The sequence below is a fragment of the Anastrepha obliqua genome, chromosome 1 (assembly GCF_027943255.1).
Source record: "Anastrepha obliqua isolate idAnaObli1 chromosome 1, idAnaObli1_1.0, whole genome shotgun sequence".
In the NCBI taxonomy this organism is placed as follows: domain Eukaryota; kingdom Metazoa; phylum Arthropoda; class Insecta; order Diptera; family Tephritidae; genus Anastrepha; species Anastrepha obliqua.
This window is the reverse complement of record NC_072892.1, coordinates 127,094,126-127,229,832: the sequence shown is the minus strand read 5'-3', so window position 1 is coordinate 127,229,832 and position 135,707 is coordinate 127,094,126. Positions and strand designations below refer to the sequence as shown.

At 38.2% G+C, this 135,707-nt stretch overlaps 1 pseudogene; it reads right to left on the bottom strand.

Moving 5' to 3' along the window:
• Positions 1 to 27,528: 27,528 nt before the first annotated feature.
• On the bottom strand, positions 27,529 to 119,100 carry LOC129237177 (40S ribosomal protein S3-like; annotated as a pseudogene).
• Between the last annotated feature and the right edge of the window lie 16,607 nt (positions 119,101 to 135,707).

Genomic DNA, 135,707 nt, shown 5'->3' with positions numbered 1-135,707 from the left:
CGGGTTTAATAACGTGAGGCCGAGCGTTGTCATGCTGTAGAATCACTTTTTCATGCCTCTCTGCGTATTGCGGCCGCTTCTCGCGCAGTGCTCGTCTCAATCGCATCACTTGAAGTCGATACCGATCCCCAGTGATGATTTCGCTTGATTTTAACAGTTCATAATAAATAACACCAACTTGGTCTCATCAAATACATAGCATAACCTTCGCAGCGTGAATATTCGGCAGAGGCGACGACGAAGCATGACCGAGCAATACCCATAACTTTATTTCCTTTGTATTGCTGTAATGAATCCATTTTTTATCACCCGTCACGATGCGATGAAGAACCCCCTTCATTTTTTGCCGCTGGAGCAGTTGATCACACGCGAAAAATCGACGTTCAACTTCCCTTGGTTTTAACTCAAAAGGAATCCAAGTCCCCTGTTTCTGAATCATTCCCAAAGCACGCAATCGCTTGGAAATGGATTGATAGATTGGCGGGTAACTCCTAACACTGAAGCAAGCTCTTCTTGCGTTTGATACCGATCCTCATTGAGCAATGCCTCCAATTCAGCGTCTTCGGAGGTTTTTCGCCTTCCTTCACACGGACGTTCGTCAACATTAAAATCACCGTCTTTGAAGCGACGGAACCAATCTCGGCACATTGTTTCACTTAAAGCAGCATCTCCATAAACTCTTTTTCCGAATGAAATAGAAAAATCAACACTTCCCGCAAATGACAAATATTCGGCACAAAATCAGACATTTGCACAAAACCAGAAGTATTTGATACCAAAACAAAATCACTAATGTGCCGAAGCAGTTTGTTTACCATATGTTCACATATGTTATTGACAAACAGCGGGAACTTAGTTACCATCTAATATAACTCTTAGTCTAAGCAACAGAACGCGTAAATGTCAAAAAATGATCAGCTCAATTTTTTTTTTCATTAGGAACAAATTATTTAAGAAAAGGTTAGATGACTGATTCTGCGTTACATTCTTTGTTGTCTGCGTGACCGCACTCCTTCACATATTTGGGGTATGCGTCTTGCTGTTGTCCTAAAAATTAAATGTAGGGCCCACTTTTATGCCGCCTACAAGTGGCACATGATTTTCCTAATTTTTGTAAACAGCTTGAATATCGGACTTGTATGGTTTTTTTTAGGCAGTGAGCTGTACTCTCATACCAAAATAATGAATATTAAAGGGTTACATACGTTCAGCAGCGCCAAACATACGCTAAAGGAAAAATTGATATTAGAAGGGATAACAATAGAAATAAAAAAATAATGTTTGCCCATTGTTAAACTTTATGAAAAAATGTCTTTCAATTTTTCTTTACAAAAATTAGTACAATATAATATATAAAAAATCACGTGATCCAAAGTACAATTAAAAGAAGTTGCTCCACGGTCTGTATGATTTCTCTTTTGAATGTTGATGGATCTGTAAAAAGTAAACAAATTCTTATAAAATAAATTTGTTGTTATAGTCTGTCGAGCCGGATTTTTGAATTTCGAAAAATTTTACAATTTACGGCATTTTAATAAAAAAGTATGTGTACATAGCAGAGAACTGCACCGGCTGAGTGTAAAACATTCATTCGCTTCGCTTGAACAAAAAAACAGGTATTTGCGTTCAAACGATCGAACTTGTTCAAATAAGTTATTGTCATTGTTTATTTCAGCTCAATCAAACCATGTGCTGCGTTTTAGCTCTCCGATGTTATCACCAATCGTCTTCATAGCAGCCGTTTCGGGTATTTGCTCGTTCGGCTGTACATTCATTTTTTTGAGCAAGAATAAAAGGGCTATAGAGCCAAATGAGCCGGTTTGAACACATATGATCCCGTATGAGTTTTTGCATGTAACGATAGCAAAGTAAAAGCAAAATTTTAAAGCAAAAACACTACATTTTCATATTTGTTTTTTTTTTTCTTAAAACTTATAATAAAACATATAAAATCGTTTGACATTATTTTACAACGGCTGAAACCAACTCATCCTTTCAAATACGAAACGCAATTTACAGCGTACATTGTACGCCAACGCTCGTTTGCTCGAACATGTGCTATTTACAATAATGACAATTACTTCTTTGAAAAAGTTCGATCGTTTGAACGCAAAGGCCGATGCTAATTTCATTCAATGCTGCTTTTTGTTCAATGATTAGATTTGAGGTGAAGATATTAGATCATACGTGTTGACTGAGCTGAACTACGCGTTCGCCTGCATGAGCTGACTGCACTTGACCAAATATTTTGGTTCAATTGACTGAATGTGAGCAAGAAATTTAGCGTATAAACAACTCAAGAAAACAATGAGCCATGCAGGTCTCTGGTGCATGGCATGCAAAGAATTCCTGACCGTTTTATTCTTTACGCTCTGTTCGCGAACACAACCGAAAAAGAGCAGGAGACATCGCTTCTTTTTGTTTTCTCTTGAGCGCATTGAGTTTAGCCATTCGTGTGGCGCTCTTTTAAGAACATCGTGTATGGAGAGGTACGGGTAACCTTCGCAAAATGAGACTCAGTAAGTGCGCAAATGAGTGAAAAAGTCAATGCAAACGGTCTTCACATTAATTTGCCTTTTAGATGATTATTTTGCTGTTTTTTTATGTAATACATATACAAGGTGGCGCAAAAGTAACCTTGCGATGTTTTTTGGCCGTAATTTAAAAAAAAAATAAAAAATTTTATTCTTCTTGTTTTTATTGGTCTCTTTTTATTTAGTCTTTTAATTTTTTTTACATCAAGTCGAGAATATGATGTCATGTAAATGGCCGCCGCCACAGTTGATTGCCATTTGAGCCCTTTTTATGGCATTTTCCATCACTTTGGCCAAAACTTCCGGCGATAGGTCCTCACATTCTTGACGGATATTGTCTTTAAGAGCTGCAAGAGTCTGAGGCTTGTTGACATAAACCCGCGACTTCAAAAAGCCCCACAAAAAGAAGTCTGGAGCGGTCAAATCAGGCGATCTTGCTGGCCAGTGCAAATCGCCAAAACGGGAGATTAGACGCCCGAGAAATGCATCCTTCAGCATATCGGTTGTGGCAGGTGCAGTGTGTGCCATTGCACCGTCCTGTTGGAACCACATGTTTTCCAATCCGAATTCGTCAAGTTGCGGCAAAAAGAACTCGTTGATCATTGCTCTATAGCGCTCACCATTCACAGTAACCGTTTGGCCCGCGACGTCTTCGAAGAAAAAACTGATGGTCTTGCAAGTCTATTATTGCGACAAACTCAGTACAACTCGGAGAGAATTGACTGCATCGTCCCGGCGGTAATATTCAAAAGGAATTGTGCCACTCTCTTTCCATTTCAAGAGGAATGGAATAAGGGATTCTCACTAAAACCTTCGAGTCTATACAAATGGCTCTCAAAGAAATTGTGGTGCTGGAGCGGGTATATATTCTGATAGACCTAAAATTGAAAAATCTGTACGGCCTGTAGTGTCATCAAGGCGCAAATACTGGCGATTGGGGAAGCTTTTAGGTTACTAATCGCTGTCTTTTCTTTTAAGGGCAATATCACTATACTATACTATTCAAGCGCTGGATTTGGCTACAATAGCCTCTAAGCTAGTGGAATAAAGCAGAAATAGCCTTAGTAACTTGAAAACCATAACGCTTCCTTAATCTGGGTCTCCGGATATCGGAACATTGAAGGTATCAAAAAAGCGGATGAGCTGGTAAAAGGGAGATCTGTCATGAATTAAGTTCTTGCAGAATCAGTATTCACCCAACTGTGTGCAATTAAGAATACAACTATCTAAAAATACATCCAAATCGCGGATTGTAGCTGGAGAGACCAGACGACAAACAAAATTAGTATACCACCACAAACAAACGTCAACATTGATAAATGTGAAACGACAGCGATAACTGACTTCTGGTCTATCAGAAAATAAGCAGCAAAAATGGGCATCCCTCAAAACACACATTGCGACAGTTGTAAACAACCGAACAACAAATAAACGATTTTCCAATTTCCATTCCCATTTCATTCGTGAATGAAAGGAGGGAATATCAACCCTGGAATGTCAACACTGCTTGTGAGTCTCGAACAACTACCTGGCTTAGATGTCAACAACCAAATAAGGTTCTTAAAACACACGGACCGGATATGGTCTTGGTGTAAATAACCATTAAACAAGTTCTTAACGGGGATATCGCAACAAAATGATGCAAAAGGCTTGGAATGTAATTTTTTCACATATCATAAATTGAATGTAAATCTGTCGCCTTAACTTTCCCAACACTACAAAGATGGTTCGGCAAACTATCACAAGTCGTATGCAGCTGATCGTGAGACGTTTTGCTATAACTTTTTGGTGTAACGAGAGCACAACCCCATGCGGAGTTAACAATCTCGATGATCGGACACGACCTCAGGTGGCGGATATAGGATAGCCCTATGGATATATACTTGTCAAGTTGATGAGATTTACTGTATTTTATAGTACCAACCACGTTTCAAAATCAGACTTCAGCATCAGATCCAATTAGAACTAAGATGGTCCCTAGGACTAGGTTAGGTTAGGTTAGGTTAAATGGCTGCTCTAGCTTAGGACACACTTGGACAAATATTGAAAATTCGTCCTTGTGATGGCATACAGGGGAGAGCAGGAAGGAGAAGGGAAGGAAGAAGGAGCCTTGGGATTAGAGTCGATGATGACCATGCATTTTACGATGACACCGACGGTGGCTGATTTGCGTTCGTAATTAGCCGCAACAAGCTACTGATGAACTTCATAAAATTTGTGATATTTAGACCCGCTATATCCGCAGGCGTAGCGAAAAAATGAGAGCCCAGATGCCTAAATCTTTGCCAGACGTGAGCTGGGCAGCTGAGAAGAAGGTGTTGAGATGATTCCTCCTCGTCCTCAAGACAGCTTCTGCAGAACGGACTTGAGGCAATCGCAAGTCTCACCGCATGAACACCTAGCGGACAATGTCCGGTGGGATATCCACTAAATTCAAGAGCTACAGCTTTGTTAGCCTTAAGAGTTCCCTCGAGCGTTCCCGATCTACCCGTGGCCAGAAGGATCTCGCGACCTGGCACGTTTGCGCACTAGCCCAGCACTCGCTGAGTTTACTCGAGGTTCATCTTTCCAGGAGCAGGCCACAGGTTCTTAAGGGAATCCCAATCCTCTCATTTCGCGACGAAACCGTCTTCAACGTTCCCTGTCTCGCCAGCTCATCAGCCCGGCAGTTTCCCTCTATGCCGCTGTGACTGGGAACTCAAATGAGCCTGATGTCGAAGTATTCGGATGCAATCGAGACAGAAGCCAGACATTCCCCGACCAGTCTTGAAAGCACAAACAACGAGTCCAAGACCCTAATTGCCGCTTGGCTATCGGAGAAAATATTTACTTCCTTAACGGTAACTGAATTTAAGTTTAATGGGAAGCTCCTTACAGAATACCCTTCCACCAACTCTTCCGTTCGCTAGGGCTAACAACCGATTCCTTTTGAAAACTAAAATGTTACCGAATACGAGCTCGGTAAGCTGCACCTCCAGTCGGCGCGACAGCAAATATAATAATAATAATAATACATAAATACACATAGCGGTATTTTTTCCAATTCTCTTTAGAAATTTTTAAATTGTAATGAAACTTTTTGAATTCCGGCAAATCATATAAAAAATGCATGTAAAAAAATAATTGGTGCGCACTTTTTATGCCAGTAAATTTCACAAACATTTTTACCGACTCAAAAATCACAAACAGTTATTCCAATTAAATACATACATATGTAAGTGTGAATGTGAATAAGTATATGCGATATACTTTTATGTGTATGAAATATTTCTTTAACTGTGGCAGACTGAGTGCACAAAGTTGAGTGAACAAATTCACAAAGAAAAAATTTATATTCAATTACCTGAAAAATGTTGCACAAGCGAGTAAATAAGCAGAAATGTCATGGCCATTGGCAAACGGCTCATAAGCAGGCAAACTCGAGGGAGTACAAAAAAATATCTGCTTATATTTGTACGCAAAAAAAATCCGCCCAGTATAATGCAAAATTTGTGCTGGTATTTATTTTCGAATAAAAATGGAAAACATTTGCAAAATAACAAAGGAAATAAATGCAATATAAAGGACGAAACGAAACGTAGGCAAAGCACTGAAAGGCATGCAAATGCGAATTTTTCTGCATAGACAAACTCACAAGTAAACATATCTACATGAGGCATACATGCACACACACTAACTAAAATGCATGATTTTATAGAAAAGGGCTGCAACTCGCAACGTTTTGGGATTTGAATACGAAAAGTACCAGAGGCCAAGGATGTAAATACGGCGGCGATGCCGGCTGCACCGAGGGCGAATTCAGCGCAGTGAGCACATAAATGTCAGTAACTGATTTGCATGTGTGTGTATGGCACACACATACATGGATATATACACAAATAAGCATATTGCATAAGCACTTGGAAAATATGCATGTATGCAGGGACCAAACGCCCACACACACAGATGCAAAAGTGCAACCGATGAATGGCGCAAGCAAACAAAATAGTGAACACACTTATATCGGCATATACACACACATCCATCTACATACATATCTAATGCTTGAACTTCTCAGAATATCCTTCACCAGCACGCGTGTACAAGGGATCCATTCAACCTCCGTATTTATGCAGATATTATAGTTTATGTGTTCGATCGTGCTTACATGACAGTTGGATGCGCAATTACAGCAACAAAAACAAATATTTAGTTTCGCCGTATTATCCACTCACACTTCCATGGACGACGTGTGGTGCCCTATAGGGAAAATCTGAATTAGTGGAACATATTTCTGGTGCAACACAAGGAGCAGCTCGTCCATTGGGAATCGCTTTGTTATTCAGGGCGGGCTTGACTACCTCGAGAAGTAAAGCGCGCTCTTCTGGAATACGAAACCTCATGTAATAAGTTGCCGCTACCAGTCGTGAAGGAGAGGTGAGGTGGGTTTTGAATTTCTTGCTGAATAGTGGAAAAAGTTATTTTCAATTTTAATAAAATATACACAACGCTGCATATTTATGCACTGGGGAGGGGAATAAGTTCGTAGCGCGTTTACCCAAGACTTTTATTTAAATAAAAACAATAATTATATCAATAAGTTAATCTACATATTATATATTTGCTGTTGCTGTTTTCCACCTCTTCCCACCTCTCGAACAATTTGTTGATGCCGTTCTATCAAAAATCGACTGATCTGGTGTCAAAGAAATTGTTGAACCAGTTTTTAAAGACCTCTTTATTATCGAGGGCTACGCCCTTCATATGGCGTATGGCGCAGAAGCTTGGACGATGAGAACATCCGATGAAGCGACGATTGGAGTGTTTGAAAGAAAGATTCTGCGCAATATATTTGGACCTTTGCACGTTGGCAACGGCGAATATCGCAGGCGATGGAACGATCAGCTGTATGAGCTTTACGACGACATAGATATAGCGCAGCGAATAAAGATCCAGCGGCTAAGTTGGCTGAGTCATGTCGTCCGAATGGATACAAACGCTCCGGCTCTGAGAGTATTCGATGCGGTACCAGCTGGTGATAGCAGAGGGAGGGGAAGGCCTCCTTTGCGTTGGAAAGATCAGGTGGAGAAGAACTTGGCTGTACTTGGTGTGTCCAATTGGCGCCGGTTAGCACGGGAAAGAAACGACTGGCTAAGAAGAAGAAGAACGCTCTTCATATGGTTTGACAAGGAGTGGAAAAGATGATAAGCGGTCGGTGTAAGGTTCGGAGATGCGGATGCTGAAGGATCTCCCATTTAAACTATCGGAGTGCGGCTTTGACGACTTGTGCAACATGGGTCCTAGCGTTGTCGTGGAGGATTATGGTGTGACCATGTCAATCAGTCGAATAGCCTCATTCACACGGTGCAGTAGGGCAATGTAAGACTCCTTATTGATTGTGGCATTCTTTTCGAGCATTACCTAGTGAACTATCACCTCCCAGTCACACCAAACAAATATCATGATCTTCTTTGGATGAAGACATGGCTTGACTCTTTGCTTCATATTGATGTACAGGTACCATTTCTCATCTCCCGTAACGATTCGGTGCAAAAAATGCTGTTTATGACCGCGTTTTGCTCGATGGCAGGTGAGATGCTGAGAATCAATTTGAACGCGACTTTCTTTGTTTTTTTCCTTGAACTCGTGAAGCACCCAGGGTCCCAATTCTTCGGTAAATGCCATTGAATGAAGGTGATTGAGAATCGTTTTATAATCGCCGTTTTTTTTCCTTTTTTCACCTATTCACGACTGGTTTGGCGACCGTTCGTTTTCAAAAGTGATTTGAGACGTTCTTCTACGAATTCAGAAGGACTTCCGCTGCGAGACGTGTCATCGATGTCAAAGTCGCCATTCGCCATTTTTGAAATTTTGCTAACCATTCCGGTGCTGTAGACTCGTCTATGACACCTTCTTCATACACGACACCTTCTCTCATAAAATTTTCCCGGGCTTCCGCAGCTTTTTGACCTCGCTTAAAAGCATAGAAGAGCAGGTGTTGAAAATGTTGATTTTTGGCTCCTGGGTATTACATTACTAAGCCTCGAAACCAATAAAAAATTGCTTAACTCAAAAACTCAATTAACATGGTTTTGTAGAGCAGAAAGAATTCTATCGAATGAATACTCACTCTTTGCTAAACAGCGAACAAGTCGTTGTAAAATAAAAGAAAATATATGAACGCTATGAATTTATTCCCCAAATCAATATAATGAATAAGTTTAATTTTTTTCTTCTTATGAAATTTTACGCTCCACTAGTTGAGCCCTCAATCCGCCTACGGAATACCTAAACAAACATACTAATTTTTTGAATTTCCAAACAATTTTTTTTTTATTTTTTATTTTACTGTTATTGATGTGAAGTAGAGAACACTTAGTGAAAAACCATAAATTCACAATCCATGAAGTGTCCATTCGTAGCTGTCATAACTTGTTTCAAATTTTATAATTTATTCCTTTTAATAGACATAGCCCTTAACTAATAATACAAAAAAGGCGGGCACTTGAACTAACATCCAAAAAAAGTGCATTTGAAAACAATCTTTTTTAAGCTTTTTCATGGCAGATATACTTTCGGAGCTTTGCCATTGTCTGCCGAAGAGCGACCGCTATTAGAAAAAGGTTTTGCTGTCAATTGGTATTTCGTTCCCGAGCCTCGCAGTTCCGAATGGTAGTCACGCACCACGCCATTCAGGTACGGCATTTACAGTTCATTATTTAGAAAAGATAAAATATGTAAATTGTTCAACTTCTGCTGAATTTCCCTGATGGGTATCAAGTGATGTATGTATGTACGTGCGTGTCTGCACAATAAGTACAGCGATTACAATATTAAACGTGCGTACTAACATTTGCGTTAACAAATGCAAAAAAATGCAGATTACACGCATACATACATAGAAAGAAGTGTCATGTAATATTAGTACAATTTCGACAGCTAAAAATATGGAGTGAAATTTTATACATCAAAATAATCGCTTTCGTAATTGTTGTTGAAAGCTTATGAATCGTATGCAGAGGAAAGTGTCAGAACCTATTGATTGATGGGAGCATTTCTATACAACTTCGGATTATCGAAGTTGCACACCTGCCACGCTTTTACGTTGTAGCTAAGGTGCTTTTTAGCATTACATGCAACGTTTTTGGTATTTGACAGTTGGAGCTGAATTTGGTTTTTAAATTTAGTTGGATACTTGAAAATTCGAACTAATTTAAGGGGTTAAAGGGGGTCAGAATTTTCAAAAAAATGTTTTTTTTTTACATTTTCTTAAAGTATAATATCTTAAAAATATTGCGTGGAAATTTTAAGTGAATCTGACCAATACTTTTCGAGTTATTCAACAATTAACAAAGCGCGCTCGGGTGCTCCGGAGTAGTAATTAGTAAAAACTTTAAATGCGTTGGTCTCAAAACTACCCATATTGCCCATATTCAACAGATCCGACGGATTTCGATGACTCTTTGAGCCCATTCCAATCGACGAGGCTTGTCCGCAGGCAACAATCTTTGCGTCAATTAAATCTTATTCGGGAATAAATGCAAATCAATGTGGATAATTCGTTATAAAGTAGTCCGAGCAATGCCCAACTGCTGAGAACGGCGGTTTTGGGATGTCCTTGGCGACGCCTTGGTCGGTTTTGATTTGGCCTCTTTGGATTAGAGAGAGCATCACTAGTCGAAAACCTTTCGTACAAACGTTTAATGGTGGCCTTAGAAGGCGCACTTTTCACATTATTTAATTTTTTATACGCACGTTGAGTCTTCACAATTGACTTCTTTTGTTGAATGTAAATTTCAACAATTTGGGGGCGCTCGCGTGGCGTGTACTGTTTCATGGTAAAAATCTGCTTGGACTGACGCTTCCAACGCGGTATGTCATTAAGCGATCTGGCGTCTCCGTCAAAAGATACAGGGTTGCCAGTTGGGTCCGTCGAATATTGCCAACCCTGTATGCTTTTTGAACTGGAGATCACTGTAACTTAAAAACCGCTAGGTAGATTTCAATAAAACGTATACTGCTTTTGAAAAACATAAAAAACTCGTGCCTGATCGAAGGATTTTTTTTTCAAGAATTTCGATTTTTTTAAATAATTAATTTTCGGTTTTTTTCTCGAAAATCTGAAAAATATTTCCTTCGGCCGCCATATTGTTAGTTTTGAAAAAAAAAAAGCTTCGACCAGGCACAAGATTATCTAATAATAAAACTTATTTCTCTCATCCGATTGATTTTGAATGAATCTCCAAGGACTTGTGGTGACCATCGCAAGAGACTTCTGGAGAAACGGGCTCCACATAAATAGCAAAACCTTTTATAATTATTGTTACTATTTTTTTTTCGAAATTTTGCTAAAGTCAAGTCGAAATGTAATGCGATGTTTTTATCTTTTTAAATAAAGAAACTGACAAGCAAAAAAATTATTGAAAATTATAATTTTTTCGGGCCGCTGACTACCCCTAACCCCTTACCATTTCAGCCTTAAATGCCCGGGTGGGGTCACTTAGGCCCAAATTTAAATGTATGTAAATGTATTAGAAAGCTTTCAAAACTTTACTTAATTTTAGGGTGCTAATTTATAGCACAATCTTTCTAATTTATATAACAAAAAAATATCAGTTTCAGCCGAGCAACGCCGACGCTTAGTACGCAAGGTGGAGCTTCAAAGTTAGACTCACTTTACAAGTCCAGATGAGACCAGTCGTAGCATCTAGCAAAAAAAATGTACTGCAATCAAGAGCAAAGCAAATGTGTCATTTTTACAGACGCGGTGGAAGTAGAGAGAATGCTAAACAGAGAAAGTAATACAGTTTTTTTTTTATAAAAAAAACAAAAAGCAAAAAAAAGAAACAAAACACGAAAATAAAAAAATCGAAGTCTAAAAGTGGGGTCAAAGATCATACCACTTGGGTATATTCACCTCAGATTTCACGTGGCTTTCTAACAATCGGACAAGAGAAATTAGTTTTATTAATAGATAATCTTGAGCCTAATCAAAACTCTTTTTTCGGAATTAACAATATGGCGGCCTCAGTAAATATTTTTCAGATTTTCGAGAAAAAATTGAAATTAAAAAAAAAAAAAAAATCCTTCGATCAGACACAAGTTTTTTATGTTTTTCAAAAGCAGTATAAATTTTATTGAAATCTACCAAGCGCTTTTTAAATTACAGCGATCCCCAGTTCAAAAAACAACATAGTTTTGAGAAAAACGTATTTAAAGTTTTGCTATCGAGCTCCGGACCGCCCGAGCGAGTTTCTTAATTGTTGAATAACTCGAAAAGTATTTGTCGGATTCTCTTCAAATTTTCACACAATATTTCTAAGATATCATACTTTAAGAAAATGCAAAAACATTAATTTTTTTGAAAATTCTGACTACCCCTAACCATTTAATATTATAACCTGCCCAACACTTTGAACTTTTGAATGAATCTCAATGAACTCTCCTCACAATAAGATGTTATGTTTGCTACCACACCCGTTTTCCTAGACTGTTTCATAATTTTTAGTTTTATTGTTTTTTTTTAATTCGATAAAAAAATAAAAATATTATTCCTCGAATTTTTGGAATCTACTGATATGTGAGTACCTATAAATTTCTTACCGCTTTATAAAAATGTTTCAAATTCATCAGATCACATTCGTTAGCTGAAAAACGAATTTCACAGCCCCCATAGCCTCTTATACAGAAAAGAGATTATTTATACCTTTGCACTCACACTCCTCAACGAGTGTTTAAATTTGGAGAGATTAAGGCTAAAACACAACTACTCTAAAATGTGTAACATCGCGAAACATTTCAAGTATATATATTTTCATCAAAGAAAGCAATTTAAGTATATCAACTTTTGTAAATATGTACACAATGTATAATTTTAGGTCACTAAATGCTCCTTTCTTCGACAGCCTGGGGCAGTGTGCCAACCTAAATCCCATCAATCTTCTTCATTATATCAATAGATCTGCCCGCCTGTAGATATCAGCCTGTTGGAGGTCTCATAATGGTATCAAAATGGCGTACCAGGAGTACCAGAATAGCACTTCAACCATTTCACCTACCTACCTACCTATAATTTTAAGCTTAATATCTTCATAGTTCACGTATTTCATGCTACTTATACTCTATTATAGAAGCTACCATAAGTGGACGCTATTATGGAGGACGCTAGAAGGAAGCTGAACCAAGCTATGATAACGTCGAAAATATGGCTTGCGAATCACGGCCTGGAACTCGCTAAACATAAAACCGAAGCCATCCTTATAACACGAAGTCACATGCCACTCGAGGTAAGCATGCAAATAGGCGACACGTTCTTAATGGTCCCAAAAGTAGTGAAATACTTATTCAATTTGATTGCAGGCTTACTTTCTGGGCCCAGATACGGCATGCGGCTACCAAAGCAGCAAAGGACACGGGTATGCTAAGTAGATTAATGGCAAACATCGGTGGGCCAACACTGAGTAAAACAAAGCTCATTATGACGGCCACAAACTCAATTCTCCTGTACGGCAGCGAAGTATGGGGAATTGCGCTAAACTGCAAAGCCTAGCGCAAAGCACTAGAGGCTGTGCAACGAACACTGTCTCAGGTGCAGCAATTTTTGTGATCAGCGGGCAGATACCCATCGACCTCACGGTCCGGGAACGTATGGATGCGTGGGACTCCATAAAGAAACACGCCATCACTAGCTTCTCAGAACGGAGATATCAAACAATGCTGCGGTGGCGAAGCCGATGGGACACTGAACCGAGTGGCAGATGGACGGCGAAACTTATTCCATCAATTGACAATTGGGTCCAAAGGAACTTCGGAGAAGTGAACTACTTCTTAACTCAGTTCCTCTCGGGCCACGGATACTTCCAGAGATACTTATACCGCATGGGCAAGGTAAACGATTCCAAGTGCATATACTGCGAACCGCTGAGCGATGACACTGAGTATATGTTTTTTTAGCTGTGACAGATGGCTCACGGAAAGAAATGCTCTGAGGGAGCAGATTGGCGACATCGCGCCGAGCAACATAATAAGCAAAATGCTCGAACGCGAGGACAGCTGGAACGCGGTAAACAAATACATTGAGAACATACTATGTAGAAAAAAGACTGAACTCGACACAGAGCAAGAAAGCGAAGCCGCACAAACAGAGACACAAGAAGACGAGCCTATAGCATGAAAGCTGGCTACAAATACGGTGTACCCAGATGAGGGTGAATAGAATTGGTCTTTTATGAATACCATGCCCTCCCGAAGTAATATAGAAAACAGAGCCGGTAAGAGTGTTTCCCTTGAAGGAGAGGAGGGATCGTTTTATTGGCCACACCATACGACACAGTAAACGATGGTTGCTGTAAGTGCGAAGACATTTGGAACCTTACCTCACCACCAAAAAAAAGGCATTTGGAACCCTACCTCGCTACCAAAAAAACATTAAGCGTCGTATTTTATACTTTGTTTAATAATAATAATGGTGTTTTAGCCTAACATAAAATGTAATTATTTTAGGAACGCTCCAGATTCATACAAACTATTTCTAAGCTTCTATTGGAATTACAAAAAAATGGTCCTCAAAAATGGTCCTAAAAAAAATGAAGGCAAGAATTCTTCACAAACTTTTATTCCTCCCGAAAGAACGCTGACTTGTAAATATGCTAAAGTCTTGTGCTAATACAGAGGCCAGCTGCGATCGAGAGTGCTTTTGCAGCTAATAAACCCACACCTTTTGTTAGTGATACCGTAGCTGTTGTCCCTTGAAAATGCAGTCAGAAGGGCTATAAGCGATTTACATTATTTTCTATAAATGGTGTATGCAGATAATGTGGCGAAATCATCTCGGCATCTTCTTTCTATTCACCTGCCGCTTTTTTCCGGACAGCCTTTTAATTTCTACACACACCTGGGGAGCTGTTACATTCGCAAAATTGGCACCGGCGAAACTTAATTTTTTTAGAGTTTACTTTTAGTGATTCGATTTTAGTCCCTCTGCATGTTGCAGTTTTGCTTAATTGCTTAAATTATGAGTTTATTCCGGAGGCAACCATTTAACTTAAATGAGTCCTATGTAACTCGATCTACCATACAGTGTCACAAATCTTGAAGCATTTAGTATGGTAACTACTCAAATTAAGCTAAGTATCTAGACAAGAATGCAGTTAGCGCCTCAATTTACTTTTTGATACGCTTTCGCTATATCATCTGGTAATGCCTGTTGATTCACTCTTATATTCAGACCACTTGGACTGCTCGACCAATCAATTCACTTATGTTAATCGAGAAGCACTTAGAGAACGCCATTAAATTTTGTTTAAGTAGCTTCCTAGCGCCTGGTGTCCCATGTGGAGAGCCAACTAAATCACTAATAACATCGAAAATAAACCTTATGAACTGAATTTCTCGCTTACTTGTACGTGATTTCTGATTTATCAGCAAGCAGCGAGTAGTGGAAGATGGATAGGAATCATCAAGATGAAGCTGTTGAATGGCAAAACGAGCGAAACTGCGTTGTACTCGCTCAATTCTATCATAGTTTGAGATAATAAAATGGATTCCAAATAAAAGAAGGTTATTCCAAGCTGGATCGGACTAGAGAATTAAGCAAAAATTTTCTAATATAACAATCCTTAGAATCTGTCGCATAAGGCTTGAAAAAACTAGATCGAAGTAGGCGTTGAAATAACCCAGTTTATATGGTAAACGAAAGTAAAACATGAGTCAAAAAAGACAGCACATCTACTTCTAAGAGTTCTTCAGGTGTTCCTCCAAAGTTGAAAGTTTAGGATCGAATAGTTTGTGGCGCTACTTTCTCTGAAAGTTTTATGTTTTTGACTTGTCATAGTTGGGTCAAGTCTGCTCCCAAATCTTGCAAATGCTTAGCTCCTTCCATTTTGGTTTAGCCATTCGTATGGACTTCAAGTTTGGGTCTATCATAATAAGCTAAGGCAGTGTAAGTAACTCCACGCTGTTTGACTGTTTCATGGCCCATTAAAAAAGGGTTCGGTATTTGTAAATCTATTTTATGTCTCATTGTTATGTCACTGACACCCATATGAGTAAAAGGTCTATGCATTCGGCTGCCAAGCTCAACATTGGGTTGCACACCCTGAATATACTGGCATTGGTTGTTAGAGATGCGGGTTGCAAGAATACTAATGGGCATCTAAAAATATTCGTATTTTCTTTATTCTGTATTCTTCCTTCTCTACTTCATCAACAGCTCTGTAGATATCTACCTGTTAGGGGTCTCATAATGTTATCAAAATTGCGCTTTAGTGATGGCTGGGGTGTGCCAAAGCGGTACTTCCACCATTTCACCTATCTATCAGTCTTTCTGTTCTTCAGTTTCTCAACAACTGACAGGATTTATCAATATTTAGTACTTTCGCTTGAAAATTCCTTTCTCGACGCCACTGATCGGTTTGTTATCATCGGTATAAATGACCTCATGATCGCCCTTGCTTAAACTGTCTCTGCGCCAGCACCTCCAAAAAAGGAACTTCACTTGCAGGTGTTTTCTGCAGCATACACTCTGATTCTTACTCTGACTCTAAAAACTTATCAAAATTACGACCATGAGCAAACTGCCTCCAACTCCTAAGTCAGACGCTCTGAGTTCAATTGCAAAATTGATTATAATTCGCAGATGTAGAGATCGATAAGCAGCTGATTTGTGAATGAACGAAGAACTAAAAATTGTTTTATAGTTTAAAATTGTCGTTAAGCGTTAATTTGATTTAGAAAAAAACACTAAAATATCTAAGATTAGGCATTCGATGATTTTTTTTTAAAGCATCTCCAAAATTTTCATGCCGCAGGAATGCAACATTAAGTGAATTAAAACGCTACAAATGTACCTATTTATACTAATTTAATTATGCTCCAAATCCCGTTCACACAAGCAATTATGTCGCTCATATACGTTTTCCCTTGCCACAATCGCTTTGAGGGCCATGGTTATTTAGAACGCAACACGGCGTATACGCAACATATCTGCGATGTTAATGCATAATAAAACATGCGATAAAAACACAAATAATTGACTAACACACGAGAGCACAGTTAAGGTAAATACGTTTATATGTGTGTATGTGTGTAACTGTGGCACATTTGAATGTGCTACATGTGGTTGCAATGTTTACAGCTTGTCGGAAGGGCGGCACAACGAGTGACTAGAAAGCAGAATGGCTGGCATTCGAGTACCTACAAGCAAATCAACAGCTGAGCAAACTGACACATGAAACAGGAAAGTAAAACGCTTGCTTTTTAAACGGATGCTAGTTGAATGTGGAAATTATTTAAATTAAAGTGAAATAAAAACCATCAAAAAAACGAGTGAGGGCTCTGGCACACACATACATACATATATTTATATATGTATTTATATTCGTTTTTACACAGAAAGTACTATTATTTCAAGAAAATACCATTCGTTTCCGACACTTTTTGCTGCCCTTACCATTTGCGGTGCAGGGCTTATGCATTTTTATTTTTTGTTTAATTTATTTTTATTTTTTTTTATTTTTTTTTTAGTTAATTTATTGAATACTCCTGGCCTCGGCGTTAAGGCAGAATGTGGCAAATACACCCATGTGGACACCAATGTGGGCACTGAATTGTGAAGGTCTCAAAGAGTACGCGCCCAGCAACATGCACATATACAAATATATCAAAAATTACATTCACTCATTTATTCATTTATTTATTTTTGTTTACAAGTACACGCCTGTGTGCGCATATTTTGTATCCACCTGGTATATTTTTCATATTTTCGCTTTTTTGCAGCCTCCACATTTCATTCACTTCGATTATACAAAATACTCCCTTGGCATTTGTAGCAATGCCATGTATATCCTGCCAACAACCCTCACGCTCATATGCATATTTCAAAAAGCAATTTCACTTACCTACAGCCACATAAACAAACACATGCGAATGTATACTGCCTATTTGCAACTGTATCGTACATACATATGGAAACACTTAATAACCTGAATTGCTGCCTGACCACCTGCTTGCGCCAGGTATTTGCATGAGGAAGTACCTGCAGTGAAAGTCTAACTACTCAGAAAGCAATTTAGTTCGTGAATTGGTATTTGATGGAAAAAGTCATAGTAGGGCGAGAGTAACTAGATTGGAACTAGTTAGAAAAGAACCAATTTGGGGTGTATGCAAAATAAATATTCCTCTATTAGTTGCCATTACATCTAATAAGAACTATAAGATCGTAGAATATTCAAATATTCGGGTATTCGGACATATTCGGGCTGAGGAGCATCCCGAATCCATTCCAGAACCAGCTAACAACCTTTACATCCATTGACAACAACAGCCTATGGGCTGGAAGAATCATGGGCCCATATTTCTGCAAAGACCAGGCTGACGCCAATGTAACAGTGAATGGCGAATGCTATCGCGGATTAATGAACGACATTTGGATCCACCAAGACGGCGATTGCAGCTACTTGTCATAGAGCATGCGAAACAATGAATTTACTGCGTTATCGTTTTTGTGAGCAATTTAAATATCGTCTCGGACCAGTGGATTGGCCACCAAGATCGTGCGAATATCACACCTTTGTACTTTTGTTTGTGCGGATATGTAAACTCTAAATGTTTTGCGGATAACCCAGCTAAGGCATTGGAAGCCAACATTACTAAAGTTATACACGATACACCGACCGAAGTCGTTCAGCGAATCATTCAAAATTGGTGTTTATGGATGGCCGAATTACTTGCGGCCAACATTTGGAAAGGATTATCTTTAAAAAATAAATATCATGAATGATTCTACACAAAAATAATAAAGATTCCTGCCTCTCTATCCCGAGCTTCAAGTCCTGTATTCAATGGTGAGCTCAACGGTCATTTGGTGAACTGCTCAATTTCTATTGCCGTCCTCAATTACTGCTTTGCATTGCTATTGCTCTTTGACCTGCACCTATTGGACGCATTTTGCTTGATAATTCAGCTAAATCTTTAGCCAAGATCTGTATAAGGATTGGACCTGAAATGACCACTACAGCTTCCTCCAATCCAGTCTTAAACGCGATGCAGACTCAGAGGCGTCCGCCCTAGGCGAATAAGTTGGTGCGTGGCGGCTATTCGTGAGTGCGTAGGTTCGAATCTCCGTCCATGAAACACCAAAATTGTTGTTTTTTTTTTCCAATCTATCTTAGAATACAGATATTCAGCAAAAGAGATCTTATTACCTAATGACAGCATAGTATTTACACTGGCCACTAGATGCGATGAAGGCTGTATCATCAGCAAAATTTGCCACTTCTACCTTTTCTGTTGTCGGCATGTCGTAAGTAAATATCGTATACAAGACTGGCCCTAGAACGCTACCCTGAGGCACACCTGCGTTGATACTATATATTTCAGATGACGCATCTTGGTGCTTTACATAAAAGTACCTGTCGCTTAGATAAGATTTAAGCACCAAGTAAAAATGTGCTGGTAAAAGTTTTTTAATTTTAAAGAGTAGTCCCATATGCCAAACTCTGTCGAATGCTTGTTGTACGTCAAGAAAGGTTGCAGAACAGTATTCTTTTCTTTCAATCGCATCTGTAATAACATTCACAATTCTGTGGCATTGTTCTGGTGTGCCATGCCAAACTCTAAACCCAAACTGATGTTCAGGAATGATATTTTGATCTTCAATTACAGGTAACATTCTTTTCAAAAATATTCTTTTGAATATCTTCGAGAATGTTACGAGCAAACTAATGGGGCGGTAGGACTTGGCGTTATTTTCAGGTTTGTTTGGTTTTGGGACCATTACAACGACAGCACACTTCCACTGTGTGGGGTAATGATTTACATTCAAGATCCCATTATATATTTGTGTGAGTAACTTTATAGCATTTTGTGGTAAAGCCTTCACAACTCTACTATCAATACAGTCATATCCAGGACTTTTACACCAAAATGATAGAAAAAGTTTTTTCTAATAGCGAACCTCCGAGTGTATTTCTGACCTGAAATAACTCCTCTTAAAAAACTATTTGCCGTTCGGAATCGGCTTAAAACTGTAGGTTCCTCAATTTGTGGAACAACATCAAGACCTACACAATAAATAGGAGGAGAAGCTCAGCCAAACACCTAACATGTAGTAAAAAGTAAAATCCAAAGAAAAAAATGTATTTGTTGAAGTCAAAATCTTTTCATAGTTACTCTACGCGTAAAGACGCCTTGTGGTCGCTTTTTCTTCATAACATCTGCATAAAAAAAAAAAAACTAAAGCCAGACCTTCGTAGGTCAATTATATGTCGTCAAGTAATGTATTCTTCAGAGAAGAATTAAGAAGTGTACCTTTGTTTTATTTAAGACGGGGTATCCATTCAACCTACGTACATTCGTACATTGTGATTGACCACCGTCTAAATCAAACACAGATTTTTCGGGATAAGTTAGTTCAAAGAGGTTCTTTTTGGTGCACCCGATAAAATCGAATATGTTGTAAGGCCAAATAACAAAGCATATGAACCAAAATTTAATATGAGGCCTGTTAAGCAACAACCTAATTACTTCAAGGTTCAGTTGCCAAAAAAGTTTTACGTCAAGATTTTTTAATTCTTACGCTATGTGAAAAACTTCTAAGAAGTGGCATTCGATTTACTCCCAAGGTACTTGTACTGCTGGCTCTGTTTACTTTGGTAGATTGGCTCACTATTTCAGTTTTCGGTCTAGTCTTTACTCTGCAAATGAGTTACCTTACTAGATACACCAAACTGACGTTCGAAACGCTTTTTGATTTCAGTTGATTTGTGAAAAGCAACAGCACAAGACTTAAGCTGAATTTATTTACTAATCTGAATGAAGTCGTGAAGGATTTCGGTAAACATTTTGGTTCCATGTTAAAAGCATCTTCTGTTACTTGTACCTCTACGAGCATCTGGTATAGTAATCATTCTAAGAGTGGCCGATTTGCCATTAATGTTTTATGTTATTATTATTATTTCATTTTATAGGAGAAAAAAATTGTGGTATTTTATTCAAATTAAATCTTTTCAATCCAAAGCTGGCTGGTGAAAAAATCTTGTTAACAAATTATTGCATTAAGTCAAGTTTGACGTGCATAGATGCCAGAACGAAAATTTATACGCACACACATACACATATCTATAAATACATATATACATACATTTTTAATGTGAGGCCTCAAGCTGATCCACTCATATTCAAAAAATGGCTATTTGCAATGAAATGAGTTTTCCGACACATTTTGGTATTTCAGCGGCGTATTCAGTGTCATTTTGGGCGATGAAAGAATCTTACAAATTACCATAATCTTCACTATATAATCACCTGTGCCAGCAAATGTGTGTATGTATATATGACAGCATAGATGGCTATATGTGTGTTTATTAAAAGGTACATTCCTGTGCATGTGTTTATTTTCTTATCGTTGTGTGTGTATGCGAATTATGCCAAAACCTTGAAACTAACAAGAAGAGGAATAGAAATCGCCCACTCGTTCGCCACGATTGATATGCATAGCACCAATTGACCTAGAACGCCTAGTAATGAAATAAAAACATGAGAAAGTGTTTAAGTTGGGGCCTTTATATGCCCGCCCATGTTTTTAACCTTTTTTTATTATTCTTAATTATTTAGCTCTAGTTCCCATTTTGAAGGACTGTCACGTCAACAATGAATGAAACAGATTTTGATACATTCTCCTCGCTATTTGTTTTATAATTAGTAAAATTTTGTGTATGACCTGTAGGTGTTACCAAAGTAGTAGCTGACTGTCTAGTTGTTCGAGTGGCTATGTTTCCCCAACTGGGTGACACTTAACTAATGCGCCGTTTCAATACCACAACCATTTACTTTTTGGTCGTCGAGTTTTCAATAATGCCGACGACGTGGATCTAGAAAGACAACAACAGATCAAAATTCCATTCCTGAAAAACTCCTTCATTGTTGAGGAATGGTTTGTCGAATGTTGCGCAATGTTGCTCTTGATAAACTCGGACAATTGCGAAGATGGTTAGGTTAGATTTCCTTGTAGCGGCTGCCCATTATGAAACCTACTCAGACTCATAGCTCACTGCCATATCGTTTAGGAAGCTTATTCTGGTCTCCCTAAAACAAATGTAAATTTTTCAAAAACTTTAGTGGATTCCTGATTTCTATTGCGCTGATATCCTTCACCTCATTTAAAAATTGTTCAAGTATATACAATAATATGGTGAATTTCTGGATATGCGAGTGCGCCACCGCCTCTTCTTTTTTGTTAAGTTAACTTCTGCAGAAGTCAGGCATCTCCACGCCTAGCCTCTAAGTGCGTCTATCTTCGTTACCGCAGAAATCAGTGCGATATGGATATGCTTGTTTTGGCTTAGCAGGGATGATGTACGTTCAGCATTCAGAGTCGGCCACAATTGTTCTTAAATTTGCACTATCTTCGAGAGTTTTTTTCCACAGTAGCGGCATATGTTGTTCTTTAGTATGTTCGACCTAATCGTGTACTTTTAGTGTCTTATAAGCGCAGCGATTAATCTTGAGGGTTAAGGGTCGCTCATACACAAACATTTGTTTGATTTTTTATTACATACAGTCCTTCTGGGCATTGCACAGGATGCTGGTTCCTTCCATCATCTATTTGTAATATTATAACATTGAGACTTGAGTTCGGCCTTAATCCGCCTGAAGGGAACTTTTATTAGTTCTGCTTTGGAGGGGTCCTAGCGTAGCAAGCTTATATGCTTTCTGCTTGCCCTCAATATTCCTCTGACTTTGAATCTATACTAGAATGATATCGAGCGAGCGAGTTCAGTTCCTCTATACACTACATTACAAGCTTGGAAGTTATGCCAGTAAAATTTACAACCTTTATAGCAGCCTGACTATCTGCGAAGTTAGCTATCTTGGTTCTGTTCTAGCTTGCATTTGCTCAGAGCTGGCCTAGCAGGCTTCCCTGATTGCTGGCAATTCTGGCTGGAATACGCATTGAGTTGTAGAGTTTTGGGGATCCAGAGTAGAATCCCGGCCGGATATCGGACTCTACCTTGGTCTCTTCATTCGAAATTTTTGAATCAAAAAATTTATCTCCAATCTGCTTAGATGAAAATATCGCAGAGAAATTTTTATTGAAGTGCAGGCTCTCCGACACATCCGAAGTCGGTGGTGGTGCTAGCAAATGATGGGCCTTGTAGGAGAATTGTCTATTTACATATGTAGCAACTGCCAAAAACATCTACCTTGGCAGCCAAGCGGCAATTAAGGCCCTGCGCCATAGACCAAGTTGACATTTTAACGAATTTATCAGACAATTACCTGAAAGCTTTTTCTAAAAGCGGTCGCCCTTTGGCAATGGCAAACCTACCGGTGTATTTCTGCCTTTTTCATGGCATCATCTTCACAAAAAAAGTTTTGTCATTCGGAGTCGGATTTAGATTGTCTTGCATTTATGGAACAACGTCAAGATGCATGCCACAAATAGAAAGAGGGGCCGATAAGTAACTTTGGTAATTCCCCGTTCGTCAGGTACCCCAAGGCAGTCCTCGTGAGTACTCGTCTAAACCTCGAAGACTCACGGCAACGCTAATTGCTTTCACAATGATTGTATTCTTAAATATATAGGATAATTTTGCCTGTAACCGTGTACAAGTATTCAAACCAACTAAAAGGTGATCAATTTAGAGATAATACATTTGTACGATTTGTAAATGTTGTTGAGGCGTAAGTCTTTCCATGAGGAAACGTCAATGAACACTGAAACAAATTATGTATTTACATATTTTGACAGTAGTCATGCTTATGCGAAGGATTTAGTCATCCTGATGACAGTAAAGTTTCTCTCGACTATCAGCTGGCTCATGCAAACATCGTTAAGGCAACTCTCCAAGTGAGCGAGCTCAAATGGTCCAAAGTTTAATCCAGCCCAAGACCGAACTAGCTCTGTTAACCAGAAGATATAGGATAACGAGTTCTCAGTTACCATGTATAGATAGAGTAACACTAACCCTATCGAACGAAGCCAAGTACATTGGCATAATGCCAGACTCAAAGCAACACCCAGGAAAGGTTGAAGGAAGCTTGTAAGAGGGTATTCCCTCTTTATCTGCAAGAAAACATTTGGCAAAAATGAGGCCTGAAACCGTATATCAACCAATGGGCATACACTTCGATCATCAGAATCATTCTGACTTATGGAGCTTTCGTGTAGTGGGAGGTGGTGCAGACACAATCCTACCTAAGAATCCCAAAAAAGTCCAACGATAAACTTGTGTGGGAATAACAGATGCGCTCTGATCGACACCTCAGGCGGCGCTGGAAGTGATCCTACATATTCCACCCATTGATAGCATTGCGGATAGCGGCCAAATCTGCTTCCAGGATTAAGGCAGCAGGCATGATAAAAGAAAACACGTACGGTCATACATCAGTTCTACTATCTGTGGAACACTTGCACGACGCATCGAAAACAGACTATCTAGTTCCCAAGATAGATCTGAAAAGAGAGTATAAAATACGAATATCCGGCAGAAAGGATTGACAAACCAAAGTCATATCAGCTGAAAGTGGTCACCATATTTATACTGACGGCTCAACGATGTACAATGGCACTGGATCAGGAGTTTACTCAGAACAATTATCTATAAATTGCTCACTTAGACTCCCAGACTGATGCAGCGTCTTCCAAGCTTAGATCTACGCTATAGACAAAACAACAAAAACGATAAGACTAATTGGCTTACCTCCGGCAAACATTACCATTTTCGTTGATCGCAGCGATCAAAGCACTGCCTCAACGCGCATCAATTCAAGATGTGCTAAAGAATGCAGGAGGTCGCCACATTTTGTTGGGTCCCTGACCACTCTGCAGTGGAGGGAAATGAAAAAGCGGTTGAGTGTGCAAGCAAAGGCTTTAAACTGGACCTTCAGCGAGTGGTAGAGGACTGAACACCGCGATTGACTTGAGCGTAATCGCAGAAACCAGTAGGAGGTGGTATCTGACTACTAATTGTGGGGTATCCAAAGCGCTCTGTCCAAAACTAAATCTTCAAAGGACTAAATATTTACTAGCACTATTGACACCCTAACCAGTAGAATGGGTGTACCTCACAATGACTTGTGCAGGAGCTGTGGAGATGAAGACGAAATTGAGTCGCTATAACACTTCCTCTGTGAATGTGCTGCACTTCAAAAAACCTGGGAAATTTGCAAAAAGTCTCACTGGAGGGACTACTTACCTTTTTGAAAAGATCTTAGTGGTTTAAGCAACTTAGTTAGGGGAAGGAAATCAAATGCAGGTATCACAATGGGCCTTAGGGCCACCGATTGTCTTGTGTTAAACAAGCAATCGAACTAACCTAACCTTGACAGTAGTCACGCGTGATCTATCAAAAGTATCTGGAAAAAGTACCCCCAATCTGATTACCCTTTACTTCAGAGCGAACACTCGAAAAATAAGTCTTATTTGTGAAGAAAAGATATAATTGGATATATGATTGTATTTTCCAAGCGATTAGTTAAAAAACCAAATTTGATTCTTAAAAATACTTTTTACAGATATAGCTACTTTGGGTACTTGGTACATATAAGTACATGCATAAAAAGCATTCAGCAATAACGACCCTTAATAATGGCAAACACTACGAAGAAGTTTTCTTGGCTCTAATATGAACTAGTGGCAGTCTATACGCATGGCGGTTATTGAAATCTCGATTGCATTTAGTTGTTCTGGAAGAAACGCTTTTTCTCTTATAAATAATTGTGCTTTCCGAAATGAAATGAGTTATACATATATTGATTTATGGTAATAATATAAAGAAAATAAAGTATAATTAGCACTTACATCCTTTTACAAGGATGCTTCTTCTTCAATTAGCGGTGTAAGAGTTGATTTTGCCTCAAAACTTGGGGCGCTTACAATGCTGACTCTGAGGGGCAGATGGTTTTTATGAGAAGCTTTTCTATGACAGAGATACATTCCGTGGTGGGCTGTAGCCTATCGAAAATATGTTTGCATAAATTAATTACTCGCATTCACAGTGGCCATCGAACGGTACACTCTCAACCACGCAGATCGCCATTTAGATTACGCATCAAAACCAAAAGTAATGCATACTCATGTGGCAATGCTACTACTATTTTCCAAACAGCAAATGTATGCTACACATTCGTACTCGTACATAAAAAATATTGCTTGCTTCAAGTAATAAAATTTAGGCATAAAGTTGGACCAACGCTATTCAATTCCGAAAACCTGACCTTGCACTAAGATTATCTCTTCTGCTGAGCAATTTTGCGTGCCTTTCTCCAGAGTTCAAGGAGCTGACTTGGCCATAAAACCGCTTGTCCGGCAATCACTTACGCTACATTTTACAAACCTCCATTTGCACCTAATTCGAAACCATCCGAAACCAAACCACCAAACCATAAACGCGCGACCTATGTCGGTTTTTAATGCAGAGTTAGTTTTTAATTCGTCCCAAATCTGTCATTAATTTGCCTCTTTAACCACTTCAAACACGATTTACGTAATGGTCGTACATTTTAAATAATAAAGAAATGGATTCTCCAAATTTTAAGACCAACTTCCGGCTGTAAGGCAAGAATAACAAAAAATAACAACAAAAAACAAAAACAAATAAGTAATGTGCGCAGTGTTGCATGAATTTGTCGAAAGTCGAGCTATAAAAGGAATGAGATGATTTTCGTTTCAACGACCATTGCCGCCACTAATAGCCGTAATAAATATGTGTAGAGCCACAGCAGCCACGTCAGCAGCAAAAATATGCTGTCTGCAGCAACTTCTTCACCTTCGGCTACGGTAAAGCTGAGTTACGTAGCGGTCATTGGTAAAGGTTTTTTTCCTGTTTTTTAATATATATTTTTTTTCTTTTTTGTATTTGAATATTTCTTCTTTGGTTTTTTTTTTTTTCTTATTATCATTTTCATTTTTACCTTCCCATTGTACCAACACACAACACATACTTAAACATGTATTGTGAGCGTGTTGTGGCAATTTCCAGCAGTAAGTGCACCACCACCAACAACACATTTTCTTTGTCGCCATGCAACGCTTAAAAGTAATGGCGGTTAATTTGTGTCACAACGATGAGCAACCTTTGGCCGGCCTATAGAAGGCAGATACGTAGCTGCTTCCTCAGCACAATTCTGGTAGTCTGTGTGCTGTGGAAAAATACTATAGCCAAACAAAGCAGCCAACGCAACGCAACGTAGCACAACACAACCAACCAAATGAAAAGAAAAAGGAAAAACAGGCTCATAAGAAATAACCGATCTGGGTAATACATTTAACCAAAATAGGCGCATAAAGCAATGAATTTCGGTATAAAATGAATGGGTGTATCGGGTGTAGGTGGGGACGGTATGCGGACTTATAGGAAATGGGCGCGACACTGACGGCTTTTGCTTTTGATGGTAAACCTGTAGCATCTTGAATTTTTCATCCGCAATCTCATGAGGCAAATAAAATTAAATTGTTTTTCTTTTGTTATGTTCCTACGCCTTCGTTTCCCTGCTTGCCAGTGAGCCAGAGCGCCGGAATGACGGAGAGGGTAGGTGTTTATTTATTTACGGACGAGAAGGCGACTGCTATGCTTTCTTCGATGACGCACTTTGTCTGCGTAACGACGCGCGTACAATACAAGGGCGACAAAGGTCGGAACGGATCGGGGAAACTATCTCTAGAGGAAAAGCAACGGTTCTCCTGCTGCTAAACTTCAAAGGCGCATCTGCGCTCGTGCACACAGACACAAGCACATGCAGAGTTAAATAAATAAAGTGAAGGTTAAATAAATTTACATACTATACTTGGCTACATTGAAAACGAGAGTGAGAGCATTAAGTCAGTTCAGCGCCGGAGGCTTGAGCTATTCATACAAAATTGATCTTTAATTTTTACATAGTTCGTGTAATTTAAAACGGATGCGGGCGCTTAGGTATGCTTGTGCTACCGGTAAAAGTGCTAAATTTTGGTCTCACTTGAGATATGAAATATATATATTAATTTTTTTTTAGTTGCCCCTTAAAGACGTCATGTTTAATTTTTTTGCTGATTTTCTACTTCACTTTTCCATAAAAGCTGTTTTTAGATTAAAAATTTACAAATAATTACAAATTTTAGAACCTCCTCCAATTCATGCGGTGGTTTGGGTGCTGGATTTTTGTATTCTGCGTGTGAGGTCTCATAGATTTTTTCATTATTGGGCTCCACAACTGACACATTATCGGGCAATGCCCTCGTGGAACCGATCTTATACTTGGGATCGGAAGGCATCATCGTTTGCGCATTAATACTCAACCACCTTAACACATTAACGCAACGACACATGACGGATATCGGTTTCAATGAACTCATTGCATGGATCGCCAGAGTGAATCATCAGACCATTGATGAATTTCGTCAATCATCACGACTATCATACTTCCCAATCCATAATTAGATCGATTAGATTAGATTTGTGGGGGGTTGGACAAGTCCAAGCACTCAGTCAGGAGACTATTGTACTACACCTGGATAGATTTCAGTAGAAAGAATAAAGATGGATGAATTAGTCTGAGGTCACTCTTCCACAAATCTCTTGGATTCATTCACGAATACATAATGAAACGCAATACACCAAAGCAAGCACGATGCACTGCCAATCCTGCAGTCAACTTATAACGCAGAGTTTCGTACTTTCTCGGCATACAATTCGAAGCGACCAGGCTCGAAATTGAATCGCCTTGGCATCATAGTGGTCAGCTTGCGAATACGATGGCTCTTCTCATCCAACACTCCCTGTAGGTATACAGCAAAACCTGATTTTTGCTATCGCTTCGTTCGTCAAGCTGATGTCTACTGCACTCAAACGACTTCTGAAAGATGAATTGAAGACGTTCGCAATGTGAACTCGGCTCATTGCATCAGTTTCCTCTTAACAAGAGTAAGACTCTTTCATAAGGCCGATATTAACACAAAGTGCCTTAGTTGGTCCATATAATATAAACTGAGCAGCGTAAAAACAGCAGCGTATATAGTAACGGCTAACGGTTGCAATAACGTCTAGCATAATAAAGTGAACCAATATTGAAGTCACGCACGCTTGGCCCTGCACCTATACACGAGAGAGGGGAACACAAATATAATACAAAAGACAGTGTCAGCGTTTATATAGCAGCCAACACTGATTTTAACAAGGAATTTCAGGTACCTTCTCCAATAAGAAGCGGCCAGTTCGACTAAAAAGGAGCTTTTACGGAACTGGTGTTGGTATCTATTGCGATAAATTTGGTATCGCTCAGTCACTACAGTTATTTGGGATGTATGCAGATTCAAACAAAGCTAGCGCCAAGCTAGTGAAGAAATTCAAAGTAGCAATTCCGCATAGCATTCCAAGTTGATGATAGCATCTTGAATCTGCGTGTCCAGATATAGGAAATGACAAAGCGAAGAAATGGCTAATTCAGAAGCCTGCTCGAATTAATACGCGACGCTGGCATTGAAAACCCATTTCTGTCTAAATGAAAGTGAAATTTAATTTTATACTCTTGGTGCGAGAAGGTGGTGGTCAGCCACGAAAATATACAGGATATCGGATTGAAAAATCGTCGAGTGACTAAACGTGACTTAGAAGAATCCCGAGGCATCTCATTGGGCAGTGTAAGCAATATTTTCAGTGTTTCAGGTTTCAGAAAGCTGTGCGCGCAATAGGTGCCGCATTCGCTAACAATGGAACAAAAACACATGCGAATGCGACTTTCTCAGCAGCATTTAGAGCGTTTTCGAAAAAATAAAGTGGATTCTATGCATCGATTCATCACTATGGATGAGACTTGGGTCTATCATTCTGATCTTAAATGAAAACAAGAGGCTAAAGAGTGGTGTGAACCTGGTTATTCGGCTCGGATACGGATTCGGGTCCAGAAATCGGCTAAGGTGGTGTTAACATCAATTTTTGGGATGCGAAAGAAATTTTGTTTGTAAACTACTTACAAACAGGTAAAACAGAAAATTCTGAGTATTATTGTAACTTCTTAGACCAGCTGAATTAAAAAAATGCGTGAAAAACCTCCCAGTTTGCAAAAGAAACAAATTATTTTTCATGAGGACAATGCACCGTGTCACAAGAGCATTTTGACATTGGCTAAGTTTCATGAATTAAAGTTCGAACTGTTTCAGTCTCTACGCAATTCATCAGACAAATTCAGTGACTTCCATGTGTTTCCAGACCTAAAAATATGCATGCGTGGAAAGTAGTTTTCATCAAATGATGAGGTCATAACAGCAGTGGAAGTGCATTTTGCAGCCCTTCCAGATTATCGCTTCAAAGATGGAATTCATAAATTCGTAGCTCATTGGAATAAGTGTATTGACGTTCGAAGAGACTACACGGAGTAATAAAGTGTATTTCAAATCATAAAATTGTGTCTTATCGAATCGTGCAAATTATTGAACAACCTAGTATTAGGCGTTGTAGAAACCTGGTATTATGGAGCACTCATTCGCTACGTGCGAGGCATGCTAAAAGAATATGGTACAGATGGAAGGGCCCGGACCTTGGATGTTTAGATTGAGGAAGGTTTGTGAGGCACAGAAATTACGGCAGTTGACAGAATTTTGAAGTTTCTCGTTAGATAACCTGAGCAAATTTATTAGAGAGTCAAATTATATGGTTTTACTTGAATTGGTGTATCGTTCATAAGAAGTGCAACGAAATATCATCTCCATGCGCTAATAGGCCTCAAGAATAATAGAATACAAGATTGCGACAACCGCGAGAGTGATTCTGGCTGTGACGTAACAATAAATAAACATGAAAGAAAATGTTGTAGGGGGAGTTCACTCGTGAATAGCAATAAAAATGAGAAAAAATACAACAATAAAATGAATACGAATATTACATTACATATTACGTCAACTAATCAGCTGATTTGCTCAAATTCACTGAGAGCAGCGATTCGCTTTCAGTATCACCATCTCTGTCTTATCTTCTTCCTCTTTATTTGAAAATTCTTAATACACAATGTAAGCGATCACAGTAATAAATTGTTCAATAATTTTAATACAGGGTGGGCCAAATGAGACCTACTACTGTTAAGCACAAATAACTTTCTTTATTTTTTGACATATTTATTTTTCTCTTTTTGTAGGTTATAATTGAATTGTTGGAAATTTATTATGGAACCCTGAAGTATAACACAACGCGTTAAAATTATCGAGTTTTTCTATTCTTACACAATTAGCCACACAAATTGATTTTTTAAATAATGTTTTGATGTCGGATGCGCCATTCCATTTAAATGGTTATGTCAACAAACAAAACTGTAGATTATGGGGCTCCAAGGGCAACACACCAACATCAGTTGCACCCATCTAAATGTACTGTTTGGTGCGGTGTTATGGCCACTAGAGTTATCGGTCCATATTTCTTCGAAAATGCGGATGAAACGCCGGAATCGATTTCAGGGGCTTCTTACAGAACATTGATTGAAAACTTCTTGCGGCCAATGGCGGAGCCGTATCCTAATTTGTGGACCTGCTGCGTGAAATTTTTGGCGAACGTCTGATTTCCAAAAATTCAGATTTCCCTTCGCCACCTCGTTCGCCAGATTTGACTGTGCCCGACTTCTTTTTATGGGGATATTTAAAAGTGAAAGAGTAGCTTAATAAGCCAGAGACTACATATTAGACAGCTGAAGCCAAATATTCGAGGCGAAATACTGAGCCTTCAACCAGAAACATTATGTGGTGTAATGGAAAACGCGTTAAAAAGAGCCAATCTTTGTATAGAGAAAAATGGTGAACATTTGTCTGATGCAATATTTCATACATAATTTCCATAAAATATATTCAATGTATAAAAAAAATTAACCAAAATAAATGATTATTGCAAAAGTTATTTGTGCTTAACATTAGTAGGTCTTATTTGGCCCACCCTGTATAAATATGATAAATAATTATTTTTTATTTCAGCATTCAATGAAGCTATAAAATATTAGGTAGGGTAATATGATAAATGTCTCTGCCTCGTGCTGCTTCAACCAACTGCCCGATAGTCCTAAATCCTGTCCACTCTCTTAGGCTACGCAGTCAAGACTCTTACTTCCTTCAAATACCTCGTTTGCCTTCGTTTTTACCTTTCACAATCAGCTGCAACAACTCACATTTTCGTCCAGGTATAATATGACCAAAATATGAGATTTTGCGGCACTTTATATTTACTTATAATAAAAGATCTCTAACCTATCGAAGTTTTGTTAAGACTTCTTTGGTACTAACTGTCACTGATATTTTCATCATCCGATAACATCACATCTCAAATGTGTCGTAACCTTTAGTGGCAATGCCTCCACACCGCACAACAAAATATACCAAAGGAAACATTTAAGGGACCGAAGACGTAATTTCATGTGGAAAGAACTTTCCCTCGCTGCTTCAATCCGTTAGCAAATTTCTCTGTCCATGTTTCGCTAAGCCGTCATCCTATCGCGATATTCTATGGATCAGATTCGCTTTTAGTGTCACCAGCTTTGATACTTTCATCATACTAATTAGCTCTTTAAGCATCGCTTATGCAACACTGCAATCATTTAGTATTTTAGAGAGTCCCGGCGTCTAAAAGCTGAGCCAATTTAGGGATGCTATGCTTGGTCCAACAAACACTAAGGTTAAATTAGTTAGCTCTATATCGTACCACCAACACTAGAATCATGGAAAATAGGCCTATGGAATGCATAACAGACTTTATTTGTGGCTCTCGAACAAGTTTTTATTATTATAAATTCAATCACAAAGCTGACTCGCCTTTTTCTCGTTATCCTTCTCCCTTCGCAATATCGGACCCCCATTCTGCCTCAGCTAATCACATAGATGTCAATAGATTCTCAGTGCATGCTGTGATATATAGATACTCATATAGCCGCCCTATACTCTAATAGGAGTTAAATGACAAATATATATATTTAGGAAACGAAAATTCAATGGAAATTCGGCACACATGTCACTGTTGACAGTTATGATTTCGAGGTTTCAAGAGAATTTGTTTATTTCGGAACCAGCATTAACCAGCATTAAGACCGATAACAATGTCTGCCTGGAAATCCAACGTAAAATCTCTCTTGCCAAGAAGTGCTACTTTGGACCAAGTAGGCAATTGAGTAGTAAAGTCCTTTCCTCGACGAACAGAACTAACACTCTACAAGACTGTCATTATGCCCATCCTAACGTATGACACAAAAGCGTGTACGATGACAATATCCGATGAAGTATCGCTTGAAGTGTTTGAGAGAAAAATTCGGCGCAAGGTTTTTGGACCTTTGCACGTTGGCAACGGCAAATATCGCAGGCGATGGAACAATGAGCTGTATGAACTTTACGACGACATAAACAAAGTCCAGCGAATAAGTATGCAGCGCCTTTGTTGGTTGTCGTCCGAATGGGTACAAACGCCCCGGTTCTAAAAGTATTCGATGCGGTACCAGCTGGTGGTAGTAGAGGAGGGGGAAGGCCTCATTCGCGTTAGTAAGATTAGGTGAAGAAAGACTGGTAGAAAAAAAACGACTGGAGCGCTTTGTTAAACTCCGCCAAAATCACGTAAGCAGTTATCGCGCCAATCAAGAAGAAGCAATGGAAATGCAATTGATCCAAAAATGTTACTTATAAACTCACAACTTTGACAACACTACTCACCCTTTGGAAATTAATTTTCTAAATTTCTTAAAGTTGTAAAGTTTTAAGGCCACTATGGCCTGTCAGTGTCAAAATAAAATATGTAATATCAGAAAGACACCCACATACAATTGGAACCCGTCGCTTTGGGCTTAGTTGCTTTACCTAGAATCCCATGTTGCTCACTACAGCTACTCCTACTAAGCTTTCACGTAAATTTACTCCTATTGTTCTTTCAGCTTTTGTTATCGCTGTTGTTCTACACATCGTTCATGTCGTTCATAGCAACTGTTTTATTGCCACTGGTGCGCTCCATTGGCGGCAGAGCAGGCATTTTCAGTTAAATTACATAATTTACAGAAAAAACAAAAAAAAATTGGAATTAATTTTTTCATCGCTCTACGTACATATGTACATACATGCAAACATATTTCTCTCGCACTCTCCCTTTTTTCTAGTGCGCTCATTTTCTGCATATTAATTTGACTAATGACCATGTTCACCGGCGCAGGCAGTTGAAACATGAAATACCAACCGGGCGTGGAGCTGAAGTAGTGCCATAATTTACAAAAGCACTCATCACGCGTAAGAACGCGCTACTGCCGCCATGCTCGAGCATACTTAGGTGTGTGGGTACAATAAAGAAGTGTAGCATACTTTCCAGCTGCGCTGTTTTTCGCTAATGCTGGCAATGTTATCCGGAGGGCGTGCACCGTCTGCGCCACATAATTGTATAATTTTGCAATATATTCTATGCCCCTAGCTAGCTAGGTGCCTGGCTGGCTGACTGGCTGACTGTCTCATCTCCAGCGCGCTGTTATGCTCTGCGCATTCCACCCTCGACTTTATTGAGTGAATACATAACTTTTCGCATTTTTTATTGTATCTCATTTTAGCTTTCGCTAATGCATTAGCACCATGTTGCATGCCACGCCGTGTATTCGTTAATTTACCAACCCATGTTTGCCAACCCTAAGAAGAAAAAATTAATTTCAAAGCGCGTGTCTTATATTTCTGCTTGTGTGCATTTATTTGCGTACTTTTATATGCATACCCTTGTCTCCATGTGTGTGTGTGTGTGTGTGCAGGTGATTATTTTTTATTCGGGTGTGGCTTGGTGGCAAATTCCAACATAATGTTCGGTGCTCCGATATTTATGGGCTGTATACACGCACCAGTGGACAGTGTTGCTCAGGTGGCATCAACATAGCAGCGCTAATTGGGGCACGTTTGTTGAACGAGCATTGATGAGCTGAGTAGCTTTGCTCCAAATAGATAAGCAGTTGAATTGGAAAGAAGTGGGTCAACTAGCAAATGGGAAAATTGGAAATGATAATTTTTTTTTGCTTGTTTTCTAAATTCAACTAATTAAGGAAATAAGTGAAAAATAAGGCCTGATTAAAGTTTGTATTTTTCATCTTTATCTGAATAGTGCAGGTCAAAAAAGTATGAAACGTTTGCGATTTATGTTTGTGAAATCAAAAGTGGCACGAATACCGATTAATGATGATATAAACTAGTATCAGAGGTACAGGTGTTAATATCACATCAGACCATAAGTTCGTGCGTATTTTACCAATAATTTCACTTTTGTACGATTTTTGCATACAAAAAATTATTCGCGGAATATAACGGAACTATTTATATTTTCTTTGACATATTGTGCATTCAACATGTGATTTTAATCGCGGATAGAATCACATGTGGTTAAAAACTAAAATGGAGTCTTCGAACGCGTATAAGAGGCATATTTTGCATTTTTTTTATAAAAGTGATAAAAAGGCAGCTGCTGCAGAAATAAACACTGTTCACGGAGAGGATACCGAGAGTGTAAGGATTGCGCCAAAGTGATTTTCAAAATTCCGAAGTAGTAACTGCGACGTGGAGGATGCCCCGAGTCCTTAACTCCGACGCCTTGCTCGAACTCGTGGAATCTGAGCCAAATTTGACAGTCGATATGATCAGAGGTTAAATTCATCGCATGGAAAAGTTCACAGAAACCTGGTTCAGTAGGGAAAGGTATCAAAGCTGGGAAAATGGAGTTCCGCATAGACTTTCCGTCGCCAACCTTCAGCAAAGAGTGAAGGTGTGTTCTCAGCTGGTGCAACGGCTTGAAAAAGAAAGTTTTTTCAACCGTATCGTTACTGGTGATGGAAAATGGGTCCTTTACAATAATCCTGTTCGCAAACGCCAATGGTTGGATAAAGATGAAACACCAGAACCGACCCCTACAAATGGCCTTCACCCCAAGAAGGTTCTCATGTCTGCTTGATGGGATATGGCCGGTATTGTTTATTATGAACTTCTAGATCCAAACCAGACGATAACTGCTGATTATTATTCCCACCAGCTATCAAACCTGCAAGAGGCGCTTAAAAAAAATCGACCGTCTTTAGTGACGCAAAGTTTTGTTTCACCACGAAAACGCAAACATTAGGCAAGCTGAACGAGTTCGGATGGGAACTACTGGCACATCCACCATACTCTCCGGATATTGAACCTTGTGATTATCACCTTTCCGTGGACTTCAACTTCACATGAGTAACAAGAACTACTCCTCAAAAGAAACTATAAAAAGGGATATCGAAGCGTATTTTGGCTCCAAGGACAAACAATTTTTTGAGCAGGGAATTAAAAATTTGCCTTAGTGTTGGGAAGACATTGCAAATAATGAAGGAAAATATATTATTGATTAATACGCACTTTAAACATCTTTTTTATTAATTTTAAAACCACCTTTAAAAAACGCACGAACTTGTAGACTGACCTAATATAATTGTGTGCGACTTGAACATAAAATGATAGAAAAGGATTTTTTCTAATGCTGGTTAGCCCTCGGTAGGCAACGCAAACATCTCTGAATGTATTTCTGCAAAGGGTATAAATGCCAATTATTATTATTATATTAATTATTACATTTAGTGTATTTCGGGAAGGACCTCTCCGAGCCGTTTGATACCAAACGAGGTTGCAGACAGGGTGACTCGCTGTGTGTCTTTAATCTGATGCATCGTAATGAGATCATCGTACGAGCCGCAGAACTGAATCGCTCAGGCACAATATTTTATAAGAGCGTACAATTGCTGGCGTATGCCGATGATATTGACATCATCGGCCTTAACAACCGCGCTGTTAGTTCTGCCTTCTCCAAACTGGATAAAGAGGCAAAGCGAATGGGTCTGGTGGTGAACGAGGACAAAACGAAGTACCTCCTGTCTTCAAACAAACAGTCGTCGCACTCGCGTATCGGCACCCACGTCACTGTTGACAGTTGTAATTTCGGGGTTGTAAAAGACTTCGTGTATTTAGGAACCAGCATTAACATCGATAACAATGTCAGCCTTGAAATCCAACGCAGAATCTCTCTTGCCAACAAGTGCTACTTTGGACTAAGTAGGCAACTGAGCAGTAAAGTCCTCTCTCGACGAACAAAACTAACACTATACAAGGCTCTCATCATGCCCGTCCTAACGTATGGCGCAGAAGCTTGGACGATGACAACATACGATGAAGCGACGCTTGGAGTGTTCGAGAAAAAGATTCTGCGGAAGATTTTTCGACCTTTACACGTTGGTAGCGGCGAATATCGTAGGCGATGGAACGATGAGCTGCAAATAAAGATCCAGCGGCTACGTTGGCTGGGTCATGTCGTCCGAATGGATACAAATGCTCCGGCTCTGAAAGTATTCGATGCGGTACCAGCTGGTGGTAGCAGAGGAAGAGGAAGGCCTCATCTGCGTTGGTAAGATCAGGTGGAGAAGGACTTGGCTTCACTTGGTGTGTCCAAGTGGCGCCGGTTAGCACGACTGGCGCGCTTTGTTAAACTCGGCCAAAATCGCTTAAGCGGTTATAGCGCCAATTAATAAGAAGAAGATTAGTGTATTTCATTTCGCTTGCTGCTCTTGCATAAAAAAAATTGTGTTTTTCCTAAAACCAGGGCACACTTGAGAGCAGGAAATTGGCTGCTGCGTTGACGGTGGGCACCTATAGTACCTCTGCCTGAAGTGTAGCTGAACTTTCGCTTTAAAGTTATTGACATTTGAAAATGAAGTAGCTCGTAATTGAAAATCTTGATAATGTACCAACCAAGCTTGGGTCAAATATTCATTTTAACAAAATTGTAAGTTTGTCAGTAGCGTTTTTTCCAAAGAATGCCTTATAGTAATAACACGTGTTATAAATTAAATTGTTGTTCATCTATTTAATAAATAAATTGGATTTTCTTTTATATAATTATATTTTTTAAGATTTTTTTTTTTAAATGTTATAATTTGTTTAATAAAAAAAAGTATATATTTCTTAATAAAAAAATATCTTCATGTTTTTTTTTTATTTTTCTTTCTGATTTTTTTAATAATATTAAAATATTTTTATGACTTTTTTCAGAAATATTATGGTTTATATTAAAAGAACTTTTATTAAAAAAAATTTTTACGATTTTTAATAAAATAATATTTTTATGATTTTTGCAAGAAATGTTATGATTCGTTTACTTAAATCAAATTTTATAAATAGAAAAGTATTTTTATGATTTCTTTCTTATTGACTTTTTTAATAAAAAAATATTTTTATGATTTTTATTCTTCTTATTGAATTTTTTAATAAACAAATATTTTTATGATTTATTTGATAAAAAATTGTTATAATTTTTTTAATAAAAAATATTTTTATAACTTTTTTAATAAGAATTTTTGTCTTAATAAAATTGATGCTTCTCGTTTTATTTGTACATTTTTTTATATTAATAATAATTGAAACTAAAAAGAAAGATATCATATTTTTATTAAAAAAATATTTTTATGATTTTCTTAATAAACAAATATTTTTATGATCTGTTTAATAAAAAAAAAGTTATAATTTATTTAATAAAAAAATGCTTTTAATTTTTTTCTTCTTCTTACTAATTTTTTAATAAAAAAATATCTTTTTAACTTTTTTTTTAATTTTTATAACTCTTTCAATAAAAAAAATATTTTTATGATCACTTATTTTTCTTTTCAATAAAAAAATATCTTTATGATTTATTTAATAAACAAATTTGTTATGATTTATTAAAAAAAATTTATAACTTTTTCATTACAAAAATATTTATATAACTTTTTTTATACGAATTTGCTTTTATGTTTTTTAGTAAAAAGTATTTATTTTAATTAAATTGCTGCATCTTGTTTTACTTTTATAATTTAAAAAAAAAAGAAATAAATATTTTTATGATATTTTAAAAATATTTATATGATTTTTTAATATATTACAAAAATATTTTTATGATGCTTAAAAAAAAATATATATTATATATACCTATATTTATGACTTTCTTAATAAAAAAATATTTTTATGATCTGTTTAATAAATACAAATTTTGTAGTTTTTTAATAAAATAAAAGTTTTATAACTTTTTTAGTAAGAAATTTGATTTAAATTTTTTAATAAAAAAGTATTTGTTCTAATAAAATTGGTACTTCTCGTACCAGCTTAAGCTTATCTGCACAACGTCGCCTTTTTTTACGGATAAAAACTATCAGAAATGACCTAAATCGTACCCATTCACACGATATCATTCGTTCGCCACCTGACTCTACCGTCACCAATACATTTGAATTGAAATTGTTGGACACTTTTCTAATTCTCTCCTTTCCTCTTTTTTTCTATCGTCAACACGAAACTTTTCTTCTAAAAATCGAAAATTGTTGCCAAAGTATTTAGAAAACTTGAATACGAGTCTTATTTTCGGTCTCTAGTGTGAGCTGTTGTTACAAAACATTTCAAAATGACTTTTGGAGTGTTGAGCATTCAAGTTTTCTATTTTATTGTTATTTGCCCATTTTTTCTAGCGTTGCTATGGTATTTGTTCTTGCTGTTGTTACAATCGAAAATTTGTTGTTTCGCAATGCAAGTGCCAAAGCTGTACAATTTATATGAGCCAAGTAAGTTGGCCATTCCCACTTGAGAAACTCAATACGGGCATGAAAATGAATATAGAAAATATGTATGAGTATCAACTACGTTTGCAATATAGCGCACACATACGCAGGCACAAGGAGTGTGTTCTAAGTTGGCTTGAGTACACTTACATGTGTATGTATGTATGTACATGCGACCAATTTATTCAATACATATTTACGTGTGCGAAAAGTGAAAGAAAATTGTTTGACTTGAAATTGGAGTTTATATTGGTTTTTCTTTACACTCTTCTATTTTCATTTCTTCTTACTGTTTTTTTTTTTTTGTTTTTGACTTCTACGTTTTCTTGTTGGTGAATATTTTTGCTTTGGCTTTTCGTTTACTGTTCTTTTGTATTATTACACACACTCTTAGAAATTACATATTTATCTTAATTTCCCATTTTCTCCTCTGTGTTGCCTACAGTGCACTTGTATATACAGTGCACATTGTTGGAATGCCGTTATCGGCTGCGCGTCTTCGCATCTGCCCCAAATCTGTGCGGAATTTTTTTAAGTTTTCAATTAGTTTTAATTGCGCAGCTCGAAAAATTCAAGTGTCATTGTCAAACGTGCTGGGAACTGCTGAGAAAGTTGTGCAATTTTTTCGACTTACTTCAGGGCAAACAAATTTGTCTAAGAACAGAAGAGGGGTAGAGAAAGACAGTGAAAGAAAATAGCAGAAAGTAAAATATTTGTCAATTGAAGTCTTAATTAATTTTTACTTTGGTTTGAGTTTTTGAAATTATTGTCCATTTAGTTTGTTCTGTAATTTCTTCCAATATTTGCTGCCATAAAATTGAGTTTAATTAAAGTAGTATGCGAAGGCTGCAAGCAAGCAAAACTCTATTATACTTCCAAATTTACTATTACAAAACTTGTTTTCGTTCAAAGCAAAGTGCGAAAATATGCATCGCTCAAGATGCGCATACTGTACGTGAATTTTAGGAGTCGCTCAAGCTCCAGTTCAGGGGTACATTCCAGTCTTTTAAAACTGAGAGCAACCAAGTAGCATAGTCTAGTTTTCGAAAGAACCGGACGATAGCATAGAAGATGCTCCAGAGTTTCCTTTGTACCCAGTTCCTTACATTTTCTGCAAGCATCGTTAAGAGTTAGATTTAGCTGGTAAACATGCGCTGCAACTAGGTAGTGCCCTGTTAGTGCACCAACTAAAGTTCTACAACTACTTCTTTTGAACGATATAACCGATTCAGTATATCTGCCATCATATGCGCGTTTGCCCATGATCCTGCCAACTTCGTAATTGGTTAAACTACGCCACCCACCTTTCACCTTCCTTAATATGTGCTCCCCTAGTTCTTTCTGAATTGTACGCAGGGGTTTAAGTACTTGACTTATTTGATCTCCTGCAAGTCTCACTGCAATTTCGTCCACTGTCTCATTTCCCTCTATACCTTTATGCCCTGGAACCCAATAGACACAAAGCCTGCGGTTACGATCGAGCTTGTAAATTTCTTCCATGCATTCATGGACATTTTTGGATGATAGACAGTATAATTTGATCTATTTTATAGTCGCTTGGCTGTCCACACAGAAGTTCTGTATATGAGCTTGTATATACAAAAGCTTTCTTTACAGCAAATATCTCAGCTTGAAACACAGTGCAATAGTTGGGGAGTTTAAATGATATTTTGATGCTTAGTTCTGCACAATATATGCGAGCGCCAACCCCTCTTCCATTTATGATCCATCGGTAAATACATTAATGGTCTCCTTCACGGAAATAAACCTTTGCACCATTTATCGTCTTCGATAACGGTCTTGAGCGATTTTCGAAAACTCGTAACTAGAGCCATATAATCTGAATTGACCGTGGCATTCCCTCTAATAGAGTTAACATATGAGGTAAGCTGATCGGTTGTTTGTAGCCTCACAACTGAGCTTACAGCCCGATTTTCTGCATACAAGTCAATCGGTGTTAGGTTGGGGATAACCCCGAGATCTACCTTTGCAGTTGATTTCATAGCTCCCATAATGCAAAGCAACACACACCGAACAAATCTTGTGTGAGACGGTGGATGTTCGAATGCTTTTTCCAGCTCGTTCTTCACTGAAACGTGGCTTTCCTCAAGGCCACGAGGGCTCTCAGCTGTATTCGGGCAACTGAGGTAAGAGTGCTATCAGCCAGCTTGAAACGATGTAGGCATTCCATGAAGCAGCCGCGTCCAGTGAGTATCTGAGTTAGGTAGTAGTCGATATGGCCATGCTTCCTACTCATCCCCTCTTCAAGATTTGGTATGAGCTTGTTTGTTTGCACTGGCCTTTCGTAGACTCATCCCATCTTCATTGCCATTTGCCATCGATCGACTCTTTCTGCAGCTTTCTCTGCTGTTGTCGGTTTCACCCCTTTCGCTTCATATAAACGATACAGCTCCATCGCAAGGATGTCAACTGATATCTTTCTAGCAATAACGCATATTGCATCGCTAGCTATCGCTTTATAGTATAAGCGAATGCAGTGCATAGAGCGTTGCGTTACGGACCACCTCATGCATATGGCTATGTTTGGCCTCAGCCCATATCGCTGCTGAGTACAACGCAATAGAGTGCGCCACAGTTGATATGAGCCGTCTCATTTCTCCTTGCAGACCATTTAAATGAGCCTTTTCCATCTTATAGTACCCACTGTGTGTTAATAAATTTAAAATCACTTTTTTCAGGGCATATAATACACTAACTGATATTTTTCTAGGACATTTTATGACATCATAAATTGCAAACATCTACGTGAATAGATACGCCTCAATATTTCTCAAAGGGTATGTGTTTTCAAAGTCTGTATGTTAAAATTTTTAAATCAAATTACTTCAATTATGCACCGATTACTCAGTCATTAGAATTAGAATTTTTGAAGTCTCGCTCTGGATCACACTCTTTCTAGATCTCTATTTTTAACTGTGCTGGAATCAAATTATTTTCAAGTCTTATATCCAACTATTATCTTTAAGCCATTTTGTACCTTTTATTTTTGTCGGGACAACTAACTAGCAAGTACGGCACTCAGACAACATTAAGTCCATTGCACTTCACTCGGCTTCGCTTTTAAATTTCTTTAAATCTACCCAACCTCCGAAGAAATCTGAGTACATCTTGTGGTTTCAAGGAGTCAGGGTGGTCGCTTCTTAACACATCAGCGCCAAAGACCTCAAACCTGATTCGAGCGAAGGCGGGGCAGACGCATAGGAAGTGGTTCGCCGTCTCATCCTCCTTTTCATATGCTGGGCAGAGTACACTGGCTGAGATGCCTACCTTTTTCTTGTGCTTCGACCATAGAAAGAGGTCCGCCATCAACCCAACCAGCTACCTGCAGTCCTCTCTGCTTAGTGACAGGAGGAATTGCGACAATCGGTCGGGCATGACAGGTAGCATCAGTTTTGTCCATCTGCAGCCTCTCTCAGCCTGCCAAGCTCGCTTGTGGGTTGTAGTAACTCATTCGCTAACCGTGGCTTTGATGGCTGCAGAAGGGAGTGGCAGTGGCATCCTAACTAAGGAGTCAGAGGTCTCGTTACCTACATGCCCCGGGGCCCGTATTAGCATCAGAAAAAATGCTGCTTTGATATCTTGGGTCCAAAGGGAGAGGGTTGTTAGGTGAGGGTTCGATGCGGCATGTGAATTGGTCAGTGAAGCGTATCTCATCTTCACCGTCGTCTGGTTCGATTAAGAAGAGCCCACCTCGTCTTCGACATACATATTGGTTTGGAAAAAACGAAATCCATTACTTTTTCGCCAGATGTTTGTAATGATCGGTATCTCGTAAAGTATCGATCAGACAATTCAAAGTGTGTACTCTTTGTCAATGTGACGTTTCACACTAAAAAATGCGTTTGCTGTTTTTTGTTTATTTCATTCAGTTGTTAGTTACAGGGTGTTAGCAATGGAAGTCATCAAAAAATAAAAATTGCAAGGTGCAAAGTCATAAATGTTGAACCGGGTACAGATGACAACACCACATCGAACATTAAGAAAATGGAAATGGGTGAAGTTTATAAGTACCTTGGAGTATTACAAAACAACAATGTTGAAACAATGCAAATGAGAAAAAAGCTTATAGCCGAGTACAAAAGACGCCTCCACGTACTTTGCAAGACAAACCTGAATGGCAATAACCAGATCCGAGCTATCAACTCATTTGCAATACCTGTAATTTACAAAATTACAAATTTACAAATTTACACCTCTCAGAATGATATACGAGTTGAACAGCAGAAACACTACAACAAAAATCGACAAAGTTGAACAATGGTCACGAATGCCCATACATGACATATATTAAAACTAATTGAAAAGTGGCTAATCAATAAAGGAATTTTCGTGGAAACAGGAAGTGCTATATTTGCTATGCAAGATGGAGTAACACTCACGCGAAATTATGTAAAGTACGTCATCAGAGAGCCCAATGCTCCGGAAGACATATGTCGTAGATGTGGCGGCCACGGCGAAACTGTAAGCCATGTTCTAGCTGAGTGTGCTCTATTAACAAACTCTTTCTACCTTAAACGGCTCAACGATGTTCCAGAACCAGTGCATTAAGAACATGCTTCTTTATTGTTACAGAACAATCCGTACGAATACCATAAGAACTCACAATAAAAAAAAATAAATAAATAATTGGCGCGTACACCCTTTTTGGGTGTTTGGCCGAGCTCCTCCTCCTATTTGTGGTGTGCGTCTTGATGTTGTTCCACAAATGGAGGGACCTACAGTCTCAAGCCGACTCCGAACGGCAAATATTTTTATGAGGAGCTTTTTCATGGCAGAAATACACTCGGAGGTTTGCCATTGCCTGCCGAGGGGCGCCCGCTATTAGAAAAATGTTTTTATTAATTTTGCTTTCACCGAGATTCGAACCAACGACCTCTCTGTGAATTCCGAATGGTAATCACGCACCAACCCATTCGGCTACGGCGGCCGCCCAAGAACTCACAATAGACCTGACATATTTGTGGTAAATAAAAATGAGAACACTGCGTTTGTCATAGACATTGGAGTCCCATTGAATAAAAATATTCATACCTGTAAAACGTACACAGAGAAAATCAGCGAATACTCCGATTTGGGAATTGACATCAAACGGTAGTGGAAACTTACTGCCACTGATCATATCGGCCCACGGACTCGTTCACGTCAATCTGACGGAAAACCTCAAGAAGCTCAAATTTGAGACGCACCTTATCTATGACCTTCAAAAAGTGGCTCTGCTGAATTCTTGCCACTTCATAAGAAATTTCCTTCACCAAATTAGCAATACATATTTATTGCTTTATCATAGTATCATACAAATATCCACAAAATGTGTTTCTTTCGAGCGTTACCTAAAAATATTGCAGTATACATTTATATATACAACAACAACATACAACTTTTGCAAATATATATTACATACAGGTGTTGATATTGTCCCATAAATGCCGGTGGAAAAAACTTCTTGTCGCCTTATGTCCGCAAAATTAATTCGACTATTTCTACTGTTGCTATGTCACGCACAAAGGCATTCGGTTATGACGTCTGCTAATATTAAAACAAAAATAGATACATTTACCGTCTTGCCTCGAATTTGCACGTATTTGGATCAGGTGCTTCTTCTCAGCAAGTATTCTTAGTACGTAAGTATTTTACCTGGCGTACGAGGAGCAACAAATGCCAAGTTGACCAACAAATTGCAGCCAACCAACATCTCATAGATAGCACAATAACATCAGCAACACTAAAGCAATACAAAGTTGAAAAGCCTTCATCCCAGCGGAAACTTTTACTCACAGCTGGGTAACTTCTGCTACTGAAACGCATTGAAAAAGTCACATACGGCAAATAACAATTTAGGAGTTGCTACTTTTGTTGCTGTTACTTCCTCCAACTTTTGCATCTATTGTTGCTTTTGTTGGCTATTATCTCTGTTGCACGTTAACCATAGCTATTGCATTGTTGTTACACGTTTGCCCCGCTGTTGGTCATTTGGTGCACTTAAGTGCTTGTCAAGTGCTTACCTAAGCAGCCAGCAGGCAAACTAGCAAACCAGCACTGGAGCATCCCAACTGTATGGATGAATCATGGGCGAACGCACACCTAGCACTAAATGCTCGTAGATACTTGTTGAAGTGGTTTGCCCTCTGAGGGTGGGTGGCAATAGTTTGACCCAACCAAAAGCGGCTATTGGCTTTGCTTGACTTTAAGTTGGACAAGTTAAACATTCAGTTTTGAGGGCAGCGCGCATTTCTTTGTATGTATGTATGGGTGTGTTCAAAGTACTGCAGGTATAAGTAGTTGTAAGTTCAACAGATATTTTCACGCTTCTGCTCGTATCTGCTACTTGCGAAAACACTACGTACGAGTTGGTATAAAGGAGCAAAATATTAGCAATAGTAGTTGAACAAATTGAAACACACAGCCTTTAAATTAGTATTCAAATAATGTAAATTTTCTTAGTATTTTTAGTAGGCTTAGTAACTTTAAGGCAATGCAGTTGCATTATGTTCAGTAATGTTTAAGGAGTAATGGTTAATGAGAAATGATTAATTAATGAGTGCTCATAATTTATTTACAATTAGTGATAAAGAATTGTTGGTATGGGAAGATTATTGATTAATGATTAATGATTAGTGATGTAAGATAAAAGGCTTAAGATTTATATATGATTAAGATTTTCTATTAATGAGTTATAGTTTATGATTATTTATTAATTTTATGATTAATGAGTAATTATTAATGACTTATAATTATTTATTTACGAATAATGACAAATGATTAAGTTTTAATGATTTGTGATTAATGATTAATGATTGATAATTAATGAGTTCTGATTTAAGAATTAAAAATTTCGATTAATGGTTTATAATTTATGATTTGTGCTTTATGAATTATGACTAATGATTCATAATATAAAGTTATTTATGAACTGATTAATAAGTAATGATTAATGAACAATGTTTTTCGATTATTTATTTATGATTAATGGCAATTGATTAAGATTTAATAATTTGAGATTAATGATTGATAATTAGTGATTATTTATTTAAGGTTTAAACTTCCGATTAAACATCTATAATTTATGGCTTATGATTTGGGATTTAAGAATCACGATTTGTTATTTATAAAATAAAATGATTTATGATTTATAATTTGTGAATTGTGATTAATGATTTATACTTTAGAATTTCAGATTAAGATTTAAGACTTGTGATTTGTGATTTATGAATTATGATCAATGATTTATAATATTGAGTGGTTTATAATTTTATGTTATAGTGGGTGATCAATGATTAGTGATTATTCATTTATTATTAATGATAAGAGATCAAGATTTATTGATTTTTAATTCTTGATTACTTGTTTAAGAATTAAGATTTTGTATTAATGAGTTATAGTTTATGATTTGTGATTTATGAGTTATAGATATGCTTAACGACTTTTAATATGAAATTATTTATGAATTTAATGATTAATGAGTAATTATTACTGACTTATGATTATTTATTTATGAATAATGAAATCTGATTAAATTCTAATGATTTGTGATTAATGATTAGTGATTGATAATTAATCAGTATTGATTTACGAATTAAGATTTCATGATTTTTAATTATTGATTATTTGTTTAAGAATTAAGACTTCGATTAATGATTTATATTTCATGAATTATGATTAATGATTTATAATATAAAGAGATTTATGAATTTTGTGATTAATGAGTAATGATTAATACTTAATAATTGCTAATTAGTAATTATTTATTTAATGATTTACGATTTGTGATTAATGATTTGTGATTTATGAATTATGATTAATGATAATGAAAATGATATAAAAATTTAATGATAAATGAGTAATGATTAATAATTAAAGATTAATGACTAATGAATATTTATTTATGGTTAATGATTTGTGATTAATGATTAAGGACTGTTAATTAGTGATTATTGATTTAAGAATTACGGTTTTCGAATAGTGGTCTATAATTTATGACTTATGATTTGTGCTTTATGAATTAAAATTAATGATTTATGAATTTAATTATTAATTAGTACTGATTTACGATAATTGAATAGGATTTAATGATTTCTCACTAACTATTAATTATTGAAAATTAATGCTTAGTGATTTAAAAATTAAGATTTTCGATAAATTATTTTTTATTTATGATTTATAACTTGTGATTTAGGAATTATGATTAATGATTTATAATTTGCAATATTTATGATTAAATTATATAAATTATTGTTTGAATTATGAATACTATAATTTGTGATCTATCACTATATAACCGTGATGCTTTTGCGACTATTTTTATGGAAAAAATTCAAATGAAATTTAAAAAAGTTATTAAAAAATTTCAATTAAACACACTACTAACGGCACGTGCCACTTTTATATAAACATATACATAAGTACATCTGTTTGCACGTAACTTTGTGTGCATTTTTTCCTTTCAACCATTTTTGCGGTTTATGCATGCACTTTTCACAGTTTTTTCTATTTTTTTAATATTTTTTCCAATTTTGTTTGGAAACTTCGCAGTTTTTGCTAACAGTGGTTGTTAGTTTTGTGAAGTGATTTATTTAGTTGAGTTTTACGCCGCTGAGATTTTTTTCTCTTTTTTTTCTCAAAAAAAACGCGCAAACAAAAAGTTATGGTTACTGACAAAATACTTAAATACTTATAGAGTCAGAAATACATACATACATACGGACGTGTATTAGGGTGGGTTATTTTTTTTTTTTAGACCGTTTCTAGCAGATTCGGATTCTCCATAAAATTATAAGAAAAAAAGTCCATCTTAAAATTACTCTATAGTAAATTTTGAACTGGCGGCCGCAGTAGCCAAATATGTTTGTGCGTGACTACCATTCGGGAAGTGTACGCTTCCATTATTTATATTTACTGAAATATTTTGAAGGAAGCTATTTTTAATTAGTACGAAGTTAATATGAGTTTTAGTATTTACGAGGGTATTATGATTGCTATTTTTGTTTTTTAATTTAAGTTTACATTCTACTGTACTAGAATTGAGTTTTTAAAATTTTGTGCCTTCCATTCTGCAGATTTTTATAAAAGACATGCACATCCACATATCTTAGATAAATAAATAACATGAATACATGCTCAATGCAAATAACCGCAAGATGCCGCTAGATGTTAAAAATATATTATACATATTTTTTTAATTTTTTTAAATTTTAAGTTCGATTGGCATATAAAAAAATTTATACGTAGTCGCTTTTCCGATTTCAACATTAAAATATTAAATATAATTTGCCATTTTGCGATTCTTTAAATAAAAAATAAATGTGAAAATAGATTTGTTTCTTGCATATGGCCATTGAGCATTTTCTTCTTTCCTATGAGACTTAAAATACTTTTAAGCATGTGCAAAAAAATTATGATAAATCAGAGCAATTTTTAATCGACTTTAAACTTACGCCCTATGCCCCACTACGAATTAGAGGAAAACAAAAACACGACTTAGCAGCCGAAGTTTGCACGCTCAATATCATTTATCACCAGAACTAAAGGCCAAACCTGGTAATCTATCATCCTTGGACATATCCTATTCTGCATACCCTAGAGCTACACCTTCTAACTATAAATTATGTAAAAAATTGTTAACTCTCACCACAAAGCGCCCACATGACAAAACGGGTCAAAGTCAAAAGAGAAATGTGACAGATACTAAGTCAAACTTCGTAGAAGGTGTAAATGTGAGGTAAGGCAAAATAGATACAAAAAAGAAGTCAGCAACACAATAAGCTTACACTTTGTTATACTAAAATTAAAGTGGCATACTTAAAAGTTTTCCAAAGACTATAATTAAAGAAAAATTTAAATTTTGCTGATAATTTGTTTAAATTTGTTCACTGTTTGCGAATTTCCTACAAAGTTTGGAACTTTGGTGTTTTGTTTTTTCCTCGTTCGCTCATTTTGGAAGCATAGGGCCTCTACAAGACACTGAGCCTGCGTTGGTCTCATTAATCTATTTTAATTTCTGACAGGGCAGGTGATTAGCCTGTCGGTACCAGTCATAAATAGTGGGAATATATGTAGATGGGACGACAGGTGAGCGTTGCTTAGATGGTGAGCATCGAGTAGATGGGACGACAGGTGAGCGCCTTCTTCCTGCTTGGAACGCCATCTGTGTTTGACATTTTTCTGCCAAGAGGATCGCACAGATGGTGGAGGACTTCGCTAAAATTGGTGTGCCTGCGCTATTACTGCGGTTGCCCGCTTCCTCTTGCTGGCACCACTGATGGAATGTGTAACTGTGTGTTTTTCTTTATTTTTGCTAGTTTTAGCCGCCACATAATGCAAATAATGCGCTGACTTTTGTGCGGTAGTAAGGATGGAAAGGATAAGTTTTTGGGGTTGAAGAATGAGATTTTTTTTTTTTTTTTTGTAAAAACAGGTAAGTAAATTTGGGAAAGTGCGAGCACCGTGCTTTACGTGGGATTCGAACCCACAACCTCTGAGATGGCAAGCTAGTGCACTTACGCTAGACTACCGCGGCCGGAACATCGGTTTACAGGGTTTTTACTATAAAATAAACATATTTTAATAAAAAAAATTACGACAAAAAAATTTAGCATACACAATTTTGCGCATTAGTAAAAGTGTTAGGTTAGGAAGTGATGGTTGCCCAGAAAGTGTGCCCACTTGGACGAAAGAAGTTTGGTTCATCCTTTGTGATACCATTGCAAGAGGAAAAAAAGAGATGAAAGAACAAACAATAGGACGAAAAGGAGAGGGGTGGGGAGGGTTGAGTAATTGTGGACTATGAACGGTGACTAATTTGCGGTTGTGTTAGCCTCTTTATGCTGCTGATGAAGTTCAACAGATTTTTGTTATCAAGACCTGCTATATCAGCAGGCGCAGAAAAGAAGTGACAACCAAGATGCTTAAACTTTAGTCCCGCAAGAGCTGGGTAGCTAAGGAGTAGGTGCTGAGATGATTCCACCTCCTCCTCCATACAGCTGACGCAAAAAGGACTCGAAAAAATTCTGAGTCTCACGGCATTTGTACCACGCGGGCAGTGCCCCATGAGGATGCCCACGAAATTTGAGACATGAGATTTTGTCATCCTCAGAATATCCCTCGAACGCCTCCTATCCAAACTTGGCTAAAAGGACTGCGCGACCTTACACGTTCGTGTACTTACCCAGCGCTCGCTGAGTTGGTACAAAGCCCATCCTTCCAGGAGTTGAGCGCAGGTTGTCAAGGGGATTCCGATCATCTCCTTTCGCGGGCACACCGCCTAACAGGTCCCTTGTCTGGCCAGCTCGTCGGCTTCGCAGTTTCCAGCAATGTGAACACAAGTGTAGCTTCTTAAATTTCCGGAGTTCAAAATTTACTTTACAGCTACGCTTCATTCGATTTTTTCAAATATTTTTTATGTTTTATCCAAATCTGCTAGAAACGAGCCGAAAAACAGTTCCATGCCAACTGGCTCTCCCTAACTTATATACTTAAGTACATGCATACGCGCATACACAAGAAATATTCATATGTCAGATTATTTTAAACATTAATTAAAATTATTTTGTTAGTTAATTGAAAATTAGCGCAAAATCAATTAAAAAAATAGTAAAATTTCCGTTATTTTCACTCAAAAGTTCCTTTTTTTTCATTTAAACACTTAACTTTTCTAACTTAACTAGCGCACTGAAGAATTCCATCAACCGCAAAGCGCTTAGTCATATCATTTTTGGTTTTTCTTCTTCTTTAGAGACAAAAAAAAGTTGACACTTAACGATAACAACCACAAAGCCGGGTTTCGCGGTGCAATCTTTGCATTTTTCATTTTCACCTTTTTAATTCCTCTATTTTGCGGTGTGGAAGTGAATGTCGCAAACGCACACATACAGAGAGAAATGTAAAGTGAACAAATTGAATTTAAACCGCAGCAAACTTTCACGAAAAATATGAATATGAAAATAAATTGGAGCGCTTGGAAAGGAAAGTAGAAAAGTAGAGAAAAATGCTATAATTTGGTGTGCCATAGAATTTGCGCTGTGCACCGTAACCACATTTTTTGATTTTTTTTATACTGTAATTGTTGGTTTCACTGGAGAAATTTGCGGAAAAAAGTGCCGCACAGAAAAGTTTTCTTGGCTGTTTATTTTATTAGTTTCTATTTTACTTTCTAATTACACTGCCAGTGCATAATTTCCCTTCGATGGCTTTTATAATATCGGGTACCAACGTAAAAAGATGTGTTTATAAAATATAATATTGCAACTATCGCAAAAGTAACTATAAGGAAAATCTACACCGCACACATACAGTGTTTGAGACATAAGCCATTCACCGCTCTCGAGTCATTACCTCTTCATAAGCAAGCTGCGCTCACACCTCTGCGCTGTAAGTAATGCTCACCTAACAACACAGGTTTCTCGTTTAAGCCTACCAGCCGCCAACTTCACCAATCGCTCAATTAAAACTCAAGCTCGCAAAGTGTGAGAATGTGTTGTTGATATACGAAAAATTTTAACACAGTGTCACTTCGTTGCCGTCTGAACAACGACTGATGGAACGAGTATACACTCGTGCATGATACATGTGAAATGATTAAGCAGAATTCGGCTGCCGAATCTCCGGTGACGTGGCAGCAGAAGTTCTCCTTACAATTTTCTTTTACACCATAGTTAATGACCAAATCGTAAACCTATCATCTTTGTCTGCTACCGAATACCCGATGACGTAGCAGCCGAAGGTTTTTCGCTCAATATTGTTTTCACAATAGCTGAAAACAAAACCTGATAATCTATCATTCCTGGAAACACCCAGCTCAACCTAATCTGTAAACCCTAAAACTACACTTTTTATAGAGTACTGTTAACTCCTTCCACAAAGCGCCCACATGACAAAACAGGACAAAGTCAAAAGAGAAATGTGACAGATATTAAGTCAAACTTCGTAGAAGGTGTGGATGCGGGATAAGACAAAGTAGATACAAATAAGTAGTCAGCAACACAATTAGCATTATCATGGGTTTCGTCCGAAATAAATTTCATTTCAAATTATTCAAATAAAAAAATATCAACTCTGATAGCTACATCAAAACTGAAAATTATTAAGTGCATAATTTCAGCGCCAGTTTTGCTTGAGGAAAAACAAAATGTGGAATATCGATCAACTTGGAAGCAGGTTTATGTAATATTATTTACTCATTTATTTATCATTATTTTTTCGTCTACAGAGGTTCTCATAGGCTACTTGGTTACTTAATGTCATCAGCATTTAGCGTTACAACCCGGGTGGGTTTCAGCCTTCTCTACGACATTCCTGGTATTGTTAGGTCTTAGAACTTTTGGTCTAGCACTTCTGGTATCTTACTAGATTTTTCCAGTTGGTTACTTCAAGCATTTATAGGCCCTCTTCTATGCAGTCCATTAGTCGCCTACGCGGGCGAACTTGGCTTATCGTTGTCACAGGTTAGTACTGCATTATAAGTTTTTGGGCACGCGTGTCTTCCATTCGTAGAACTTGTCCAATCCGATGGTGCTAACGGACGTCAGTTTGGCACACCAAGTAAAGCCAAGTCCTTTTCCACTTGATCTTTCCTACGCAGAGGAGGTCTTCCTCTTCCTCTGCTACCACCAGCTGGTACCGCATGGAATACTTTCAGAGCCAGACCGTTTGTTGACATTCGGACAAGATGAGCTAGCCAACGAAGCCGCTCATACAACTCATTATTACATCGCCTGAGATATTCGCCGTCACCAATGTGCAAAGGTCCAAAGATCTTCCGCATAATCTTTCTCTTAAACACTCAAAGGGGCGCATCATCGGGTGTTGTCATCGTCCAAGCTTCTGCGCCATACGTTAGGACGGGCATGATGAGAGCCTTATAAAATGATAGTTTTGTTCGTCAAGACAGGACTTTAGTGCTCAACTACCTACTTAGTCCAAAGTATCACTTTTTGGCAAGCGAGATTTTTCGTTGGATTTCAAGGCTGACATTGTTATCGGTGATAATGCTGGTTCCTAAATAAGCGAAGTTTTTTACAACCACGAAATCATAACTGTCAACAGCGACGTGGGTGCCGATACGCGAGTCCACCGACTATTTGTTTGATGACAGGAGATACTGAACTAACTGGCCGGTTGTTAAGGCCGATGATGTCAATATCATCTGAGGTTTTGTTACCCTCAGAATATCCCTCACACGCCTCGGATCCAGATGTGGCCAGAAGGATTTCGCGACCGTTCAAGTTTGTGTACTTGCCCAGCGCTCGTTGAGTTGACGCGAAGCCCATCGTTTCATGATTAGAGCGCAGATTTTCAAGGCTATCCCAATCCTCTCCTTTCTACCACACAGGTCCCTTTTCTAGCCAGCTCGTCCGCTTCGCAGTTTCCCGCCATATCGCTATGACAACGTAGCCTTATCAGCCTTATGTGAAAGAGTTTGGATGCAATCGAAGGTGAGACCAGGCACCAGTTTCGAAGGCACCATAATTGAGCTCAGGGCTCTAATTGCCGCCTAGCTGTCGGAGTAAATATTTACTGATAGTACGCAAGTGAGTAGCCCGTCCGCTGCTTCTTTGATTGCGGCTATCTCTGCTTGTACCACTGTAGGGATCAGGTAAACAGAATTTGAGTCTGAAGGGAAAACTTCGCAAAATACACTCTGCTAACCCTTCTGCCCTACTTAGCGTACATACACATACCTACATAGGGACTTCACTTTGTGAGATGCAGACATACGCACATACATATGCAGGATATTTAATCCCTTCATTACATTTATGAGAAAATTTAGCATATAATTGTAAATACATTTCTGCCATCGAGTGCAAACAAAAGGCCAAATTAATTATTTATGCACAACCAAACGAGCGACGAGTTAAAGCAACAGGCTTAAGTGTACACCCTACACACACAACCACATATGATATGTATGTGCGCGTAAGTGTATCATGTAAGCCTTGTGAAACTTGAAACTCTAGCAAATACCAATGTCAACAAAAGGTTAAACACATATGTCAGGGTTGTCAAAGTACACGAAAATGCCGGAGGCAGGTTGTGGACATGCGGTGCAGGTGCCGTCTGAGCGAGTAGATAATTTCAGAAAGCGCTGCATTGCTCTTTCTTCTTTGTCCATCTAATAGAAATATGTGAAATCGTGATTGCTGTTTCTTAAGCAAACAATTAGTTGCCTGTTGCTATTACTCTGGCTACTATTTATACATTTATGTGCTATGCACGTACGTATGTAAATGTGTTGTTCTATTGGTGATGCTTTTTGCTGCGAGACAATCTCACATTCTGCTGTCAAATTCAAATATGAAGACTTAAGCTCATCGTTTATCTTATAAGCGTAAGCGCTTAATAAGAATGTGCATGGGTATGTATTAGGTAGGCAAGTATATACGAGGTGTTTTCAAAAAATAAGGTGAATTTTCATTTTTCTCCAAAAATATTTATTTATTCATCAATTTATATTTTATTTCCCTCAAAGTAGTCCCCTTCAGATATAATAGACTTGTGCCAGCGTTTTTTTTTTAATCCTCGAAGCAGTTCTGATATGCACTTTTTGGTATGTCCTGAAGCTCTCTCAGCGATTCGGTTTTTATCTCCTCAATCGTCGCAAAACGCCGTCCTTTCATGGGTCTCTTCAATGTTGGGAAGAGGAAAACGTCGCAGGGGGCCAAATCTGGTAAATACGGTGGCTGAGGCATGAAAATGTTGTTTTGGGACAAATAATCTCTCTCAAGCAAAGATGAGGGAGCAGGTGGATTATCAAGATGCAAAAGTCATGCCGTAGTAGCCGAATGGGTTGGTGCGTGATTACCATTCGGAATTCACAAAGAGAACGTTGGTTCGAATCTCGGTGAACCACCAAAATTGAGAAAAACATTTTTCTAATAGCGGTCGCCCCTCGGCAGGCAATGGCAAACCTCCGAGTGTATTTCTGCCATGAAAAAGATCCTCATAAAAATAAATAAAAATAAAAATATTTGCCGTTCGGAGTCGGCTTGAAACTGGAGGAGCTCGGCCAAACACCCAAAAAGGGTGTACGCGCCAATTATATATATATATAAAAGTCATGCCATTTTTTTCTACAAGGCGTTCCAGGCGTTTTTTTTTTTTTTTGTATTGCTTCACGAAAATGGCGCATAAATTCAAGTTTAAGTTAAATGGCTGCCCTTGCAAGGGGCCCACTTGGACAAAAATGAAAATTTCTTCGTGGCAATGCCATGCAGAGGGAGGGGAGGGGAACAGGAAAGGGGGGAGAATCCAGAGCTTGGTATGAGGATGACGACCAACGAGTGGCGATTTATGTTTGTGTTAACCACTCCTAGCTACTGATGATTTTCACCAGATTTGTGATATTTAAGTCCGCAATATCCGCTGGTGTAGTAAAAAAGTGAGAGACCAGGTGTTTAAACCTTGGCCCGATGAGAGCAGGGCAGCTAAGAAGAAGGTGCTCCTCCAGGCAGCTTCTGGAGAACGGGCTTGACGCAATGCCATGCCTCACCGCGGGAACAGCTAACAGACAGTGTCCGGTGAGGATACCTACCAAATTCGAGAGCAGTGGCTTTGTTAGCCTTAGAATTTCTCTCGAGTGCCCCCGATCTACTCGCAGAAGGAACTCGCGACTTTGCACGTTTGCGCACTAGCCCAGCGCTTCAAGGTAATACTCCTTATTTACCGTACGACCTTGGGGCAAGAACTCTTGATGCATTACGCCATAGCAATCGAAGAAAATAGTGAGCAAAACCTTGACATTTGGTCAAACTTGGCGTGATATTTCATGTCCGGGGTTTTGAAACCCGGTGCAAAAGATAAAAAAATTGTCAAAAATCCACGCGATTTTTGAGATAATTGAAACTTACACTTTATTAGACCAAAATTTAATGAGCTATAAAACTGCATACTCGAAATTTTCCCAAAAATTCTGTTTAAAAAGTTTTAAGTTTTGATAAAAATTTGTCGAATTTTTTTTAAGACTACACAAAGTTTGAATGAATTTTTTAGGAAAACGAACTAAATTTTCATAAAAAATATCTCAATTAAATGCAAAAATAAGTAGTTAAAGGTTGTCCACAAGTCCTAATCAACGCAGTGTACTGCTCTTAAACTAGTCATGACTCTAAATCCACTAGAAGTGGACGAGTTCGAGACTAATGCAATTCCTTGCAGGCGCGCATATGTATGGGTCTATATGTATGTGTGAGTGTGTGAATATGTATTACACTTAGGACTTTGCTTGCTTTAATACAACATGAATAAATATTGGTTCGTCCGCCTGTTTCCAGTTACTGGTTTATGGTTTCACGTCACTTGCATTGGTTATGAGAAAATCTCGCACTCTCAGTCCAAGGTGTAGATTTGTATGGGATTATAAGCACAATAAGCAATTTACTTTGACAGAAATGAACTTATTTATGTAAATGATAATAGTACTCGTCAGTTTGTTGCTTGCAACAGACTTTATAAAAATATATTATCAAAGGACGGAATAATAATTCAAGTTCCAAAGTTTGTACAAGATTTATACAAACTTTACCAATTTTCATCAATCTTCAGTATGAAAATTGTTACTCTGCATTAAAACCTAAAAATTGGATACGCAGTTTTATAGTCCATTAAATTTTAATACAAAAAAGTGGAAATTTGAAGTCGCTGAAAACTTTCGTTGATTTTTTATCAATTTTTTCACTGACGAAGTTTCGCATTTTCTCCGCACAAAAGAAAAATTGTCGTGCATTAGTAATTTGGAGAAAATGTGTTGAAACGAGGAGGAGCATTAAATACTTACTCTACCACTGTCTCGCGCTTGCCAGAACGCGACCTCCGTGTCTAAATTCGATCTTACTTCTTAAGACGTCTGGCAGATTTTCACAGACGCTCACGAAGTGATTTCACCACTTTGAGAAGCTTGAGCTCATACAGGGTTGCCCATATTCGACGGACGCATCTGGCAACCGTGTATCTTTTGACAGAGACGTCAGATCGCTTAATGACATACCACGTTGGAAGCGTCAGTCCAAGCAGTTTTTTACCATGGAACAGTACACGCCCCGCGAGCGCTCCCAAATTGTTGGAATTTACATTCAACAAAAGAAGTCAAAAGAAGAAGAAGAAGAACAAAATCATCATGTCCGCTGAGGCTCATTTCTTATTGAATGGGACGGTAAACAAGCAAAATTGTCGTATTTAAGCCACTAAAAATCCTCACGAAATTCAAGAGGTACCTCTTTACGACGAAAAAGTCACTATTTGGTGCGGCTTTAGTGCGAAAACGATTATTGGGCCGTTTTTCTTCGAAAATGAAGATGGTCAAGCTGTTACCGTCAACGACAATGATGGCCTAACTTCTTCTTGTGGGGATATTTAAAATCAAAGGTTTATATTTATAAGCCAAAGACCACAAAAGAGCAACAAGAACAAGAACAACAAGGAAATAGCAGCTATTTCAGCCGAAATGTTAGCTAAAACTATGGAAAATGCTGCAAAACGGGCACAAACAAATTTACTCATATCCATAAAATTATCGTGTTTCACAAATAACTTAATGTCATAATCATTTGATGCACGTGGCAAAATTTCATGCTAGAATTTTCATACACTCTACACAGTAAATCAGGCTGCATTTCGACAATGACAAGCAGCTTTCAAGTGCCAATTTCTTCCGGGTAATCGGCGAAGGCATATCCCCCAGAAAGTAATCTAAAGGAGTCAAAAGTTGCCAACGAAGTGGTCAATAGTTTCACCAGCTCATAAAGCGCACCAAACATTTTCTGGATGTAATAATGACTTAACAATATCTTATTGAATACCATCGCAATTAAACCATTTTTTTTTTATTAAGTTAACCTGCAAACCTTCCTCCGGGCTAATTCTACTTTCGACAAATTGCAAAAACTAATGTTGCAATCTCTACAACAAACACCCGATCTGAATATTAAATGGTGACAGCTCAATTGTGCAAGCCATCACTTGATTTTATTTTAGCAATCTTTTACTGCTCGTATCATCTCATAGACGAGGCTTGAAGAGTGTTTTAACAACTTGGGACTACTTTTTATGGTGGCTCGTCAAATCAATGATATTTGTGGTCTGATCAAAATGAACTAGAAAGTCAACACTTTGACACATTTTTATGGTGTTAAAAAAGATCAAAAAAGTAGTGTTCAGACTAAAGCCAAAATATTGGAAATTTTTAAAATTTGGCCTCAAAACACTATTTTGCGTTATCTAAAAGCTTTTCGAAAGATTGTTTCAGGTCATTGACCGGAATCCGGAATGTCCTTCAGGATGTTGGTACAATCCCTTTGGATGGCTTCTACGGAGGCAAAACGTTTTTCTTTCATGGCTAAATGCAATTTTCCGAATAGGTAGAAGTCACAGGGAGCCATATCATGAGAATACGGAGAGTGAGTGATGGTTAAAATGCGATTTCTAGTCAAAAATTCAGTCACAAGAGTTGATCGATGAGGTGGTGCACTATCATCAATAAGCGCCAGCTTCCTCCTTTGCGATATTCAGCGCAAATGCGACGAATGCGCTTCGAAAAGCCAATAAAGAAAATTGCATTCACGGTTTGGCCCGCTGACATGAGCCCCTTGTCGACAATTCTCTTGGAATCGTGAACACAAATAAGCATCGACAAGTTTTTTGACTTCTCCAAACGCGATTTTTTGGGCGGGGACTCGTCTGCGGCCTTCAATTCGGCACTTTGACTCTTAGATTCAAGCTCATATTAGCAATACCAGTTACAATGTTGTAAAGGAAGTTCTCGTCTTATATCGCCTCTTTAATAAGGGGTCTTTCGAATGTTGAATTCTGAGCAATTTTTGGTCCTCAGTTAACTTGTGCGTAATGAAACGTGCACAGACCTTTCGTAAGCCCAAATGATCAATTCAAATGCGATAAATCGATATTTTGGAGATATTCAACTCCGATTCCATGAATTGGACCGATGATTTCGGTTCATTTTTGATAAATTTACGAATAATTTCGATGGAGTTTTCGGTGATTACTGATTTTGGGCGATCTCTGAGGCTTGTAAACCACTCCTGAACTCTGGCACGAAATAGACAATCATCGACATAAACTTTTTTTAACAGTTCAAATCTTTCGGTGAACGTTTTACCGATTTTAAAACAAAATTTGATATTAACTCTTTGTTCGAAACTGATTTTTGTACCGATGACACAAATATACTGACACTTTAGATACAATAACTTCGCTTCCACTGGATCGAATGTCACTAAGCTTTCACTGGAAGTCAGCTGGGGATGTAGCTTCCAACGTACTAACTCATAAAAAAGATGGCGCAATCAAAAAAACCTTTTTATGACGCCAGTCTCTTTTATTTTGGACTTCACCTTGTATAACTGAAAATTCGAATGCGCAACAATCAACTTGACAACAATTAGACACAATCTGGATTGGGTGTAAATAGGGATATAACTTCTCATTTCAGTTCAAGTCTATTGCGTTCGAAAAAGATTTTAATGTTAAGTATCTATTATAACCTGCTTACAGTGCCTACCTTTTTAAATTTAAAATCAAGACAAATTCTATAAATCTAGCAAAAACTATATTATTACGAGTATTATTAATTTTTTTATTACATTTATTATTTTTCTCAATTCCATTTATATTCCGTAAATTGGTAAGTAGTGGAAAAGACTTTCCTTCAACCCTTCCGCTTGACAGCTTCCGCAGATGAGATTGAAAAGAAGTTTGAGTCTGGCTGCATGATCCCCCACCTTCCAATGACCTGTAAGGGTTTCAGTGATGCGTGAAACGTTTGGTCGAGAACATCCTAACAGGTGATTCATCCTTTGGCCTTTGTACGGCAGTCATGTGTTTTTTGTTGTAGTGCAAGTTGTTAATTGTATCAATCTTCTTTCGGCTAAAGCATGATAGTGTGAAGCAATGGATGCTTTTAATGTGTTGAGTAGGGTGGCGACTACCACCGCCTCTGATATGTCTAGTGTCGAACCTTTTCTTTATAGCTCATCCGCTATCTCATTACCCCGTATGTTCCTATGACAGAGAACCCATATCAGAGTAATTTCAAGCCAATGACTAAGCAATTCTAGTTCCTATCTATACTGTAAGACTAGTTTGGATGACGTTGAATTGACTGAGGTAGGTTGAGTGGGTCCGAATGTAAGCCAGTTCCCACATCGCAGTTCATCTTAGAAGCGTCAGTGTAGATTTAAATATCGTATCTTTCAATCAGCTTCCCTTTGCCCCATTCGGCTCCCCGTGGAAAACGTAAAGACTTTCTTGAAGTTAAAGTCGGGCACTGTGTAGTCTGATCTGTTTTTGAGCAGCGAGGGTCCCTGTAGGAGGATCCTACCCTGTAGGACCGTACGACCTTGTTGTCCAGCTTCCTATGCCTCTGAGTCTCGCCGCACTGCAAGTAGCGATTGTTTTAATGTGTAAATCTAATGGTAGTAGATGAGTTAGTACACTGAGCGCTTCAGTAGGACTGGTGCTAAGCGCTCCTGTAGTTAAGATATACGCTGTTCTTTGTATCTTTGTTCAGCTTGGTTTGGTTGTATTTCTTTTCTATTGCAGGCCACCAGACTAGTGCCGCATGTGAGTATTGGCGTTACAATGGCTGTGTAGGACCAAAAAGGCAGTTTTGGTTGGATACCCCATTTTTTACCCAACATTCTTTTACACGTGTAAAGTGCTATATTCCCTTTCTTTACCCTGTATTCTACGTTGGACTTCCAGCTGAGTTTGGGGTCTACGAAGCTTCGAAAGTTCTTTGCACAATGCTCTACTTCCGTGTCTAAAATGAGAACCTCGTATCAGACACGTGATGACTTTTTCTGGCTAAAAGTAAAAAGCTCGTATCGCGATTACTTTTATGCACGAGGAAAGCTTTCAGCGCAAGTGGCACACACAATCGTCGCACGATCATAAGCAATGTGATAAGAATGAATTTTTGGAAATAAACCAATTCGATCATAAAGGAGATTGCTGCTCATCATTTGCTGCGCGCCTTCACTTCAGTTGAAAAAAATATATATAAAAGCTTCCATCAGAGCTTTACACTTTTTAACGAAATTTTTTTTGAAAAATTTGAAGTACCCACTTTTATAGAGTACTGAATTTTGATTTGATAAATTGCAAGTTTCAAATAGCGCGAAAATCGCATTGATTTTTGAATTTTTGTTTTGCTGGCGCTCTTGCGCATTTTCACCACATAACGAATGCTCCACGTTTTTTTATATAGAAGAAAACACCGAACCGTCAGCGAAAAAAATTGCCAAAAATCAATGCAATTTTTGAGCCACTTCAAACGTGCACTTTGTTATATCAAAATTGAATTGACTACGAAACTGCGTACTACAAATAATTTTTTTTTTTTTTATTAAAGAGCGTGAAGCTTTGATGGAAATTTTTTGATTTTTTTTAAGTTTGCACAAAGTTTTAAGCTACAATACTCAAAGTTTTTCTAAAAATTCTCATTAATCCTCCGCTGGACTACTGTTTTAAAACCTTCATTTGGACGCCTAGGTCTGGCCTTTTTTCGTCCTGTTCGAGGCTTGTTTTCAAAAGGTTATATCCCTAAATATATAGAAAATTGAAGTTTTTGCGGCATTTAAAATTTTTTACTTTATTTTTACTAAAAAATCGTTCCTCAGTGGAATTATTCGACAGCACTTTTCAGTTAAACTTTGTAGCATTTGCATATTGAAAGAAACTTTCTCACTCACCTTTCGGATAATGGCAGTCGGTCTGTGCAGGTAACATTTTCGAGAGCTAAGAGCACGCACAAAATATTAACTTTCCAGTTGTTCAAACGAGATACTAAAAATTGTTCACATTAAAATTGTTTGAAAAATTGTCTGTTTGCATGCGTTCTCATTTGAGTAAGTTATTGCAGATTTAATACTAACCTTCTATGTAGATGTTGCAGCAAACTGACAGCTGCTCTTCGCACTGACAACATATCGTCGGTTAGTCAAACATAACACAAGGCTGTTGGCGGGTTTACATTGGCTTGCAAATGCAAGTACTGAGTAGCCTCACTTACTCATGCTTATGCTACTCACTCCACAATCAGACCAACATTTTCGGCATACGCAAACAATGTAGGAATATGAAATATTTCGAAATCCTATCGACTGTGAGCAATGATATGTGCATGCATGCTTTCTTATTAAATTTACGGTAAAGATATTTGAAAATTGCAATTGGCAAAGGAATGATGCGGCCGGAGAAAACTAGTGTAGCGACTTACCACAAAGGCTAATTCCCCCTTTGACTACATCAAACTGAATCTGGAAGTGTAAAGGATAAGCTGTGTACTCGCTATGTCTGTGCACTTCGAGCTGATCTAAGTTCAAATTAAATTGGTGGAACAGGAGAAATGCAATTCATCCATAGCCATTTATGCTTACCCAATCGTATATAATTAAAACTAGCAACTGGCCAAAGAATTCCTATCTAAATTGTGGTCAGCATAACTTACTAAAGTTGCAACTTAACACAAAAATATTTACGATTAACCTCTGCATTCAAAGCTATGATTGTGTGTTTTTTGGCTTTTGGAAAGCCGCAAGAAAATTCTAAATACGCAGTTGCTGAATTTAGCATTTAGAAAATAAGCAACTCAAAGTGCATTTCATTGCATTGCTGCAAATTTGTAACCAAATTACTTTGTACCGGTTAATCGACTTAAAGTATCTTCTGTTACAAAATTGCATGGAATTTCTCATTTACATAGAATAGTACTTGAGATGTTGACATAATGAACTTTTTTCCAAGTTAGTATAGGTATCTCTGCGTTGTTTGCAAGGGCGTAATAGCTTTGTAGGAAAATCATCAGTTTGTTTCTGGCGAGATTTTCACTACTTACTTATGAGGCCATTTCTGAGAACAAAGCCTCCTAGAAATTTTTTTGTGAAATTTGTTCCACTTTGTTGGTCAATAATATTTGCATAATAACAAAACTTTCTAGCACAGTTTTACAGTCATGAAATGCGTGGTTGCCACATTATTCTTAAATGCCAATAACTGCTAAAAAAAAACAATGTGGAGTGCTTTTTATGCAGAATTTTGTAAATTTTCAAAAACACATTGATTTGGAGAAAAAATATTTTTAAAAATTAAAAAACAAAAAATTCCAGAATTTTTTCCAACTTTTCCTTACTTCAATTGTTTTTTTGTAAGTACCAAACAATTTTGCCTAATTTAAAGGCTTTTAAAGGGCATTTTGGAACAGACGGGCGTTTACGAGCTACCACCGAGCTACCACCGCAGTAACACAAGCAAAACGTAGTCGCAGCTGTGGAGTACTTGCCCTACTCACTATTCATTCATTCCCCTTCGACTTCCTCTCATATACAACCCGTTGAAAATTGTAAACCCAGCACAAATTTTAAATGAACATTGAATTCATCTTCTATATATATATAAGGTTGGCCAAAAAGTCTTGCGGTATTTCCGCAAGCTTGTCTTTGCAAGCGCGTAATTCTAGTTGTATTCGTCGCATCGGTTCACGCTAGAGCTTTTTGGAAAGCTCTTTTCACGTGCTAACACGTGTTTGATTAATTGTTGTTTGCTTTTAGTTGTTCGTGAGTTATAGCGTCGCAAACATGGAGCAAACTAAAGAGAAAATACGGCATATTTTACAGTACTATGTACTACGATAAAGGCAAAAATGCATCTCATGCTGCCAATAAAATTTGTGCAGTTTATGGACCCGATACAGTTTCCATTTCCACCGCACAACGATGGTTTCAACGTTTTTGTTCTGGTGCAGAGGTGATCGAAGATGCGCCACGGTCCGGAAGGCCTGTCGTCAAAAATTGCGATAAAATCGCTGAATTGATCGAAAGAGACCGGCATAGTAGCAGCCGTAGCATCGGCCAAGAGCTGGGCATGAGTCATCAAACCCTTATAAACCATTTGAACAAGCTTGGATTCAAAAAGAAGCTCGATGTATGGGTGCCACACGACTTGACGCAAAAAAACATTTTTGCCCGTATGAATGCATGCGAATCGCTTCTGAATCGCAACAAAATCGACCCGTTTTTGAAGCGGATGGTGACTGGCGATGAAAAGTGGGTCACTTACGACAACGTGAAGCGCAAACGGTCGTGGTCGAAAAGCGGTGAAGCTGCCCAGACGGTGGCCAAGCCTGGATTGACGGCCAGGAAGGTTCTTCTGTGTGTTTGGTGGGATTGGCAGGGAATCATCCACTACGAGCTGCTCCCCTATGGCCAAACGCTCAATTCGGACCTGTACTGCCAACAACTGGACCGCTTGAATGCAGCACTCATGCAGAAGAGGCCATCTTTGATCAACAGAGGCCGAATTGTCTTCCATCAGGACAACGCCAGGCCACACACATCTTTGGTGACGCGCCAGGAGCTCCGGGAGCTCGGATGGGAGGTTCTTTTGCATCCACCGTATAGTCCGGATCTCGCACCAAGTGATTACCACCTATTTCTGTCTATGGCGAACGAGCTTGGTAGTCGGAAGTTGTCCACAAGAGAGTCCTGTGAAAATTGGCTCTCCGAGTTTTTTGACAATAGGGAAGCGAGCTTCTATAAGAGGGGCATTATGAAGTTGGCATCTCGTTGGGAACTCGTCATCGAACAAAACGGCGCATATTTGACTTAAATCGCATTATTATAAGCAATTTTATGAACAATTGAAAATTCAATAAAAATACCGCAAGACTCTTTTGACAACCTTATAAAAAGAAGTTACATTTCCTTGGTAATCTTATAACTCAAGAACCGCCGAACCGATTAACACAAACATTTCAGAGTTCTTTTCTATCTTTGAGGAGGTGGTTTGTGTGAAGTTTGATTGAAATCGGTGCAGCCGTTCCTGAGTTATGACATTTTATGTGAGTAATGGTTTCCTCTCATACGAAATGCCTGTATGGGAAAAACAACAACAAATACACAGCCGCTTATGAGCGTTTCTGTTGTACTGTTGTAGTTGTAAGTGTATTATGTTAATATTAATTTTGGACGAAAATATAATAAAAACTGGAGCATTCAAGGAACTGGAAAAACATTTTTAACTTTATTTATTTTAGCATAATTTATTTAGCGTAAAAAATTGAAATGGAAATTAAAGAATCAAAGTTTAATTACAAGTTTTTATCGGCTCTTTCACCTTACCTGTATATAGGTGACCACCACAATCAAATTTTAAAAAAGTACAGAAAAGGCTATTGTGACATCTTTAGAAAGTATGTTGAAAAAAATCAACTAATTCAACTGTTTTAACATTTTACGAGTTCTATAAAGAAAACTTAATATGAAAAAGTTCTTGCGATATAAAAAAAACATTTTATGTATGGTGGTGCGAAGCCCACTGGGAAATGCTAGTATTACAATAAATTCTCGAAAAGGCAAAGTTTCAAACTTTGTACACAATTTTTTAAAACTTCATCAAAACTGTACAATTTTTAGCCAGAATTTGCCGAATTTTTTCGGGCATGCAGTTTTGTTTTCCATGGAATTCTAGTGTAAAGAATAGCAGATGTAAGTGGTTCTATTACATTTTTTTTTAGGACATTTTTTTTCTAAAATCAATTACCGCATCTGTTAGAAATATCAGAAAATTCTTCATAAAAACCCGAACAAATTTTTAATAGCGTAATCTGTTCAAAAGCTATTAGCTTTTAAAACTAAGTAGCACGGAAATTAAAATCTTGATAATTTGGCAACCACCCATTGCATGGATGTAAAACTAGATGACTTGAAAAAGATTTGCATTTATGCTTATTGACAAAAAAAAACAATTTTTTTTTAATAATTTCTGACTGGTTTTTCCAAAGAGTGCCTCGTGTGTCATATTTAGTTGGGCAAAGAGTATGTTTCAAATTTAGTGTTTCCATCAAAGTTATCTACTATTCATTATTACTTATATTAAAAATCAAAATCTGAAATCATTTCACGCGAAATGGCTGTCCAAATCCATACAAATTGCATTGCCATGAAATGGCCATGTATATCATGGCAAAGTAGTAGGTACACAGTTCATGCCGTGAAAACATCACGCAACATGCCAGTAACATGATGTCAGCAACATTTTTTCACATCTATTTAAAATGCACATGTCATTTAAAATTTATCGAAAGCTGGCAGCTCGATTGCGAGATAAGTGCTTGAGTTCGAATACTCCGACCACATTGGCGTTTTTAAGCGAAACTTCTTCGCAGACAGTGTAAGTAAATGTTCTTGATATGTATTTTTTGTGTGAATATACATACATAAATGTGTATTAATTTGTTTAAAACACTTTTCTTACAAAAAGTTGCCGATTGCTTCTGGCGCGAAGCTCATAAATTTCACTCTCTTCTCATTTGACAATCAATGTTGCTAGCAACATTTCACGGCAAGCCAAATTCATGTTGCTGGCGAGTTCTCCCGGTTGTGAAGTCAGCCCCCTTTACCAATTAACTTTCATGCCAGGTTTGGTTTCCCAATTACATTCGAGCATTATCAATTGAATACTTAGCTGGACATATTTTACCCAAGTTTCCATTCTAGCATATAAAGCGTTTTTCAGTAAGAGCGCTTCAACTTTTTTTTTTGAATAAAGTACAAACGGTTTGACTTTTTTAACTAATTTTTTTTTATTATCGAGTTTCAACATATACATTTAAATATGAAATTCGATTTCTTTTGCATGACCACCGCGTGCACGTTTTACGAAGTCCAATCGTTGAACCCAATTTTCGACCACTCTTTTGCATAAATCGGCCGAAATTCCAGCAAATTCGCGTTCAATATTGGCTCTGAGCTCACAAATCGTCGCCGGCTTGTTACTGTAGACCAATGACTTCACATAACCCCAAAGGAAATAGTCTAGAGGCGTCAAATCACACGAGCGAGGCGGCCATTCGACCGGTCCATTTCTGGAAATAATGCGCTCATCGAACTTACTCTTCAACAAATCAATTGTAGCGTGTGCTGTGTGGCTTGTGGCCCCGTCCTGTTGAAACCACATGTCGTCTAAGTCCATACCATTCAATTGCGGCCAAAAATAATCGTTTATCATGTCGCGGTATCGATTTCCATTCACAGTAACGTGGCGATCGTTCTCGTCAACGAAAAAATATGGGCCAATTACGCCGCCGGCATGTAAACCGCACCAAATAGTGATTTTTTCGGGATGCAACGATGCGTCATGAATCACGTGTGGATTGCTTTCTGCCCAGTAACGCATATTTTGCTTGTTGACAAAGCCATTGAGCCAAAAGTGAGCTTCATCACTGAAGATGATTTTTTGGAAAAACAGCAACAGCAACAAAACGATTATTTTCATAAAAAATTTGCACGATTTGCAATCGTTGCTCAAGTGTGTAGCGTTCCATGATGAAATGTATACTAATGAAGTTTACAAATGACAAGCGAAAAATAAAAAATATTGCGTCGTTCGCCCTCCCTATCGGAAAAAAGTTGAAGCGCACCTGTTGAAAAACGCTTTAGTAATTTCTCTATTTTAGTGAGAAATATTGGAACTTTTTTAAATGCCCTAAAAAATTCATCTTTAAATGTTGAATATGTTTTGGAACTTTTAAAGTTCATAAATCTAAAATCAATCAGCATGCCGAAGAAGAGAAAGCTACATGCATACCTACTTACCTACATACCTGTATATGCTAAGAACAGTAACAATAAATACCTACTCGAATAACATTTTCAACGCTTGAAGCTCTCAGAAACAACAATTCTAGCAACATGAATTTTGAGAACATTGACGGTTACCAATGCTGACTGCTGTCATAAGTATTTGTATTTGTGTACATGTATGTGTATACGCATGTATTCCGCAAGCCATCTCCTTGGAGTCGAAATGCAGGTTAACAGTGCGGATTGTTGTATCTTATAGAGGGAGAGGAAGAAAGCAAGAGAGAGAGAGAGAGTAAAGGGGAAGCATTTATTGAGAATACAATTGCCTCCTTAATACCTCTTTGTTTTAATATATATTTTTTTACTTCATTTAATTTCTCCACCCAATTTCCTTCGCCCACTAGCCAAGTTCATGAAAGCAAAGCTGCAAGTTTTCATGTCTGTGTTGAAAATGCGGAAAATATTTATAAAGCGTAAAATCCACTTCGCTTGGTTGAAACTCTATCAAAAAGAATGAAATACCATTTCCGAGCACAAAGATGGCTTAGCTGCGATAACAAATAAACAAATAGTAAGCCACAGTTCTAGTGAAAACATTCAAGGCAGCGGCAGCGGCAGCTGGTTAAAAGGCGACTGAATGGCACTAGCTAGCAGACTCAGAAAAACAAAAAAAAAAAAAACAAATAACAAAAATCAGAAAACCATAGAGTCGACAGCGCAATGGCAAAAGCGTAGATAAGCTCTCTGGGTGCGCATTTAGACCAGTACCTTAAGCCAGTGGCCCCTTGCACTCCTAAAAGCACACAAACACCAGCCAAAAAGCTCAACCGTCGCTACGTTTGCGATGCCTTGCGTAGATAGCCAAACGAGAAACTATGTAAAATGAAATGATAGACAAATAAATACTTGTTTACACACAAATGGAAAGGGTTACAAAATGTATCAGCGGCAAATCTACAAATATCACGAAACATAAATGTGAAAAAGAGAAAAATTAGCACAGCATAAAATGTGGGGCGCAAGGAGCAGAAAAATGTCGGCATATAAAATGAAAGATGTTTGTTCACTCACTTTTGGGTTTTTCTAGTCCACCACACACTTTTATGTTATTTTGTTGTTGTTTTTTTTTTCTTTTTTGTGTTTTTGTCATGGATTTCTAAATCTTGTAGAGACATTTGAGCTCTGAATTGTTTGCTTTGTTCGCAGTGCATAGTTTGATTTAGTCGACGTGCGATTGAGCTTAGCGGTGCCATACCGGCTATTAGTCTAATTGTTGTCATTTCGAACTTATCGCTCATCAGACATCAAATTATATAAAAAGTTTTGCCTAATGACGATATCCATTTGATTTGACAAACCTTGAAACGTTTTCAGATCTTTGACAGTCAATCTTCCTTTCGTAGGAGGTCTAGAACGAATCGCAGCAGAAAGTTCTAAGCCCATCAGAGAACATTGGCGACACTTAAAAGAGAAACGTGAGAATCGTGCGCGTATATATGAAGGAGAAAAATAGGGGAGAGAATGCGATTATCATTCACTATAAAGCGGAGCTCTGTAAAATGGCACTAGCATCGGAATAAGGGGACAGCAAGTGCTCTTAGAGCTTTAGGCCCTACAAATTAACAACACGGCATAATTACTGCGACATAGAAGAAAGAATAAAATCTTAGGAAATTTTCAGGTCAAGACAACATCTGAAAATTCCGCCGCCACCATTTGTAGGTGTTTCAGTCAAATATAACCAACATTCCGGACGACCATTGGGTTTCAACTTTCTCATGTAAGCTTGAAAAGTCCTTCTGGCCACAAGTGGATCAGTTTTCTTCTTCTAAAATCGGCTTAGAAATGAAGATTTTAGCCGGACACTGTAGCATGGAAACTCATTTTGAGTCTTCTGCTGTGGTTGTGTGGAGGATGATTAGGTAAAATTATCCCTCCATCTACTCTTTATTACTTTGTCTTGACGATCCTTGGGTAACTTTTTTTTCATAAGCCCATTCGATATTCATAACCCAAATTATGGAACAATTTGGGGCGCTTCGAATTACTCTTTTTTGAGGGATAAACCTATTTAGAATAGTTATTGATAAGTCTTTGATATAAACTAGAAGTTATTTAGGGCCGAAGCCATTTTGTTGACAAAACATTTTTTTTATGAAAACTCGGTGTATATAACCCAAAAAAAGTATTTCAGGCAGTGTCGGTCGGTTGGACCAGTGAAGGTCTTATTTAAATTGCCAGCTTTTAAATTTATTGCCCATTTGCCGACAAAAAGAGAACGTGGTTTTATGTGCCCGAAAAAAAATATTTATAAGAAAAACCCGATTACTGGAAACACTACCGCACACATCCCATGCCAGTATACATTTCGTATTAAATAACTACAAGTTCAGTTAACCAAAATAGGGATTAGCACTAATTCAAACAATTTGAAACACACAATACACTCGTGACTTTAGGCAAATACGCACACCCTAAGCCGTACGCACATACAACAACAGCAAAATGGCATCAATGTGCAGGATCCTGATAGGAGGACCAGCTTCCTATGTCTAAATTCAGACAGAGAGATTCCTTCTATCCTCACTGCTCTAAAACAAATAAGACTGCACAGTCCTCGATCTTGACTTAAAAAAAAAATGTACAGTACGTTTTTCACCGAGGGCCGATTGGAGGAAAGGGCAGGTAGATTCGACATTGAAATCTACTCTGACGAATCTAAGATGAAGTGTGGTGTTAGAGCTGGCCTCTATTCGCGCTATCCGGGCAGAACTTTTAGCAATCAGAGATTTCCATGCTATCATTAAAATAGTACAAAGAAATTGGTACAAGGGTAGAAAATATCTTTTCAGACAGTCAATGAACTATGAAAGCCTTAGATTCCAATTCCATTTCTCCAAACTAGTTTTACAGTGTAGAGACGAACTAGAGTTGCTTGGTTATTGGCTTCAAATTACTCTGATATGAGTTCCCGGTCATTGGAATATACCATTACCCTCTATTCCCAGATAGCAGATGAGCTAGCAAAACAAGGGTCGACATTAGACAGAACTAAGGCGGTGCAAATTGTTTAGTTGCAGGGCACAATAGAAACATCCATTGCTTCACACTACTTTGCTTTAGCCGAAATAAGGTGAACGCAATTAACTACTTGCACTACAACAATAAGAACATAGCCGTCGTACAAAATCCAAAGGACGAATTACCTATTAGAATATTCTCGACCAAACTTTTCACACATCACTGCAACCTTTACAGGCCATTGGAAGGTGGGGGATCATGCAGGCAGACTTTAACTTCATTTCAATCCCATCTGAAGAACTTCGGACTTTCGGTAAGCCTCTCCTACTGCCAATTAAGGAAATCTCAGACATAGAAGGGAAAAAAGCACAAAATATCACACAAGAACAGTGGTAGTAAAGCGGCGCTAGTCGCTAATTACGATTAATTCAACAGAAATACTCAACTACTTTAACGTAGAAATTCACACTGATTTTTCAGAGTTTTTTCCGATCGCGGGCTTGTGCATTTTCTTCATTTAACGCTGCACATATTTTTCACATGAAAGAAAACAGCCAACACCGTCTGCAGAAAAAATTGTCACAAATCAACGAGATTTTTTAATGGCTTGAAACCTCCACTTTATTACGTCGAAATTCAATGTTCTATAAAACTGTATGTGGCCACCGTAGCCGAATTAGTTGATGCGTGATTACCATTCGGAATTCAGAGAGATCGTATGTTCGAATCTCGGTGAAAGACCAAAATGAAGAAAAAGTTTTTGAAGTGAAACTTCTTAGGCGTCGATGGACGAGCGAGAATGGGGAGTAAAATTTCAAGGCCATGCAACGTTTTGGGCATTTTCGTTCCGTGAGAGAGAAAAAAGATATAACGTAGAGGAAAAGGAGAGAGAGAGAACTATATCTTATATGTATCTTAAATACACTTTAGGCTATTTTTCCTGAGTTTTTCCTTGTGGTTTCTAATTTCTATTGAGAATAACACTGCCTACTTTTTGGCGCTTGTTTGTTGGTGTAAACTTGTAGGAAATATATATTTGGTGCTTACTTTTTGGCGTTATATTTCCCTGGTGCCTACTGTTTGGGCCGTTTTTTGGTCCCAATTTTTTTGGGCTTTTTTTTTTGGCGTTTGTTTTTTTTGGCGCCTCTTTTTTGGCGCTTATTTCCGTTTCCTGGCTACTGTTTGTGCGTACTATAAAGTGCTATCCGTTCCGGCGTCGGATTTATTAGTATTGCCTTGCGGTAATTTGTGCCGTTGCTGCGGTCCTGGAATCTCTACGTTTGTACGGCTGATAAATGCCCGGAGTAGTGCGCGTTGTTGCCACGGTTTGTGTCCGGCGTTTACCTACACGGGTCGACCCTTCTCCGTTTTTTGTAAATTTTGTCTATTTGTATTCTCTGCAAATGTTATGAATTTATTTAGATATAATCTTTCTCTCTCTCTCTCTCTCATTCTCTCTCGGGTCTCTCTCTCATTCTCTCTCGGGTCTCTCCCTCTTTCTTTGTCTGCCTTCAAAGTTTCACTTCTATTATGTGTACTACGCTACACGCAATCTTTTTTCTAACAGTGGTCGCCCCTCGGCAGGCCGTGGCAAAACCTCCGAGTGTGTTCCTTCCATTAAAAAGCTTCTCATAAAAAATATCTGCCGCTCGAAGTCGGCTTGAAACTGTAGGTCCTTCCATTTGTGGAACAACATCAAGACGCACGCCACTATAGGAGGAGGAGCTCGGCCAAACACCCAAAGAGGGTGTACGAGGCAATTAAACACATATGAAAAAATTTTTCTAAAAGCTCTGAAACTTCAGTTTTAATTTTAATGAGAATTTGTACAAATTGTTCACAAATTCCCCAACCTTGCTTTATATGTTCTTATGAACTATATTTTCATAAAAAAATAATTGAAATTTCAAATTAAATAATATTATTATAAATAAATTCGTCCACTGCTGTGTTGCCAATAAATTGGCCGGAGCTGTACATGCATAAGTCCATATGCAGTATGGCAGTGAATCACCAAAGCTATTCGCTTTTCCACTCATATAAACCAATTTCAATATTTGTTAATACTTGTTAGCTGTGGTAATTGAAAATTTCGTTGCCATTTCGCAAATACCAACTAAATCCAACCCAAACAGTGTCAAAGCAACGATTTCTAGCTTTTCGTTGGTAAACAAAAATTTGTCGCTACGCTAATGAAATTAGACAAGCTGCCAACTATTTCGCACACACACACACACTTACGAGTACACACACGCCCATCCGAATGCAGTGAAGCCATGAGTATTTGTATTGCTTTGAGTGTTTGTGGAAATAATCTGACACGATTAGTGAGTGCGTGTTGTTGTGCATAGCATTGTGTTGCAAATGGGAAGAGCATAGAAATATGTGGCATGTATGTGAGTGTGTATGTGTGCGTTTAAGCGCTTTGACATCTACTTTGCCGCAACTAAATGTTGCAACTAATTTGGTTAAAATAGCAAACGCATCTTAATTACAGAAAACAGTAACTATTAGTAACTGACCGGGCCGCACAGGCAAGTGGAAATAAACCCAAATAAATGCGTACGAAGGACCAAAGTGAATAAACAAACAAACGCGTACGAGTAGAGCGCCAGCTTATATACAGTTCTGCATACAAATCCAACTGCTAAGCCAAATTGCGTGCGTGTGTGTGTGAGTGCTAAACCGCAATAGTGCGCGCGTTTGGCTGCAATGGTTAACACCCACATTTAGGCGAAAACTGTAGCTGCAACCGCAGCCGCAATGTTTTGTGGCAGCTGTACAAGCATACAAATAACTGTAAACAATATTAGCAGCAAGCGCTACAGTTACACCTATTCGTTTACTTCGAGCTGTGCACTACGCACAAACATCCCGAAATTATACATGGATTTGGTGTCGCCAATTTTGTTGCAAATTGCCAATTTGGAGAAGTGGAGGCAATAATACCGAAAAGGAATTTGGTGAAAATTCGCAAAAATAATTCATGCAGTAAGTTTTGTTTTACCAAACTCGACATTAAACTATTCAGCGAATAAGCAACACCTGCAATACTTTCACCTACCCGAACAACTGGTTAGCGAATTCCTATTCTTTTACTAGCAAACCACCTTCACACTACTTGTTTCAAAAAGTCTTTTGAGAGAATAAAGAAAGTACACAAATATGCACCAAGGGTCTGAAGAGATTTAAGCTTTAGCGCGCAACTTAGTTCTGAAAATCAAAATTTTCAAATCTAAGAAAAGAAAGGGATGATGAACCAGTTGATTGGTTCAGTAAGAAGCTTTTTCGTGGGAGAAATGCATTTGAAGGTTTTCCATCGTCTACTGTAGAGCGATGGCCATTGGAAAACAAAACTGTCTGTCATTAGCTGTGGAAAAGTATTTTACACATCTTCCGGATAATCATTAAGAGTTGGTATACAATTACTGTAGGATCATGGGAGAAAAGTTATTGAAGTTGAAGGAGATTACATCGAATAAAAGGAATAAGTCCATTAAAAATTCACATATATTTGTGTTTTTCTTTCTTACTGCTCAGACAACCAGTAATTCCAAGAAGTGGGTTACAGCTTACTTGATACAGTAACCAATGTGAAAATCAAATTGAAATAGTTTCTAAGCCAAAAGGAGTCTTGGCAAAATTAAAACACCACTTTATAGAGTCATGAAGTTCATATAAATCAGGTTCTTCATTTATTTGACAAAATCATATTTTTGTTTTTCGAGTGCATAGGCTCATAAACAGCATACACAAAGCATTTAAATAAAAAAACATATCGCAACACATATATAACAGCGACTTTTTTGATATATCTCAAGCTACTGACCGCGTTTAGCAAGCAAGTCTATAAAATAAAAGACACTCTTCCAATGAATTATTACATACTTATTAAGTTGTACCTCGAAGAACGGTTATTCTTTGTCAAAAAAGGCGAAGAACAGTCTGAATTACGTGAAAGTTCAGCTGATGTAGCCAAGGCAGTATTACATGGGGCTCCATCATATAATTGATTTACACCTACGATCTACCAGCTTTCACAGGATTAATAGTCGGACCGTTTGCGGATGGCACTGCCGTATCCACAACTGTCACCCCCATGTGGCCTCCCAAAAACTCCAGAAAGGAAAGAGTCACGCATTTAACCAAATGAGACCAAATCTTCCCAAGTCACATTTACACTAAATCGAAAAAATTTTGCCCACCCGTTCAGCTCAATAATAAAATCGTCCCTCAAACTACCGTCACAAAATATCTCGTCATGCATTTTGATAGCAAGGCTCTAGGAATAAACTCAGAAGCTTAGGGCAAGGTAAGAAAGACAAAGGACCTTGCGACTTCTACTACAGTTTCTATGTAAAGGAGCGCAAATTCGGTGTTGGATTTGTTGAGAGAGAGAGACTTAGTCGTCCAGCAATGTCGTTCACAATGTTGTCAGCAATCTGCATCTTGCGCATTTGCGCTCACATCCCGACGGAAGAGAAGACCGATGCAACCCACGTTCGCTTCTATGAGCGCCTGGAATATTCCTCTGAGCACTGTCTCCGCCACGACATAAAAATCGTGTTTGGCGACTTCAATGCCAGGGTGGACAAAGAGAGAATTTTGATCTCACAATCGGAAAATTCAGCATGCACAACGAAACATCCGGTAACGGAAAAATCGACTTCGCCGAAGCCCGAAACATGGTAGTTTTTAGCACCAGAATTCAGCATAAGAAGATACACCAAGCTACATGACTGCATCCTGATCGAAAAATACGAAATTAGATCGATCATGTTGTGATAGATGGTGTCCATCTGCTTCTAGTGTTTTAGATGTACGTACGATCTGAGCACCCAACATCAACTCGGAACATTACCTTATTACTGTCAATATACGAATACGTCTCCGTGCAGCAAAACACGTACATCTACCTATCCAAAGAATGTTCAACATCGAAATGCTGCAATCTCAACAGACAGCCAGAAGATTCACCACTCGACTATCAGTCCTGCCCTCAAAGAGTACTACCCACCAATCCGGCGTGCACAGGTAATGGACAACTGTTCTCGTTCTTTACGTACCTCCACCGAAGAAGAAATCAGATTTCGGCGAGCCCGAAAAAACAGTTCATACGACAAGGGAGGAATAGGATACTGCCTATAGAGCCGCGTTGCGATCGGGCCCAACGCGAACCATGTGGAATCGCTACCGGAAGTTGAAGAAGGAAGAGGGACGTATTGTTAGAAGGGAGAAACAAGCGACAAAAATACATTAATGGGAGGAGCTTAAGGTGCTGACCAATAGGAACAACGCACGAAAACTCTACCAGAAAGCTCGGCGGCTTGCAGATTGTTTCAAGATCGGGGCGTTTTCCTGTAGGAACAAAGACGGCAATCTGATGACTGACATCTACAGCATATTTCAATTATGGAGGAAACGCTTCTCGAATTTGTTGAATATTGACAACTGCGCATGTCACAGAGAATGTAAAAATCCCGATATCCTAATCGTTGACGACGGAATTGTCGTTCCGCTACCCGATCGTGACGAGGTGAGAATAGCGATAACGCGGCTAAAGAACAACAAAGCCGCGGGCGCCGACGGACTGCCGGCTGAGCTATTCAAACATGGCGGCGAGGAGCTGGTAAGGTGCACGCATCAGCTCCTATGCAGAATATGGTCGGATGAAAGCATGCCTGCCGATTGGAATTTAAATGCGCTCTACCCAATCCATCCCAGTCCAAACTAACCTTCTATAAGGCTCTCATCATGCCCGTCCTAACATATGGCGCAGAAGCTTGGACAATGACAATATCCGATGAGGCGTCCCTTTTAGTGTCTGAGAGAAAGACTTCCCGAAAGCTTTTTGGAAAAGGATAAAGATCGGCTCCGTTGGCTGGGTCATGTCGTGCGAATGGATACAAACGCTCCAGCTCTGAAAGTATTCGATGCGGTATCAGCTGGTGGTAACAAAGGAAAATAATGTTTTCAACTGCTTCGTAAAATATACGCGAATTTGTTTTTTGCCTGAATAACGGTATGTTGCTTTCTTTTTTCTTATTGTCGGGACAACTAGCAAGTACAGCACTCAGACAACATTAAGGCCATTGTACTGCACTCGGATTCCGGCCTCCGAAGAAATCTGGGTAGATCTGGTGGTGTCAAGGAGCCAAACTGTCGCTTCTTAACACATCAGTGCCGAAGACCTCAAACCTGATTCGAACGAAGCCTGGGTAGTTGCACACAAAGTGATCCACCGTCTCATCTTCCTCTCCACATGCTGGACATAGTGCTCTATCTGAGATGACCACCTTTTCCATGTGCTTTACCCACAGAAAGTAGCCCGTCATCAGTCCAACCAGTTGCCTGCAGTCTCTTCTGCTTAATAACAGAACGATTTGCGACAGTCAATTAGACATGACAGGTACCATTTGCTAACCGTGGCTTTGATGGCTGCAGAAGGCAGTGGTAGAACGGGCTCCGGGCCAAGGAAGTTGGCATCAGAGCCTATTCTAGTTAAGGAGTCGGAGGTCTCGTTACCCACGATACCCACGTGTCCCAGAACCTATGTTAGCAACATCTACCGACAAAGTTCAGCCTCGATTTAGAGAGCGCGTCAACCCTTGAAGGAATTGGGAGGCTTTCTTAGGTTATGACGCAGCTGGGCTGTCGCTGCAGATACTTATAAATCTGCCTCTCCATCGCTTTTCCACAACAAAGTTCATCGCTTCTTGAACAGCATACGCCTCCGCTTGAAACACATATGCGTACATTCCAAAAGCAAACTGCAGTTTTGTCCCGGTGAATTCCACGTACAGCCCATAGCCGGAGCCGTGCTCGATCCTGGAGACATCCGTGAAAATGCGAAAACAGTGTTTGCCGGGCTCCTTTTCAGAGTTACACGGTATTCTTTTCCGGCACGACTCTTGATGGCATATAGTCAAGGGGCATGGAAAGTATCGTTGGATCGAAGTCCATACCTACTCTGTTGTGCAATGCCGGACAGGGGCCATACCAGTTCCCATTGTGTTTCAGCCTGCAGATGGCCTTCAAAGCCTCTCCTTGGATGAAAGCATTAAATGGTGGGACTATAGACCAACCAATGCACCTAATACCGGTTCTGAAGTAGTCGAAAAAGCTTAGGAGCAACAGATAGCCACAATGCGTTTAAGTCTCGATAAGGTCCTCCTGACTCCCACGAGAGAGAGTCTACTCGTTCAGACCACTGATGCATAGGTGATAATAGGTCTTATCATAGCTGTGTAGATCCATAGGATCTTACTAGGAGACGTTTTCCCAAAGACTCCCCTGCACCGCCAATAAGCTGTCAGTGCTTTGGATGCTTTTATTTCAAGGTGTAACTTTCAAAGGAGTTTACTATCGAGGATTACTCAAATATATTTGATTTCTTTGGATCGCTTCATTGTGACTCCTTTTAGCTTTGACAGAACGCGTCCACCAAGTTCCCTCCTTCTGGGTAAAGAGGACAACACCAATCTTGGTAGAGTTTGCCGATTGTCCATTAGCACAGCAGCAAGTGTTAATCATATCAAGAGTTTTCTGCACTTTCCTACAGATGCTAGTAAGCGAAGGGGCTGTTATCAAACAGGGCACGTCGTCCGCATATGCTTGTGTGTCGACCCCAACATCATTTAAGGTGGTGAGTAGAGGATCAATCACTATGCACCGCCACGATTCTGTGAGCTAACATTGAACGAATCTAATTCACTAGCACCCGGTCTACGCCATGCTTACTGGCAGAGCTGCACATAACGAATAACGGTATATTGCAAGTAGTTTGAAAATTTGTCTATGAAACAGGAAATTAGCTCTATTTGTGGAATCAGCGAACAATTCTGCGTAGGAATTGGATGGTAGAATGCGGAGTGAAAATAATCAGAATTTGTGGACTAGTATACAAGTAATTTGGCGGTTATACTGTCTATATATATATTATATTGTCTAATTATATTTATATTTATACTTATATAAAGGGTGGTTAAATTTCAAGGGCCGATTTTGAATGTGAACCACACCTAAACGTCAACGACACCGTTGGACTTCTTATTTTTTGGGCTTATTTGAAAGAAAAGGTGTACGTCGATAAGCCAGCAACAATTCAAGAGCTAAAGGATGAGATAATTCGGCACATTAACGGCATAGAACCTCAATTATGCCGCAGCTTCGAAAATTTGGACCATCGGATGGAGGTGTGCCATCGAGGCCGCGGCGGCCATTTGGCCAATATTTTGTTTTATACGCATTTGAGCTATACCAATATTACCATAATAAAGAGAAATGACAATAATTTTTTAAAAAAATTGTATTTTATTTAAAATCAACATCGGCCTTTGAAACTTAACCACCCTTTAGATAAGGAACTATTTGCATTTGGTGGTCTTTGGAGGTGTGCCTCCGAAGCCGCGGCGGCCATTTAGCCGATATTTTATCCCACACATAATTGAGCTATACCAATATTATCATAATAAAGAGAAATGATAATAATTTCCTAAAAAAATTTTATCTTATTAACTTAACCACGCTTTATATTTATATTTATATAGTTTTAATGGAGCTCAAACCGTTCTGGGTACATGTTTCACTTTTTCTTATAAAGCAAAAGGTGCAAAACTCTAATGTTGATGGATTTGACTTATTTGAAGTGTTAGGATATGTTTATTAATCGCTAATGCATAATCTCGAAAAATATTTCCAATTTTAGTGTTTGAACAATCGTTTATGAAACATTGCCCAACAAAGCCGCTACGATTTGATTTCATAGCAATGCCTCTAATGCCATCTATCCATATTAAGAGTTTAATGACTACAAACCAAAATTTATTACTGTATGCCGGAGCTTTTGTGCCACATTTTATTTGGCCACCCATTTATTGCCTAAATCCCATAATTTGTTGCTGCCTTATTTTAGGCGCGTAAAATGCATTTTATATTTACCCATTCTAACACTTGGCCTGAGTAAATATTTTGTAGGAATTATTTATACACACTAAAAATATAAATTTATTCCAGCGCTATTCCACTAAATTTCCATAAAAACAAGAAAAAAAGAAGCAGGAGCACACGCCTGTTTGCACTTCAGCATGCAGAAGTATTTAAATTCTCGCCAGGCTGTATTTGTATTTCCGCTTTAGCAAACTCGTGTAGAGCTCTAACTAACCTATACATGAGTACACACACTCACATATGCACTTATCCTTCTGACCTCACCGACACCCCTAAATTGCCAGCTTGTGTTTCTCGGTGCTGCGCTGTTGGCAAAGTAAATTTGCTTGTCACACTGGCAGTCGCAGCTCGCAAACTAGTTACGTTTTGTAGCCCGCTGCCATTGCATGTAAGTAGTTGTTGTCATTGTGGCAATATTTGTTGCTAAATGATATGTTACGTAATAATTTGTAACTAATTTCTATTTTATTTGCTCAGCAAATTTGGCTAACATTGCACACTTAGTGCGAATGTACGCCCAGAACTTCAACACTTTGGCCACAGTTGCCATAATTGCGATGCCAACGGGATGCACAACAACACGCGCCACTAAGCATGTGTGTGTGCGTGTTGCACTTAATTTGTGTGTCATCGCATGCAAACAATTAAAATTTGATAAATGACAGAGCGATTTTCTCTCTGTTAACCCTTATTGTGGTTAGGTCGTTTTTGATTAAAAATCGTGAATGAAAAATAGATTTCGAAGTGAGTTATCTTCATGAAATTGCATGAACCTACTAAAAATTGTATTAACGGCGCATCCGTTCGTAAGCAAATAAGCAAAATATACTGATAATATATCCTTTTGTAGGAACAGATTTCAAAGCGAAGAGTTTATTAATCCAGAAATGGCCTTTATGCAAAATTTGCATTTGCCCAAATAGCAAATACAGAATTAACACCCAAAAGTGTTGCGCTCGCAGTTCATATTTAGTCATAATTTGTTACCATCCTTTGCTTATTTACACAAGCAGACGAAGCTTAGCCCGTTTTTTTACAGCACTGCACTATGCTGCTCTCCAGGAGGTATAGGGTCCGGCACTCGAAGTGTGACCAATTAAAAGGCCCATAAATTTAGTTCGGAAAATTATTTTTATTCAGTTCAAAGTAAAAAATGTGTGAAAATAATACAAAATTAAGAATCAATTTTTGTTTGCTCGATATGGTCACATTTGCCTTTGAGAGGGTCCAGGAACGAAACGCAAGCTACCCGACCGAATGTGACTTGCAGGTATTTTTACCCACAATGTTCGGAAATTGACAGCTTTTGGCCAAGCGAAGCAACTGCTTCGCTCTCTCAAGTCTGACTCATTGATGCTTTGATGAGAGATCATCCGCCGTTTTGATCTTGTAAGGCTTGACTTTGAGATCATATTTCAGTATACAGCGGATGCTATTGGCAGATATTTTCAGTTCTTTTGCCATTTGATTGGCACTACGTCGGGGAGTTCGCTCAAGTCGCCTCTTCACTTTTTGAACCATTTCACGCGACGTTGAAGTCTTTTGACGACCACCTTCAGGACGTTTCGCAATGCTACCAGTATTGTTGTAACGAGTAATGGTTCGATATCCAAAGACTTTATTTACTCCAAGGTGCTCGAGCTCACGGACAATATAATGGAATCGCACTATTACATTTGAAATCCATTACTGATCATCTTTTTTTCGCGTTTACTCTCGCCAAAATTCTTCCTCGCGCTTGTAAACAATACTCCGGACTGTCATTTAGCCAACTAACAGAGAGCTGATGACCGTGCACCAGCTGCGCGAGCGGTCTGAAGTTGGTTACACTTTGGATGCCGGACCCTGTATTTATGGTTCCTGATTTCGAATTCAGCACTTTTTCTTAAAAAATGGTTGTGCAAATATGACATACATGAATTGGAAAAAAATGCACTTTTTGTATAAATTGTCTTAAGGAGGTTTTTGAGAACCCCAATCACCTAATCGAAATTATCTTTAGGGAAAATAAATGGGCCAAAAAGCGCGAAAAATTAAAATAAATTTATAAAAAATATTGCCATGACATTTTGAGATCACTGTTTTCAAATTAGTTTTTTTTATCGTGGAGATATAGAATTGGCAGTTCGACTATGGCGGGCATAAAGAGCAAGAAATTCCTTAATCTTCACCAGACCTATTTCCAGCGGATTTCAGAGGTTCTTCACACTTTCATTAATATAATCAAATAAGAATGAAAAGTATCACAGCATTTATGCAACATTTATGTCAGCAAATTTAAGTATTTTTATATATCCTATCTATATAAAATTCAGCCACCGTAGCCAAATGGTTTGTTGCGTCCCAAAATGAAGCACAATAACACCGGTCACTCCTCGGCAGGCAATGACAAACCTCCAAGTGTATTTCTGCCTTAAAAAGCTCCTCATAAAAAATATCTGACGTTCTGAGTAGGCTTGAAACTGTAGGTCTCTCCATTTGTGGAACAACATCAAGACGCACACCACAAATATGAGGAGGAGCTCGGCCAAACACCCAAAACGGGTGTACGCGCCAAATAAGTGTCGTGAAATGTGTGCTTACCTTTGTATATTTTTAAGACATTTATCATTAAAGGTTTAAACCTAAGTCTTGGAATACCAGCAAAATTAATGAGACTCGTTATCGCAACGCTCACATATACAAAAGCAAAAGTGATCATTCAAGGGAAGGTCACAAATTCTTTCTCTTTTGAAACGGATGTAAAACAAGGTGATACCCTTTTGAGTGATACCCTTTCAACTGTCATATTTAACTTGATGCTACACTTCGTTGTAAAGGTATGCAACAAAGGTGGGACCTTCTTAATTAAAATAATAAATAGTGCTTACGCAGATGACTTCGCTATTCCATCGGGGAATTCAAACGATTTAAAAGACAACTTTTTAAAAATTAACTAAATTGCCAACAGTGTTGGTCTGTTTGTAAACGAGAGTAAAACCAAGTTTTTGCTTAAGTCGAAGCGGCCAACACCGGTGCAAAATTTTAATGTGGGAGCTTATACTTTTGAAGCAGTGTAGCATTTTAAGTATTTGGGAGTTATCTTCGCATGTGGCCATGATTCAACTTCTTCAGTCAGGAATCACATCAACGCTGCCCACAAAAGGTAATATGCCCAGCTAAACTTGTTCAAGTCCCGACTCTTGTATAAAGCTACAAAGCTACCTATGTACAAGACCCTTATCCAACCAATCTTAACGTATGGATGTGAGGTATCGACTCTTAAAGTTACTGACTGTGCGCCGATTCCTAGCATGGAAAGAAATATTTTTGACCCAATAACAATGGATGATAGTACCTATAGAATCCGGCACAACCCCAAACTAAACGACTTCAACGAGACAGCTGTGCGGTTTGCTACCCGTAACCGAGAAACTGATGGATAGACGCAGTGGAATATGATCTCAAGGATTTGGGAATATGTGACTACAAAGTAAAAACTAAAGATCTACCGCTTTAGAGGAGCATTGTGAAAAAAGCTTTACCGAACCACGCGTTTTAATGCTGGAAAAGAAGAAGAATATCGTTAAAAGTTTAAATATTAAAAACATAAATTGTTACCCTAAACTGATAATAAAAACATAAGAAATTTAGTTTGTCTTACATATTAAAAAAAATAAATAATTGGCGCGTACACTTCTGTTAGGTGTTTGGCCGAGCTCCTCCTCCTATTTGTGGTGTGCGTATTGATGTTGTTCCACAAATGGAGTGACCTACAGTTTCAAGCCGACTTTGAACGGCAGATATTTTTATGAGGAGCTTTTTCATGGCAGAAATACACTCGGAGGTTTGCCATTGCCTGCCAAGGGTCGACCGCTATTAGAAAAATGTTTTTATTAATTTTGCTTTCACCGAGATTCGAACCAACGACCTCTCTGTGAATTCCGAATGGTAATCACGCACCAACCCATTCGGCTACGGCGGCCGCCAATCTTATATATTGCGTATGGGAATAAGTCTCCGTCCTTTCTTTACCAAATAATGCATGATATTATGTGCCATTGGAAGCTATAACTTTACTCCAACTGTCAGGCAGCATACAGATTCCTCTGACGAAAAATTCGAGTTCCTCTGACTTGATTCATTCATTGAGCCAGTTTGCGATGCTCTCGTAAGAAGTGAACCACTCTCCAATAAGGGCTGACTGCATTGATCGGAACAGTTGGTAATCCGAAGATGCAATGTATGGGGAATACGGCGGGTGGGGCAGGATTTCCCAATTCATTCCCTCTAAATATTTCTGGACCGATTTAGCAACGTGTGACCTGGCGTTGTCATGCAACAAAATCAGTTTGTCATGTCTACCGTCCCATTCCGGCCGCTTTGTGAAGTGAAATTTCTTAGACGTCGATGGATGAGCGAGAATGGAGAGTAAAATTTCAAGGTCATGCAACGTTTTGGGCATTTTCGTTTCGCGAGAGAGAAAAAAGATGTAACGTAGAGGTAAAGGAGAGAGAGAACTATAGCTTATATATATATATATCTTAGATACACTTTAGGTTACTTTTCCTGAGTTTTTCCTTGTGGTTTCTAATTTCTAGTGAGAAATAACACTGCTTACTTTTTGGCGCTTGTTTGTTGGTGCAAACTTTTAGGAAATATATTTTTGGTGCCTACTTTTTGGTGCTGGATGCGATGCAGAAAACCTTTTCTTTTCTACCGTTGAAGCGTTCAAGAAGCATCTCACACGTCACCATATTTCTTTCGATATTCCTCTCCTTCAATTGATGTGACACCCAGTTACCTGTACCATTGCCTTCTTCGAATTTTTTTGGTGCCCCTTCGCTATCTTTACCACTCACATCAAAATTGTCTCCTTGAAAGCATGGAAACCACTCTTTACAAGCAGTGCTTTATGAAATGTGATTACCGTAAATATTGATCAATAAACGACACGTTTCAGCTGCACTTTTCTTTGAAATGTAATAATGAAGCAAGACTTTCCGCAAATGCTGTTTTATCGTGACGAAAGTAGACATTTTTGACATGAGATAAGAAAGAATCTTTACGCTTCAAATGGATGTCAAGTACTGCGATCGAGACCTCACACATACACCTCAAATCACCAGTATTTTACTAGAAATGGTTGAAGTGTCAGTCTGGCACAAGTAGCGCTGAAGCGCCGTTTTGATAATCTTACAGAGCGAACCCAAAAATATTATCAGCAGCGACACCTCATTTACGAGGGTGGAAACATTCTCATACCCAATAATATTTTCGTGTGGCGTTTACTATGAAGATTGCAGCAAGGAATCAAATAAAAATTAAGGAATAGTTCAACATCTTAAATTTTATTGATATATTCCAAGTACCCTTTGAGTCGAGCATATAATTTATTTTTCGCAAGCTCGGTTTCAACTTTTGCGAAACATACTTGGAAACCTGCGAATTAAGTGTACTCTAACACACAGGCATAGCTTTTGCAATATACTTTACATCCAATATACGTTACATAGCTCCTCCTTGCTTTCGTTTTTAGTTATTTTTTTTTTTTTCATACAAAGCCGCATAGTTCACAACGCTTATTTGCAATTAAAAACTTATAATTATAGTGGTAATGAACTCAGGTTGCCACTAAAATGGGTTTAGTTCATGCGCTTACGTATGTATGAGCTGATACTTAAACACATACAAATATACCGACTTTTACTCGTATAAAGCGCGCACAACTGCTAAAGTGCACACTAACATACACACACATATATACACACGGAGCTTGCAGTTAGTTATGACGCCGAGGAAGTGCGCTAAAGCTTAGCAAAGCGAGAAAACTACGAGAAAACTATAAAACTGCAAACAAACTGCCAACGATAACAAATTGCATATCTGCGAAAGCGTGCAAATCCGCCAGCTTCCAGCTATGTCTGTACATGCATACATACACAGAAAGACACAAAATAAAAGCAATCTATGCAACACTGCATGGCACTTCTGTGTGTGGATGAGTGCATGAGCAAGCAAGTTCATGAATTTAGGAAGTACAGAATCCATATTCATATTCATACATTTGCGCCATATCCCTGCTTTACATGTGCAGATCCTTGTTTATATGCGAACATGCATACATTTTGTGGCAATTTTATAGTGCGATGAGTTTTTCGAGCTTTCGCGTCTTTGTTGTATGCTTTTTTTATTTTTTTTCTCTTTTTTTTTTTTTGCTGCGCTTGTAAATTTGCCACTTTTGCAGATTTCGGTACTCGAACGCCGGAGTGTAGGCAATGTTTTTGGAGTATCGCGGGGTTTTATGATTAGAGTGCAGTGTTGTCGCTACACGAGCGCATACAGGCAAGTAAAACTAAAATTTATTTAAATGTGCATGTGTGTGTGTGCACATGTTTGTGTTTGTTGCGCCCGATAGTATGCCTGCTTGCGTTTGCGGTAATTGTTTTCAATGTTTGCATTACTGTTTTTCTACTACCACTTTTTTTTTGTTTTTATTGTCTGCTGCTGCTGCTGCTGCTGGGTTGAACGTTTTGCTGTTATCGCCCTCCCATTTTCCCAGTTAATTTGTATGTGTGCCAAAGTGGAGATTTACAATTTTAACATAAATAATGTGGTAATTTGTTTGCTCTCGCAACTTCCACCAACAAACGAGCGCCCAAGCTGACTCAGATTGAAAACAGTTACATGCCATACGGCTACTTGTGTAAAATCACGAATATATTTACAGGCACGTACACACGTATATGCAAGCGTTTAAATGTTCCATGCAAAAAATGCGACTGGACCCGGATGTGTCCGGGCTCAGACGCAAAGGAAAATGCAACTACTCTTGATTCCTGTTCTCCCTGATGGGGCATAGGGCCTCTACAAAACGCTTCCAACGGACACGATCCTTTGCGATGGCTTTGACTTTTCTGAAAGATTTCCTCGCAGTCTTAAGTCCTTTTTCGAGAAATCACTTCCAAGTCCACCTGAGCAACCTTTTTTCTACTGCCTTGCGGGCTCCAATCGAGTGCTTGCCTGCATATTTCTGTGGGATCTCTTCAAAGAGTATGGCCAATCATCTGCCTTATTTCGGTCTGGATAGATAACTACCTACAATTCGTTCAAAGCTCTTTGTTGCTGATTATCCTGGGCCACCAAATACGCAATAAACGTCGTAAACATTGAGAAAAGCTTCCAGCTCATTTGCGAGCAAGTCAGTCATGAGCCAGGTGTCACAGCCATACAAAAGGAGCGAGTATGTGTGGAAATCGATGTAGAATTCCATATCTTGCGATTCTGTTTTGTATGTCGCCTGCTGCACCTCCGTGCGTAGAAATTACTCTTCCCAGGTAGGGGAAGTTGTTGACGTTTTGAATGCTGGAACGCTAAAGCTACTGCTTGGATCCGCGGCATTTACTACAAACGATTTAGTTTTTTCCCCCATTAATCTTCAGCCCGAATTTCTTCGATTCTTACACCAAAACGTCGAGCTTCTTCTGCATGTCGGAGTGCTTTGTTGGCAATAGCCAGATGCCATCGGCCTAGGTTTGAAGGTGTTCGCTGAAGTTTCACTATATGCCTCTGCGGCATCTGTCTACAGATCTTGAAAGCACATCCCTACTGCCACTTTTGAATTCTCCATATGGAAATTACCATTCCTTTTGGTTGAGATTGTCCTATTAAGAAAGTAGACTAATTGCACCATTTCGAATGCCAACAGTCAGGCTTGAAATTCGAAGTTTACGGAGGCCGTTTTGAAAGGTCCATGCAACACCATAGACATTTTTTCCGATAGTCAAGCTGCGATCAAGGCTCTGAGTTTGCTGTAAGTTTCTTGGTGCAGATCTAAATTTGTCAACTCCTGTAAGGAGGAGATCAAATATCTTGGGGTTACAGCTAATATTTCTCTGATCTGGGTTCCAGGACTTAGGAACATAGAAGGAAATAAAATTGCTGATGAGCTTGCGAGGAAGAGATCGACTGAATTGGATTCAGAGGTCTCCCACGCAGTCTTTGGCATTCTTCTGACTGTTGTTAAAAGGAAGTCGCACAACTTACATCTCAAGAAAGCACAGATCAAATGGAGCTCCATTTCTTGGTGAGATATTTCGAAAATCCTATGGCTTCAATACAATAGACGCAGAACGCAGAAAATCCTGAGAAATTCATGCCATTTAATTTCCAAAGTCGCACCTGTGTTTACGGGTCATTGCATGATCGGCACACAAGCTAGGTTTTACTAGGTTTACCATTTAATCCCCATTGCAGAAGGCCTATGCAGGCCTTTAAGAGAAGGAAATTGTTGCGCATTTTCCCTATAAATATCCGGTTCCGGCAAGCAGATCATTAAGGTCTCTGGGTGATCCTTTCTTTGACAACCGGGAGCAGTGCTCCAACCTAAATGCGATCAACTTTCTCCGTTACATCACAAGCTCTGGGTGGCTGTAGATATTTGCCCCTTAGAGATATCATCATGGTATCAAAACAATCTAGTACTGGCGCATATCAATAGTACTGGCGCATATTGAGGCTATTTTCAGTAAGTAACATCTCTTGGAAAAAGAGACACCAAACTTCAGACGTATTGGTTTATTTCTTTATCTTTGGCATTTGTTTTATTCGAGGAAGTCGAGTGATTTTCAAAAAATCCCTTTTTTGTCACTACAACGCACCAACTCACAATTAATGGAAATAGGGTTCCAACTCATTTTAAATCCATTCTTTTCTCCAGACTTGGCTCCCTCGGATTGCTCGGACTACTATTTGTTCCCAATTTGAAAAAAAACGCTGGCTGGTAAAACATTTTATTCAAAGGAAGAGGCGACTGCAGAAACGAGTGACTGTTTTTTAGACTTGGACAAATTCTATTATTCGGAAGGGATCAACAAACTAGAATAGCGTTGGACGAAGTGTTTAAGCCTAAAAGGAGACTAAGTCGAAAAATATAAAAGCTTTGCCCCAGATTTTGTTTTTTTTTTTTTGATATTTCGGCCGCCCTAGCCGAATGATTTGGTACGTCACTACAATTCGGGAGAGCGTAGGTTCGAATTTCCGTACATGAAGAAATTATAGAAATCGTTTTTTCTAATAGCGGTCCGATTATATTTAAGCCTTAAAAAAAAGAACTCGTCATAAAAAATATCTGCCTTTCGGAGTTGGCTTAAAACTGTGGAACAACATTAAGACACACACACCACAATTAGGAGGAGGAGCTCGGTCAAATACCTAACAGAAGTGTACACGCCAATTATTGATTTATTTTGTTTACCGCAAAGGAGATTTTACGTTTGCACGGACTTTTCAAAGGACCCTCGTGTACTATATCTATGACCCACTCTTCTGTAGGCAACGGAATACAAGGTGGGTTATAGTGTTGACATACCACACTGGAGGTCCGAAGTTAAAATTTTCGCAAAGCCAAACAAAATTGTATTTATTAGTTTGCCCTCTGCTAATACTTTGTAAATTTTAATATTTAATACATTTTTTTTTTGCTTTGTTATTCAAATATTTCAAATAACTTCATATTTGATCTGGAAAATTCACATGGTCGAGAACAGACAGACGCGGATCAGTGCCTTCAGAATCTCAAGTTGTAGTCTTCTTATGATGCTTCTCACGCGTGAGTGGAGTGGTTAATTTGGAATTAACACCCAATTGTACCCCATGCAGTCTAATTCGGAATTACTCTTTTTTGAGCTTAATCGCGCAATGTTTTTCAGGGCTTGTATAAATATGTGTATGTGTATGCAGTTGGAAATATTTAAGTTACATAAAACTGACTATGTAAAATGTATGCAGTTGAATATCGTAAAATTTTTAAAATTCGGTTCATTAAATTCACGATTTTTTTATTCAGCACATTGCGCATATTTATTGTTATCAAATACATACACACATTTAATACATTGCAAAAGGGTTTTCCAATAACAGGTGTTATGTATTGCTGTCGATAGATGATTCACGATTTCTTATGGCCGGAATTGGATAGTATTGATCTGGACAACATGTATTTTCAACAAGACGGCGCTACGTGCCACATAAGCAACGAAACCATTGATCTGTCACGGGAAAAGTTTCCGGACCGTGTTATCCGAGATCTTGTGATTTAACACCTTGAGACTTTTTTCTTTGGGACCACGTCAAAGCGGAAGTATACGCCAACAGCCCAGGGTCGCTTCAAGACCTAAAAGATGGAATTCGTAAGGCTATCGAGGACATAGGGCAGCCACTTTGCAATTCGCTTATAGAAAATTTCATGAAAAGGATATTGCTCTGTAAGCGTGGTCGTGGTGGTCATTTGCCAGATGTTATTTTCCACTATTAACGACATACTTTCCTCTTTATAATGAAATAAACATCCGATCATTTATATTAAAAAATAGCATTTTTCTTTGAATATCAAAATAACACCTCTTATTGGAAAACCCTATACTAGAACCTCAACAGCAAAGAGAACTCAAATTCACAGAAGTAATAGCAAAATTAAAAAACAGCTTCGCCCATTGCGAAAAGCTGTTAAATTTTTTTTTCAGCAAAACAGTTGAATAAGAAAACTTGCTTTTCAGACTCATTCTCTTAAACTTAAGTATTATTTTATTGGTACTAAATATTTGTATTACATTTTTATTATTATTATTATTATGAAAGGGCAGAAAGATAGTACTGCGGCCAGAAAGATCTCTTTTGACCCCTTTCACGAATTTAGAGTATTTTTCTGAGCCCAACTTGCTCAATAATTTTTAGTATTTGGCCAGTTTTGTTGAGTTTTATTTCTTCTTCTGGTAAAATAGGTTTAACCAGGCTATTGTATTCTCACAAATTTACAAATTCTCTATTCTCCTACAGAGTTATAGTTTCTGATCCCATATCTGCCCCATGTACCTGAAAATTCGTCTTTTCATTTCATCCTGCACAAAGTTTTCCATAGAAATATAAATTTTCTTAATAGCTGTGCTAAATGATATTTTGCATACCGATGTGCTTTTTGCGAGAACCAGAATCTATCGGTTATACCTAACCTTCCAAGCTCATCCGTCCTTTAGTATGCCTCTGTGCACAAAGTGAGGTAAGCACTTTTCTGATTAGCCATCTACTGCAGTAAGCACCTTTAAATACAGCGCAAGCCAACCAGCGAACTTAACTCCCGAGCAAAGCTCCCATGATGATGTGCGTGCAGGACGATTTTTGTCTTTTACAAAACAGCAAAACCGAGGTGCTATCAACTCTCCCAAAGTACAGCTATTTTGTACTAGTTCGGAGTTAGTCTCAGGATACATAGTACGAGTGCTAGCACAAAGTTTTTTTTGTTTTCTAACAGAAGAAATATTTTAAAACATATGAGCACACCTAAGATATAAATGTATGTTTAAGTGTGAATGGATATGCAATCGGGAGTTAGATATTGTTTTAGGCATTGTTCTTAGCATATTCGGTTTCTACATAGAATTACTAAGAAAAAAAGCCCACTAAAGTACCTTCTACTCAAACATGAACGAGACGTTATCAATAAAACGCTCCGCGGATGGCATATGGCAAAAATAAATTTTTTGTTTTTTGGTAGGACCACACTCGAGCTTGACTTGTTTACAGTAGCACAGAAAACAAACTATGTGACATATCACGCTGAAATTTGCCATTTAAGCTTATAACAGTCCTACCAAAAAACAAAAAATTTATTTTTGCCATATGTCATCCGCGGACCGTTTTATTGATAACGCCTCGTTCATATTTGAGTAGAAGGTATAGATTAAAAGTGAATTTCGAGCACCAATTTTAATTTAAACAAGCTTAAAAGAAGCCGAATATTTTTTAGAATTTCATGTAGAAATTGAACTTTCTAATAACGGTGCCGAAAAATATTGTTCCATACAAATTGGCCAACTTTAAAATGCATATGTATGTGTGCAATATTTTTCAGCCTACATCTGTAAGCGAACAGTTCGCTAATGTGGCAAGAAAATTAAGCGATGCCAAAAGCAACAAAAAAATATATTCACCTTGAAAATGGTGTTAGGACTCTCGCACCACAACAACAAACTTTTCATACAAATCCAACAAAGCCAACTACAACTCAATCAATGACAACATCAGCGTGAAAACCAATGATTGCGTCGACATTCAACTGCCACATTAGATGGATGTTTGACTATAATGGATTCACGGCGTCTCAGCTGTGGCCATTAAAGGTGAGTTGCAAGAAAAAGAGAAAATAAGAGAATAGTGGTGTAAGAAGATGATGGAAACGCATGAAAGTGCAGAAAAGCAAAATATTGTAATAAAGGTGAATAGCGGGAAGACGTCAATACAACTGAACAGCGAATGGAGAACTCAAAGTAGAGGCGGCACATCAGCAACAACGAACAGTAAATAACAACGGAAGCAGGAAAACTACAATACAAGTATGGATATAACGCGTGTTTTTTACGAGCTTAAGAAATACGAATGATCATAAAAGCAGAAATCCTGTTGAATTTTTTTTTTTTTTTTATTTAAAAAATCATGTTTTGGCATTAATTTTTTGATTTAATCTAACAAGAGAAAAACACAAATTCTTAATCATAGAAAGATCCTGGATCTCTTTTGATTTCTTTACTATAAAGACTTGGCGACCATAAGGTCTAAATATTAAGAAAATGACCAACGTTGTAAATACGACCCCCAAGTCTATCTTTTCATAAATTTTTATCAGAGTAGTAGTGACCACCATTCGGAATTCACAGAGAGATCGTTGGTTCGAATCTCGGTGAAAGCAAAATTAATAAAAACATTTTTCTAATAGCGGGCGCCCCTCGGCAGGCAACGCCAAACCTCGGAGTGTATTTCTGCCATGAAAAATCTCTTATAAAAAAAAATATCTGTCGTTCGGAATCGGCTTGAAGCTGTACGTCCCTCCATTTGTGGAACAACATCAAGACGTATCATCACACCAAGCTTCCAAACTTGTTAAGTCTTCTTGCAGTCTACGTCCACTATACGACTGTAAGTCTTCAAGTCATCTGCATCGATCAGACGACGCGATGTCACAAAAACGTCTGGAATATCATTAATAAAGATTAAGAACAATAGTGACCCGAGTTGGCTACTTTGAGGCACACCTGAGGTAACTTTGATGGCATCACATTTTATATTGTTTATACGAACGAATTGAGTTCTAGCTGTGAAATAATGTGCAAACCACTTAAGTAAGCTAGAGCGAAGAGCAACTGAACCCAGTAATAGTTTTAAGTTGTAGTACTTTTAAGTAGGCGCCTATGGCTGACTCTATCGAACGCATTCGAAAAGTCGATGAATATGACATCGCAATGTTGGCCTATTTCAAATTGTTTTAAGGCAAAATAAATAAACTTAAATTAGTAACAGCCTGCAGATCTACCCTTGACAAAACCCTGTTGACAAGGCGATATGAGATCTGAAATTTAGAAGAAAATCAAATCGTGAACTAGCTTTTCAAAGAGTTTAGTTATAGTAGAGATTTTGCAGGTTAGCGATAATTTTGGGTTGTTGTTGTTGTTGTTAACAGCATAGGTAACCCTGTCAGTGTAGTCGTATCATCGTTCGTCGTCGTCTGGCTCATCTAGGGGTAGGCCCAGGAAACATGCTGTTTCGACAGGTTGGGTCCAAAGGGAGAGGGGGGTTAGATGAGTCGGTTTGAGGGGGCATGTGAAGAGGTGGTTAGTGTCGTGCGGGGTACCTTCGCATGCCGGACATGTGTTTGGTATGTCGGGGTCGATTCTGGATAAGTAGGAGTTTAACCTGCTACAGTATCCAGAACGTAGTTGTGCCAATGTTACACGGGTCTCACGGGGAAGCTGGAGCTCTTCATCTGCGATGGGTGGTGGTTGGACTCCAATTACGGCATTCACAGGACGGGAGTTTAAGAAGGTGGTAACGGTCTCCCGGTGAATGTCGTTTATAGACTGTCGAAATACTGTCCGGTCCAGTAGGTTACGGTCGGTCTTGTCCTGGATATCGCCAGCGTAGTCAAAGAGGTGTCTCCTGACGTGCCTGGGAGGCGGCTCGGGCTCAAGCAGGTGTCTGCAGGGATGAGACCTGCGGTAACATCCGAGCAGGAACTGCTTGCTGAGCAATTTATTGTGCTCCGCAACTGGGAGCATTTGTGCCTCGTTGTGAAGATGTTGTATAGGTGACATCAGGAGGCACCCGGTCGCTGTCCGAATGGCGGTATTTTGACAGGTCTGTAGCTTAGTCCACTGCGAATCACTAGTTCCAGGCGACCAGACAGGCGCAGCATAGTTGAGAACCGGCCGGCCAATTGCCTTAAATGTCGAAAGCAACAGTTCTTTGTCTTTGCCCCAAGTGCTGCCGGCCAGCGATTTGAGGACCTTGTTGCGATTTTGGACTTTAGTGGCAATTGCGGTTGTATGCGCAGAGAAGGAGAGCAAGCTGTCAAAGGTTACACCCAAAATTTTGGGGTTATTCACAGTCGGAATTGGTGTGTCGTCGACTTTTACCTTAAGGGGCAGCTTGACCTCCTTTGTCCAGGTGGTGAAAAGGGTCGCCGTGGATTTGGTGGGGGAAAGTTGTAGATTCCTCGCAGTGAAAAAGCGAGAAAGGTCGGTGAGGTAGACGTTCACTTTGGAACACAGGCCATCGATGTCATTGCCCGACGCCATTATCGAGCAATCGTCAGCGTATGAGATCAGGGAAACTCCCGCTGGTGGTTGGGGGAGCTTCGAGATGTAGAAGTTAAAAAGCAAGGGTGAAAGGACACCACCCTGCGGTACGCCTTGCTTAATCTTCCTCTGCTTTGACATTTGATCTCGAAAAATCACTGACGAGTGCCGACCGCTCAGGTAGTTCGCGGACCACCTCTTCAGCCCTGGCGGGAGTGTCGACTGATAAATGTCATCTAGTAGCGTGGAGTGGCTGACTGTGTCGAAAGCCTTTTTCAAGTCCAACGCTACTAGGACAGTCCTCTCGCAGGGGCGGTTTTGGTTAAGCCCGCGATTTATCTGGGCGTTTATGGCGGTGAGTGCAGTGGTGGTGCTGTGCACTCGTCGGAAACCGTGCTGATGTGGGGCTGGGGCCAGGTGTTTCGTAAAGAGTGGGAGTAGGAGGGCTTCAAGTGTCTTCACTACTGGGGAAAGGAGAGTTATCGGCCGATAAGACTCCCCTTGGTTGGCGGGTTTCCCAGGTTTCAGTAGTGGGACCACTCTCCCTGCTTTCCACTTTTCAGGGATGATGAGAGTGGCCATGGACAGATTGAAAACCCTTGTGAGAAATCCTACTCCCAGGGGTCCCAGATGCTTCAGCATCAGCGCGTTTAAGCCGTCAGGGCCAATGGCTTTCGATGATTTCGAACTCTTGATGGCCCCCTGAACCTCATCACTGGAGAAAGTAAGTGGCGCACTGTTGTTCTTCAATTTGTGCAGCCTTCTGGTAGCACGACGCTTGGTTCTGTCGCCCGGAGGATGCAATATAAAAAGCCGGCTAAAGTAGCTCGCGCATCGCTTCGGGTCCGACGAAGTGCAACCGTTAAAGGTGATAGCCACCTTGTCGTTGTGCTTCGTCGGGTTTGACAGAGACCTAACGGTGGACCAGAGCTTACTCACCCCAGATGTGAGGTTGCAGGTCTTCAAGTGCTCAACCCATTTTGTCCGCTTATGCTGGTTTACCAGTTGCCGGATCTCCAAATTGAGATCCCTTATGCGGGGATCCCCGGGATCGGCCTGGCGTAGGTGATCACGCTCGTTCGCTAAACTGGCTGCTTCGGCTGTGAAATGAGGACGAATGTCCTTATAACTTCCAGCAGGGATGAAGCGAGCCGCAGCAGCTGTGAGCACCTTGCGGAATGCGCGTTCGCCTACGCGCACATCAGTGGGGATGGGAAGAGCGGCGAAGGTGTCCTCAGTAAATTCCGTGAAGCCGGCCCAATTAGCTTTTTTAAAGTTAAAATAGGACCGGTGATTCGCGGAAACGAAATCGGCAGGTCTCTCGATCGAGACGATAATGGGCAAGTGGTCTGATGCAAGCGATAGCATAGGTCGCCACGTTATGCTATTTATCAGACCAGCGCTAGCAATTGTTAGGTTAGGCGAGCTGCTGCAATTGCCCACTACCCTGGTGGGGGCGTCGTCGTTCACTGTGCTGAATGTCGAGTCGTCTATCTGCTCTGCCAGTTGCTGTCCCCTACGATCATTTGGCAGGCTTGAATGCCAAAGATCGTGATGCGCATTAAAGTCACCTACAACCAATCGGTTTTCACCTCTGAGGAGCGCACCTATATCAGGGTGATATCCTGCCGGGCAGCAGGTGACAGGGGGTATATATATGTTAAATATTTCGAGCTCGGAATCGCCTGACCGGACAGCTATGCCTTGACATTCTAAGGTGCTGTCCCTGGGGTCGATTCCTTCATCGATAAGACGATACTGCACAGTGTGGTGGACTATAAACGCTAGGCCACCACCATTGTCTCGCTCGCGATCACGTCTGTGCACGTTATAGCCATCCCTGGTGATCAGAGATGACCTAGCGTGCAACTTTGTTTCTTGGACCGCAGCTATCTTGATACTGTGCCGGTTCATAAAGTCGACTATCTCGTCGACCTTGCTCATAAGTCCGTTGCAGTTTAGTTGGAGAAGCTTGAAGCTTCTCGGCGAGGTCAGTGTAATCCGGGGGGTGAGGGACGCGTGGTGTTGTCTGCGTTGGGCCTGCTGCGCAATCCACTGTGGCTGTTGCGGCCTGATGGTGATGGGCGGCCGCGCCTCCGGGGGCGGTTGTGGGTGCAGAGCTCTGCAGCAGGGGGCAACGTAGGCAGTTGTCCACTCACGGGTGGTGCGCAGGCCGGAACATCTCCGAAAATGGCACCAGCCATTGCAGGAATTGCACTGGACTGTTACCAGATTCCGAGGTATTACGGCCTGACACACGGAACAGACTGTGCGGGGGACCAGGAGCTGCTGGTTTGTCCCCGCACTGGGGTTGGAGCTGGAAGGAAGGGGAGGGGTTGAGGGGGAGTTGTGTTGCTCCGATAGGCTCCTCACCGTGGAGGTGTTTGTGGTGGTGGCGGTTGGTAGTGCCGGCCTATCAGGGGGTGTGTTAGCCGTGGAGGCATTAGACGCCTGCTGGCGGGAGCAACACTTGGCCACATACCGTGTGGACCACTCCCTATGTGACTTAAGACCCGAGCAGGTCTTAAGGTGGCTCCACCCGTTGCACTTGTTGCACCTAACCGAGGTTGAGTTCGGGTGAAGCCGTTTGTGGCAGACGCAGCAGTAGAATACTTCTGGCCCAGGGTTGGATTCGATTCCAGCTCTGAGGAGAAGTATTTGGAGCAGGATTGCTGCGGGAGTTTGCTCCTGTGACGTAAGGCGGGGGATGATATGAGTTACACTAGACAGGGCTAGTATACTGGGGCGGCAGCCCTTGGTCGGGAAAAACCCGAGTCATTCCGGTACGTAGAACCGGCTGCCATGGGAATGGGCATCGGCCCTGCTTTCAGACTTTTGTATCGGTATGATAAACGATTTTTTCCAATTATGTAATTCACAATTCACCAAAAGCCAGCGATTTATTAAGGATAAATGTTAGGGGTTGGCCTAACGATATAGTTTTTTTTAATAATATAGGAGGCAAGCAATCTTCTACAGGAGCTGAGACATTTAACAAGGCCGAGCGGTCCCCTAGTACAACATGAAATGAGTGGTGGAAACCTTTAAATGTCCGTGAGCTGTTATAAGTGGTATTTTCCACCAGTATACCAACATCAGATTGACAAACATAAAAAGAACGGAAAACTTTGTAACAAGGTCACTAGTTTTTTGTATATCCGACAACGATTCCTCCAAATAATTCATTTTATCCGGAATTCCGGTGATTTTCTTTTTACCATTAATAAACTACCAAAAAGATTTACCATTTTCCCTGGTTCTTTCGAAATGTATTTCTGGTATAGAAATTCGTTCAAAACATCGAACTCTTTTTGCAACCGATTGTGCCCTTCATAAAGCTCTGCGTTTTTTTTTTAGATTTGTGGCATAATTTATATGTAAGCTTTGGATGTTGAGCCTGGTATTGAACCAGACTGGTACGCACGATTTTTTACAGGCACTATAGGAACGAACACATGAATTGCCACTTCCAAGGTTTCTACGAAATCAGCGTAGACCTGTGATAGTTCAGGTTTGTTTAGGACAGACACCAAATCTAAGAAATCCAATGACTCTGACATCTAAGCGATCGAAAAATGGCTTAATAGAAGTTAAAGTTTTTGGAATTATTAGTTACTAATTTGATATATCTTATATGGGGTTATGAAGAGGGGGTGAAAAGAGGGTTCGATATCAGATTTTAGATCATTGCTTATGAATAATTATAATTATTATAATAAATCAAGTAAGCTCATTGTGAGCTCTGGTAATCAGGTAGAGATTATAGGGTCAAGTACCTCACATTCACTCGCGCTTGATACTCCATATGTTCCTAATTTCTTAGCATCCCCACCGAGAAAGACCAGTGACCAACCAGTTAGTTGATGCCACCCAAAATAATTATGTATTCATCACCAGTTCAATACTGCACAACAATTATTCATTGGGTATGAGAATAAGTTTCCGCCCTCGTAAAAGAGGTGTCGCTGCTGATACCATTTTCGCTTTAGTAATATACCGGTGATTTGAAGGTCTATATGTGGGGTCTCGATCGTAGTAGTTGACATTCGTTTGAAGCGTAAAAATTCTTTTTTATCTGATGTCAAAAATTTCTACGTTCTTCCCGAAAAAAACAGCATTTGTGCGAAGTCATGCTTCATTATTACCTTCTAAAGAAAAGTGCATCTGAAACATGTCGTACATTGATCAATACTTACGGTAATTACGGTCCATCAAATACAATTTGTAAGTAGTTTCGACGCTTCCAAAGTGGCAATTTCGACGTGAGTGGTAAAGATCGCAAAGCGGCACCGACAACTAAAAAAATTCGTGGATGAAGGCTCATGTCGAACCCTTGAAGATATGTCTGAAGAGTTGGATGTTGACAGATCAACCGTCGGTAAACGTTTGCACGCGATGGCAATGGTAGAGAAAGCAGGTAACTGAGTGCCACATCAGTTGAAGGAGAGGGATATCGCGAAACGCCTGGTGACGTGTGAGATGCTTCTTGAACGGCAGAGAAGAAAAAATGTTCTGCATCGCATCGTCACGGGCGATGAAAAATGTATCTATTATGATAACCTTAAGTGTCGAACAAGTTGGAGCCTGCCAGGTGAACCAGATCCATCGACAGCGAAAAAAAATATGCATGCTTCAAAGGTTATGTTGTACAGCTGGTGAGATCAGAAGGGTGTAATCTATTATGAACTCCTTAAGCCATCTGAAACCATCCCTGGTGATCGTTACCGACTGCAGCTAATGCGTTTGAACGGAGCTCTGAGCTCTCAAAAGAAAAGCGGCCGGAATGGGACATGACAAACTGATTTTGCTGCATGACAACTCCAGGCCAAACGTTGCTAAATCGGTCCAGAAATATTTAGAGAGACTGAATTGGAAAATCCTGCCCCATATACCGTATTCCCCACACATTGCACCTTCGGATTACCATCTGCTCCGATAAATGCAGTCAGCCCTTATTGGAGAGTGCTTCACTTCTTACGCGACCATCGCAAACTGGCTCAATGAATGGATCAAGTCAAAAGAACTCGAATTTTTCGTCAGAGGAATCCGTATGCTGCTTGAAAGGTGGAGTAAAGCTGAAGCTTCCAATGGCACATACTTCACAAAATATCATCGATTATTTAATTGTTCAAATAATTCGTAACTTTGGCTAAGAAAGGCCAGAAACTTATTCCCATACCCAATACATGCGTTTTATATAATTCAATTAGGCTTGAAGGCGGTATATAACTTACGCTACTGAATTGATAATCAAATAATTCTGCAATATAATGGCATTTAGAAAGCCAAGTTTCTGTGAAAACTGTGGTATCATAAAGAGATGAAGAAGAGAAAAACAAGAATGTCAACACAGTTTGCCACTCTCAGCTCTCAAACCATAGTTATCGATATCGATAGTTCTCATGCAGCTAAAACAAACACCCGATACATAAATTTGGGCATGTGTGCATGTCAAGTGGAGTATACATACATACAGATGTGCATTATATGCATGTAGATCCCACATAAACACTTGAAAAGGGTACTGGGCTGAGGTACTGCATACACAAAACAAACGCTCCCTCGCATACATACACGCATACACACATACATTGCATCAACCACTTTAGGGTAAATTCATCTTAGCGCTGTCAGCGCATTGAGTGCTCGTTATTCTTGTCGCTTTCTCTATGCCATTGTTTACTATTGCGCGTATGTGCGGGTGTGTGCGGGTTTTTCCACATTTAAATCGCTAAGTGGCCTTGCTCTTGAATGCCACTCTTCAACATGGTGCTTGCTTTGGAATTGGATTTGCGTAGATGTGGTTGTTGTTGTGTTTTCATTTTTTTTTTTATTATTTTTTTTTTTCCTTCTAATGTTCAATGACATTTCACCACAGCACTGGCCCGTGAATGCCAGCTTGTGAATATTGTTGACGCCAACAACAATCGATATAGGTTACTGACAGACGACATCTGTCACCGCCTGACATTGAAAACCAGCGGGGCGATGTTATGCTGAAGGAGGAAAAGGAGGAACTTCAATGATCCTTTGGAGAAGTGAGTGGCTCGAACACGAATAGATTTTTGCCCACTTATAGATATGTCACGCATTTGCTGTGTTTTTATTTACCATCTACTGTGCAATATGCAACATGCAACGTATCAGAGATTGAAACGTACTTGCATATATATATACCTACAAACATACATATGTACACACATCTACATATTAGTGTCAAAGCAAATGTCAAACGTGCATTGACTGTGCGCTTTCTCTCTTCCGTCAATGGCACAAAATGCATTGTTTGATTGCTGCAGACAGATAGACAGGCAGGCAGACAAATAGGCGTTTGAAAGGATACATCGTCGACTGACAATAATAATAATATTTTATATAAACAGTAACAACAACATCATACGTCTATTCTCAAGTGGCCCGAGCGCTTCCATTCTAAATTATGTTGTGTGTGTGTGTGTGAAAATGTGTATACGGACCACTTCTGAACCACTTTTTCTCATGATTGTAAATGTGTTTGTTCCTGTTTTTTTTCTTTTCGTGCTTTTACATCACTCACTTTACTGTTTTCCTACGTTTTGTCAAATGTCATCAGTCAATCCTCAGTTGACCACTATCTATAAACATTCTGTCAAAAAAGGACCGCGAACTTTTCAATATAACGCAAAAAATTGTTTAATCATCAAAATTTATTTTGTCGCCTTCAAAATAGACTCCCTTCGAAGCAATACAAATATGCCAACGATTAGTCCAGTCACCAAAGCACCTTTCAAATGCGTTTGGAGAGTTCTTTTTCAGCTCCTTCAGCGAATTCTCCTTAATGGTCTCTCCCGACTGAAAGCAGCGTTCGCAGAGTGGCAATTTAAGTTTTAGGAAAAAGAAAAAGTCACAGGAGGCTAAATGCGGTGAACACGGTGGTTGTTCGATGATATTTGTTGAGTTTTTGGTCAAAAAAGTATTCACAGACTGAGACTTGTGAGACTTTGCGTTATCATGATGAAAGATCCATGAGTTTTTTTCCACAAATTGGGCCGTTTCCTACGCCCCTTCTCTCACAAACATTGCATAACTTCCAAATAATATTACTTACTAGCAAACCCGGCCCGCTTCGCTGGGCAAAGACACGGTGGGTCCACGTTTTGGCATATATTTCGAGACCCTAGTCATCAATAGGTATGAAAATTACCCCACATTAAAGCACTTATCAACAGCTTTCATTTGATGCCCATATTGCACATCCACAACCAAAGGTTACCCGGGCCCACGTTTTGACCTATATCTCGAGACCCCAGTCACGGAGCGGCATGAGAAATACTCTGTACTAAAGCATTCACCAACAGCTTCCAATTGATATCCATATTGTACAAACACATTCTAGGGTCCACGTGTTGGTCTCTATCTCGGGACCCTAGTCACGGAGCGGCATGAAAAATACTCTGAACTAAAGCATTCACCAACAGCTTCCAATTGATACCCATATTGTATATACACATCCGAAGGTTACCCGGGCCCACGTTTTGACCTATATCTCGAGACCCCAGTCACGGAGCGGCATGAGAAATACTCTGTACTAAAGCATTCACCAACAGCTTCCAATTGATATCCATATTGTACAAACACATTCTAGGGTCCACGTGTTGGTCTCTATCTCGGGACCCCAGTCACGGAGCGGCATCAAAAATACTCTATACTATAGAATCATCAACAGCTTCCATTTGCTACCCATATTGTACAAACACATCCTAGGGTTACCCGGGTTCACGTTTTGGCCTATTTCTCGAGACCCTGGTATCCGATTCTTAAAATTTTAAAACATAAACCATCTACTGAATAGTCCAAACAAAGCCTAAAAATTTGGTTTGGATAGGTGAGCCCGTTCGCGAGTTTTAAGCGAATATAGGGACAGATTTTCACATTTATATATATAGATAGATTTACCGTAAAACGATTTGGAATGAATTCCGAGTGCACAAAACCATGAAGAACAAAGCAAGCGAGTAGCATGATTTTCACTTTTGACCGACTTTGAAGTGGTTTTTTGGGTTTCGTCTCATGTGGATAGTGCTACTCAGCTGCCTGTTGACTGGTTTACATGTCAAACTTATATACCCACGTCTCATCACCTGTTATGAGGCGCTGCATAAACGTTGGGTCCGAATTTACTTGCTCAACACATGCCTTCAGCCACCTTCTTCCGATGAATTTTTTTAAAGAAATTCAATTCTCTTGGAACGAGTCGAGCAGCCACGCGTCTCATGCCCCATTGATGGTGCAAAATGTAGCGAATTGATTCGTGAGATATACTAAGGTCACGAACTACTTCTCTCCAACTTAAATGATGGTTTTCTAGCACCATTTCCTTGACTTTGCCGAAGTTTTCATCCGCTGACGACGTTGATGGGCGACCAGATCGGGGCAAATCTTCCACGGCTTCTCGGCCCTCTGCAAAAACCTTATAATACCCGTATACCCGTGTTTTTGACAAAGCACACTCGTCATAGGCTTTGTGCAACATTTTCAACGATTCGGCACACGAAATCCCGTTCAAAACATAAATTTTAAGACAAGTTCTTTGTTCGATACTTTTTTTCATAGTGAAAATCGCAGAACACACCTGCGGTTGACCGATATAATTAAATGCCAAAAACCAGCTAATAGACAGATCACGCTCAAACTCTACGACACTATAGAGGACAGTTGTACCAACATTGTAGCAAAAAATAATTAGACATATGTGTAGCGCGCTTTTTTTAAATGAACAATTCCCAATATTTTTTGACAGAATGTATCTATGGACAATACATAAATGTAAACATAAGCATATGCCGCTTTGCTAGTGTAAATCTGTGGTATCGAGTTTTGGGCGGATTTAGGATTTGCAGACGCAAAACTTCCGTCCATTTGAAAACTTTCAAAAATTTCGAAATGACACAAAAGAATTTTTTGCTTTTGTAAATACCGAAAAAGCTTGAAGTTTATACTCTTTAGGGTAAATATATGACGACCCCCTTAGCCGAATGGGTTTGTGAGTGATTACGATTCCGGTTCGAAGCCTCTGGCATGAAACACAAAACTACAGAAAAGGTTCTTGTTAATAGCAATCGCCGTAACCAAATGGGTTGGTGCGTGACTACCATTCGGAACGGAGAACGTAGGTTCGAATCTCGGTGAAAAACCAAAATGAAGAAACAGTTTTTTTCTAATAGCGGTCGCCACTCGTTTACGAATAGCAAATATCCCATTGCATTTCTGCCATGTAAAAGCTCTTCACAAAAAAACATCTTCCTGTCGGAGATGGCATAAAATTTGTTTGTCATTTGTAAAATAACTTCAAGACACACACCACAACTTGGAAGAAGAACTCCCTCAAACATCTAAAAAGGAAAATTTAGGATGTTGTTTTTAGCAGCATGGTTTGGCAGCTAAGAATGGCCAACTGTTTAACATTTCTGTTCAGTAAGATTTGGCTAGTCATCATGGATCGTTTAACGCCAGAATAACGCTTCCGAACTGTGAAAATTTACTTTGAATTAAAATAAATTTCCCTCACACTTGCACAGGTGCATCCCACCACAGAACCGAGAGGCATGCCAATACTTTGTATAATATCCTTCAACAGATATCTGAGCTCTCATTTTTTCTACACCTAGCAGGTCTAAATATCACACAACCGGCGAATTTTATCTTCAAGTGTAAGTAGCTATCGCTCTGTCGTCATCCAACTCCCACTCAAACACCACCTTCCTTTTCCCCCTTCTGTTTTCCTATGCATCACAAAAGGCGAATTGGATTTTTCCTCAGGTAGGTGCAGAAATTTAACGTAGCCTAATTTAAGAGACCGACTTTTTTTATTTTTTTTTATTTTAGTTAAAGAATAATAAAAATCAAAATTTTATCCAAACGCTGAAAACTAGGAAAAGGTAGATGCCTGATCAAGTTTTGACTTTAGAATTTTTCGTTAAATATTGTCTTCTTTACATCATCACATCACAAAAATGAAAATTGGAAGCTCTACTAGTTTAAAGTGAAATTTCATAAGAAGGAAAGAATTGTAAAAATACTTAATCAAAAAACTTAACGTTTAACAATTTTTTATGCACTCGACAATGGAAGAAGGCGACAACTACAGGCCTGCCGAGCTTCAAACAATTGGGGTACTTCCTAGTGGTTGCAAAGTGGGTATGGACACCTTCAATTCCATCCTATCTTTTATCGAACCGTAGGTCGCGTCGAGCCAGTGACCCGTCTGTAAAAATAACCGACTCAAGTAACCGATGATCTATTATTACAATATAATTTTTTTTAGGCTACTGTGTACTGCGACCAAACGGTATCTATTATGCAAATCCTGCTGAGGTACCCTATAACATATTTAAGGTTAGGTTGAGTTGACCTGGCTGGCTGAAAGTCATCACATAAACCAATTGGTCCTTATGGTATCAGATGGAGCTTGTCCTTTACGTTTCCTTGTAGTAGGCTTCTTGTAATATTGTCGAGCTCACACATTTCCTTCGGGTTCTAGTGTTTTTCAAGCAGAAGTCTTTGCGATCCTGCACGCATGCAAAATATTTAGAAAACGCGGAGCGAGGGAGATATTACACATTTTCTCCGATAGTCAAGCCGCGACCAAGGCTCTGACAACACCATGGTGCAGAACGAAATTAGTAGACTCCTGTAACACCCAAATCTCATTTCTCTGATCTGGGTTCTAGGACAAAGGAACATAGAGGAAAATGATTTTGCTGATGAGCTTGCCAGGAAGAGGACTGAATTGACCTTAAAGACCTTCTACCCAGTCATCGGCATCCCCCTGACAGTTGTTAAAAGGCAATTGTACAAATTATTTCTCAGCGCAGAAAAAATGGAGCTCCATTTCTTCATGAGCTATTTCGAAAACCCTTTGGCCCCAGTACAATATACGAAGGACTAATAAAGTCCTTTGTACTCCGCGCCATTCAATTTCCAAACTCGCAGCTGTCTTTACCGGTCACTGAACGATCTGCACACACGCGGAAAAGCTAGGGTTACCATTTAACAACCATTTCAGAAGCTGTGGGGACCCTTCAGAAGAGAAGACTGTTCAGCACTTTTACTGTAAATGCCCGGGTTTGGAAGCTAGATGACTTAAGTTGCTGGATGCTCCCTTCTTTCTCCATTATATCAACAGCTCTGGCTGGCTGTAGATATCTGCCTGTTGGAGGTCTCATAATGGTATCAAAACGGCGCTTCAGTGCTTCTTGAGGAGTGCCAGACAGGCCCTTCAATCATTTCACATACCTACCTACCATCCAGATGATGCAGGACAAAAACATAGAAGGTGTTCTAGAGTTTCCCTCTCTTCTAGTTCATTGCAAAATCCGCAGCTATCATTACTTGTAATTCTAATCCTTGTACAGGGCTGGTATGAATCTGTCCTATTTATAACATATTTTAAGGTTTTTTTTTTAATTTTAGCGCATTCTGTGGTTTATTATTCCATAATTTATATGAATACACGGTGATACTAGTACCAAAATGGTGTACCCTTTTTCTGCCTAGTACAGGACATTCACAAGGAATGTGTTCTGAATTTTCGGTGGTCATTTCACAGAATAGGCAGATGATGGTCTCAGAGACACCATTTTTTTAAGCCATATCCCAAGCCCAGACAGTGACCTGTAAAGTAACCAGTTAAAAGTTTTAAGTCCACTCTGCTAGGCGAACAGTTTTTTTTCAGAATTTCCACTGTCCGCCGTTAGGAATTGCTTCGCTTGTCGCTGACCGATAAAATTTCGCCAGTGTTCAACGAATTTTTTCTCCTCTTACTTTCGGAGAATTTCTTTAATTTGGCTTTTTATAAGTCAGAACAGAAAGGCTCAGGACTAATTAGAAGCACGTTTGTCCCTTTTTTAGCTAAATTCTTAGCAAATTCATTTCCCTCATATCCCTCATATGCTGCAACCCAACTTAATAATACTGTGTTGAAGTTCCCAAACGTATAAAGAAGGTTGGTTTAGGTAATCATTTACCATTTTTGAGGTGATTACAGTTTATAGAAGGCCTTTCAAACCTGCCTGACTTTCTGAAAGTATTTAAATGTGGGTTCCTCTCATTTTTCAACGGAGACATTGCCTCATACACACCTCAATGGCCAATATTTATGGCTAGAAGATTCTTGAGTACAAACCGAATGGAATCGATTTTTTGAATTTAGGCCCATTCACTCCCGCCCCTTTTCTGCCATCTGTGAATACATTAAACCATATCTGGCAGTGAGGTTTTGAAATTGATGGAATTATTGCTCCAGGCCGTACGTTCTCTATTAAGCTCCTGAAGAGAACGGCTTTGAGTGATTAAGTGTCAACCCTGTAACCCTTATGTGCATAACCGTACATGACATTCCACCAATCAATGGAAAATCATGTTGATTGGGATATCCCCAGATTTTTTTCCTTATAGGCAAATACTCTGTGCTCACCAATTCCGATTTTCAGCAAATATGTGTGTAATACAAACATACATATGCATGCGTGTGTGTTAATATTAATAGTAAGGTAAGTACATTTCAAGCTTTTACATAAGAAAGATATAAAACATAAAATGAAATTACTTTGAAAGTCAATTAAATTAAGTTACTTCAGCATCTTGCGAACGCAAGCACCCTTTAGAAGGAGTACAACTTTATTTAGTGATCAGAATGATTTTGAAAGTAGCCCGCAAAGGAATTCTAAAGTCGTGTAACGCAAAGTGTCATCAAAGCAATTACATCAAAACACATACATGCATACCTATTTCTCACATTCCATGCAGGGAAAAAATGACCCAAAACAATAAATTTCAAGTTCAGTGCTGATTTATTCTCTGTTAATGTTAATACGGATTTTATATTTTTAGAACAAATTTTTGGCCTTTTTTCAGTTTAACACGGCATCACAAATGCATATTGGAATTGAGTCCAAAATAATGGAAAAAAAGAAATATTAGTTCGGCACAAATCGCTTTCCTGCAGGGCTTACATACGTACACTCCCCACCTTATTGCAGTAGTGTTTGATGGTTTTATTGACATAATAATGACAACAACAAAACAAGCATTACACTTAATTACTTTTGTTAATGCAAAAGAAGATGTAAGTTGTTAGAGACAAAAGAGTTTTTTTTTCGACAAAAGCCTCTTAGCCTGCTAATGAAACTGTCGAATGCTCGAAATGTTCAAATGTTGAAGTGTCGAAAACATAATAATAAATTTTTATAGTTCAATTTCATGTTGAATGCAATTTAAATGCATACATACAAATATAAATGTGTATATGCATATTTATATGTGCAAGTAAGCCCAAGGAAGGGGTTGAGTGAACTCCATATAAGGCAAAGGCGGAGATAAGAAATAGAGACGAGGTGAAAAACATGCCACAACAGGCACTTTGCAGCTGTAAATGGTTTGAAAAATGTCCACAGAATTAAATACAAAACATACACATGCACGAATGCATTGATTTTTAAGTGCTTCTGAGCTATAAAGAACGAACACTGCACTTCGACTGTGCACAATTTACGCACAAAAGGCAATAGCGGAAAAATCTGTAAATATATAGAATCTAGTATTGGGGTCATTATGGGTCATAGTGAAGACTCACCGAAATATCTAATTTTCAAAATTAAAAATGCATCAAAATTTCTTAAGTTTATATTTAATTATTTTTATTTATTTAAATAAAATCTAGAGCGCAATGGACTTTACTGACTGGCAAAAATATAAGATGTGGATAATTAATTCAATTTAAAATTAAATAGAGCAATTAAATTAAACACCCTAATAAGAGCCCATTTAAGCAATGAAAAGTTTAGTTAATTTTAGAATCATCACAGGGATCCTAACGGGCTATTGCAGATTGAATTATCAACTTACTAACCTGGGAACCATGGAATAAGATTAATCATTCTATCGACTACCGATTTGACACAGAGGACGATGGGGGCTAAGTAAACGCTGGATTGCTGAGATCACAGCCGGCCTGCGAAATTGCGAGTCACACACTGGAAAAACATAGTAGAGGATCAAGCGAAGTGGGGAGCAGTAGTTGTAGAAACAATGGTCTGCACAAGATTGTAATGCCAATGAAGATAATAATAATAATAATTTTAATATCTGTAGTGTGCCAAATGGTCGACACTTCGACCTAAAAGACCTTTTGTGTCCTACTACATGTTTTAGAAGTAGTAGGCACTACTTCCTTAAATACATATATTAAATCAGGTTGTACTACTTGCAGCGCGGTGAGACTCAGAGACATAGGAAGCTGGACAAAACGATCCTACGGTCACAGCAAGATTCTCCTACATGAACCCTTGCTGCTCTAAAACAAATCAGAATACACAGTCCCCGACCTTAACCTCAAGAAAGACTTTACGGAACGTTTTCCACCGAGAGCCGAATGGAGCAAAGGGAAGGTAACTGGAAGATACTGTGGTGGAGGAGCTGGCTTCCATTCGGTTCCGCTCAGCGTATCTCAGTCAATTCGCAGCTATCAACCCCTTAGGCTCCAACTCCATTTCATCCAAACGAGTCTTACAATGTAGAGAGGAACTAGAATTGCTTAGTCATTGGCTTGAAATTACTCTGATATGGGTTGCCGGTCTTAGAAACATACGCAGTAATGAGATAGCGGATGAGCTAGCACGGAAAGGTTCGACAATAGACATACCAGAGACGATGATAGTCACCACCCTACTCAACTCAATGAAAGCATCCATTGCTTCACACTATCATGCTTTAGCCGAATTACTTATTTGTATGCTCTCGACCAAACATTTTACGCATCACTGCAACCCTTACAGGTCATTGGAAGGTAGGGGATCATGGATCCAGACTCAACCTCCCTTCCAATCCCATCTGCAGAAGCTGTTAAGCGGAAGGGTTGAAGGAAAGTCTTTTCCACTACTTATGTGAATGTCCAGGGCTAACTAGAGCACGACTTCGCTCCTTCAATAAGCCTTTCTTACAGCAAATTAATGTGATCTCAGACATCGAGATAAGGAATTTGCTGCTATACTTGGACTTTACTAAATGGATCTGACTTAGAAATAAAAAAAAAAACAACAAAATATCATCACACGAGAACTGTGGTAGTAAATCGGTGCTGGTCGCTAATTAGGATTATTTCAGCAGAAATCTCAACCACTTTAACAGCAACAAGAACAACAAATAGAGATATATTTAGACTAGAAGTTCCCTGCTTCAGGTCGGGAATGGGTTAAAAGCCAAATTTTTGATGATAAACCTGGGAACGTACAGGTTCTGCAGGAAGGAATATGAACCCGAGTGAAGCATGTACTGGCGTCACGTCCATCATTGATTCATAAGCAGCATAAGCATTTCGGTAAACTTATTTCACCAGAGGAGGAAAGAAAACTCCCTAAAAAGGAATAGGATGAATACTACAAGTAAAATTTATTGAGGAAATTGGGCTCAGAGAAATACACTCAAGTCGCAGTGCTAAATCACCTAATAATATCATAATAATATCAAATATATTTTATTGAAACGCCCAGTATTATTGCAGATGATACGTCCATCACAAGGATGCAAAGAGCAATTGATTATAGATCAAGTAGTCCTTGCCCAATCTAAAAAGCATAGTAGAAACCTCTATGTGATTTCTATTGACTTTCTGAAAAATTTCAATATAGAAGCGGAATCAGTATTCGAAATGGCATCTTCCAAGGTGACTCGTTGAGTTCACTCTGGTTTGTACTCAGTTTGAATCCCTTAAGTCACATCTTGAATGAGGCAAGATATGGTTTTGTGCTAAAGCATGGAGATTCTGAAAGATTCCCACTGCGCCACCTTTTCTATTCTTGAAATTTGTCGAAATCTTGTCTAAAGATATAAAAATGCCCATGGGACTTGACAAGTCACGAAAGAACACAATATTTAAAGGAAAAGTGAGTCCTCAACATATCCTTGGGGAAATTAGTGGTCTCAACATAACAGAAATAAAACTGGCAGAGGTATACAAATATCTTGGATACAATGCAAATGAGTAAAAACCTATTGGCAAAGTTTAAAAGGCATATTCATGCTGTATGTAAAACCCAACTAAACGGGAAAAACCAAATGCACGCTGTAAATTCATTTGTCATTTCGGTGGTATTGTATAACTTAGGCGTTGTAAAATGGTCATCTGCTGAAATAGAATATCCTCAGCGAATAGTACGTAAAATTATGGCTAAGCACAAAGCACGTTCTCCGAAGAGCTCTGTCATTTGAATGATGCTACCTAGGAAAGTGGGCGGCAGAGCACAAATTGATGTTGGATCCCTCCATGACAAACTAATATTCAACAAAAGTTCAGTTCAGCCGGTTACAACTTCGAATGAGTCTATCCTATGAAATCTGGAATACCACATCAACAAATGAAAAGATTCAAAGATGATCTAAAATGCAAAATTTTTTCTGATTAGCATCTTTTCGATTACATTTTCAGTGGTTATGTGACCGGCTGAGGACTTGAACATTGCTTATAGATCCGTTCAAGACATTGTTGGGGTTTGCGCAGTGTTTCTGCAAAGTTGGTCCCAAAGGGCATGCATTTTATACCAAAAGAGGCAAAAGGTTGATTTCTCCAAACACATGATTTCCTAGGCTGAATCCGGCCCAACATTCATCAAGCGCATCATTACTGCAGACGAGACGTAGGCGAGAAGGCTTATGAGTACGACACGCAATCCAGACATCAAGCGAGTGAGTGGAGAACTTCGAATGACCATAGACAAAAAAACCACGTCGTTGTCAGTCACGGTTTTTATGCATTTCAACGGTATTGTACATCACGAATTTTTTCCAGAAGATCGGACAGTTAGTAAGGACTATCTTTTGGGCGTTATTGAGACGTTTGCGTTAGGCAATTCGCCACAAAAGAAAGGATTTCCGCAAAAACAACTCTTGAATGATAACGTACCGTCGCACAGTGCCATCACTAGTCGTGAATTTTTAATCAAGAACGAAAAGAATACCACCTAATAGCTATCGAATTAACCTGATATGGCTCCCTGTAATTTTTTCTGTTTGACTCACTACGGTGAGCCACCCCGTTGTTTTAACAGCGATGGAAAAATCGATGGTTCTGATGGTTTTACGGGAAATAGAGTTGTAGAAGTGTTTCGAAAGCTGGATCAAACGCAGGCATAAGTGCGTCGCAGTTGCCGGGGAATACGTTGAAGGTGATAAGATCACTGTTGAGTAATAAACTTGTATTTTCAATTTCTATATGACGACTATTGAAAATTGTGGAGTGCTGAAGGTTCGAATCTTCAAACAATGACTCTGCTTGGCAGTATTTACTAACACCCACGTAGAGAAATGGACAATGCACACTTTTTGATATACAAAATTTAGCGAGTTTAAAAAACTTTGAAGAAAAATTATGTTGTTTTCTTCTTGCTTGTTGTTTTGGCTGAAATTAACAAGTTGCGGTAGTCATAGCCGATTCAAATGATTAAAGCGAGTCTGGTTCTACTCACTGTTAGTTCTGTCTTTCCCAAACTGGATAAAGAAGCAAACCGAATGGATCTGGTCGTGAACGAGGACAAAACGAAGTACCTACCTCCTTTATCACATAAACAGTCGGCACACTGGCGACCCTGTTGACAGTTATGATTTTGAAGTTGTAAGAGACTACGTTTATTGAGGAACCAGCATTAACACCGATAACAATGTCAGCCTTGAGCTGTATGAGCTTTACGACGACATAGCCAGAGTGCAGCGAATAAAGATGCAGCGGCTTCGTTGGTTGGGTCATACCGTCCGAATGAATACAAACGCTCCAGCTCTGAAAGGATTCGATACAGCACCAGCTAGTAGAAAGGAAGAGAAGGACATCCACTGCGTTGTAATCATCAGGTGGAGACGGACTTGGCTTCACTTGGTGTGTCCAACTGGCACCGGTTAGCATGAAAAACAAACGACTGGCGCGCTTTCTTAAACTCGACCAAAAAGCTTCCGCGAAGAAGAAGACGAAGAGAAAGTTTTATTTCCGCACCAATCAAGAAGAAGAAAAAGTTCTACTTGATTTGATTTCTCTAAAGCCCCAAAGGAGGCCTTTTTCCCCTACTCTGTCATCTCATTCATGAACAGTTTTAAGCCAATAGCAGATGTGGGGTTTTCCAATAGATGCGGATCGAAGTAGAATAAGTCCAGCCGTATACGAAAAACTAACGAAATTCTTTTCTTATTTGAAAGGTCAATACGACATCACTCAAATGTGCTCAGTGGCTTCGCATAGTAGCACTGATCCAATAACTGCTCTAAAGATCCGAACTGAGTTAGGTTAACTTTTAGATATATGAAAGTGGAATAGCATAAAACTGGGTTACCAGAATTCGGGAAGCATTTTTATAGACGTTCTATTTGGTGCAAGAGCATGAAACATAGGAAATATAAAAAAATAGGTGAATAAAAACCAAACCAGCAGCGAGAGAGACAAAAAGAGAGGAACTAAACAGAAAACTGTATGCAATTCAAACGTAGTGGTCATGAAAGTATTTTTCATTTTTCCTTTTTCTTTTTTCGTCGTTCACTGCGACCACTTCAAAATGATAAAACAACACAAACTGTCAAAAACTGTAAGTAAATAAAAAATAACTGAATTTTGAGCGGCCAAAATACACTGGGGCTCGCTGTCCAGCTGCATATGGCAGTCTACTATGATTTTCATTTTTGTTTTATTTTTCGCTTATATTTTTTTATCTAAACTTTTACTCTTGGTGCATAACTCCTTCTATCGCTTGTTTTGCTACGTTTTAGTTGCATTTAGCAAACTTTTGCTCGCTTGTTTTTATTAGCAATTGTGGATTTCTGCAAGCATTTGTACATGGCTGTCGGTGCATTAGGCCGAATCGGTTCGCATGCGTAAGAAAAAAAATTGCAATCATTGCCCCTAGTTTGAAGGCTTATTTTGAGAAGATTTTATGGGCATACAAATTTGCGTACTGCCGAGTGCTGAAAACTGTTAAAGTCGAGGTTATGAAAAACTCCTAATTCTTCATTACTCGAGTAAAAATATAATTCTTATGAAAAAACCCGATTTGCCTGTTTTTAAGACTCGCCAAGAACGAAAAACATTTATGGGTTTGGTTGATCAAATAAATAAAAATTATTTATTAATCTCGATTTTATAAGAGTTAATAATTTATTAAAGTTAATGCATCAAAATTATTTTAAATAAATTACAATATTAGAAATGAAATGCTATTCGTTTATAAAGGTATCTATTTTTTAGAAACAAATTTAATTTACAAATTTTGATTTTTAATGTATTTTTTAAATTTAAAAATGTATTAATTCGAGTATTTTAAGGGATAAGCTTTAAAATAAAATATTAAAAATATGGGCCTAAAATCCACTTAAAGTAAGTTTTCTAACTAAGATAGGTAATTAAAAATGTATTTCCGCGACCCACTCCAATGCGCATGTACGTATGTATGTATGTATGTATGTGTGTATGTTTGAGCTTTCGTGCCCTATTCAAATCCGTTTCAATGCAATCCAAAGCCCAGTTGGATGGCGTTTTCGTTGAGGTTTAGTTTTGGCGAGGCCGATATGAAATGGTGCTACTTAGTTGTTGTTGTTGTTGTTGTTGTTGTTGATAATATTCGGCTGGAGCAAGTTGTGGTGTGCCGTAGCTGGATTTCTGTTGTTATTTGGTTGGCTGGTTCTGTAGCAGCTTTAGCTCATAATTCAGCTTAAATTATAATCGTGATTAATTTCCCACAGCAACGAGCTTTACTGCTTCGGCTATTGCGGCCAGTGCGCTGGCGATTGTACGGCTGATTGTAGTGGTGCGGCGCTTGCTATTCGCTGTCTATGCTTTATTCTTGCCGCAGCTGCAGACGCGTAACTGGACGTAATTTAGTGAGGCTTATTTGTAACAATAACAATAACAACAATTGCGAAAGCAAATAATCTAACTTACAGTTATCGCACTTTTGCCAACATTCGTTTCAATATTATTGTTGTTATTGTTGGTTCTTTGTTTTTCAATGTTTTAATGCGCAGTTTGCCAAATTCAGTTTTCTAAATAATTTGACTAAACTTTTAAATATTTCGAGCAAAATAAAGCAGCTGCGTCAATTAAATTTAAATCTGAATTTTCATGCAGTAAGCGAGTAAGCGTTTTGGTATTTTTTTATCTCAGTTAATTTTTTTGTTTGAAAACAAGTTTATTATTTACAAAAACAAAAAATACTTTATTAATTTACTATTTTTTATTATTACTTTTTAAATATTTACTAAAATAATACAGTGCCACACGTTGATATTTGGGTAGTGGACAAAACATTCCCGCCTTATATTACTGGATAAATGTCCGAAAAAGGAATAAAACGCAAAACTTATTCACCAGTTCGTACCAAATTAATTGACAGCGATTAGGGAACACTAAACATCAAAAAAAAACAAAAATTTCCTTCGTAAGAAACTCAGAGGAGTTCTTATGTTCTTTATTTTATTTATATATGCGAGGTTTGTTCAAAAAGTATCGCGAATTTTGTGTTTTTCAAAAATTACTTATTTATCCATTAATATCTATTTTGTCCCCTTCAAAGTAATCCCTATGAGATATTATGCACTTGTGCTAACGTTTTTTCCAATTTTCGAAGCACTTCAAAAAATCATTTTTTTTTATCTTGTTCAGCTCGATGCAGTCTGTATTTCGTCAATCGTAGCGTAGCGTCGCCCTTTCATGGGCCTCTTCAGTTTCGGGAACAAGAAAAAGATACAGGAGGCCAGATCTGGGGAATACGGTGGATGTGGCATTATTAGTGTGTTTTTTTTTTTTGCCAAAAAGTCGCGCACAAGCAACGATGTGAGCAGGGGTGTTATCGTAATGCAAGAGCCAATTTTTGTTCTTCCACAAATCCGGGCGATTCTGAAGAAAACGGTAAGCAAAACTTTTTCATTCGACCGAACTTGGCGCGCTTTTTCGGTCTCGGTTCGTGCGGCAGCTTCCATTGAGATGACAGAGTTCTAGTTTCCACCATAAACCCACGATCGTCACCAGTTACAACCCTCTGGAGCAAATTTGGGTCGTCGCGGACAGAGTTCAACATCTCATTAGCAATGTTCATGCGATGCTGCTTTTGGTCGAAATTGAGCAGTTTTGTTACGAATTTTGCGGTGATCCGTCTCACGCCCACATCATTGAAAAAAATCGAATGGCATGAGCCAGTCGATATGTCTAGGTCCTCAGCAACTTCTCTAACGGTGATTCGACGTTTGGCCAATACCATTTTCTTCACTTCATCAATTTTTTCGTCTGTTGTTGAAGTGCTCGGGCGTGCGGCGTCCGGCACGCTTTTCGTCGTTCACATCTTCTCAGCCTTCTGAAAACATTTTGTACCACCGATAAACGTTGCTTTGGTCCAAAGTAACTTCTCCGTATGACACAGTCAACATTCGGAATGCATCCGCGCACCTAATTTCGTGTTTCACACAAAATTGGATACAGATTCTTTAATCCATCTTTTTGAATAGGTAAAACTCGCATACAAATCGTGTGATTCTGATTAAAGAGCAGAGTAGATAAAAGCCGAACGATTTTCATTTTAAAGATTATCTAAAAACGTAGGTATGAACACAGACAAAGACTCAAAAGTAAAAGCAGTACGAAGCTCCACTATCCTTCCACTTTTTAACCCAATGGGCGCTGAGGCATACAGTCTCCTCCTGTGACTTTGCATAATACATAAAACACCGCAAGACAAAGTATATATCTGCTTGGAGTGTATGTAGATATTACGGAACCAAATCTAATAAAAAATTATTTATAATTTTAAATTTATAACTAACGTCGAAAACTACTATAACAAAGATTTCAAGAGATTTAAAAATGCTACTCTTGAAACCGAAATATCGAGAACAACATCATTATAAACGGTGTTTGATTCCCGTAAAGCACGAGTAATGGGAGAACTACTGGCATACTTAGTTATTAAATCTCCAAATAAAAACAACATATTCTAAATGAGACCTAACAAACGATGTATAGAGTAACTTAATGGTAAAGGTATCAGAGAGCTTAGTGGCGTTACGTCCGCCGAGGCCCAACATCGAGAAAGATTTTGACGTAATATAATTTATATGGTTATTAAAAGAAAATTTGTTATCAAAGATAACGCCAAGATCATTAAATTCGCTAGCAAACTGCAGGACACATGTCGAGATACTGTACTTAGTGCACAAAATGTTAGATGTTTTCGAGTAAGATATTTGAAAAGCCGTGAATTCTGGTACCACAAGTAAAGCCTGTCGATATCGGCTTGAAGTTTAATGGCATCCTCTTGAGATTTCATCACTGAGAAAATCTTAAGTTCATTAGCACAAAGCAAAAATTTAGCGAATGATAAACAACTTTTGATACCATTAATGAATAACACAAATAAAAGCGATCTCAAAATATTTCCTTGCGGAGCACCCGAGGTGGCAGAATAGCGGGTAGATGAAATGTTATCAATTATTACAACACAATGTCTATTCCTCAAATAAGAGCTTATTCATTGCAGAAATGCCCACAAGCTAATTTTTTAACAAAGATCCTATAAGAAACTTTGCCGAAGGCTTTCGAAAAGCCAATGTAAATACAGACGACCTGGAAACCAGCCGGGAAAGAATCAATGCAGTAGTTGACAGCTTTGAAATAGACTTATAATTTCTAACGCCATTTTTATTGTCACTCTTACAGAAAGGCGTAATGAAAGAAAGCTTTAATGCGTCAATGAAACATCCCAGACTTGTTAAAAATAATTTTCAGAGCATAGACCAAGGCCGGACATTTTTTATCAAAACTGCTGAAAGTCCATCAGCTTCAGTTAGAGAGGATGATTTCAATTTAAATAAAGCATTACTAATATCCTCTGCAGAGAGGAAAAAAGCTCCAAAGTTTAGGGCACAAAGTAAATCAGAAGAAAAGTCGGACGAAAGATCAAGTTTTTCGACAACAAAATTAGATTTAAAAAACTCAGCAAATAAGTTTGCCGCATCGATTGGGCTTCGTGCTTGACTATTATCGAAAAATGTACCAGTGTGAAAATTGGCACTACTCCTTCTAGATTTTTTGTATTTCCAGACGGTTTTGGGATTTGCTTTAAAGTATAACTCCATGTTGATATGATATGAAGTGTCTGCGTATAGCAGTTTTAAGATTTCTATCATATGAGTTGAAAGGCCATAAGATGCTAGTTTGTAACAAAAGCATACTTCATGGCATCGTATCAAAGGCACTTGAAAAGTGAGGAAAGAAGGCGAAAGTTTTCTCTTCTGCGTTGAAATTAAAATGCACAATTCACAACAGGTTAAAAAGATTATCTCTTGTAGAGCATCCCTGGCAAAAACAAAAGAAACTTAAAGGCTTTGCTTAGGCTCCAGGCTGCGCTAATAAACTCTTAAAGTGTAAATGAATACTTTCAAGTCACTTACTCTAAATCTCATGATATTTTACAATCGTCATAAAATAACGCAAATAATGTCCTCCAATTCTTAAATATGCCTAAGATCTGAAAATTTTTTTTTTATATTTGAAAAAAAAATGCTAATAATGACAAAAAAACTGTTTAGCAAACATTTTTAATCAAAAAAAAACCATTTTCTTACACATTTTTTTCTAACCCAAAAAAAATTTTTTTTTACAACTGTTTCGAAAAAACTATTTTTTTTTTGTTAGAAATGTATGCTTAACAATTTTTTTGTCATTTTCAGTGCCTTTTTTGTTTTTCTTTCAAGAATTAAAAAAAAATTGAGATTTAAAAAAATTAGAACTGTAAAAAATTAAAAATAAAAACATTTTTTTGTTAGAAATGTTTGTAAAACATTTTTTTTGTCATTTTCAATGTTCTTTTATTAAAAAACTAATTGTATATGGGTTTTGTCAAAACTAATACTGTTAGTTCTCTGTTAATCTCTGAAAATGTTGAAAAATTTGGAACAGAGTTTTTAGAGTGAAATTCATGGGTTCTTTTCAACATTTTTGTTTTGCTTTTAAGGCAAACTGATTAAATAACATTTGGGAAAAAATTTATTTTTATTTATTTATTTATTTACTTATTTCTTTATTTATGCAATTAAAACATAATTTTATTACTTTTTTTTTAATTTTTAGGAAAAATTTTTTTTTGTTTTTCAATCTCAGTATTTAGAAAACAAAAAATTGTACGTTAGTTCACTTAGTTCTTTACCAATCACTGGAAATCTTCACTTTATCAGTGAGTTGATGTTGTGTCATAGCGACAAGCTAATCACCTAACCAGCCAGTAAGCAGACTGAGTCTTGTCGAGGCCTCATGCTCCCGAGTGGAGTGAACGAGGAAAAAATGTTGTGTCATATAAATGACGCCGAGGTCTGCCGTTTAGCACAATAGATTGGCTGTGTCTGGAAATGCTTGAAACCAAAAAACGTTTTTTCCAAAAGTGGTGTTACCCTTTAACCACTCAACCCCTCACCCACTTCATCAATGAATTACTCTGGAACTGTTAGCCGTTCTGTTGAGTTACATTTGTTTTTTAATAAGACTAGCAGCTGTTAGTCAGCATAGCTACTATAAATCGATAAAAATGTACGTGTAATCCTTCAAATACAAATCGATAAAACAAAAATGCAATGCCACTTACCATTTCCGGCAGCCAAGAGCAACAGCAATGCGCAAGTAATTAAGCACTGAGTAAAATTGCTAATCCCGCTGCGGCATTTTTTACTGCCACCACACCGCACTTGAGGCTGATTACCCGACGAGCAACTACTGCTCGAGTGTCGCTGCTGCGCCAACGTTGACATCTTGATTTCTTGTGCGCCACACTTGCAGCAATTCAGCGGCAGCGATGGTACTATGGCCGACATGAAGCCAAAGCAGCTAAGAGGCAATTTCGTTGACCGCAAATTACAAGCAAACATTCGGTCACACGGATGATGCGGCCTATATAGTATGTGTGTGCGCGTCTGAGTGTGTGTTTGATAGCGAAAGACGAGTTGTCTGGATGTCTTGGCGCGCGAAATGACTTGAATGGATTAAGCGGCGTGTCAACGTATGTTAGTAACTATGCAACCTACACACATATATATGTACGCGTATGGGAATGACTATTGCCAATTGTGGCTTAAGCTAATGCGAGCACGTTTTGCCACGACGTTACCACAGACCGCAGCGGTTAAATACGCACCGCGAACAAGCACAATTTAAGTTTGTTTATTTTATGTATTATTTTTTGTTGTTATTGCCGTACGTTATTTGCTTATTTTTACGCTTGCCACACGCGTTCGCTACACGAATTATTAGTTTTCTTTTTGCACTCACACACATGCACGCACGCACTACTACTATTACTTAGTTAGAATGTACGGCACGTCTAATGCGGCTAATAAATGATCGAGCGGTTATGAGAGCGGTGGAGTGGGAGCGGTGAGATAAGATGAGCGCTTGCGGCACGTTTGTGTTTATCTGTCGGCGGCAAAATTGAAAAATCACAAATTGATATTTTATGACAGATCGGCAGGCGGCCCAGACACAAACACAGCCCAGAAAATCAAGCGCAAGTTGCTTGCGTCGCGGCGTACGTGTTGCCGTACAAATAGTTTTTGCTTGGTTTTACTTATTTTTTTTTTTGTTGCTGTTTTTTTTTTTTTTTGTTCGCTTATACGTTGTGTGGAAATTCGCACTTATTTGGCTTCTTATTACTTTTATTATTTTTTTCTCGTTTTTATTTCTTTACTCAGTCAACGGATACACACACTTGCCCTTTGACGGCACTCAGTAGTGAAAAAAAAAACTTTTTCTTATTTTTCTTCAACTTCTTAACTCTATGCCTTTAGTACTTTCTTATGTAGCAGTGAATTTCCGTTTTGCAGAAAATGTTAAGACATTTCCATTTATTCGCGTTTAACACTTTTAATCTATTTTCTGCCACAACTTCACACTCATGCTGCATGCAACATGCTGTTGCGTTTAATTTGCAGAAATTCAAATATTGCAATTTCATTTGCTCATGCACGCGTGAGATGTGTGCACTCATAAGCATTCACTTTCACTACGTCACTTCACTTGCTGCCGCGCATTGATAATTTTGTGTGGCGGATGCGTGTTTTATTTGAATTATGTGGTCTTGCGTCGCGTTGTGGCAGGCAGCTGATTATAGTTGTGTGGTAAGCGACTAATGCCGCCTTCACATGCTGACAGATGCGCTGCATCCGATGCCCTACTATGGATTTTGTACAACTAATAATTGTTGGTGATTTTTGTTGTAGCTTTAAAGTTTGATCTTTCTATAGTTGTTGCAGTTCCTTTTGTTTTATTGTTGTTGTTGTTCTTTTTGCTTTTGTTGTCTATTGCAAGCGCACACAAATTAATAAGTTTCAATCTGTGGCCACATCGAGCGCATTATTAATAATTTCCTGCCGCAAAACACTTTGAAACAATTTTGCTTGTGTGAGTTGGCTGTTCGCAAAAGATAGAAAAGTGTGGCACTTAATTGAGTTTAGGCATCCATTAACCAAAGCAGTTGTGTGTGTGTGTATTTTTTTAATCTAGAAATAAAAAAAAACAAATTTAATTACAGTCCAATCGTGATAGTCCGACACATACGGGACCGACTCGTTGTCGAATTATCAAATATTCCGGACTACCGGAGGTTCCATTTAATCAATGTTAATTCGAAAATTATGATCAAAATACATAATGAAAAAATAATCTTTTTATTAATATCTCTTTTAGTGGGGGAACAAAAACGTAACTGCTAAACTTAAAGAAAATAATTACACGCAAAATTTTTAGTTTTTTAATACATATGCAGTTAATATAAAACATGAACGAAAAGACAGAAAAAAATCACATCAACACCGTCAGAAATCGCGATAGAACTGGCGTCGTTCAAATTTAATGACAAATACGTTGTGACCGGGAAACAAAACACAATCCCCCTCTGCTGCTCTGCTACGACTGATCAAAATAAAATAATGCCAATTGCATCCATAGACGTTATGAGGTTGTCGGATTACCGAACGTGTCGGATTAAGAAATGTTGGACTATCACGATTGTACTGTACTTCTAAAAATGATTTTCATTAATAATTTTTTTTAAGTGCTTTTTGGTATATTTGGTATCTATAGCTTTAAAATATTTTAGCAGCACTTCGATAAAGTTAAAGTTAACATTTTCATTATGTTTTCTGCTTATTTTACATACATTTTTTTTAGTAAACTTCGTTTATGTATTTACTTTATTCATATATTTTGCGTTAAATTTTGCAAGCAATTTATTGAATTTCTTATTGCATTTTATTTTATTCTTACTTTGTTTTATTATTGTTCATTTTATTTAACTTCATTTAATTTATTTAAATTTTATTTTATTAGGTGCACAACTAAGTTCCCGCTGTTTGCCAACAGATGCCGCCAGCAGTATGCGCTAGTCGATTCTAACATAACCTAAACATATGGTAAGCAAACCTTAGACATATGGTAAGCAAACTGTTTCGACAAATTAGTGATTTGGTTTTGGTATCATATAGTTTTGGTTTTGTGAAAATGTCTGATTTTGTGCCAAATAATCGTCATTTGCGGGAAGTGTTGATTTTCCTATTTCATTCGGAAAGAACGGCGGCTGAAGCGTATCGAGAACTACAAAAAGTTTATGAAGATGCTGCTTTAAGTGAAACAACGTGCCGAGATTGGTTCCGTCGCTTCAAAGACGGTGATTTTAATGCTGACGACCGTCCGCGTGAAGGAAGGCCAAAAACCTTCGAAGACGCTGAATTGGAGGCATTGCTCAATGAGGATCCGTGTCAAGCGTAAGAAGAGCTTGCTTCAGTATTAAGAGTTACCCGCCAATCCATCAATCCATTTCCAAGCAATTGCGTGCTTTAGGAATGATTCAGAAACAGGGGACTTGGGTTTCTTATGAGTTAAAACCAAGAGATGTTGAACATCGTTTTTTTTCGCCTGTGAACAACTGCGGCAAAAAGGGAAGGGTTTTCTTCATCGTATCGTGACGGGTAGTAAAAAATGGATTCATTACAGCAATCCAAAGAAAAGAAAGTCATTGGGACTGCTCGGTCATGCTTCTACGTTGTCGCATCGGCCGAATATTCACTCTGCGAAGGTTATGCTTGGACCACGTTGGTGTTATTTATTATGAACTGTTAAAACCAAGCGAAACCATCTCTGGGGATCGGTATCCACTTCAATTGATGCGATTGAGCCGAGCGCTGCCCGATAACTTTCGTTCTAGTACTCCGATCTTTATGATTTTTTTAATTTATATTTTTAAGATGATGTACTTTTAGAATATGCCATAAAAATATTTCGATTATTTAGTCCAACACAAGGTAATATATATAACCCCTTAAACATATTTTATCATATCGTTTTATTTTATTTCGTTTTGATTCCATTTCTTTTATTTTACATGAATCTATTTTGTTTTAATTTATTTTGTTTTTTATTTTATTTCTATTTATTCCTTTTTTTTGTAATTATTTCAATTTATTTTTATATTATTTGATTTAATTTTTAATTAGTGATAATTTGTTTTTTATTTAATAAAAATTTGTAATTTATTATTTATTTTTTTCGCTTTTTTTTTGTTTTCTAATTGATTAAATTATTTGATTTAATTTGATTTTTAACTTTTTTGTTATATTTCTTTTTGTTTTTTTTTTTTGGGTTTATTCTATTTTGGAATTTTTGTTTTGTTATTGATTTTATTTTATTTGGTTTTATTTAATTAATTTTATTTTATTTTAATCTGTATCCATTTGATGACATCATGATGCACACCGCAAATAGGAGGAGGAACACGGCCAAACACCCAAAAACAGGTGTTAGCGCCAACTATGTATGTATATACAAATATATCATTTTAATTTTATTTTTTTCTGTTTCTATTTCTACTTCATTTTATTCTGCTTTCATTTTATTGGCTTTGATTTATATTACTTAATTTGATACTGTTGTGTATTTGGCTTTGGTTTATATATTTTTACTCCATTCAATTTAGTTTATTTTCATTTATTCATTTATTTTGTCTTACTTAATTTTTATATTTATACATTTTTTTTTGTGTGTGATGCAGTTTGTATGATATTCTTTCACTATATTACACTTCATTTTTTTGTGATACTGTATTTTAAAATACCATTATTTTACCTTTACTCTTTTTATCCTTTTTTTTAATTAAATTTTATTTATTATTATTTATTTATTAACATTTATTGAATTTAAATCTATGTAATTATATTTCATTTTATTTTACTATATATATTTATTTTTTTTATTATTTTTTATCTTAATTGAATACAAAAAAGAAGTATATAAAACACAAAGGTTGCTTATGTCGCAAAGTACTTCACTCACAAAATTTTGTTTAGACAAATTGCATTCGCAAAAAGTCACACACAGATTCTCATGCTCACCGTCACAGACCAGCAATAATTTCTACTCATTTCTGTTTGTTCAGCTGTCAATTTTTGGCCACTCCTTCACTCTTTCAAAAATAATAGCGAACATCGCTTGAAGCGTTCCTCAATTATATTTCAAAGCAGATGTGTCTTATATTTTCGTTGCTTGTGTGAAATAGTTGTTGTTGTTGTTATGACTGCTTTCACATAAACTAATGTTGTTCCAGTCCTTTTTGTGATTTGTTTGTTTTCTTGCCCATTCGTTTGATTTCATAGTGCAATGATTTTTTCTTTGATTTATTTTTGTTGTTGTGGGTGTTGTTGTTTTACATTCCCAGCAACCGTAATTGTCTACTCAAATTTCATCAAAGTTTGTCCAATAATTATTTGCTAACCTAAAAATCGTTCATTTATTCGCCACTTTGGTGATATGGAAGGCTGAAATGGAGATAGAAATGAAAGAGAAGAGCATTGCTTAGTATTCATTTGTGTATTTAGCTGGTTTAATATAGGAAGTAGCGTGGCATAATGATATACATACGTGCATTCATATGTATATAAGATTTATTTACGTACTCTTTAACTTAAATAAATTCTTATTAATCGGTGTAGTTAAAACTCTAATTTCTTTCAAATGAATGGTATAAAAGTACACTCAGCAGAAACACTATACATACAGTAGGATTTATGTTTATAAATATAGAACATTCATATGTCAAATAGTCAAAAACACTTTTCTTAGTTTCATGCAAGCATTTCCTTATATTTTTATAAGTAATTTATAAGTTAAAAAGAACTTTTGCATTGTTTCAAATCATCGGTAGTTAACGACCAATGGATGGGGCACATTGCGTAGTGAAAAAGTACGCATAAAACAAAAATTGATACTACACTGGAACTTCTTGGATGCGTCACTGAAAATGGGTTTAAGTGAGGTTTAACTATTTATGAGTAGTCAATTAAATGTAAAATTACGCTATGGAATTTGAACTCCCAAATTTTGCATGAGTTATCATAGAGGCAAAACGGAAGGAATAGTCGAGAGAGACAAATTATTGCAAATTTGTGGAAAGCACTTTCTGAAAAATGGCTACAACGTAAACATAAATAGTTAAATCTAAGCAAAACGCACTCTTCTGTTCAGCGAAATATTACACACTTTTTAAAAAACAGAACATTACCCCCGATCAGGCCGACTATCAGAACTTTAAAACTGGGAGAGGTGATTTGCTTCGCAAGAAGTGCAAAAAATATCACAACCAGTTTCATAAATCTATCAGCGCCTAAATCGCTGTTACACAAAGAGTACCCCTGGCAACACCAGTTACTTGACAGAAGTGGCTTGCCTTTACCAAAGAGTATTTAAACAAGCCCAAGAAATAATGGTATGAGTTAATTTTGACGAAAGAAAGCAAATTCTGTATTTTTGGTATTCAAGCCAAACAGCTTTTGAGGACGAAATCAGAAACCGCCCTTGACGCTCAAAAGTAAAAAGCAAAATTTAGTCCTTATAAAGGGTGATGAATCTTGAGGGAACGGATTTTAAATTGAAATAAAACAATGAAAGTTCAAATCAATCTTTATTATTTTTGTGCATAATCATTATTGACATTTATTTTTTAAAGATAATCCCTATCAAATGTTGGCCGCAACTGTGCCGTAATTTCTGCATCCCTAAACATTAATTTTAAACGACTCCCTGGCCTTCGGTCGGTATCTCGTGAATAACTTTTGTAATGTTAGCTTCCAATGCCCCAATCGCAGCTGGTTAATCACACAAGCGCTCAGACTTTACATAACCCGCAAATAAAACTGCAAAGGTCTGATATCACACGATCTTGGTGGCCAATTTACTGGTCCGAGACGAGTTCATCATAGCGCGATAGCGTTCGCCATTCACTGGTACATTGGCGCCAGCCTCGTCTTTGCGGAAATATGGGCGATAATCAGTTGGAATACACATAAAAGTAAACCAAACGTTTTATGAAAATGGTCAATCTGCAAGAAGTGCAATTCCCGTATTCTGTGATTTTTTTATATTGGCATTTCCACCTAAACAGGTAAGGTAACAAGCAAACTTGCAGCATTTGTGGTATTGAGAAACAACTTGAGAAACAACAACCCACAACCAGTCACTCTTTGGGTTTGGTTGTTGGTTGTTGGGTTGGCGGAGTTATCGGTCCATACTTCGTCGAAACTGATGCCAGCAGCGCCGTTATAATGAACGATGAACGTTATTGTTTTATTTAATTATTTATTTCCATTTCAATTTACATCAAAACGACTTAAATATATATATTTTTTTTTTTACATAAAAAAAAATTGTATGCAATTTTTAAAATAAAAATTCTGAAAATTTAAATTATTATTAATTTAAAATTTACAAATAAACTATGCATTGAACCTTTTTCATTAAAAAATTTGTTTATGAAATTTTTTTTGAAAATGTTTTTTTATGAATTTTTTTTTTTTTAATTTTTTTTATTTAAATTAAATTTCTGAAAAATTATTTTTATTTTTATAACAGTTTATCGTATATAAAAATAAATAATTTAATTTTTTTATAAAAAAGATTTTTTTATGAGAAAATTATTTTTTTTTTCTTTTTCTCAAAATTTTAATTTTTTCATATTTCATTTTTTTAATAAACTATGAATTGAACTTTGTTATGTTGATAGTTTATCGTTTATAGAAATACATATATAATTTAATTTATAATTTTTTTTATTTAAATTAAATTTGTGAAAAATTATTGTTTTCTTATTTAAAATTTTTTTTAAGTACAAGTCATATTATGAAATTTCACCTGTGTAGTTAAAAAGCGTATTTCAAAATACGCGTCTAAATGTTGTTTTAAAATAAAAAAATTAAGATTCTCCAAGGTTTCAATATTTTTATTTAAAATACGGTTGTTAATATTTATATGTGAAAAATAAAATCATTTAAGTGTCCACTCTGAGGGCTGTCATATGAAAAATGCTCACACATTATCACATTGAGTTCAGCAATCTCGATCCGAATGTTGAGTTTCAGCTCTGGAATGGTTGCTGCCTTATTCACAAAGACTCTAATTTACAAAAAACCCTACAAAAAGTAGTCGAGTGGAGTTAGATCGCATGATTTAGGTAGCCAGTTTATATTACAATTACGTGAAATTAATCGACCAGAAAACTTAGATCGCAAAAATGCCATATTTTCCCGCGTGACTCAATTCTGTTGAAAATAAAATTCTTCTATGCCTATTATTTTCAGCTCCGACCACAAAAACTCCATTCTTTCACTTTCATATTCGAAGAAAAACGAGTCTAATCTTCCAGCAACCCAAAAAACCATACCTGTTGATATAATGATTTTATTGAAATTAATCGAGTGTTTTTTTCTCCTCCTGACCAATTCACGACATTTCTGCATTGATAATGATTTGTTGGTTTAAATTTGTGTGTTAATTGAATTTTGTAAGGATGCAAATGCAAGTTCTTATGTAAAATTCGCCCAAAAGTCGATGCCTATTTGCTGAGAACGTCGAGATATCGATGTTGAAGGTTGTTCAGCAACACTTTGCGCTACAGCAGCAATAATTTTATTGAGGATAGCTCGACAAACCAGTTTCTTGAAATTTTTGAACCAACATTTGAATTGTCGACTTATTCTCAATATTATTTCCACCAAATAAATCACGAATATTGCGATACATTTTTTTCTTAAAGCTCGACCATTTTCATAATAAGTTTGAATAATTTTAACGCATAGTTTTTTTGTGTAAAATTACATATCTGTCTAATGGACAAATATCAAAGATGAAATAAAAAAGGTACCGTCTAGGAAACCTTCACTACTTACTTCACTTCAAAAGATGCTTTATCTTGTTGCAATTTCAAATCCTTGAAAAACATTTATTTAACCGTTAAAAACTTTAGGTTGTAAGGCAATATGACACTTATGATAACTTCTGAATCAACTCAATATAGTTTGAGTAAACTTTACCAATGTTAAACATATTTGTTTGACCAAATTTATTATTTAGCATTTATTATTTGCCAAAGTTTACATTCTTATTCCGTAACACACAATGACTTACTTTTAATTTCATATATTTTTATATTCATATTCAACACTTGTTTCGGTATTTTGCATCACAATAATTGCAAGCACTCAAGCAAAGGGCGAACACAAATATTTCGAATTGGTTATGCAAATACACCAAAAACTCAGTACTCCGCCAAAATAGTAAATGAAACACTCGTACGTAACATAGTTTTAGGGACCGACAACGACAACCGCATCCAAAAGTGACACCCGCACCTCGTTATGTGCACTCAACATGTTGACAAGCGACTGAATACGAATTGGACGGAGCCGGGTTGTGTGGTTGAGCGGTATTGCAAAAAAATTCATACACAACAAACAGACCGAGCAGAACAAGAAACATTAACCGAAAAGTTGAAAAGAAAGAAAGCAAAATAAGTATGTAAAAGCTTGAGTAGCTCGAAACAACCCCCTACTATCGGGTACGGCGCACACAAGCGCTAGAAAGCGAATACTGATGCTTTCAGACGTCTTTGTATGTACGGAAATATGTATGTAAAGCTGTTCTTATAAGTATTGCCCACTCATTTCTTACGCATTCTTTTGTGTGATTAGAAAGGCGATGAAAAAACGTAATATTTTTTGATTTAGTGCTCAGTGTTAAAAAAAACAGTTCTACGGGCGACCTTCAACACTTAGTGGAGGTGGAATAAATCGATGATTCATCATTTTTGTAGTGGGTCATAAAACAAGCCAGATCACGTAACTGCAATTACCACTTCCCCTAGAATAAAAAATTAAGTAAGTAAAGTTAGTAAGTACTTTCCGCGGACTTAAACAATTATTCGCAACTCTAAAGTATTTACCTGGGAATCACTTAAGCAAAACTTCTGCAGGATGCAGTACCGCTGTTAAAGTCTAAACACTTTGTGGTTAATCCAGCTTCGATTGAGGCATTGGAAGCCAACATTACTAAAGTTATTCACGAGATATCGACCGAAGTCCTCCCGAAAGTCATTCAAACTTTTGTTTGGATGGCCGAATTACGGCGCTGTTGCGGCCAACATTTGAAAGGGATTATCCTCAAAAATGAAATGTCACGAATGGTTCTATATTCTATTCACGTGGGCTCAAGTCAGCCACAGAGAATACGAAACTAATACTTCTAACCAAGAAGCACATCCCGTTAGAAGTCAGCACGCAAACTTGCTCAAATACTGCTAACCTAGGCATAAGATTGGTCTCATGACTAACCTCCTGGGTCCAAATAATGCACGCAGCAGAGAAAGCCGAATTAAACCGGAAAATATGACGGTTCTTACGCTTATCGTTCTCTTATACGGAGCTGAGCTGTGGGCAAATGCGCTAAAGGTAAATCACCGGAGTAAGCTCTTAGCATTGATAGAACGAATGGCAGCTCTGAGAGTTGTATCCACCTAACGCTCAGTATCAGAGACAGCTGTTCGAGTTATAAGCGGTTCAATACCAAATAACTTACTAGCATTTGACAGGAAAAAGTTTTGGGCTTTAAAGAGAGAGGGAATGGAAGAAAGAGGAAAAAGGAAAAATGAAACGCTAATGCTATGGCAAAAACGCTGGATTAACGAAGTAAGCGGCAGATGGACGGCTAGGCTAATGAAACACGTCACCACATGGAAGCAGGAACTTCAATGAAGCCAATTTTTATAGGACACAAATGCTTTCAGGGCACGGGTAATTCCAGAAATACTTGCTCAAAATAAGGAAATGCGAACGCCTCACATGCATATACGGGGATGCCGTCGAAGATGACGTTGAACACACATTCTTCCAATGCAGGCGTTGGGAACATGAGAGTCGAATGCTGGAGAATGCAGTCGGTCACATAATCGTAATCGATAAGATGCTAAGTGGCGAGGAAACCCGAGGGAGATCATCAGTGGTTTCACGCTCTTTCCGTTTAGATAAAAATGCGTGACGGGGACGCAGGCACATAGGTATACATAGACCTTGTAATGAAGAAGATGGAAAGCAACTCTGAAGTAATGCGAAAGCGATTCCAGAGTGGGTGCAGGTTCTAAACGAGGGGGAGTTTTTTAGTCCCCGGACATACCATTACTACGCCGGCTGGTTTGATGATGCATTAGGCATTTTAAGCTCCCTCATCCGCTAGCAAAAAATTGGTTCTATACAAAAGTATCAAAGTTGGCTGAATTAATTTGAATTTTCGTTGTTTTATTTCAATTTAAAATTCGATACAAATACAAAAAAATTGTCTTCTTGAGGTAAATACAATGTATAAATAAAACTTTACACTCAGAGGTATACGATGAACTTTTTCTTGTAAGGTGGTACAGTGTTAACTGTATATTCTCCTTTTTCCAATTTTTGCATGAAAATGTAACAGCGTAAACCACTGCCCACCCTTTTACATATCTGTCCAATATGAATACGAATGCGAATGCTCATTGGAAACAAATGTTGCTAAAGTTGTGCATGTTGCCAGACTTGCACTGATATGTTGCCTGGAAATTCCACAGAAACATGCAGCTCACTTCATGACGAGAAGCAAAGCAAACGCTGTCGCATTGTTGAAAGTGTGTTTTTATTTATTGCCACATTTTTCACTCGATGTCATTATTGCCGCTGATGCGGCGGCGGCGGTGGTGGTGGCTAATTTTAAACTTGCCTTGTCGCGTTGCGTCACACAGGAAGGAAGTGGATTTGTTGATTTTAGACAATGGTGCCTACACTCGCCGCCGGCAACACATGTGGACGCGTATGGCGCATTGAACAGCGTGCCACAATCACAGTTGGCGCTGTGATTGGTGTCAATAGCAAGGAAAAAAAATAATGAAAACGCTCAATTTTAAAAACAATTACTGGCAGCTGACGTTTTAAATGGCAAAAAATGTGCTTAAAGAGTTGTGAAAAACCTAAACAACAAATACAGGAATACGTGAAGGTAGACGCGAAAAGTAAAAGGGGTGTCATGACTTCGAAGTGAGTGTGAGCAGCACAATGCAACAATAACAAATGCAAAACAAACAAGCTTAGAAATTCTCTGTCAGGCGCTTTCTGTTTACTTTCCGCTTATTTTTTTATTTTTGTGCCCGGACATGTATGCGCTTTATTGTTATTATTTTCTCATGATTATTATTTACATTTGTAGCCACTGAGTTGCTAATAAGTTATTTCTGTGCACACAACCCACCAAATGGTGATTTCTGGAAAGGGAAAAGGCACCAGGCGGTGGAAGTGAAGCCGAGTCACAGCTTTGAATGCTGATGTGGGTGATGTGTGAGCGTGTGAAGGGTGTGTATGACACAATTCAGTGTCAAGAAGGTGTGGAAGGGTAAAAAAATGCATATGAAGCATTTCACGGTTTCGCAGCTGTGCTAAAAATCCACTACATGAAATCCGCAAACAAACAACGCACACGCACACATGTATGAAGGCACGTACAAGTATACCTTATGGGGCAAATGAACAAAACGGAATTTCTTTTCGATATAATGCAGTGTGATTCACATAATGAGTTTTTTTAACCAGATGTGATGGTGACAGTGACAGCTCGCTATTAGTAGGGCATTGTTGTTATAAATGTATGTGCGTATGGTCATACCAAATACCACCATCAGAGCAATATTGGTGCATGAGATGAACAGTGTAAAAGTGTAAGTTTGTATTGGGAGGTGGCCCTCCTCTTCCCCAACAACGAGCACTTTTTGCTATTAATAGGGTAAGTAAATAGGTAGGTAGAAGTGGCAGTCGTTCTCAAAACCAATTCACTTAGACCATTACCGATTCATTGTGATGCCACAGCAACAGTTTAACTGCCACTCCTCGTTAAGGGGACCGGTGGTTTAGCAATTTCAAAAAATCGATTTTTTGTTTTTTCGATATTTCGAAAGTATAGTATATTAAGAATATACTGTGAAAATTTCTTGCGGAAATTCCCAATATCATAGCTTCTACAGTTCATTAACTAAGAAAAGAGCGGTCCGCGCGCTTCTATGCCTCAAAATTTAAACTCATTTATCTCGAAATTACTTTTTTCGGCTTGGTGTTGTGAAAAAAAAACAAAAAAAACTATTCAACCGCATCTTCTGAAATTTGACTGCATTGTTCACAACATCAATGGTTATCACTAGTACTAGAATCACATTATTACTTCAATTATTTCGTATTTTTTTTTAATCAAAAAAACTGAAAAACCCCGACTTTTGGAGTGTCAACTTCCAACCTGCACAGTTTTGTCAATTTCTTTTTTTTTGTTTTTTTTTTTTATTCTAGTACGAGACATAGGTACAGTCATACTGATGAATAATTTTTTTGTTTGGTTTTTGTCTTTCAGATAAATAGAAGAGCCAAAATGGGCAACACCGTCCAGGGCCAATTTTACAGGAGCGTCAACTTCAGCGCCATTTTTTAAATTATTAAAATTAAAAAAAATTTTGTTGTATGTAAAATAAGTTAAGTAAAAAGCCTAAAAAATTTCAATATCGGTTTTTCTTTTTTTATTGTAAATATAAATTCCTGAAAATACCCTAAATTTTCGAGTTCTAGACCACCGAAGTGCGAACTCATTGATCTGGCTAACACTTACTTATATCCCTAAGGTCATAAGTAACTTTCAAATCGTTAAACTCTTCCTCCTACTCATTCTTCCAGCTTCTGCGATAGTCGAAATGAGCTGCGTTAAATCTTTGAGTTTGTCGCTCCAGAAGACAGTGGCCTGTGATCAAAGCAACTAACGTGGAGACATTTCTCCTTCTTAGATTAAGTAGCGCCTTTGAACACCTGACGTCCCATTCTGACCAAATTCGTATTGAATGTCACACCATCAACCCACCTCGTGTTGGTTGAAGTAACAATGCTCCTTGTACTACACAGTTTGTAGGTTGAGAGGAGTATGCCTACAATATCCATTCATTCCAAGACGGGGGCGAGTGGTGGTGCCCTCTCTCGCTAATTTATCGGCCTTACAATTCCTTGACATGCCACTATGCCCTGTAACCATATGAAATGGTTACGGAACTATTCCACCATCTTATTAAAATTGCCCAGCGATTGCGAACAATGATGGAGTTGGTGACAACCGCTTGACTATCAGAACAGACTTCTCTAAAGGTAGTCACATTTTTGCTTAATCATCTTTAATGGCAAGAATTTCAGCTTGAAATACGCTACAGTGATTAGGAAGACAAGCCGAAGCGCTTACTTTTGGCTACTTGTAGTAAACACCAAGGCCAATTTTACCGTCAAGCTTTGATCATCATTGAAGAACAGTAGACAGTTTTGTCAACCCACGCACATTTAACAGAAATTCAGAACTAACAGAACTAAATAACCTATGTAAGTATGGGTCATTCATTGTTTGGATCTAGACTGAGTGTTATGGCCGAGTGTCCAACAACCAAATCGCGCCATTGATTAGTTGCGACAAGTCGATAAAGTATCGACGATATACTCGAACTTTTCAATTGAAAGAAAGAAATACCAAAATTTTGTCAAGAAGCAATTTGTTTTACAAACTATTATTATTATAATTATTATTAGAAGGTCATAACGCACTGCGATCAGAGTTGATTTATTGTGCAAGGCCTATTTTTGTAACCCTAGAGTTTTAGGCTTTTTATAAATGTTAGCACAATTTTGGGTTTGTCGTTCCAAATATTGCATGGAGATACTACGGTGGTGAAGTCTTTGTCTGCCCCACGCAGGACATTCACAAAGCGCACGTTCTGAGCTGTCTATGTCCACTTCGCAAAAGCGACAGACATTGGTCTCAAATAGAAAAAAGCTGCAGTGAGCCGTAAGATATCCTGTTAAAAGACACAAATTTACTCTGCTTAGTGAGAGTAGCTTGTCGGACATTCCTTTGCTGTGACTTAAAAATTGTTTGGCTTCACGCTGACCGGCACAGTTCAGTGTGCAGGAAATTTCCTTTCCTCCCATTTCCTAAGCAATTCATTAATGTTGCTTTTTGTGAGTCCACAGTAAGGCTCAGGACCAGTAAGTTGCATATTTGCTTCCCGTTTTGCAAGGTTATCAGTCATTACATTTCCCTCATGCCTTTCATGTCCCGGACTCCAGCCTAGTATTACTATTTTGAGATTCGCCTAATATGTTGAGAAGGTTTAGGCAATCATTTGCTTGGCATGATAGTATGTCATCCTTATGGAGAATGGGATTATGTAGCAAAAAATCACCGAACATGCACAACACTTGTCTTATTTATACCTTTCACAAGCAAACTAAACATGCAATATTGCTAAAACCGAGAACATACCGTCGAGCTGAATGTGCCAAGTGGTTTTAATCTATAGCTAAGTAGATTTACATATTTTATGTTATAAAGCAATTCCAAATTACTTTTTAAACAAAAAAACACTACCACTTAAAAATGTTTAATAGCTAACACTTTCTAAACTACAAATGCCTGATACCCACACTATAATACTTAATTCATATATACTATCATCTACCATTCTTACTTTCAGCGACAAGCCATGCACAAATAATTCTAGTCGACATTTTCTTAAGGGGTTAGGGGTAGTCAGAATTTTCAAAAAATCGATTTTTTGTTTTTTGCATTTTCTTAAAGTATAATGTTTTAAAAATATTGTGTAAAAATTTGAAGTGAATCCGACAAATACTTTTCAAGTTATTCAACAATTAACAAAGGGCGCTCGGCCGCTCCGGAGCCGATAGCAAAACTTTAAATGCGTTTTTCTCAAAACTATGTTTTTCAAACTGGTGAACACTGTAACTTAAAAACCGCTACGTAGATTTCAATAAAATTTATACAGCTTTTGAAAAACATAAAAAACTTGTGCCTGATCGAAGGATTTTTTTTTTTTTCAAAAATTTCGATTTTTTTTTAACAATTAACTGTTGGTTTTTTTTTTCTAAAATCTGGAAAAAATTTTCTGAGGCCGCCATTTTGTTCATTTTGAAAAAAAAAAGCTTCGATCAGGCACAAGATTATCTATTAATAAAACTAATTTTTCTTGTCCGATTGGTTTTAGATGAATCTGCAAGGACTTGTGATGTTCACCGCAAGGGACTTTTGGAGAAACGGGCTTCACACAAACAGAGATAACTTTTGCAATTATTAATTTTTTTTTTTGAAATTTTGGTGAAGTTAAGTTAAAACATGATGTTTTTATGCTATGTTTTTATTTTTGTTAAATAAATTAATTAAGTAGCAAAAAAAATTCGTGAAAATCATCATTTTTTCGGGCCTCTGACTACCCCTAACCCCTTAATTACTTCAGCAAATTTTGTGAGATAACCCCTGCTCAAAGGTGGCGATGCAGAATGAACAATATGTGGTTTCCACGGTCACCCCAATGATGCTTGATTTGAAATTAAAAAAAAAAAACGAAAGAGAATCGGTTTATGTCATCAGCAGGTTTATTTTTCAATGTGTATGTGTACAGGTATTGTATATGTATATGTAAATGATATATATAAAGGGTGATTAAATTTCAAGAGCCGGTGTTGATTTTGAATAAAATACAATGTTTTTAGGAAATTATTGTCATTTCTCTTTATTATGATAATATTGGTATAGCTCAATTATGTATGGAACAAAATATCGGCCAAATGGCCGCGGTCTCGGCGGCACACCTCCCACCGATAGTCCAAATTTTCGATGACGCTGAGGCATAATTGAGGTTCTATGCCGTTAATGTGCCGAATTATCTCCTCCTTCATCCTTTAGCTCCTGAATTGTTGCTGGCTTATCGGCGTACACCTTTTCTTTCAAATAACCCCAAAGAAAGAAGTCCAACGGTGTCAAATCACATGATCTTGGCGGCCAATTGACATCGCCGCGACGTGAGATTATTCGGCCATCAAATTTTTCGCGCAAAAGGGCCATTGTTTCGTTAGCTGTGTGACAAGTGGCACTGTCCTGTTGAAATCACATATCGTCCACATCCATAACTTCCAATTGGGGTCATAAAAAGTTCGTTATCGTCTTATGATAGCGAACACTATTCACAGCAACTGCCTGACCGGCCTCATTTTGGAAAAAATAC